At 34.6% G+C, this 137,961-nt stretch overlaps 17 protein-coding genes, 3 long non-coding RNA genes, 2 other non-coding genes and 1 pseudogene across 47 annotated transcripts in view; 13 read left to right on the top strand and 10 right to left on the bottom strand.

Moving 5' to 3' along the window:
- Nucleotides 1-709: 709 nt before the first annotated feature.
- Nucleotides 710-7,432, top strand: LOC147399597 (protein STRUBBELIG-RECEPTOR FAMILY 6-like). Of its 5 annotated transcripts, none has more exons than XM_086445023.1 (7): nucleotides 710-1,161; nucleotides 1,819-2,500; nucleotides 2,720-3,028; nucleotides 3,227-3,394; nucleotides 5,536-5,671; nucleotides 5,769-5,913; nucleotides 7,062-7,432. In XM_086445023.1, the coding sequence occupies exons 5-7, from the start codon at nucleotides 5,634-5,636 to the stop codon at nucleotides 7,194-7,196; spliced, it is 318 nt and encodes a 105-aa protein (XP_086301149.1). In that variant the 5' UTR covers nucleotides 710-1,161; nucleotides 1,819-2,500; nucleotides 2,720-3,028; nucleotides 3,227-3,394; nucleotides 5,536-5,633; the 3' UTR covers nucleotides 7,197-7,432. The 5 variants fall into 5 exon arrangements, 3 of the variants coding, with proteins under 3 accessions (XP_086301149.1, XP_086301148.1, XP_086301147.1); XM_086445022.1 differs by having other exon boundaries at nucleotides 2,698-3,028; XR_015179100.1 differs by having other exon boundaries at nucleotides 1,819-3,028; nucleotides 5,779-5,913; nucleotides 7,062-7,424.
- Nucleotides 7,433-8,895: 1,463 nt separating this feature from the next.
- On the top strand, nucleotides 8,896-13,767 carry LOC147399596 (uncharacterized). Its single transcript, XR_015179098.1, has 2 exons — nucleotides 8,896-9,240; nucleotides 13,443-13,767. It is a non-coding gene; the product is annotated as an uncharacterized LOC147399596 (long non-coding RNA).
- Nucleotides 13,768-16,716: 2,949 nt separating this feature from the next.
- LOC147399595 (uncharacterized) lies at nucleotides 16,717-18,458 on the bottom strand. The gene is made up of 3 exons (XM_086445020.1): nucleotides 18,284-18,458; nucleotides 17,860-18,186; nucleotides 16,717-17,092 (listed from the first exon to the last, which is right to left on the bottom strand). The coding sequence occupies exons 1-3, from the start codon at nucleotides 18,357-18,359 to the stop codon at nucleotides 16,938-16,940; spliced, it is 558 nt and encodes a 185-aa protein (XP_086301146.1). The 5' UTR covers nucleotides 18,360-18,458; the 3' UTR covers nucleotides 16,717-16,937.
- A 5,214-nt stretch (nucleotides 18,459-23,672) lies between these two features.
- Nucleotides 23,673-26,618, top strand: PTAC13 (plastid transcriptionally active 13). Its single transcript, XM_086445013.1, has 4 exons — nucleotides 23,673-24,153; nucleotides 24,650-24,828; nucleotides 25,891-26,251; nucleotides 26,373-26,618. The coding sequence occupies exons 1-4, from the start codon at nucleotides 23,740-23,742 to the stop codon at nucleotides 26,451-26,453; spliced, it is 1,035 nt and encodes a 344-aa protein (XP_086301139.1). The 5' UTR covers nucleotides 23,673-23,739; the 3' UTR covers nucleotides 26,454-26,618.
- Nucleotides 26,619-29,637: 3,019 nt separating this feature from the next.
- LOC147399593 (WD-40 repeat-containing protein MSI4-like) lies at nucleotides 29,638-34,786 on the top strand. Of its 5 annotated transcripts, none has more exons than XM_086445015.1 (9): nucleotides 29,638-29,957; nucleotides 30,990-31,126; nucleotides 31,657-31,673; nucleotides 31,775-31,837; nucleotides 31,941-32,015; nucleotides 32,296-32,520; nucleotides 33,162-33,225; nucleotides 34,113-34,186; nucleotides 34,369-34,786. In XM_086445015.1, the coding sequence occupies exons 5-9, from the start codon at nucleotides 31,996-31,998 to the stop codon at nucleotides 34,547-34,549; spliced, it is 564 nt and encodes a 187-aa protein (XP_086301141.1). In that variant the 5' UTR covers nucleotides 29,638-29,957; nucleotides 30,990-31,126; nucleotides 31,657-31,673; nucleotides 31,775-31,837; nucleotides 31,941-31,995; the 3' UTR covers nucleotides 34,550-34,786. The 5 variants fall into 5 exon arrangements, with proteins under 5 accessions (XP_086301141.1, XP_086301145.1, XP_086301140.1 ...); XM_086445019.1 differs by having other exon boundaries at nucleotides 29,639-29,957; nucleotides 33,144-33,225; nucleotides 34,113-34,187; nucleotides 34,365-34,786; XM_086445014.1 differs by having other exon boundaries at nucleotides 29,640-29,957; nucleotides 33,144-33,225.
- Nucleotides 34,787-35,935: 1,149 nt separating this feature from the next.
- On the top strand, nucleotides 35,936-38,840 carry LOC147399592 (uncharacterized). Its single transcript, XM_086445007.1, has 4 exons — nucleotides 35,936-36,637; nucleotides 37,138-37,316; nucleotides 38,097-38,457; nucleotides 38,579-38,840. Exons 1-4 carry the CDS (start codon nucleotides 36,053-36,055, stop codon nucleotides 38,657-38,659), a joined length of 1,206 nt encoding a protein of 401 aa, XP_086301133.1. The 5' UTR covers nucleotides 35,936-36,052; the 3' UTR covers nucleotides 38,660-38,840.
- A 2,552-nt stretch (nucleotides 38,841-41,392) lies between these two features.
- LOC147399591 (WD-40 repeat-containing protein MSI4-like) lies at nucleotides 41,393-46,861 on the top strand. Of its 5 annotated transcripts, none has more exons than XM_086445012.1 (9): nucleotides 41,393-42,038; nucleotides 43,087-43,223; nucleotides 43,754-43,770; nucleotides 43,872-43,934; nucleotides 44,038-44,112; nucleotides 44,393-44,617; nucleotides 45,241-45,322; nucleotides 46,212-46,286; nucleotides 46,464-46,861. In XM_086445012.1, the coding sequence occupies exons 5-9, from the start codon at nucleotides 44,093-44,095 to the stop codon at nucleotides 46,605-46,607; spliced, it is 546 nt and encodes a 181-aa protein (XP_086301138.1). In that variant the 5' UTR covers nucleotides 41,393-42,038; nucleotides 43,087-43,223; nucleotides 43,754-43,770; nucleotides 43,872-43,934; nucleotides 44,038-44,092; the 3' UTR covers nucleotides 46,608-46,861. The 5 variants fall into 5 exon arrangements, with proteins under 5 accessions (XP_086301138.1, XP_086301135.1, XP_086301134.1 ...); XM_086445009.1 differs by having other exon boundaries at nucleotides 41,395-42,038; nucleotides 45,259-45,322; nucleotides 46,212-46,285; nucleotides 46,468-46,861; XM_086445008.1 differs by having other exon boundaries at nucleotides 41,397-42,038; nucleotides 46,212-46,285; nucleotides 46,468-46,861.
- Nucleotides 46,862-48,090: 1,229 nt separating this feature from the next.
- LOC147399590 (uncharacterized) lies at nucleotides 48,091-52,482 on the top strand. Of its 8 annotated transcripts, none has more exons than XR_015179096.1 (3): nucleotides 48,091-48,495; nucleotides 51,023-51,138; nucleotides 51,301-51,945. It is a non-coding gene; the product is annotated as an uncharacterized LOC147399590 (long non-coding RNA). The 8 variants fall into 8 exon arrangements; XR_015179090.1 differs by lacking the exon at nucleotides 51,023-51,138 and adding an exon at nucleotides 52,061-52,482 and having other exon boundaries at nucleotides 48,105-48,495; nucleotides 51,306-51,466; XR_015179097.1 differs by lacking the exon at nucleotides 51,023-51,138 and having other exon boundaries at nucleotides 51,301-52,049.
- A 1,122-nt stretch (nucleotides 52,483-53,604) lies between these two features.
- Nucleotides 53,605-56,472, top strand: LOC147399589 (uncharacterized). Its single transcript, XM_086445005.1, has 4 exons — nucleotides 53,605-54,270; nucleotides 54,770-54,948; nucleotides 55,729-56,089; nucleotides 56,211-56,472. The coding sequence occupies exons 1-4, from the start codon at nucleotides 53,686-53,688 to the stop codon at nucleotides 56,289-56,291; spliced, it is 1,206 nt and encodes a 401-aa protein (XP_086301131.1). The 5' UTR covers nucleotides 53,605-53,685; the 3' UTR covers nucleotides 56,292-56,472.
- A 2,475-nt stretch (nucleotides 56,473-58,947) lies between these two features.
- Nucleotides 58,948-60,452, top strand: LOC147399588 (L-type lectin-domain containing receptor kinase VIII.2-like). Its single transcript, XM_086445004.1, has one exon. The coding sequence runs from the start codon at nucleotides 59,149-59,151 to the stop codon at nucleotides 60,223-60,225; it is 1,077 nt and encodes a 358-aa protein (XP_086301130.1). The 5' UTR covers nucleotides 58,948-59,148; the 3' UTR covers nucleotides 60,226-60,452.
- Nucleotides 60,453-62,344: 1,892 nt separating this feature from the next.
- Nucleotides 62,345-64,208, bottom strand: LOC147399587 (tubulin beta-8 chain-like). Its single transcript, XM_086445002.1, has 3 exons — nucleotides 63,722-64,208; nucleotides 63,351-63,620; nucleotides 62,345-63,265 (listed from the first exon to the last, which is right to left on the bottom strand). The coding sequence occupies exons 1-3, from the start codon at nucleotides 64,113-64,115 to the stop codon at nucleotides 62,589-62,591; spliced, it is 1,341 nt and encodes a 446-aa protein (XP_086301128.1). The 5' UTR covers nucleotides 64,116-64,208; the 3' UTR covers nucleotides 62,345-62,588.
- Nucleotides 64,209-65,962: 1,754 nt separating this feature from the next.
- LOC147399584 (uncharacterized) lies at nucleotides 65,963-74,905 on the bottom strand. Of its 4 annotated transcripts, none has more exons than XM_086445000.1 (5): nucleotides 72,417-74,905; nucleotides 71,862-72,049; nucleotides 71,468-71,662; nucleotides 69,493-69,567; nucleotides 65,963-66,347 (listed from the first exon to the last, which is right to left on the bottom strand). In XM_086445000.1, the coding sequence occupies exons 1-3, from the start codon at nucleotides 74,538-74,540 to the stop codon at nucleotides 71,581-71,583; spliced, it is 2,394 nt and encodes a 797-aa protein (XP_086301126.1). In that variant the 5' UTR covers nucleotides 74,541-74,905; the 3' UTR covers nucleotides 65,963-66,347; nucleotides 69,493-69,567; nucleotides 71,468-71,580. The 4 variants fall into 4 exon arrangements, with proteins under 4 accessions (XP_086301126.1, XP_086301127.1, XP_086301124.1 ...); XM_086445001.1 differs by having other exon boundaries at nucleotides 71,472-71,662; XM_086444998.1 differs by having other exon boundaries at nucleotides 65,963-69,567.
- Nucleotides 69,356-69,445, bottom strand: LOC147399586 (small nucleolar RNA snoR27). Its single transcript, XR_015179568.1, has one exon. It is a non-coding gene; the product is annotated as a small nucleolar RNA snoR27 (small nucleolar RNA).
- LOC147399585 (small nucleolar RNA snoR26) lies at nucleotides 69,482-69,571 on the bottom strand. Its single transcript, XR_015179569.1, has one exon. It is a non-coding gene; the product is annotated as a small nucleolar RNA snoR26 (small nucleolar RNA).
- Nucleotides 74,906-75,207: 302 nt separating the features above from the next.
- On the bottom strand, nucleotides 75,208-78,657 carry LOC147399583 (uncharacterized). Its single transcript, XR_015179089.1, has 4 exons — nucleotides 78,432-78,657; nucleotides 76,215-76,495; nucleotides 75,910-76,125; nucleotides 75,208-75,816 (listed from the first exon to the last, which is right to left on the bottom strand). It is a non-coding gene; the product is annotated as an uncharacterized LOC147399583 (long non-coding RNA).
- Nucleotides 78,658-83,105: 4,448 nt separating this feature from the next.
- LOC147399582 (putative proline transporter 2) lies at nucleotides 83,106-88,651 on the top strand. Its single transcript, XM_086444997.1, has 7 exons — nucleotides 83,106-83,517; nucleotides 84,585-84,809; nucleotides 84,958-85,052; nucleotides 85,343-85,532; nucleotides 86,314-86,438; nucleotides 87,586-87,801; nucleotides 88,017-88,651. Exons 1-7 carry the CDS (start codon nucleotides 83,421-83,423, stop codon nucleotides 88,395-88,397), a joined length of 1,329 nt encoding a protein of 442 aa, XP_086301123.1. The 5' UTR covers nucleotides 83,106-83,420; the 3' UTR covers nucleotides 88,398-88,651.
- Nucleotides 88,652-89,534: 883 nt separating this feature from the next.
- LOC147399581 (uncharacterized) lies at nucleotides 89,535-92,219 on the bottom strand (annotated as a pseudogene). The gene is made up of 2 exons (XR_015179088.1): nucleotides 92,051-92,219; nucleotides 89,535-90,033 (listed from the first exon to the last, which is right to left on the bottom strand). The product of XR_015179088.1 is annotated as an uncharacterized LOC147399581 (transcript).
- Nucleotides 92,220-93,519: 1,300 nt separating this feature from the next.
- Nucleotides 93,520-102,764, bottom strand: LOC147399580 (O-fucosyltransferase 19-like). 2 transcript variants are annotated; one of them, XM_086444994.1, is made up of 8 exons: nucleotides 102,109-102,764; nucleotides 95,845-95,917; nucleotides 95,680-95,744; nucleotides 95,502-95,590; nucleotides 95,037-95,169; nucleotides 94,718-94,953; nucleotides 94,159-94,635; nucleotides 93,520-94,077 (listed from the first exon to the last, which is right to left on the bottom strand). In XM_086444994.1, exons 1-8 carry the CDS (start codon nucleotides 102,610-102,612, stop codon nucleotides 93,837-93,839), a joined length of 1,818 nt encoding a protein of 605 aa, XP_086301120.1. In that variant the 5' UTR covers nucleotides 102,613-102,764; the 3' UTR covers nucleotides 93,520-93,836. The 2 variants fall into 2 exon arrangements, with proteins under 2 accessions (XP_086301120.1, XP_086301122.1); XM_086444996.1 differs by lacking the exon at nucleotides 102,109-102,764 and adding an exon at nucleotides 96,869-96,967.
- A 1,825-nt stretch (nucleotides 102,765-104,589) lies between these two features.
- On the top strand, nucleotides 104,590-107,151 carry LOC147399579 (large ribosomal subunit protein eL33z-like). Its single transcript, XM_086444993.1, has 5 exons — nucleotides 104,590-104,710; nucleotides 104,819-104,854; nucleotides 104,947-105,175; nucleotides 105,274-105,316; nucleotides 107,002-107,151. Exons 1-4 carry the CDS (start codon nucleotides 104,682-104,684, stop codon nucleotides 105,313-105,315), a joined length of 336 nt encoding a protein of 111 aa, XP_086301119.1. The 5' UTR covers nucleotides 104,590-104,681; the 3' UTR covers nucleotide 105,316; nucleotides 107,002-107,151.
- A 3,734-nt stretch (nucleotides 107,152-110,885) lies between these two features.
- On the top strand, nucleotides 110,886-114,326 carry LOC147399578 (pentatricopeptide repeat-containing protein At2g39620-like). The gene is given in 4 exon segments (XM_086444988.1): nucleotides 110,886-111,976; nucleotides 111,979-112,944; nucleotides 112,947-113,657; nucleotides 113,660-114,326. Coding segments are annotated over 4 exon segments (2,868 nt in total). The 5' UTR covers nucleotides 110,886-111,054; the 3' UTR covers nucleotides 113,929-114,326.
- A 10,657-nt stretch (nucleotides 114,327-124,983) lies between these two features.
- On the top strand, nucleotides 124,984-129,683 carry LOC147399577 (putative sugar phosphate/phosphate translocator At3g11320). Its single transcript, XM_086444989.1, has 4 exons — nucleotides 124,984-125,813; nucleotides 126,688-126,791; nucleotides 126,899-127,127; nucleotides 129,026-129,683. The coding sequence occupies exons 1-4, from the start codon at nucleotides 125,373-125,375 to the stop codon at nucleotides 129,173-129,175; spliced, it is 924 nt and encodes a 307-aa protein (XP_086301115.1). The 5' UTR covers nucleotides 124,984-125,372; the 3' UTR covers nucleotides 129,176-129,683.
- An 860-nt stretch (nucleotides 129,684-130,543) lies between these two features.
- On the bottom strand, nucleotides 130,544-132,761 carry LOC147399576 (DNA sliding clamp PCNA). Its single transcript, XM_086444990.1, has 4 exons — nucleotides 132,252-132,761; nucleotides 131,656-131,808; nucleotides 131,464-131,561; nucleotides 130,544-131,095 (listed from the first exon to the last, which is right to left on the bottom strand). Exons 1-4 carry the CDS (start codon nucleotides 132,568-132,570, stop codon nucleotides 130,865-130,867), a joined length of 801 nt encoding a protein of 266 aa, XP_086301116.1. The 5' UTR covers nucleotides 132,571-132,761; the 3' UTR covers nucleotides 130,544-130,864.
- Nucleotides 132,762-134,748: 1,987 nt separating this feature from the next.
- Nucleotides 134,749-137,961, bottom strand: part of LOC147399575 (LIM domain-containing protein WLIM2b-like) — a 3,995-nt gene continuing 782 nt past the window's right edge. The window contains exons 3-6 of one of the 2 annotated variants that reach the window (XM_086444992.1): nucleotides 136,439-136,538; nucleotides 136,299-136,333; nucleotides 136,080-136,169; nucleotides 134,749-135,236 (exon numbers count right to left, since the gene is read on the bottom strand). In XM_086444992.1, coding sequence (XP_086301118.1) covers nucleotides 135,027-135,236; nucleotides 136,080-136,169; nucleotides 136,299-136,333; nucleotides 136,439-136,538 — 435 coding nt within the window. In that variant the 3' untranslated portion in view covers nucleotides 134,749-135,026. Of the gene's footprint in view, nucleotides 135,237-136,079; nucleotides 136,170-136,298; nucleotides 136,337-136,438; nucleotides 136,539-137,961 lie in introns of both variants that reach the window. The other variant, XM_086444991.1, reaches the window with a different exon arrangement.

Raw genomic sequence — 137,961 nt, 5'->3', positions numbered from 1 at the left:
TCTAACCCTAATTTACAAGTTAAAGAATCATGGATCGTTCGATTTTTGTAAATCACTTTTGATAGAGTTAGAAGTTTCAAAATAGTGATGAGGAGATCATCCTCATCAAAAAATCAGCTCATACTGAAATTTCCAGCCCATACATTGAAAAAATGTTTGGCTCTCTTTAAGACCTCCATATGCCACCCTACACTTCAATACAATCTTATTTTACTTAAAAGATTTAGAAAAAAAAACTTAATCAATCAAAGTAGAATTTTTGAAAAAAGCTCTATTATCTTTATTCCATCTATTCCGAAACACTATCTTTTTTGATAAAAGATAATACATTGATAAAAATAGCTTTTTCGAAGAAAAATTCGAGGAATGATACTGAGGCCCTGACGTTGATGGTTCTTAATGATCCCACATGCCAAAAATTGTCATTTGACATATCTTACGACAATTGGCACACATGACTGTACGGGTTCACTCTTCAATGAAATTATCACTAATTGACTAAGTTAGCATTTCTTATTTAACTAATGAGAAGAAACCTTCCGAGCTTTCAAGATGTGTCCTTCTTACACATTTTTAGAGAAGCGGCTAATAGGGTTGTTGATTTTATCGCCTCTCTTTAAGCAATAATTGGTTGTCAAGAACTTGATTGTAATTCTTTTTTAAGTGATCTTCAGTCTATCATTGATCAGTATAGTAGAGGTATGACACTACGTAAAAACCTCAAAATTTGACATAAAAAAATGTTGGGCCTGGCCCGACGTATTTTTGAGCCCAAATTTGACGGCTAGCAGACCACGAATTTCATTTTTTTTTCTCCCATTAAACAGCTATTGGGACTCTCCTTTCTCTGTTACTCTGTCCCTCTCGGTCGCTCTCGATCGATTTCTCTTGATCTCATCTTTCGTAGTCTCTGATCTCTCTCTTCTTTGATTTCATCTGATCGCTCGATCTCATCTTTCTTTGTCTCTGATCTCTCTCTCTCCCTCCCTCGATCTCATCTCACCCTCTGATCTCTCTCTCTCTCTCTCTCGTTCTCTCTCTTTTGAATTGATCTCTCTCTGTCTCTGATCTGTCGAAGTGATTTCTCAATCTATCAACATTGGAACGATGGAGAGAAGAAGGAGCCATTCACCTCTTGAAATTTCTCTGTTTATCTTTAAGGTGAGTCGATCTCTCTTCTCTCTCTGGTTGGTGGATCCGGAACACTATTCTGATTGTTGAAGATGAGATCTAGGGTTTTTTATTCTACAAAATATATCCATTTTGGTTTTCTATTTTTCAAATGTGTTAATATTTGCACAATGAACAAAAATCTAAGAACAAATAAAAATTGATAATACATCCCAATGATTTTAGAGATTTGAATATTGTTCTGGTTTATTTCCTAAATATTGTTTCGTATTTTTCGGAAAATTTGCTTGTGCTGCCCTTAACCATGTTTCAGAGCTTCTTGCTGGTACAGGGGGACATGAATATTCAATCAATGTAGGAAGGACAATCTTCATTGATTGAATATTCTTGTCTCTGATCTAATAGATGTAACTTTTTCAAATCAATTTCGAGCCAAAACCTGAATTCATCATAGAAAGCTTTGGACTTCTTTGATATTTCTTGAAGGAACATAGCAATCAGGTTAGTAATTTTTTTCTCCCATAAAAGAATTGATACCATTAGACTTGATGGTCATTGTTTTGATTTATAGTTTTCACCTTTGTATATGGATATCATTAGGATTTGGCATACTTCCAGCAATATAATTTACCTAAGACATCCATTATTTTGGTGTGCATGAGCATTAGTTATTGCATTTGCTTTCAGGTCTGCTTGTGGGCATAACGCACAGGTAGCAATGCTTGTACGTGCTGCAAAGATATGGAAGAGTCGTGAAAAAATCTAAAGTTTGACTTTGATTAATTACATACCTCATTTCTCTTTAGTAGATTTCAACATAAAATGCCTTTCTAACCATTTGTTTGTCAATTCCCAATAAAAACACATAATTTCATGACTAGAGAAGTCGATTGAGATAGTTTGAGCATGTATAACAAAGAGTTATGATGGAACCAATGAGAAAGAAAACTTTAGTTTGATAGGAAATGTGAAGGTTATATTTGATTTGAGGTAGGATGAAAATATTTAGAACATAAATCTTAAGAAAAGATATAGAAATAGATACAATTAAATGGCGAAAACAAGGTTCTCCAAATCATCGTGATAAATTTGCATTTTTTTTTTTCTGTTTTGGGTGTCTTGTTATACAATACTCAATTGTCGGATCCATATTGACTATTGGAGCAATGATTGGTACGATCACGAGTGGGTCTATTACTAATTTCATCGGTCATAAAGGAGTAAGAAGAGCACAACAGTAACAATATCTAACATACTTAGTATTTTTTGGATCACAAAATTTTAATTTTGTTTCATGGAGTGGAAACAGGCCATGAGAACTGCAGTTGCTTAAAGTGTTGCAGATTGGCTTGCCATATACTTTGCTAAGGTTTGCTTCATCTATCTTAATTCCTTTTAACTTTGAAAATGCTTGGAAGATGGAATTAAGCATATCATCTCCTTAAATGACCTTAAAAGGGAGTTTTGTACTCAACCTTGTTGGAAGACTTTCAACGGGATATGCGATGGGTTTCTTTATCCTTGTCTCCAAGCCAAGTTACTGAATGTAGTTGACATTTCTTATAGAGGTGAAAGTGGTTCCAATCAGGCTATCGAGCTGTCCTCGAATATTTTATCCAATGTGAAGTTCGTCCAAGAGAAACGCTTAATTGGGAAATACTTTGAGGAAATCAGCCAGGACATGGGGAAGTATGTCTTCGGTGGGAAAATATCTTGATATTAACAAGTATGTGTTGAAGAACAGCAGCGTTACAACACATGGCAGAGACCAACTTTAAGGTCTTTGCTCGCTCTCATGTTTATTTTCTTTTTCCAATGGGTTGAACAACCCAGGCCTGTCTAGCCGCTCTCATGTTCCAACTTTTGGCTGTAATGGCAGAGAGCAACATTGGGGATGGTACGTGGTATCATTGTTGTCTCTAGTTTTTCATCAATTATATGTATCAAACTTCACATATGTAGATTTATCTTTGTTTCCAATTATGTTGGACTACTTATTTTGTTCTTGAATTTGGCCTAGTTATTCATGCTCATTTTATTGAAAATATACACATTATTATAAGTTAGATTGTTGATCAAAATGGACTTTAATCAGATGGACAGAACATCTATACTTGGAGATACCATAGATTATGTGAAAGAACTACTAGAGAGAATCAAGAATTTACAAGATGAAATTGAAGTGGGTTCAAATCAATTGAACGTAATGGGCATCTTGAAGGATTTAAAACCAAATGAAATCCTCATCAGGAATTCCCCCAAGGTATGATTTCTGATCTAAATATTAAAGACCCCCTCGGGGAATGTGGAATCGATTTATACCCAATTTATGTGCAATTTGATGTGGAATGGGAAAAAAAGCATTATGGGGGTTTTATGGAGTCACTATGCCTAGGAAGCATCCTCATTATACTCTTGTTAAATATAAAGCTTCTGACAATTAGTAGATTAAGGTTCAAGACTATTATATAACTAGCTTTAAACTCAAGTTTCTTTTTAAAAACTTATTGGTGCGTGCTAAACAAGTATTCCTGCTATAGTTAATTGAAAAACTTTGCTCCATCTTTTATTTTTATTTTTAAAATTTTCTTGCTAAGTAACAATGTGTTATATATTTAGAAATGTGACATCAAGAAGACAAGAACATAGTTTCCAATATACAGAAAAGTCATGTACACCATTTTTAGCTTGAGAATCCACTTGACCACTTTCATCTCATAATGTGTGAGAGAAGATAATAAACCACCCTCTCGCCAACTCCCTGATATGGTATGGTAGATGCAATAAGCTGTATGGATTGTTGTGCTATACTTTGCCATACACTTTCAACTTTTGCTTTGTTACATCAGGTACCCTCTAAAACAATCAAAAAGAAAAAAACAAAACAAACAACCCATACCTTATGTCTTCTAGTAAACACCAATTACCTCACTCTTGCTACTGCTTTGTGGAACTAAGTTGAACACCCCCACACCCTAGTTGACTTCCTAGCCTTCTATCTCTTCAAACCCCTAAAAACCAGCAACTAGTTTATTTGCATGGGTTATGGAGAGTCTTATTTCTATATGTACTACTCTAATGACTTTCTTTTTCTCTCATCCAATTAGAGGGCCTTATTGGATTTCTCTATCTATGTTTCTAATCTATGAATTGTCATTATATAAAGGAAAAATTACTTAACACAACCTAACATATAGGGTAATCTTGCTAAATGCCCCAACCTTTAGGCCACAACTATTAATGTAATTAGTAATTTATTTTAGCGAAATTCTTGCTCACCTTAAAAAATGTCAACATAAATGTCTCCATTTGTATCGTTGTCAGTGTGTGTCAACATGACCAAAACAGTTGGATTTATAATTGTTCTTTCAGGCAGGTCAGCCCCCAATTGTGTACAAACATTCAATTAGATTTCCGTAAAAACAGTTGTATTTCTAGTGTTGGGCATGTTGTTTGGAAGGGTAACAGTTCTTCTTACTGAAATGATTTTATCATTTTTTTTCTTCTAGAGATTGGACAGGAGCAAGTCACTTAGCATGTGTAGCATTAAGTGATAGTTTCATCCTATATCTGTTTGCAATTTCAAAAATGCATCTACTAGCTTGGTGTTGTGGCGTTGTAGTTTGTTTACTGTATAAAATACTATGTAGTTTAATTGTTGAGTTTGGCATGTTTCCAAGCATTGGATACCTTCAACACTGCAGTTGTGTCTCCTATCTATTATGCCATATTCACTTCTCTCTCAATTTTTGCAAGTGTCATAATGTTTAAGGTAAATACTGATGAACTCATACACTACACCAATATATATAGAGTTGGTCTATCCTTATTCCTTATTCTTACTTCCCAAGTAGGAGACCCATATAGGTCATATATTGACTTTGGACCACACAGTGAATTATGCTCAACACGATGATATTTGTCACAACATATATATTAGCAAATTCTAATTTTTTTTGTGTAAAAAGGGTTTTCCTAAGCAATGGGTTAAATGAAAAATACAGATTTTTCAACTCCAAGTCAGCTTTTCACTAGTCTTGGAATGTCAAAATGAATTGCACGTTTTTGTTGATCGCCTCTAAGGTATGGAGAAAACCCAAACTACACCTAGGAGATTTCCTAGATTGAAAATCACCTGATCAGGTGATCCTAACCAAACTCTTGTCTAGTATTTTGATATTTCATTGATGGGTAACCATCAGGTCAGGTTGCTTATTTTTTGGTATGTGATCATTGGGGTTGGGTGTATAGAGTGGTGGGTCACAACCCCCCTGCATATGTGCTACACTTATAAAAGTTCCTGGGAGGAGTTCTGCTGCTTCCTTTTGGTTGTTCATCTTGACACAACTATTCCTGTTTGAAAAATCCAACCATGATGTTAAAGAGCTATTTTTTTCCCGTTAGCGAACGAGCCAAAACCTGGGGGTTGGATACAATGCTCCAGAGTGCACAAAGCCATCGGCATATACACTGAAGAGTGACGTCTACAGTTTTGGGTGGTTATGCTGGAGCTTTTGACGGGTCGGATGCCTCTTAATAGGTGCAACTAAGATTCAGCTTTAACTTAGCCTATCTATTCCAACACTTAATTCTGATTAGTGTTGATGCTTCCTTTTCCTTTTCAATTCAAAACCAAGAACCGAGCAGTCTCTAGTCCGGTGGGCCACACCACAACTTCATGATATCGATGGATTGGCAAAGATGGTGGATCCTGCTTTACGCGGGCTTTACCCACCCAAGTCACTATCTCGATTTGTTGATGTCATTGCTCTGTGTGTCCAGGTATGAAATGCTCCGTTTTGGTACATTGTCTCCTATTATTCTTGACTCTTAACCATCTCTTACTAGAGGGGATATGGCCCTCAAAAGGTCTTGTGAATAACCAATTGGTTAACAAATCTTGGATATTTCCTCTTTTCCTTGAGAACAATATTTTTTAGGAAAGATTTTTGAAGCTTCCCTGGAGGTCTTCATTGTCACAGTCTGTTGTACCCAGGTACAGCTGGGACACAGTCCAGGCATGTCATAGACAGTGTTGGACATGGGTATGCCTTCTTTAGAAAAGTCTTAGAAAATCAAAGTCTACAAAGATTTTCTCTCTGTCATCGCCTTGCAAACCTCGACTGTGAGTTTACTAATAGGCAGAGTTTTCTAATTTAATTAATTAGACAAAGTACCCAGATTTAATTGCTGCTTTTATAAATAAAAAAAATGCCAACACCATTGGATTGGAACTGGGACATCTCATTTAACAAAATTGTTCTAGAGTTTTCTTATCGAGGTTAGTTTCCTTTTATTGTATTTTTATTTATAACATAAATTACTGTTATAAAACTATTTGACATTCTTCAAAGTAGTATATTTTTTTTATTGTGTTTTGAATACTATTACAGAATGTACATATAGTTGGGGGACATACCACTTATTGCGACATGGACAAAGGAAATGTTTTCACCGTTCCTTCAAAATAATTAATTAAAAGTCTATTGGAAACATATTAGAAGCTTAATATTAGATGTCACGATCATTATAAGCTCTGATGTAAGAATTTAGATATATCTTAAGATTTGAGTGCCTTTTTGATTGGCTAAACTTTCTTTCATTTAATATTAGAGTTCTAAATCCATGCTTATACTAAGCAATGCCATAACTTTAGCAATATATGTTGTTGTGTGCCTTCTCTAGTCAGAATAACTACTACTTCATAGCTTAACAATATTCTCAAGATTCTACATCCCACCTCTCAATAAATTTTATTTATATAAAACAAAAATCCTACATCATCCAATTTCTGCATTTACAATCTGTTTTCAGACTTTTGTCCACAGTCTAGAAGCTTACTATTAAATGGCATATGATTGTTATAGTCTAGTTATGTTCTTCTATTACTTTGGGTTGATATTTCAATATATTAAATCTTTTTCATGTAGGTACGAGAGCGCTGTAAGGATTTCTTTCAGAACAGTAGCAACGTGGGGGAAATCCATACCTTGAGGAAAATAAGAGGACCGATAGAGCGGAGAGTGCTAGAAGAGATCAAGGGCATCACGACTATTTGCTTCTAACTGTGTTTTATTTCTAAACAATTATGTGACGTAATTTCATTTGAAACTGCCCAATTGCTTCAATTAGAGCTTGTTTAGTAATGAAATTTCAATATATAATATGAATTTTGAGTTGTTTTGTTTAATTTGGAGTTTTTTATGATTTTTGTTTTGTTTGTTATTTTTCTGATATTTTTTTATTATTATTTCATTTATTGTGATTGGTGAATTAGAGGACCGCCTATTGTTTGTTAAACCTCTATATTCGACGGTCATATTCTTTGAAATTTTTTTTTTAAGCCCATTCTACAAGAAAAAATTTGATAGTTCAGGCCGTCAAAAAAAAAAATTCTACAAGAGAATATTTGACAAGCATATTTGACGGGAGGGTCCGTCAAATTTCTAAAAATTTGACGGGCTAAGACCGTCAAATATGGGCTTTTTTCACATAGTGTGATGTACCCGAGTTTGTAACTGGTTTGAGGCTGCCTTAACACCGATAACCTTTCAAATATATATATAAGTAGATCCTCTATAGCCCATTTTTCCTATAGCTATCTGGAGTACTCTTTCTACATGGGAGAGAGGGTCATGTTAAAAAAAATAACATAGGCCTTTAGTCAGAAGGCCTACATCTGATTTATAAAAAAAAAAAAAATTGAAAAAAATACCAAATCCAAGACTTACAAAATGAACGGTCATTGTATGCTCAATTTTAAATGGTGGGATTTTACTAACTCGTTGACATGTCAGTTTTCCAACCCTAGAATCATGCTACAAAGGATTGCAGAGAAAATAATGCTACAAAGGATCTGCTCCCAGCTTTAGTATACTCTTTCCATATTGTGTAATTAAAAAAAATGCGATGACCTTTGATTAATTTGTTTTTCTATGCTCATCAAGTATTTTGTCAAAAATACAATTTTGTTGGGTTAGGAGAATTTTCATCTCTAAAAAACAATTTTGATCATGTTAAACACGTAATCTCCAACTTTGTTGAAAATTATAATTATCCTTTTGATAATTTGCCTATTACGACCATTTATTTTGTTTTATTTGTTTATAAGTAACACATACCAACACATGAGATCTCTAAGGACATACAATACTACCATTAATATATGCCTAAATCTAAACCTTTGGCTTAGTTTGATCATGCCTCCATAATTCCCCACCATTGCTAGTCTTGAAGTCACAGCCAATGTCAAGTTTGTAATCAAGTTATAAAATCTCTTCTCAAGAAGATATTTCAGTCAAGATAAAATTCAAAATGGTCTCAATTGAAATATTATAATACATTTAAAGGTATAATAAAAAAATATTTTCAAACGATATGTAAATTTTGAATGTTTTAAGATCATTATTTCATTTCAGTCTTGGCCAATATTGGAATGTTTTACCATAATATTTTAACTTAAAATACATTATATTAAATAAATATATACATATATACATATACATACATAAATAAATAAATAAAGGTATGAGCATGGCAGAAACAATGACCCTCCAATGAAAAAATAGTAATAATAAATATAGCACCCAATGGGCCGGTCCAAGAATAGATGGCTGACCCACCACTGCCGAAAACTTCTTTTTTTTTTGTCTCAAGTTTGTTAGAGATTGGGGTCTACACTCATACACCTTAATAAATATCACAAAACATATTCCTTATTAAAAAAAAAAAAAAAAATCTCTTTATTTGTGGGTAGAAAGCTCAGGCTCTCTTTCATATTAAGCCCCTCTTGCAACCCATTTCTCCCAAGACGAGAGAGAGAGAGAGATGTTTGGATATAGTACTGCGAGTTGAGAAGGCATCCAAAGGGATCGCATTGATCCTATCTAACCCTTCAAAAACTTAGTTTGATTTGGGTGAAAGTTTAGATCATGCGATCCTTTCGGATTTCTTCTTTGATCGCTCATGACATATGGTGCACTCTTTCTCTCACTGTCAAGCACCAATATCAACACACACACACACACACACACACACACACACAAAACCATGAGGATCTCATTGGAGAATAAAGGAGAACGGATCAGCTCAATTCAAGCTTTTATTTGGGTATTAAATATTTCATTTCCTACTCTCTTTTCTTTTTATTCTTCAACTTCTTCTCATCATCATCATCATCATAGTTTTCCTTTTGCACCAGCTTTTATAGATGGTTCATACTCTTTTCCTTTTTTTGTTTTTTAAATAAATTTTTTTGATCGGTTAGCTTGTTTTTAATGAGATCAGTAACTGGATGATGGCAGAAAATGATTCCAGTACTCTATGGTAACATCACCCGGCCCATAGAACTTTAACAACTAAGTTATCTGGCACCTTCGGTTCATACTCATTAAAGTCGATCGATCCGAAGAGAATATCTATCTTTCTTAAACTACAAGGAAAATATTATGTTGAAACACATAAAAACATAGAATTTAATGAGAAAAAAGATCCCACACCATGTGTTGGAAATCATTTTATTCTTAATCAATCTTGTTTTTCTTTTTTTCTTTTGTATGTAAGAACACATGGGATCAAATACCTAGGGTAGAATTATCAGCCCTAGAAAAGGAATCACTCATCCCAGTATTGCACAAGTTAAAGCAAGCTCTAAGTTCATGAACCTCATCAAGGGTTTGTGTGTGTGTGTTTGGTGCAAATCAGAAAACTCTTTGTCTTTATCCTTTTTTTTTCTCTTTTTTATGTATTTTTGCAGTGGGTGAGACAATAATTTGTGCTGTTATGATTGAAGTGGAGAAGAAATTCTTCCCCACCTAATGAACTATATAATTAGTGTGCGTGCTTACATATGACATACTTCTATATGTAATATGTATTTCACCATCACCGAGTTACTGATCTCATTAAAAACAGTCTTACCTATCCAGAAATAATAATGATCAGCCCTAGAAAAGGGATCACTCATCCAATATCCCAGTATTAATTGCACAAAACAAGCTGTAAGTTTATGATCCTCATCAAGGGTTTGCGTGTGTATTTGTTGTGGGGTTTCTATTTTTTTTTTTTAATCTTTGCAGTTGGTGAAACATTTGTGCTTTTATGATTGAAGTGGAGAAGAAATTCTTCCCTATTAGTACTTTTGTTTTTTTTCTCCCTTTCTTATTTTTTCCCCACCTAATGAACTAAATAATTTGTGCGTGCTTACATATATATAGAACATACATCTATCATATGTATGGCGAGTTACTGATCTCATTAAAAACAGGCTTGTCGATCCAAAAATATATAAATAATATGTATTTGATGGTAGTTTAATTGCAAAGAAGTATTTGTAGAATCTTTTATGTATAATAATATACTTGGAGTTATCAATATGTCATCATCATCATCCTTGGAAACCCAGAAAGGGAATGGAGTCTGGCTCTTGGAAGTGTTGATGAATGGAATAGTGACTGATGTAGGGCCAATATTGATCACAACCTGCAAGCAACTTGGTTCCACTAAATTGAAAACTAGCCTTTCATACTAATACTTCCTAAATCTTAGGCATTCATTGATGATCGTTTTACGTCTTCTGTGACTCCTATAGTCTCATAGGATCCGTGGCAACCCCATTAGGATCATTGTTGAACATTAAGCTCCAATTTTCTTGTGGGAGGGATTTTTTATTTAATTTTTTTGTTTTTGTTTTTGCACACCTCATGATATTTTTCATGGATTGATGAGATTTTTTTTCCTCTGTTATTTTCTAGATTTTACATTAATAGGGACATCTGTCGATCAATTCCAATTCAACGTTCAAATCATGATCTTTTTTACAGATATATATGGAATTAGAAAAGCAAGTATAATAGTTCTTATCTTGTTCCTTGTTTTATTATACATTTGTGAGTCCATTTTCTATTTATAGACTCTTGAAGTTAACCATTGTGATTGGTATTCCAGACTTTTGCAACGAATTAAGTAATTCAAGTACATTTCTACTCTAGACTTTTTGATATTTAATCTCATACAGTAATTTCTCTTGATTTTTGAAATTTAATAAATCCTTTTTTCCATTTGGATTATATTTCCTTCTGTTTTGGATTTAGCAAATTATTGAGTTGCAATTGCGATTTAGCAAATTATTGAGTTGCAATTGCGAAGAACTTTTGCAGATTTCATCCCAACTTTGAATCTCAAATTATGTTTATCTGGAGGTGATGCTATAGGATTATTTCATCATTTGATTATCTATGATTTTCTTGTACGATCGATAGAGAAAGAATAATTCATATGTACCAATTTTTATAATTCTAGTTTTCAATAGTCTTGATCTCTACTTTTATAGCCATGGTTTTCATGGTAGCCTCTTTCCTACACAACACATTGATGGGAACGTGTATATAATTTCATGAGGTACGATTGCAATCTAATAAGGTAGGACAAGAGCAATAATATTCTACCCTATTTATAGGCCTCATTCACCATCTGTAATCCATCTTAAAATATGATCGTGATTCGTGAGTGTTATAAAAGACAATACGATTTTTATACGATAAAAAAATGGATGCGTTTTGTACATGTGTGGTTCATGCACATTTATAGATCCCACACTAATTCATTAATTTTGCATATAACATGATCAAGTGTATATGTGTGTAGGATGTTTCTTGAATTTGATGATGTCTTGATTGATCATATGGTCGACATGTTTTCACAATATCATCTATGTAGGCCTAACTTTTGTAAATATAAAATCTAATAAACATATATCGAGAAACAGTATTTTCTTTTTTGCAAAATTGCTGATATGGAGGCACTATTGTGATAGTTCATCAAGTTCTTCTAACCCATGGAGATCGATGTTTATGGGATCTCTATTGAAGATATTAAGAAATTTTTGTATCCCAGTTAGTGGGAACTATAATAGCAATTAATCATTTGTTAGGTGACCAATCTTTTTATTTAAATAGGATTCTTGAGATGTTGTGGATTTGATAGAAACTTAACCGAGACACATTAATTACCTTAGAAGAAGTTAGTAGGATGTGCAGAAATTCTTATCATAGTTTATTTTCCCATTAATTTTCAAATGAACTTGTGAAGTACATTTATGGGAAAATTACTTAAAGAACCCTCGTGGAAGGGTTTCTTTCTAAATAGACCCTAAGTTTTACACGTTAACTTGATAGGACATTTCATCCCAAAAGAACCATTATTGACCGATTTTCATCTAAAAACTAAGAAAAAAAAAAGTAAAAAAATCCTAGTTTTATATCTTCAAAATATTTGAAAAAATCCTTGAAAATGGTTTCTTCTTCTTTCTTAAATCTTTTTTTATGGAATGAAGTGTCTAAAATTCAACTGAGATGTCAAAAATCCAATTTTTGGATGAAAATGATGAATTCGAATGATTAGGACATTCAATCGTGAAAAATATGGGTGATGAGGTCTAGGGACCATTTAGAAAGAAAAGATTTACTAAATGTCCAGCCAAGAAACTGTTGAAAACTTAGGGACTATTTAGAAAGAGGTCTCTCCGTAAGGGTCCTTTAAGTAATTTTCCCTACATTCATTGATGATGATGCCCAAAAAAAAAAAAATTATCTATTTTTTTTCTCTTAATAGATCTGATAGGGGTCCAGCCAAACCCCAACATACTCACAAAACAAAATAGAAGGAATCAGGATCAGGTAAGGTGTCTTGTTCCTATAGAACATGAATGATGTCTACGTGGCACGTTTTGGTTGGAGTTTAAAGCGCATTGGGTCCTAACTAATTAAGCCATTTTCTACATTGTATGCAGCCCAATATATTTAATCTCCAACCAAAACATGCAACATAGATACCGTATGTTACTATAACAACGACACCATTCTAAATCGCGATTCCAAAAAAAAAAATCATTTCCATGCACTTTGAAATTTACATACATTTCGAGTCAAAGTCATTTAATACAACATAATAATCTAAAATTTGGAATAAGATTTTTTCTTATAAGAATTTATTAGGAAATTGAAGAAATGCAAGCAGGAGGTAGAGGGGACTTACCGAAATACAGATAAAACAGCAAGGAATCAAAACAAACAAGCAGATGAAAATCAAAATTCACCCTCTTTCCTAATTACATGATCCATCTTATATACAAAATTTTCAAAGAATAGTTCCCTCAAATTATTTAAATAGACATATAGAACCCAATATTGGTAATGTGGCTGTTGTGCTTAGGGTCCAAGTCCATTGCTCAAATGGTTGGCAAGCTGCATTGCAACCACAAGGTTATGCATTCTACCATAATTAAGTTAAATTTTTTTTGTTTTTTTGGTTAGGCAAAAGAGATTAGAGGTGATGTAGAACTAGTGGCAAAAGATTTCATAGAGCGCTTGGATCTCCAAAAGTCCAAGAAACAGGAAGTCAAAACGCACCTGTAGAAATAATGGACTTTGAAGTTGGAAACATTCAACGGGACCCATTATTGAACGGAATCGTCAAGATCTTCAAGATACATGCTTTGCCATGGATTTTTCACTTTTAGTCTCAATTCCTTCGTTTACTCTTTTTTTTTTTTTTTCTTTTATGGGAATGTTGTTATTTTTGAACAAATTTGTTATTTTAATATCTTTAGTTATAGAAGTCAGAATCAGGCACCTTCAATTCTGCCTTACCTCTAGGGCTTAGTATTACTTATTTCTATTCTTAAGTCAAATTTATTATTTTTGGTAATTTTCTTATTTTGGCTATTTTGATGTTTTCTAGTTTAGCTCACACACACCAATTTAGTGAGTCAGGTGACAAGATGAATCATGTTAGATGAACGATGAGGTAAATCTTTTAAGGTGGTAGTAAGATGAACTATGAAAAAAAAAAAAAAGGCGTACCTTGTTTAATGGAACTGAATGTTCGACAATCAAGACGAATCATGTTGACAAATTGAGAATAGATACTAAAGATGATGATATTGAGATGGATGAGAAGAAAGACTAAGAAAGACAAAATTAGAAACAAACCCTTTTGAAAATGTATATGAATTAGTTCTAATAGGCAATAAACTAAGAGTAATTAAATCGACTGACATGGTTTGGGCATATTTCACAAAGACCAATTATGTACAATACCTAATTATAAGAAATATTCAAGTTAAAGTTCCTAAAAGAGTGAGAAGAAGAGTCAAAAGAACTTGAATGAAGAAAATGAGAACGAATATGAACTTACTTAAAATGACAAAATACTTGACTTAGGACAGAATGTAATAAAAGAAAAAGAATCATTAACCTGCCCCAAATCTTTGGGATGATAATGCTTTGTTGTTGATGATGTTGTTGTAGTTGTTGCCATCGTCGTTGTCGCTTTCATACACTCTTTGCAATTGTGTTATAGTTTAAACCATATTTAAGAACAATGTAACCTCATGTCCGACTCTAAAATGGGGAACAAAGTGTCTACTAAGTCAACAGTGGGATATATTATCTAGATTTTGTTACTGTTTTTGGGGAAAAAAATTATTCAATAAGTAACAGCCATTGAAGCAAATCTATAGAATCCTTTGGAACCGATTCCCAGAATCCTCCTTCCACATTAGCCCCATAGGTGCTAGTGCTCCTCCCACTTGAGTGATTCAGCTTCCCTATGATGGCACTACTGCAAGCAACTGTGGAATTAATGGAGGAGACAGTTGAATCTGGTTCACGCCCATATTTATTAGGGATTAGTACAGGTTTAAATATCTCGGTTACGTAATTTAAAGTTAAAGATCTAAACTCAAACCTAAACTACTAGCCCAGCATTTTTACATTTGGGTTCAACAAAAATATAAGATGTCTCCAAGACCATAATGAGAAGAGTTGTGATCCATAAAGACGTCACATTCCTATAGCAATGTACAGTGTTTACGTGGCACGCATGGTTGGCATTTAAAACACATAGGGCTGCATGCCATATAGAAAACAGCTTGTTAAGAGCCCGATGTGTTTTAAACACCAACCAAAAACTAGCCACGTAGACAACATTCATATTTTTATAGGATCGTGACATCGTTTTGGAACCTGATTCTAATGAGAAAATTTTCAAATACAATTACTAGAACCAGCTAGCTCTTTAGACCATAGTCAAAAAAAATTCTCTGAATTATTCCAAAAATTCTCCAAATAAGGGGTTAGTTGATTAAATCAACGAATCGATGATTCACCGATTAATCGTTGAATATGGTAGCATTTTTACCTTGCCTATCAAATTTTTATTTTCTTCAACATTCAAATATTTATGAACAAGATAAAGGTAAAGCTTTAAGGAATGTTGATGATGACAGATTTTGAGAAGAAATCCAAAAACATAATTTGTTATATATTCCAAAAAAAATCCAATCTTTTACTAAATATTCTTGCATTTATTCGAATTGAACCCCTGCCAAATAATTGCGGCATCCAAAGCTTGTTACTATGCTTTAGACTAATTTTTAGTGTGTTGATCTACTGAGTAGAGGGTTAAGTTAAACATTCATGGGTCACTGGTTCAAAAATTGTATCCCACATGGTACATCTATTGGACCCACTGATAGGGGCGTCAATGGGTACCCATTTAACTAAAATCGATTCAAAACTGGAATCGAAAAACCCTAACTCCGGTTCCCTTTTTATTGGAACCGATTAGAGACAGGTCTAAAATGGAACCAAACCGATAAGAACCAGAACCGTTAGGTTCTATCCATTGGATACCCACGGGTACCTGGAACCGATTTATTTTATCATTTCTTTCCATCCTATAGATGATTTAAGGTATTGTTTTTATTTCATAGGAAATGCATGTTATATAAAATCTTTAATTTTTCATATAAATTATCGATTGGAGCTTAAAATGAGTTACTCTTTTAGAAACTTATTACTTTTAACTATGATAAATTTTTATTTAAAAAAAAAAAAAATCATTAATTTGTATTTTTAGTGTAACAAATTATAATTAAATTAATAATTTTGTTGAAAATATGTTAATTTTTTTATAATGATTTAAAATACTTTTTTTTTCATTCGATTCTTGAGAATCTAAATCGATGGGTACCCGTGATTTTTGGCAATTTCGGTTTTGATTTCATTTATTTTGGGACCGGACCAAAAGCGAACTTAATGTAATGGTTATGGCTCTAAGTTCCTAAAGAACCGAACCAGAACTGATCAATTTTCACCTCTACCCACTAAGTAGCTTATGGCAGCCCATTAACATCTCATCTGGGCTTGGGCCAGATTGCAAATGACATGATTGTTATCCAAACACAACATTTTGTCGAAACCTGGACCGTCAATGGCCCGGCCTATCCAATTAAAAATATTATCACAGGCCTTGTCGCATGCATTTGGGCCTATGAATGGTCTGGGCCTATACCGCCTGCAATTTTTTAATATATATACATTGATTATGAGCTATCAGATCCAGCCAAGTAAACTCCAGCCCTAAACATGAATAAGGCCAAACCCTGTCTGGCCCGATAACTGAACGGGCCGAGTAATACTACCCAAATGTGATCCACACTGGTCACGCCAAAACTTGGCCCATCAACAGCCTTAATCTACTTTTGATTAGTTGGATTTAACTTGAAGGTAACCAGAATTCCCCTTGTGAACCATAAAATAAGAGGAACCATATATTAAAATACCAAATGTGAAGGTACATCCATGATGAGATATACAAATATTATTTATAAAAAATGAACCATAAAATAACTTTCAAAAATACCCAAATAATCTTAATAGATTCCTAATTATTCCTCACACATGTACATTAATTATAACTTTTATAGACTAACAATCCAAGAAAAAATGTAATCCATAATTTGATTAAAACCCGGGAGCAGAAGCAGAAGGAGGACTAGCATAGAACGTCGTGGATTCACTGGAGACGGGACCAGGGGCCACTCCAGAGCTCAAAAGCTCCATCATCGTTCGATGAGGGTTGGTTCGCTGGGCCTCGCATAGATCAGGTAGAAAAGCACCTGTACACATGAAATACATTATAAGATACAACTGCCACGTGTCACATTGTCATGCTAAGTTGATCGATGAAACTTTGATTCAAATAGAAGTAAAGAATTTATGATAAAAAGGAATTCTATCCCTTAAAATAAGTAGAGAGTGAAAAAAAAAAAAAAAAAAAAAAGTAAAAGTAAAAGCAAAAGCTTATAACAAATTCTGTTATTATCTTTCCTTCTTCTCAAAGGAAAATCGATACTAGGCTTCCTGAATAAATTTTATATATATATATATATATATATATATATATATATATATATTTAATGCTTAGGGTATTTTTGTAATTTGGAAGACTACTAGGATGTTTGGGTGCATGGAAAATAGAAGAACTTGGAAAGATTATTTGGCTCTCCTTTTTTGGTTGTTTTGTGTTTTGTTTCTCCCTTGTTCTTGGATCCAAGGGAGACCCAAATTTGTAAGGTTTAATTGTATTTAAGTATCTATATGTATGGAAGATGGCCAAAATAAATTTAATTTAAAGGAAACAAATTTCAAAGGAAAACTATATGAATTTCATGGTGGGACATTTAGGAAATTTGTATGTTTTTCCTCTTATCTCAATGTATATTTGATAGAGAACCTCGAAGATTGTATGCAAGTTGGACATTTAGGAACAATTTTTTGACTGAAGTAATTGGCTAATTTAATTTGGCTTACTTGTTCTATGTTTTGAAATATTAAACAAATTATATGTAATATATTAAATAAGTTATTATAATCCGATTCTTACCTTCTCCGGCGGCAAGATTTAAGTATAAGTCTACAATGTTGGGACAATTTTGATAACAAGCCGGTGCGCAAAGCTTGGCAGTGAATTGTGGTTCGAGAAGGGAATCCGAGGAAATCCCAACCGAGTTCCGATCAACCCCACATGCACGAACGCACCCATCGGTCTCTATCCATTCGGCCATCCTCTCCACGATTACCTCTGATGTTCTACATTGGTACTCCACATTTCCATCCTTTAACGCGTAATTCTCAAGCAAGCATCGCTTCCCCGAAGATGCTATGGAGAATGAGCAAAGATCTTTCGGCAAATCTTCACAAATTATCTCACCTAATAATATTTCAAAATTAACAAAATCATCATTAATGATTAAATTTAATTAAAAAAAACAACAATAACAAGGAGAAGAACATAGGAAGATAGGTACCTAAAGATCCTTGAAGGATGAGGGAGAGAGAAAGAAGGAGAACCAATGGCATTTTGGTAAATGTGGAAGGAGCCATGGAATGGTTTGTTTAGTATTAGAGATCTTTGGGGGAGGAGAAATTGTTGGAGTTAGAGAGAGGTTGATAAGAGGATGTTGAGTTTATATAGAGAGATGTGAGGAACAAAAGGAACGACTTTGGTGACTATTTATAAGGTTTGGTAGTATAGAAAGAGGTGCACCAACTCAATTACATTTCTTTCTCCGCTCCGTTAAATTTAACGCGTCTCTTAATTTAGCGCCGCGTTTGCGGTTTTGCGTTTGGTTTGTCCGTCAATGGCCCACACGTCATGACTTTTCGGGGATTGATCCAGTACTCTACGAAGTTGATTTAGTACACTTCTTTGGTATAACTTTGGTGGACCTACACACAGAAAATCAAACCCATTTGTGATTTATATAGCCAATTGATTTAGTAAACCATCAATTTGCTTGTTTTTTTTAAGTGTGTAAGTCTACTGTTGGTGGATCAAACCTCCATGGATCGCCTATACCCTTAATATTGTGCCACATGGCTCATAAACGATAGGGAACTCAGATGGCTATCCAACTACAGGGAGCATGGCGTGTTATTTTTTTTGTATTTGATTGTATTAAATTTATTATTGCGTTGACGTATACCTGAAGACGTGTTGGGATGTCGGGGTTGGAACTTTGAAGCATTCATATTTAGGGAAGCTTCTAGCTTTCTTAGCTAAACGGCTTTCGTCACAACGTTTTTTTTTTTTCATGATTTAACCCAAAACTAAAGCAAAGTATAAAGAGGCTTAATATTGATTTTTTTCAACAGTTTTATTTATCATTCATTTAGCCTGTATGAATAGTGATACACCTTAACCCCCGAGGGGTTAGCTCAATGGCAATTTCGGATCGATAAGTGATCAATGTTCGTAGGTCATGAATTCGATATCCAATATGAACATTAATTTCTCAGAGGCCACCTACAAAGGCAAACCCTCACTCAACCCAGTGTGTGTGATGTTTGGACTTGACAAAGTTGGACTCGGTACACTATCTATAGGGATATCCGAGTATCAAAAATAAAAAAAAGTGGTACAACTTCACCATACGTTGTCACATTTATATCATCTGGGTTCAAGAATTGAATAATCAATTAGACAATAAGAAAAATTGCATTCATCACTGAAAGCTGGGAAAGAATGTTCCCAAAACCTTCTCATACAAATCCTAGAATAATTCCAAGAAAGGAAATATTAGAGTTTGAAACTAAAATAATGACTACATTTGTCACAATAAATGAATAAATTAATGATGATGTATTTAGACAAAAGGTGTTATGAAGAAATACCAACACATGCCTATCATGTATAAGAAAGTGGGTCACGGAAGATACAATATTTTACAAATATTTTGTTACTCTAACAAATTCTTGATCGTCAAATTGTAATCACAAAATCAACAAGGTTGAAAATATGAGAGTTAGAGCTCTCCAACAAACTAAAAAGGAAATCAAGATGCAAAATGTAACAACATTGTCTCGACAAGATGTTGTTTCACATGGTTTGGTTGAATTTTTAATCGGACTCCATAGTGTCAAAGTCCAACTGACCAAGTTTTCATTCCGTTCAACGGGATCAATTGATTGATGAAACATCTTATAAAGAAAGTAGCTATCACGATCATGTAAATGTGAAATTCAATTGTTAATCTAAAATTTATTTTCTAATAATACATCCCATATCCCCAACATAGTTCCCAACCCTTTGATTTTATATTATATTTGAGTCGTGATAATATGAATCACCAGGTGACATACTCAAATGACTTCATGACGTGATAAGTTCAAGTACAGTAAATCTGTACGTCTCGGGATACATGAGGGAAATCGTGTATCTCAAAACGTACATATCTACGATTCCCAAATTTATCCATGTCATGAAGTTATTTGAATATGCCACCTCACAAATCATATTATTAGGACTCATAGTTATGGGTATGAATTTCTTTATAAGTCCATTTTTATGGTCCATCGATCCTAATCTTTCGATAAATAATTAAAAACCTTGATAAAAATTTTAAAGAGTTCTCTAGTCTCAATGACTCAAACAACAGTTGTGGCTCTTCGACAAAGTTCAAACAGATGGTTGAGATGCTGTGGATTCCCTATTAAAACGTATCTCTAAGAAAAAGAGTAGTAATTCCTAGAAGGTTTTTATCGATCTCTAGGAAATAAGTGTTCTAAACCGCCATTCTGATGATTTTCCAAAATATGAACATTATGACATTACGTAAATCTACGGTTTAAGCCGCTGAAGAAAGTTGGAAGCCGCCGCGGAAGTTGAGAGGTCAACGTTAGTAAACTAATTGAAAAGTCCTCTTCTACGTCTTAGATCCCTTTGTTCACACATCACATTCACATCCTTCAAAAGCACAGCTTGAATGTAACACGTGTCCAATTCCACTTGGTAAGTAGTCAACGTGACAGAGAAGACCAGAATCAATGACAAACTTTCAGCCGCTTTGCCGGCTTCGCAACTTTAGCTCCTAGAAAGCGAGTTTAGAGTTGAGACGCGTGGAGGAATCTAAGAGCCTCTATGAACGGCCCATTATTGTATAGTTACCTTCACGTATGGGTCCGGATCCAATCGGGTCGACCCAGAATCGATTTGATAAGTTATCAAATCGGATCCTTATCAAAATCAAATCCAAGTGTATGAGACCCAATCCATCAACCATACTAAGTTTGGGTTTGGTAATTCGGGTAAATTCAATAAAGTTTTCAAAAAATTAGAGATAGGTTGATCGTCCTCGAGATAATTTTTTTCTCTATAAGACTTATCAAAAAAATTTCATCTTTTAATCTACAATTTTATTTGTTGGATCCATTAGAAAGCTCTAGAAGATATATTATAGTGCTCGTGATAATTTAATTTATAGAATTTTAGATTTAAAATATTTTTATATACCTTCCTCAATTTGTATTTTTATTTTAAAAGAAGTGAATGTGGCGTAGTGAAAAAATCTCCATTTTTTTTTTAAAATCGTGATTAAATCATTATTTTTTTATAAATAAAAAAAAAATCAAAGATTATTATGTTTTTAACACTTTTTAAGTATTATTTTATCATTTATATATAAAATACATATTTTTTACTTTTTTATATACAAAAAATATTTTTATTTTTCAATTTATCTAATATTTCCCGACTTTATTGATCTTTTGTTGACTTTTTCCAAAACTTTTTCTTGCTGAATTATTTCCAACTTTATGATTTTGGGTCGATGAAAAAGTATAAATCTAATATGCTCAAGATTAATTAGGTAGCGATTTTAGTCCCTTTTTTGTGTGCATTAAATGTTACATTCTTCAAAAAGATGTAATAATAGGTGTACAAATCAGGCATCGTTTTGCTTTTCGAGTAATAATAGGTGTACTTATTTACGTGATGCGTGTGATGTGCGAGCATTGCACGTGGGACTGGGTCTGTCAATGGACCGGACTAGGCTGGGCTTTAAATGGGTCGACCTGTTTAAGGCTGAAAAACTAGGCCTGAACCCTAGTCATCTATATATCGGGCTGGGCTTAAGAAATAAAACCTTTGTCCAAGTCTGGTCTACCTATAGCACGTCCACCTGTATTCGGGCCATTTGTGGGCCAGGCCAAATCCATTTTTAACTCTTTTTTATTGTATGAAGAGCATACCAAATAACAATAAATTACCTATGAACCTACATTCAAAAAAAAAAAAAAAAAAAAAAAAACCTATAATAAAGTGGGCTTAGCCTGAGCTGATAATTAAATGGACTAAATTACTAAACCCAAACCCAGTCCATGACGGGCTGGATCGGGCCAAAATCGACCCATTGACAGCCACCCAGGACTAGTCATTGGACAAGACCATGGTCTATGGATGGGGCAAAGCCGTGGGTCCGATCCACTGTCATCCAATTTATTCGAATCATCTCGTTAAACAATGACTCAATAAGACTGGACTGACTTGTCGATGACTTCTAAGCATGGTTTCAGTATTTGAGATGACTTGTCTATCCATCTCGTTGATGGACGATATTGAGAGAAATCAGACGAGTCGTCTCGGTTGAGATTTAAATCTCGATTAGGACTATATTAGCATTTAGTCGATTTAGGCCCAATATGAGTATAGTTTTGGTTTAGGTTGAGCCCGCCTCTTCAGAACCGAATTAGAGCTCAACCAAGCCTGGCCCAAACCCACCCATTGACAGCCATAATTTTTAGGGGTGCACATGGTTCGGATTGGTTAGGATTTTGGTAAAATTGGAACCGAACCAAACATGATTGGTTCTACAAATTTGAAACCGAACCAATCCAATCCAATCTTGGTTCGGATCGGTTCTCGGTTCTCATACTTATTGAAGATAGATACCTTCTTCCTCAATCCAAACATTCTATCTCCTCCAATCTTCAAACCTTAAAAACAAGTCGGACTTTTCTTAAGCGTGGACTTTAGGATAATAAAAAAATTAAAAATTTTCTATACTTCATTTAAGAAATTTGATGTAGATGAGGTTCAATAAGTAGAAAACAATAGATTTTATAGAAGATGAGATAGATGATGAGTTCAATAAGTTGAAAATGAAAAAAATTCTCTAAGAAAAATGAAGGGGTTTTGGCTTGATGTTTAAAATATTGGCATTTAGGCCATTTTATGTTATTCTTCTAAACAAATAAGAAATATATTCAAGATTCATTAGAGAAGAATTTAAATTTGTTTACCGTTAATTGAAGGCGCCTGAGAGATCGATAGCTCAGAGATTTATCAAAGCTTTTTAAATCAGAGACAGAAAGAGAGTTCAATCTTCGTTTTTCGATGAGTTGGCGAGGCGGTGAGGTGAGTGAGAGAGACGACTGAGATTGAGAACGACGGCAGTTAGGGTTCTGTTTTTAGAATTCTTTAAAAAGGAAGAAGAAGAAAGAAATAAAAAATCAAAATTTTTATTTTTTAAATAATTATATATATGACCCATATATATATATAATTGGTTCGATTTTCGGATTGGTTCGGTTCTATTATATCCTAATCCGGAACCGAACCAAATTAATCGGATTTTTTTTTCTTCGATCTGTAGTCGAACCGTGGGTGTGTTTAATCCGAACCAATCCAATCCAGAAGCTTCGGATTGGTTCGGATCTCGGATTTACCCAATCCAATGTGCACCCCTAATAATTTTGATGATGAAGGCATTGATGTCACTTTCACTAGTTTATAATAAAAGACCAAGGTCAAGGTGGCCATGTCATAAATAAATAAAAAAAGGAGGTATCTCAAATATTTGCAAAATCGTAGGGACATATTAAAAGTACCTTCGCCATTATCCCAATAGCCAGTCCAACCCTGTTTGTTATTAAACCCAAATACAGAAAAACAGTCTTTTTTCAAGTTTTAAGGATTAAGTAAGAGATGAAGCAGGGGCTTCTGTTATGGAATCCTTGCTCGCTCTATCCTTCTCTCCCCTTCTCTCTCTCGTCTCCTCCTTCAACCCTCCCCATTCACAGAATAATAAAGCCCAACACAGTTATCTCTGCAACTCTCGAATCCATTAATGGAGGTCAATTAACAGCCAAAGAGAGAAGACAGTTGAGGAACGAGAGGCGAGAGAGCAACTCCAACAACTGGAGAGAAGAAGTAGAGCAGAAGCTTTTGAAGAAACCCAAGAAACGTTACGCTTCTTGGACCGAAGAACTCAACCTTGACAACCTCGCTCTCTTGGGTCCCCAATGGTGGGTCGTTCGTGTATCACGGGTTACAGGACAGTATACGGCAGAACGTCTCGCTAGATCCCTCTCCAGAAACTTTTATAAGATCGAATTTAAGGTAATTTTGTTATGTTTTACCTTGAATTTGCAATTTCGGTATATGGGTTTTACACAGCTAGATATTATCTTAGAAACTGTAATTCCTTATTTTTAATCTATGGGTTGTTGCGAATTATATGGGATTTTATATGGGTTTGAGGGATTAGTTACCTGCACTCACACCCCTCTTTCATGATTTTCATTTCTTATATCAGAAATCGTTTAGATTCCTGTCAGATTTATTTCTTTAAAGTAATTAGGATAAAAAAGTTTGAATTTTTGATGTTCTAGTTTGACACTAACCATGGTTAGCATCAATTGTATAAAAATAATATTTGTTTCTGTTGATTGGTCTAAAAACAGTTAATTATTGAGAATGTGATCTGAAATAGTTGCCCATAAGAGTTCATTTCTGCTTGATGATCTAAAAACTGTAGTTGAAGATTAATTTTTTGAATGTCTCTTATATAGGTTGTTGAAGTTTCTTTTTACAGCTCTTATTGTTTTTTTTTAAGGTTTATGCTCCCGCAGTCCAAGTGAGAAGGAAGTTGAAGAATGGTACAATCTCCATCAAACCAAAACCACTCTTTCCTGGGTGTATCTTTTTAAGATGTGTGTTGAACAAGGAGATACATGACTTCATAAGAGAATGTGATGGGGTCGGAGGATTTATCGGATCCAAAGTAGGAAATACGTAAGAACTCTAAGTTAAACACCTCTTGTTGTTAGAACTACTTATCATTGGTGCATCAAAATGTTTATTTTTTAAGAATTCAGGTTCTTGAGCAAAATAGTGAATTTTATTTCGGGGATTTATCTTTCTAAAAATCCCAAAGATCTCTTACAGGGCCTTATCAAGTCACATGAATCTAGTCATCTCGACTCAACTAATCATTCAAGTATGAAGTTAAGATTGATATTTGGAGTTTAGTGAGATTTGGTCAATTGTGTGGACTCGATAAAAGTGGTTGTTTCATGGTTATATTGATGCATCCTAAATTTGCTTGTAACCTATGTAATGACACAATACTTTTAGGATTTTTGTCGTGTTGGACATGTATCAACACTGTAACACATCCTAACACGCAAGTTAGTGTTGCCCTATATTTATTGCTTTAAAGAAAAAGATTAATCAAAGGGTGTTTCTATATGCATCCTCTATACTCTAATTTATCATGTTATAAAAAGTGTTATTTTACTTTATATATATATATATATATATATATATATATATATATATATATATATGGGGGCGGTTCAGCAGCCCTAAAGTTTGTCAAACATCTTGCCAAACATTTTTCAAAACATGAGTTAGAAGCTTTGGAATGAGCTGATTTTTTGTGAGGATGATCTCTATGATGAGATCATCCTCACCAAAAATCAGCCTATTCCAAAACTTCTAACCCCATCAAAAGTGATTTACAAAAAATGTTTGGCAAACTTTAGGGCTGCCGAACCGCTCCATATATATATATATATATAGTTATTTATTTCTTTTCCTTATTGATATTTAAATGACTGAATTAAATATAGCTGAAATAGCAAATTATCAGTCATGTGTATGGACATGTCGACATTATAAGTTTATCAAAGATGTCGTGTCAACCACCTCATACCCATGGTGGACACCTACATACATGTCCATGTCCTTATTATGTAGATGTAAATAATTCCCAAAGTCTCTTAATCATCCCCATTTCTCATAAACTTTCTCAAGTGGATTCTTAACATGAACTTGTCTCTTATGCCTTCCCAGAAAACGGCAAATCAACAGGCCCAAGCCCGTTTCTGCTGATGACATGGAAGCAATCTTCCGACAGGCAAAAGAAGAACAAGAAAAAACTGACCAAGCATTCAAAGAAGAGCAGCGAGGACAAGCCATCTTCAACAATCAAGCACTAAATTTTAACTCTGAAACAGATTCTGGAGACGTTACAGCTTCTGTCACAGGTCCTAAACCAAAAAGAAAGACAAAAAAGGGCTCAGAGACTCTAGTGATTAACCCATTAACAGGAGAGGATAATAAGCTTATCCCAGGTTCTAGTGTTCGAGTTTTATCCGGGCCTTTTATGGAGTTCACAGGGAGCCTTAAAAAGCTGGATCGTAAGACTGGATTGGTATGTGACACACTAATGCTATGCTCTAAAGGGTAGTTTGAGAAAAATTTGCCCCTATATTTGTTTGTAATTCTTGTTTATAGAAGATAAAAGTAATATGTGAAATATTGTCTTTTTGTAGGCAACTGTGGGATTTATGTTGTTTGGGAAAGAAAGCTTGGTGGACTTAGATGTCAATCAAGTTGTTGCAGAGAGGACGTGATGGAAACTGGTTTGGCCAGAGATATGTAAATTGGTATTTTCGTCATTCTAGTAAATTGCAATTCTTTGTCTTTCTCAACTGGTTTTTGCCGAGACTAAAGTATCCTTATATCTGACATTTATAAAAGCAAAAGAAACAAAATCCTAAAAGATGAGCATTTGCATATGAACTGTTTTCTACATATTGTTTGGTCGGCACCACATGAACCATATAAGATGTAAATAAAGCTTCTAAAAATTAATAAACGGACATCAAAAAACAAAAAAGTTAATCAAACAGTGTGCCCTTGCTCCATCTGTTTAGGTTCTAAGGTCTCGATGAGTCCATGCACCACTACTAGACACAAGGAAATATTTCTCAATAAATGGGCAATATATATATATATATATATATATATATATATATATATATATATATATATATATATATATATATATATATATATATATATATATATACAGTCAATCTATTGTTTATGAGATGATAATATACGACACAAGATGTATGTGTCGAATGTAGGTGTGGAGGATGCAAACTATGTTAAAATTCACCTAGGATGTTTCACATGCTTAAGACAATCTAGGCTACAACGTTCATAATGAAAGTGAAAAACGATGGTTGAGGTGACCATTGCAACTGCACTACAGATAGTTAGCCCTTGAGCATGTACATACCAAATACCACTGAATAGAAAATCTTCAAAGAAAAAGCCTTTGAACTCTACAAATTGTTTGCACCAAAAAAGTTAGAAAACTCATAATGCTAATCATTGATTATGTCTGCTGCACTTGTTCTACTAGTTTTAGTTATATTGTTGGGCTGGTAAAGCTCCACAACTTTAGAGATGTAATATAACACTATGAGGACATACTCGAGCTGGCCAATCGATTTAGGATACTGGTGGTGTTGGTTGCTTGCACTTTGATTCTTGGGCTTGGTCGTGAGGTTGGTTGCTTGCCCATGCATCTTGGGCTTGACCCCCTACGGCTATGATGGTGGGCATCGGCTTAAGTATAAGACTGCTAATGGAAATTAAGGATCCACTTGGGGCTGTAAATGTAATAGATTGGTCCATTGATGATCTAATTGAGCCTTGGGTTCGGTTGCATTCAAATTTTGAACAACTCGGGCATATCCCAAGCCCATTTATTCCTGTAGAACTCCATTTGATAATTGTGAGTTGCCAGATTGTTGTTTTGATTTGGAATGAGTGTCGTCAACCATATTATATGTCAACAACTCAAGCAGTTTGTTTAAAGATTTTGATCTTGCTTTACTTTGGTCAAAGTTGAGTAAAGATTTCGTGGGGTGTGTTCTTTGAGGATTTTGTGTCAGATGGGAACTCTCTTTGTGATGCCTACTTTTTTGTTGTCTCGTTTGTTTTGGTTTTTCTTTTTTAGCTTTTTCTTCTCTCTTGTATGGGGGCTACCTCAGCCTCCTTTATCTATTTCTTCTCGTTAATGAAATTTTTACACTTATAAAAAAAATAATATTATATATCAACAACAAAATTTCATCCAATAGATTGGGGTGGGCTAAACTTATGTTGTTTCTCTATTCCAATCTGCCAAAGTCGTCTTCTGTTATCGAGAGTGAGAGTGGACATGAAAAATATACTTTGTTTCATTAAAAATATTGAATTCTAGTGAGAGCAGACGTGAACACCCACGGAACAACAAGACATACTTTTGAACACAAAATTGAATGGGGAACAAAATTCTTTCAAGAGATCTCCCAAATTTTTAGGTTTTAATGATGATGATGATGTAAGGATCATCTTCCATGGAAACAATTGGCCAAAATAAAAGACACCACATGCACCAAGAGCTATCTTTCTTCCCACATATCACTATTTCATTGATCATAGGGTGCATACACTAACAATATTTTCTAGAGTTGTGCTGGAGTAACATTGTGGGGGGACATCATGCGCGACATTTTTGACGTGGAAGTGTGTAAGAATCATAGATGCTTTTCATCGAAATCTCAATGTCCCCCACAATATTACTTCAGCATTATCCTATTTTTATGAAGACAAGAGGATACTTTCAAAGAACCACTCTTATAGAAGATTTTTTAAGGAAAATTCATTTTGCTAAGAGCACACCCATTTCAAATGAAATCACCAAATAATTTTGCCCGACGTCTTGAGGTTCTCTTAGTAAAAGTTGGTGTAGCAGTAGAAGCTCTCATATTTATTCAAAGCATATACACACAATGGGTTGCAAATTTTAGAGAGCTGCTATTGCCACGCCAATTTTTACTAATGCAACACAAATTCCTAGGTAAATCATCAAAGAATTGCACATAGTTGGTGTGGCATTAGTAAAAGTTGATGTGGCAATAGTTGTGGGAGTAAACTCGACAACTAAAAGTTAAATACAACTACGATCTTATCCATCCAATCCAAACGAAGAATCGAAAGCACGCGCATTTTAGTAAATCCGGCCCACGCTACGGTAGTATTTGTCTTCTTTAATTCTGAAAGTGATTTACCGAAAAAACCACTGACCTAAAGTAACCGCATTGGGGGGCACCAGTATCTGGCCGCACTACGCACTCCGCGCAATAAAGAGGGAGATTCCCTTAGATTAACAAATAAAGCCTTCGATAAACAAATGAGATTGTGAGATATGTTGAAGAGCAATAAGACTACTTAAAGAATCGGTGAAACTTTTTGATAAACAAAGATAATAAAGTCAAGAAGGAGACCTGTTGACTTGGTTTTCAGGTTATCAAATCCACATGTAATTGATTTCCGACCAAAGAAAAAAAAAGTTTTATTCGATTTGTCAGCAGCCACTAGTAAAAGCTCATCGAAGAGAGAGAATTGCAGAGATGAGTAAATGGAATTTAATTCTCTCTCTCTTTATTACAAACCCTAGCATTGTGTTTGGATTGAGGGAAAGGGAGCGAAGGGAAGAGAAAATATGTTATTTTCTCTTCCTTTCTCCAGTTTGGATTGTTAAGTAAGGAGGGAAGAGAAGAAAAACGGAGGGAAGAGAAGGGAAAAAGTGCCGAGTTTTGTTCCCCCCAAAATCGGAGTGACGAGGAGGGAAGGGAAGAGAACACCTTTTTTATTCCAAATTTGCCCTCATTTTTTTTTAAATTTCCAAAACTTATTTATATTGGCAGGCCTTTTATTACTCTTTACACCCCAAGTAATAAAACAACTAAACTTGATTTCAGAAACCTAGAGGTGTACAGAACGTAGAGCCGAACTCGAACTCGAGTAGGAGACGACCTCTCTCTCTCTCATTCTTTTGGTTTTCTTCAAGAAACCCTCTTCAACGTCACACCTCTCTCTTCTTCAACCCCACACACCTTTTTCTTCTTCTTCTTTTTTCAAAAATCTTCACACACTCTGTTTTTTTTAATAACAATGGGAAGTCATCATCTTCGATCTCAAGGTCGTCAAGAGGTAATTTTGGTGTGGCGAGGTTGATGCGAGATAAGCAGACCAAAGAGCTTTTTGCCGTGAAGTATATTGAAAGAGGCGAAAAGGTTTGTTTCTTATAATAATAGAATTGTTTGAAGTTCTTCGATTTTACAGTTATTGTGAATTAGAGGTTAATTATTAGTTCAGAGGATCGGAAATCATGTGCATTATGTGGAAGGTGAAGACATCTATTGAGAAACTCAGGAGACAATCCGAATTTGGATTTTGTTTGAGTTTTCTTTTGGCTTGAATTTTGCTTCGAGAATTTAAATGGTTATTGTTCTTTCTAATTAGAAGCTAGTTTTACTTAGTTTGATTGTCGGTGTAAATTGAGAATTTTTATGAGTTTTATGTAGCCTAGTTTTACCGAATTTAGGTTTTGCTTGGTTTGGAGAAATTTATAAGAGGAGAGTTCTGTCACATAACTCTGCGATTTGAAATTTTCCACTTTGGTTAGGAATGTGTTGATCACAAGTAGTTTAGATGCAAGGTTTTTGAGTTTTATTTGATTGGAGGATTTTGGTTTTTGGATTTTATTTGAGCTAATCTGCAAATATTATCTAATTTTATTAGATGACAAAACAGTTCAAAGAAGATTACTAAAGAAAATGATGAATCTGGATCATAGTTACCAAGCCATGCCTTTTGAGTCCATTAAATGATTTAGTCTGTACCATGGTTTAAAGTTTCATATAGTTTCGAAATGTCTCGGCATGTGGGAGATGGAGAATATGAGAGAGAGAGGTTGTAGCGAGAGGTCGAGTTGAAAGAGGTCGCGCAGAGAGGTATTTACAATTTTGTAAAGTTATTAAGTAAACATGGTTTTTTAATTTTGAAGTCATCTTGCCCATTGGATTGCGCCCGATCAATAACTGTTAAACGTTAACTATATCTATTTTGTGTAGTGATCCTCTAGATATAACTCGATTGCCTTGATCTTTGTTTATTAGTTTTGAACCGTCGGTTAAATATTTGTTTGTCTACAATTTGGTCTATGTTCAACATCTTGTTAGATTTCTAGTTCAGTTTCTATTTCATGTATATCAACTCAATTTGTTCATTGATATTTAAGATTGTCTTTACTTGTGTGTTTGCAGTCCTTCCAAATTGTCAAGGATTAAAAATCAACTTGTCATTTATATCAAGAGAACTAGAATCAGTAGAAACTCATTGAACGTCGGAGACAACTTTTGTGCAGATTTGATGCAAGAGTCTTCAAGGTGTAAAGGCCTAGGTATGTTGAGATAGAATAAGTAAAGAAATCTTGTATTATGGTCATGGGTTCCTGTTTCCTTGCATAATTTAGATGAGATGTTATCAGTTTTGGTCTAGGTTTTTGCTTGCATGTATACATGTTATTATAGACAAACATATGAACTAATGACTAGGAGTAAAAGTATATTTTAGTGATCTTTTATCAGATTTTCCGATTTTTGTTCATTTAGTGCTTCTTTAACATACACTTTGAGATTGATAAATTGTGTATGTTGTGTTATAGAAGGATCATTGGGCACTTTGAGCATTATTTTTATCAACCAGGACAAGTTGACATGGAAATCACATTAACATCCTCACTGAAAGAAATAAAGTTTTTCCGCTTTTCCTGAAGAATCCCGTTAAAGACTTACATCGTTTTTTTATTTTGATTTCCAATTCGCGGTTAGTATTTGTATTGTTATTATCGAAGGAATGACTCCTAAGTGTTTGTGTTTTGTCTTGCGGCTGAATCCATGGGGATTACTTTCTTGGTCCCTCACATCATAGCCATGCGCATTTTAGAGGTAAGAACACGTATTTAGAATAAATCGAGAAACTAGTTTGTTAATCTTTTCCATGACAGTAAGTCTTAGATGATCTACATATTTGTGTGATTTCAATCCAGGTTCAATCAGCTTATTGTAAAAATGATTTTGAGTGGGACAACTTGAAGAAGCTAGCTTTTAAGGTCTATAAATTCTTTCTTTTTCTTATGTTTCTCTGTTATTTCTTTTTGTAAGTTTTAAATTATACCATTGTTCCTATTGTATGGATTCTTGGTACTTTTGCAGATGGTTGATGAATCCAACACACAACTCATGCAGGATTATGTCTTAGAAACCTGTCATGGAGAAAATTGAAAACTAGTGATATGCCACCTCCCAACATCTTTATCAATCTATATACATTTTGTACAATTCCTTACAGTTGATATCATATTGTAGAGTTGTTTTGTACATGACTAGCATAACCATGGTTATAAATTATGATTTTGGCAATTGGTTTGATTGTCCTGAATAAATTATCATGTTAAGGCTTTGATAATTAACCGGTGCATGTTGCTGATTTTGGCAAAATTGATAGTCTTTCTTCCTGCCTTAGCATTTGATATTTGCTTTTTTCCTCGGACGTTATTTTGATTGACAGTGCTCTTATGCCAAGGAAAGACAAGTCAGTTGCTTTGTGGAGTATACAGGATCATATCTCCACTTCAACCACAGATCCAGAGTCCACCAAATCCCCAAGTTCTGGGAGTAAACAAACATCAAAGGTTGGTGGTGATAAAGCTGCAGATAGCTCTTCTGTTGGACCTCGTGGTGTCTACCATGGGCATGAGGATACTGTTGAAGATGTGCAGTTATATCCTTCAAGGTAACTGTCATGATCGTAGTCGAACATTTTGAGCATAGGACCCTTACTAATTTTCATGGTTGTCCTCTGCTTCTTATGATCGGTCATCTATTTGAACATTTCATTTATGTAGTAGTTCACATTTCTTGGAAAGAAATTTGTGGAGGAGAAAGAAGAATCCATCTCAAATTTCCTAGTTTTTCTTGAGAGCTGTTGTTGGCACCCCAACTTTTACTTATTGTACCCCAATTAAAAAAATGAATGGTTGAGAATAAGTAAAAGTTGGGGTGCCATTAGAAGCTCTCATTTTTTTTTTTGTTAGATTTGTATTTTTAGGTTTTGGATTTTATATAGGCCTAATCCTAGTTGTAAGAAACTACTGAAATTATTTGAATGAGTGTTATAATGTTGAGATAATAACTTGAGCCAATCCTTTGTATGTTTGAATAGTGTGTCTTAATCTTTAATTGGGGTGTGATAAATAACTTAAGAAATTGGGATGTAATAAGTAAAAGTTGGGGTGCCATAGCAGCTTTCTTTTTCTTCCTTTCAAATTTTTGGCAGCAAGAATTTGAAAGCTTGTATCTGGTATAATACTCATTCACTGGCTAACACTTGCCTTTTCTATTATTATTGTTCTGAAGTGCACAAGAGTTTTGCAGCGTAGGAGATGGTTCTTGCCTTATTCTATGGGATGCTCGAACTGGCTCTAATCCAATGATCAAGGTTATGTGCCTTTTTTTCCCTTCATCCCAAAAGCTACTTGACTTCCTTTCCTGCTTAACACTCATCCTAGTAAATATGGTCATAAGTACACGTACCATACTGTAAAATATAAATTTGCGAACATTAGTTATATCATGAGGTGTCAATCACCCAAACCGTTACTATTGATTTCCGCATTGCTGTGGATGGATACCCTTTTTTCTGAAATTTGTCACTTGTCAGTGTTAACACCAGCGTGTTCATGTATTCAAAAAAAAAAGAAAGTGTGTTTATGTCTCAAAAACAGTTTAGTCACATTGTAATTTATCCTCTATATTTTGTTTTTTGTTTTTTTTTTTTTTAAATCCTTTTGTATCTTATTTTCAGCTTATGTATATACAATTTTCCATTAAGTTGTATACTATATGAAATTACTTATTTAAAAATCTCTCATAGACATGGAACAAACCGTGCTGGTGTATTGGAATATCAGTTTCTTATGTTGGTGTCTGGCACCATATCCATGTTAAGTTACAGAGTTGTGATCATTCTCTTGTTTAGGAAGTAAGTGTTTATAGTGCAGGTCTTTATTTTGAATCGTATATGTTGTCTTAATTTGAACGATGTTTTTGTTGTGCCATGAAAGTTCTTTTGCTGCAGCGCTGATAAGGATTGACTATGACAATGATAACATCAGACTAGTATCTCAGACATTATTTAAATCCTTAAGTTGTTACCCCTTTTTTTCTTTCTCCCCCCCCCCCAATTTTTCTCTTGTATTTTTTCATGTAGTTAACCTTGGTTACGTTCAATAAAAGTTTCTCTTTCCTGATATGCACAATTGTCTATTAGACAATGCCTCTTTTGATTCTGATGTTCTTTGAGTGTTATTTATCTTGGGTGGGCAGGTCGAGAAAGCTCATAATGCTGATCTTCACTGTGTTGATTGGAACCCTCATGATGTAAATCTTATTCTAACTGGGTATGGGAGTTCTATCAATGTTTTCTTCTTGTTGCAAACATGTTGTTATCAGCTAGAATTTGCAATTAGAAGTAGATAAATGTATAATACTATTGTTTCATGACCTAGTTATATGCCTAATTTTAATAGATGTAGAAGCTTATACAACATTTTGGGTTATTTTCTATTCTTCATGAAGCTAGCACCTCAAAAATTAGTGAAGATCAGCTATTCTACTTTCAGCAAAGGGGCATTGATCACGAGAAGGCAGTCAAAGCCCTTATTTCTGGTTTCTGCAAAGATGTCTTCAACAAGCTTCCTGCCGAGTTCAGTTATGAAGTGAACGAGCTCATGAGTTTGAAGCTTGAGGGATCTGTTGGGTAGAGACCAATAATTGTGATAATGTACATTTTTTTTTTTGGCTCCTTGACAAAGAAAAGCAAATCCTCCACTGATCATACTGGTTTAATTGTGATGTTCATCATGAGTTTGTCCAAACAGTCCTAGGAGAACTTGAAGATGGCTGCCTAACATCTATGTATGGAAACCATATTGCGACCCGAAACATAACATCCTTTATGTAATTTGACTATTATATATGGCTATCCTTTTATCAAAATAAATGGCTATAATAACCTTAAAAAATGCCACCAAGTAGTAACACATGAGGAGTCAAACAATGAACCATGCCATACCCAACAACCTGACCTCATTTGTTAACAAATAACTAAGGATAAGGGTTTGAGTCAAACATGTGGTTTGGAAAGGTTAAGAAAATTAATTCAAAGATCAAACTCCCAACCATCTGGCCCTTCAAGCTTTTATTGACAGTAGATCTTGTCTTCAATTTCTCAAGGTTCTTAACTAAGCTCAATTACTATGTTTTATATGGGGTAGGAAGAAATTTTTTTTGAGACTTTATAAATATTTAGTATGGAATATCCCCTATTAGCGCTAGTCGATCAAGAACAATTAATCTAGATCAAAATAGTCTAGAAAAACATTATAACTTTACGATATTAATAATAAAAAAATGAGCCTTTCTAATCAATGTTATCCACTCTCACTAGTAATTGATCGAAAATAAATGGCTTAATAAATCGTTATAATTATATAATCTGCTTGAATTTGGGTTACAGATGATGTGTGCTAGTAACTGTTGGGAAGTTGATAGCTTACTTCAACATTTTGAGAGAGCTAAAAATTGTAAGAAGCTTGAAAAGGTCCATCATTGTAGGCTTAAATGTCTAGGACCATGTCTTTAATCTCAAATTTGCATATTTTAGTGTGCCAAATGACTTGGATTTTGAGTCAATGAGATGAACAAGTATTTTTAGTTTTTTTAATAAAAACAAACATATGTCCAACCAAATTGAACCAAGGAATCAATTTAATTTTTAAAACATTGGGTTTTTTTAATAAAAACATACATCTGTCCAACCAAATTGAACCTGGGAATCAATTTGATTTTTAAAACATTGGTGGAAATGTAAGCTCTCATGATATACAGTCTTGTATTTCTTAAGTTTGATAATAGGGAAAAGGTTTGTATCATTGTATAAGAAGAATTGTATAAGTAGAATTTTGTTTTTTACCAAGAAGGGTATAATAGTCATTTGACAATAATAATTTCTCTTCTCTTCTCTTATAAATCCTAACCAAACAGGAGAAAGTTGATTTTTTCTTTTCTCTTCTCTTTCAATCCAAACAGGGTGAAGAGAACCTTCCTTTCCCTTCCCTTCCCTTCCCTTAATGAGTTTCTCTTCCCTCCCCTTCCCTAAATCCAAACACAGCGTAGGTGAAGTTCAACGAACCCTAAAAAAAAAAACCTAATTTCAGCGGTCGAGGAAAGAGAGAAATCAGATTGATCTCCATCACTGTTTGAGAATGGCGATCCTTTCCAAATCGAGGTACTCTTTCTCCTTAGCTTTCCTTGTTTTCTACTTCGTAACCATATCTGCGAAACCAATCTCCTCTTTTACGCTCGAAAGATTCGATAAAATCTCCAATTTCGATTCCAAGATCACTCTTTTTGGAGATGCCCAGATCGTTGATGGTGGTTCTTCTGTTAAGATCACTCGTCCTTCGATTTCTAGTGCTGGGAGACTTATGTACAGAAATCCGGTAAAATTTGTTGAAGGAAACCCTAGAAAAGCACTCTCCTTTTCGACATACTTCTCGTTTTCGATTTCTCCTGAAAATGGGGATGGCTTAGCTTTCGTGTTTCTTCCAAGTGGGTTTCCTTCAGAATTGTTTGATGGGCACTCATTTGGGCTTTCTCCTGGATTGAAGAAAAAAGGAGATAGAGTTTTGGTGGTCGAATTCGATACTTCGATGGACACCAACCTTGACAACCTCGCTCTCTTGGGTCCCCAATGGTGGGTCGTTCGTGTATCACGGGTTACTGGCCAGTATACGGCAGAACGCCTCGCTAGATCCCTCTCCAGAAACTTTTATAACATCGAATTTATGGTAATCTTGTTATGTTTTACCTTGAACTTGCAATTTCGGTATATGGCTTTTACACAGCTAGATATTAACTTGGAAACTGTAATTCCTTATTCTTAATCTATGGGTTGTTGAGAATTATATGGGATTTTATATGGGTTTGAGGGATTAGTTACCTGCACTCACACCCCTCTTTCATGATTTCGTTCCTTATATCAGAAATCGTTTAGATTCTTGTCAGATTTATATCTTTAAAGTAATTAGGATAAAAAAGTTTGAATTTTTTATGTTTTAGTTTGACACTAACCATGGTTAGCATCAGTTGTATGGAAATTCTATTTGTTTATGTTGATTGGTCTAAAAACAGTTAATTATTGAGAATGTGATCTGAAATAGTTGCCCATAAGAGTTCATTTCTGCTTGATGATCTAAAAACTGTTGTTGAAGATTAATTTTTTGAATGTCTCTTATATAGGTTGTTGAAGTTTCTTATTACAGCTCTTATTGGTTTTTTTTTTTTTAAGGTTTATGCTCCAGCCGTCCAAGTGAGAAGTAAGTTGAAGAATGGTTCAATCTCCATCAAACCAAAACCCCTCTTTCCTGGGTGTATCTTTTTAAGATGTGTGTTGAACAAGGAGATACATGACTTCATAAGAGAATATGATGGGGTCGGAGGATTTATCGGATCCAAAGTAGGAAATACGTAAGAACTCTAAGTTAAACACCTCTTGTTGTTAGAACTACTTACCCATGGTGCATCAAAATGTTTATTTTTTAAGAATTCTGGTTCTTGAGCAAAATAGTGAACTTTAATTCAGGGATTTATCTTTCTAAAAATCCTAAAGATCTCTTATAGGGCCTGATCAAGTCACATGAATCTAGTCATCTCGACTCAACTAATCATTCAAGTATGAAGTTAAGATTGATATTTGGAGTTTAGTGAGATTTGGTCAATTGTGTGGACTCAATAAAAGTGGTAGTTTCATGGTTATGTTGATGCATCCTAAATTTGCTTGTAACCTATGTAACGACACAATACTTTTAGGATTTTTGTCATGTTGGACATGTATCAACACTGTAACACATCCTAACACGCAAGTTAGTGTTGCCCTATATTTATTGCTTTAAAAAAAAGATTAATCAAAGGGTGTGTCAATATGCATCCTCTATACTCTAATTTATTATGTTATAAAAAGTGTTATTTTACTTTATATATATTTATTTTCTTTATTGATATTTAAATGACTGAATTAAATATAGCTGAAATAGCAAATTTTTAGTCATGTGTATGGACATGTCGACATTTTAAGTTTATCAAAGGTGTCGTGTCAACCACCTCATACCCATGGTGGACACTTATATACATGTCCACGTCCTTATTACGTAGATGTAAATAATTCCAAAAGTCTCTTAATCATCCCCATTTCTCATAAACTTTCTCAAGTGGATTCGGAACATGAACTTGTCTTTTATGCCTTCCCAGAAAACGGCAAATCAACAGGCCCAAGCTCGTTTCTGCTGATGACATGGAAGCAATCTTCCGACAGGCAAAAGAAGAACAAGAAAAAACTGACCAAGCATTCGAAGAAGAGCAACGAGGACAAGCCATCTTCAACAATCAAGCACTAAATTTTAACTCTGAAACAGATTCTGGAGACGTGACAGCTTCTGTCACAGGTCCTAAACCAAAAAGAAAGACAAAAAAGGGCTCAGAGACTCTAGTGATTAACCCATTAACAGGAGAGGATAATAAGCTTGTCCCAGGTTCTAGTGTTCGAGTTGTATCCGGGCCTTTTATGGAGTTCACAGGGAGCCTTAAAAAGCTGGATCGTAAGACTGGATTGGTATGTGACACACTAATGCTATGCTCTAAAGGGTAGTTTGAGAAAAATTTGCTCCCATATTTGTTTGTAATTCTTGTTTATAGAAGATAAAAGTAATATGTGAAATATTGTCTTTTTGTAGGCAACTGTGGGATTTATGTTGTTTGGGAAAGAAAGCTTGGTGGACTTAGATGTCAATCAAGTTGTTGCAGAGACGACGTGATGAAAACTGGTTTGGCCAGAGAAATGTAAATTGGTATTTTCATCATTCTAGTAAATTGCAATTCTTTGTCTTTCTCAACTGGTTTTTGCTGAGACTAAAGTATCCTTATATCTGACATTTATAAAAGCAAAAGAAACAAAATCCTAAAAGATGAGCATTTGCATATGAACTGTTTTCTACATACTGTTTGGTCGGCACCACATGAACCATATAAGATATAAATAAAGCTTCTAAAAATTAATAAACAGACATCAGAAAACAAAAAAGTTAATCAAACGGTGTGCCCTTGCTCCATTTGTTTAGGTTCTAAGGTCTCGATGAGTCCATGCACCACTACTAGACACAAGGAAATATTTCTCAAGTAATGGGCAATATATATTATACAGTCAATCTATTGTTTATGAGATGATAATATACGACACAAGATGTATGTGTGGAATGTAGGGGTGGAGGATGCAAACTGTGTTAAAATTCATCTAGGATGTTTCACATGCTTAACTTAAGACCATCACAACAGCACTACAGATAGCGCTCGAGCATGTACATACTAAATACCACCGAATAGAAAATCTTCAAAGAAAAAGCCTTTGAACTCTACAAATAGTTTGCACCAAAAAAGTTAAGAAAACTCATAATGCTAATCATTGAGTATGTCTGCTGCACTTGTTCTACTAGTTTTAGTTATATTGTTGGGCTGGTAAAGCTCCACAACTTTAGAGATGTATATACACTATGTGGACATACTCAAGCTGGCCAATCAATTTAGGATACTGGTGTTGTTGGTTGCTTGCCCTTTGATTCTTGGGCTTGGTCGTGAGGTTGGTTGCTTGCCCATGCATCTTGGGCTTGACCCCCTACAGCTATGATGGTGGGCATCGGATTGAGTATAAGACTGCTAATGGAAATTAAGGATCCACTTGGTGCTGTAAATGTAATAGATTGGTCCATTGATGATCTAATTGTACCTTGGGTTCTGTCACATTCAAATTTTGAGCAACTCAGGCATATCCCAAGACTATTTATTCCTCTAGAACTCCATTTGTTAATTGTGAGTTGCCAGATTGCTGTTTTGATTTGGAATGAGTGTTGTCAACTATATTATATGTCAACAACTCAAGCTGTTTGTTTAGAGATTTAGGTTTTGCTTTACCTTTGGTCAAAGTTGAGTAAAGATTTCGTGGGGGTGGTCTTTGAGGATTTTGTGTTCACATGGGGACTCTCTTTGTGATGCCTACTTTTTTGTTGTCTCGTTTGTTTTGGTTTTTCTTTTTTAGCTTTTTCTTCTCTCTTGTATGGGGGCTACCTCAGCCTCCTTTATGTATTTCTTCTCGTTAATGAAATTTTTACACTTATAAAAAAAATAATATTATATATCAACAACAAAATTTCATCCAATAGATTGGGGTGGGCTAAACTTATGTTGTTTCTCTATTCCAATCTGCCAAAGTCGTCTTCTGTTATCGAGAGTGAGAGTGGACATGAAAAATATACTTTGTTTCATTAAAAATATTGAATTCTAGTGAGAGCAGACGTGAACACCCACGGAACAACAAGACATACTTTTGAACACAAAATTGAATGGGGAACAAAATTCTTTCAAGAGATCTCCCAAATTTTTAGGTTTTAATGATGATGATGATGTAAGGATCATCTTCCATGGAAACAATTGGCCAAAATAAAAGACACCACATGCACCAAGAGCTATCTTTCTTCCCACATATCACTATTTCATTGATCATAGGGTGCATACACTAACAATATTTTCTAGAGTTGTGCTGGAGTAACATTGTGGGGGGACATCATGCGCGACATTTTTGACGTGGAAGTGTGTAAGAATCATAGATGCTTTTCATCGAAATCTCAATGTCCCCCACAATATTACTTCAGCATTATCCTATTTTTATGAAGACAAGAGGATACTTTCAAAGAACCACTCTTATAGAAGATTTTTTAAGGAAAATTCATTTTGCTAAGAGCACACCCATTTCATATGAAATCACCAAATAATTTTGCCCGACGTCTTGAGGTTCTCTTAGTAAAAGTTGGTGTAGCAGTAGAAGCTCTCATATTTATTCAAAGCATATACACACAATGGGTTGCAAATTTTAGAGAGCTGCTATTGCCACGCCAATTTTTACTAATGCAACACAAATTCCTAGGTAAATCATCAAAGAATTGCACATAGTTGGTGTGGCATTAGTAAAAGTTGATGTGGCAATAGTTGTGGGAGTAAACTCGACAACTAAAAGTTAAATACAACTACGATCTTATCCATCCAATCCAAACGAAGAATCGAAAGCACGCGCATTTTAGTAAATCCGGCCCACGCTACGGTAGTATTTGTCTTCTTTAATTCTGAAAGTGATTTACCGAAAAAACCACTGACCTAAAGTAACCGCATTGGGGGGCACCAGTATCTGGCCGCACTACGCACTCCGCGCAATAAAGAGGGAGATTCCCTTAGATTAACAAATAAAGCCTTCGATAAACAAATGAGATTGTGAGATATGTTGAAGAGCAATAAGACTACTTAAAGAATCGGTGAAACTTTTTGATAAACAAAGATAATAAAGTCAAGAAGGAGACCTGTTGACTTGGTTTTCAGGTTATCAAATCCACATGTAATTGATTTCCGACCAAAGAAAAAAAAAAGTTTTATTCGATTTGTCAGCAGCCACTAGTAAAAGCTCATCGAAGAGAGAGAATTGCAGAGATGAGTAAATGGAATTTAATTCTCTCTCTCTTTATTACAAACCCTAGCATTGTGTTTGGATTGAGGGAAAGGGAGGGAAGGGAAGAGAAAATATGTTATTTTCTCTTCCTTTCTCCAGTTTGGATTGTTAAGTAAGGAGGGAAGAGAAGAAAAACGGAGGGAAGAGAAGGGAAAAAGTGCCGAGTTTTGTTCCCCCCAAAATCGGAGTGACGAGGAGGGAAGGGAAGAGAGCACCTTTTTTATTCCAAATTTGCCCTCATTTTTTTTTAAATTTCCAAAACTTATTTATATTGACAGGCCTTTTATTACTCTTTACACCCCAAGTAATAAAACAACTAAACTTGATTTCAGAAACCTAGAGGTGTACAGAACGAAGAGCCGAACTCGAACTCGAGTAGGAGACGACCTCTCTCTCTCTCATTCTTCTGGTTTTCTTCAAGAAACCCTCTTCAACGTCACACCTCTCTCTTCTTCAACCCCACACACCTTTCTCTTCTTCTTCTTTTTTCAAAAATCTTCACACACTCTGTTTTTTTTAATAACAATGGGAAGTCATCATCTTCGATCTCAAGGTCGTCAAGAGGTAATTTTGGTGTGGCGAGGTTGATGCGAGATAAGCAGACCAAAGAGCTTTTTGCCGTGAAGTATATTGAAAGAGGCGAAAAGGTTTGTTTCTTATAATAATAGAATTGTTTGAAGTTCTTCGATTTTACAGTTATTGTGAATTAGAGGTTAATTATTAGTTTAGAGGATCGGAAATCATGTGCATTATGTGGAAGGTGAAGACATCTATTGAGAAACTCAGGAGACAATCCGAATTTGGATTTTGTTTGAGTTTTCTTTTGGCTTGAATTTTGCTTCGAGAATTTAAATGGTTATTGTTCTTTCTAATTAGAAGCTAGTTTTACTTAGTTTGATTGTCGGTGTAAATTGAGAATTTTTATGAGTTTTATGTAGTCTAGTTTTACCGAATTTAGGTTTTGCTTGGTTTGGAGAAATTTATAAGAGGAGAGTTCTGTCAGATAACTCTGCGATTTGAAATTTTCCACTTTGGTTAGGAATGTGTTGTATCACAAGTAGTTTAGATGGAAGGTTTTTGAGTTTTATTTGATTGGAGGATTTTGGTTTTTGGATTTTATTTGAGCTAATCTGCAAATATTATCTAATTTTATTAGATGACAAAACAGTTCAAAGAAGATTACTAAAGAAAATGATGAATCTGGATCATAGTTACCAAGCCATGCCTTTTGAAACCATTAAATGATTTAGTCTGTACCATGGTTTAAAGTTTCATATAGTTTCGAAATGTCTCGGCATGTGGGAGATGGAGAATATGAGAGTGAGAAAGAGAGAGAGAGAGAGTTGTAGCGAGAGGTCGAGTTGAAAGAGATTGCGCAGAGAGGTATTAACAATTTTGTAAAGTTATTAAGTAAACATGGTTTTTTGATTTTGAAGTCATCTTGCCCATTGGATTGCGCCCGATCAATAATTGTTAAACGTTAACTATATCTATTTTGTGTAGTGATCCTCTAGATATAACTCGATTGCCTTGATCTTTGTTTATTAGTTTTGAACCGTCGGTTAAATATTTGTTTGTCTACAATTTGGTTTATGTTCAACATCTTGTTAGATTTCTAGTTCAGTTTCTATTTCATGTATATCAACTCAATTTGTTCATTGATATTTAAGATTGTCTTTACTTGTGTGTTTGCAGTCCTTCCAAATTGTCAAGGATTAAAAATCAACTTGTCATTTATACCAAGAGAACTAGAATCAGTAGAAACTCATTGAACGTCGGAGACAACTTTTGTGCAGATTTGATGCAAGAGTCTTCAAGGTGTAAAGGCCTAGGTATGTTGAGATAGAATAAGTAAAGAAATCTTGTATTATGGTCATGGGTTCCTGTTTCCTTGCATAATTTAGATGAGATGTTATCAGTTTTGGTCTGGGTTTTTGCTTGCATGTATACATGTTATTATAGACAAACATATGAACTAATGACTAGGAGTAAAAGTATATTTTAGTGATCTTTTATCAGATTTTCCGATTTTTGTTCATTTAGTGCTTCTTTAACATACACTTTGAGATTGATAAATTGTGTATGTTGTGTTATAGAAGGATCATTGGGCACTTTGAGCATTATTTTTATCAACCAGGACAAGTTGACATGGAAATCACATTAACATCCTCACTGAAAGAAATAAAGTTTTTCCGCTTTTCCTGAAGAATCCCGTTAAAGACTTACATCGTTTTTTTATTTTGATTTCCAATTCGCGGTTAGTATTTGTATTGTTATTATCGAAGGAATGACTCCTAAGTGTTTGTGTTTTGTCTTGCGGCTGAATCCATGGGGATTACTTTCTTGGTCCCTCACATCATAGCCATGCGCATTTTAGAGGTAAGAACACGTATTTAGAATAAATCGAGAAACTAGTTTGTTAATCTTTTCCATGACAGTAAGTCTTAGATGATCTACATATTTGTGTGATTTCAATCCAGGTTCAATCAGCTTATTGTAAAAATGATTTTGAGTGGGACAACTTGAAGAAGCTAGCTTTTAAGGTCTATAAATTCTTTCTTTTTCTTATGTTTCTCTGTTATTTCTTTTTGTAAGTTTTAAATTATACCATTGTTCCTATTGTATGGATTCTTGGTACTTTTGCAGATGGTTGATGAATCCAACACACAACTCATGCAGGATTATGTCTTAGAAACCTGTCATGGAGAAAATTGAAAACTAGTGATATGCCACCTCCCAACATCTTTATCAATCTATATACATTTTGTACAATTCCTTACAGTTGATATCATATTGTAGAGTTGTTTTGTACATGACTAGCATAACCATGGTTATAAATTATGATTTTGGCAATTGGTTTGATTGTCCTGAATAAATTATCATGTTAAGGCTTTGATAATTAACCGGTGCATGTTGCTGATTTTGGCAAAATTGATAGTCTTTCTTCCTGCCTTAGCATTTGATATTTGCTTTTTTCCTCGGACGTTATTTTGATTGACAGTGCTCTTATGCCAAGGAAAGACAAGTCAGTTGCTTTGTGGAGTATACAGGATCATATCTCCACTTCAACCACAGATCCAGAGTCCACCAAATCCCCAAGTTCTGGGAGTAAACAAACATCAAAGGTTGGTGGTGATAAAGCTGCAGATAGCTCTTCTGTTGGACCTCGTGGTGTCTACCATGGGCATGAGGATACTGTTGAAGATGTGCAGTTATATCCTTCAAGGTAACTGTCATGATCGTAGTCGAACATTTTGAGCATAGGACCCTTACTAATTTTCATGGTTGTCCTCTGCTTCTTATGATCGGTCATCTATTTGAACATTTCATTTATGTAGTAGTTCACATTTCTTGGAAAGAAATTTGTGGAGGAGAAAGAAGAATCCATCTCAAATTTCCTAGTTTTTCTTGAGAGCTGTTGTTGGCACCCCAACTTTTACTTATTGTACCCCAATTAAAAAAATGAATGGTTGAGAATAAGTAAAAGTTGGGGTGCCATTAGAAGCTCTCATTTTTTTTTTTGTTAGATTTGTATTTTTAGGTTTTGGATTTTATATAGGCCTAATCCTAGTTGTAAGAAACTACTGAAATTATTTGAATGAGTGTTATAATGTTGAGATAATAACTTGAGCCAATCCTTTGTATGTTTGAATAGTGTGTCTTAATCTTTAATTGGGGTGTGATAAATAACTTAAGAAATTGGGATGTAATAAGTAAAAGTTGGGGTGCCATAGCAGCTTTCTTTTTCTTCCTTTCAAATTTTTGGCAGCAAGAATTTGAAAGCTTGTATCTGGTATAATACTCATTCACTGGCTAACACTTGCCTTTTCTATTATTATTGTTCTGAAGTGCACAAGAGTTTTGCAGCGTAGGAGATGGTTCTTGCCTTATTCTATGGGATGCTCGAACTGGCTCTAATCCAATGATCAAGGTTATGTGCCTTTTTTTCCCTTCATCCCAAAAGCTACTTGACTTCCTTTCCTGCTTAACACTCATCCTAGTAAATATGGTCATAAGTACACGTACCATACTGTAAAATATAAATTTGCGAACATTAATTATATCATGAGGTGTCAATCACCCAAACCGTTACTATTGATTTCCGCATTGCTGTGGATGGATACCCTTTTTTCTGAAATTTGTCACTTGTCAGTGTTAACACCAGCGTGTTCATGTATTCAAAAAAAAAGAAAGTGTGTTTATGTCTCAAAAACAGTTTAGTCACATTGTAATTTATCCTCTATATTTTGTTTTTTGTTTTTTTTTTTTTTAAATCCTTTTGTATCTTATTTTCAGCTTATGTATATACAATTTTCCATTAAGTTGTATACTATATGAAATTACTTATTTAAAAATCTCTCATAGACATGGAACAAACCGTGCTGGTGTATTGGAATATCAGTTTCTTATGTTGGTGTCTGGCACCATATCCATGTTAAGTTACAGAGTTGTGATCATTCTCTTGTTTAGGAAGTAAGTGTTTATAGTGCAGGTCTTTATTTTGAATCGTATATGTTGTCTTAATTTGAACGATGTTTTTGTTGTGCCATGAAAGTTCTTTTGCTGCAGCGCTGATAAGGATTGACTATGACAATGATAACATCAGACTAGTATCTCAGACATTATTTAAATCCTTAAGTTGTTACCCCTTTTTTTCTTTCTCCCCCCCCCCCCCCAATTTTTCTCTTGTATTTTTTCATGTAGTTAACCTTGGTTACGTTCAATAAAAGTTTCTCTTTCCTGATATGCACAATTGTCTATTAGACAATGCCTCTTTTGATTCTGATGTTCTTTGAGTGTTATTTATCTTGGGTGGGCAGGTCGAGAAAGCTCATAATGCTGATCTTCACTGTGTTGATTGGAACCCTCATGATGTAAATCTTATTCTAACTGGGTATGGGAGTTCTATCAATGTTTTCTTCTTGTTGCAAACATGTTGTTATCAGCTAGAATTTGCAATTAGAAGTAGATAAATGTATAATACTATTGTTTCCTGACCTAGTTATATGCCTAATTTTAATAGATGTAGAAGCTTATACAACATTTTGGGTTATTTTCTATTCTTCATGAAGCTAGCACCTCAAAAATTAGTGAAGATCAGCTATTCTACTTTCAGCAAAGGGGCATTGATCACGAGAAGGCAGTCAAAGCCCTTATTTCTGGTTTCTGCAAAGATGTCTTCAACAAGCTTCCTGCCGAGTTCAGTTATGAAGTGAACGAGCTCATGAGTTTGAAGCTTGAGGGATCTGTTGGGTAGAGACCAATAATTGTGATAATGTACATTTTTTTTTTTTTGGCTCCTTGACAAAGAAAAGCAAATCCTCCACTGATCATACTGGTTTAATTGTGATGTTCATCATGAGTTTGTCCAAACAGTCCTAGGAGAACTTGAAGATGGCTGCCTAACATCTATGTATGGAAACCATATTGCGACCCGAAACATAACATCCTTTATGTAATTTGACTACTATATATGGCTATCCTTTTATCAAAATAAATGGCTATAATAACCTTAAAAAATGCCACCAAGTAGTAACACATGAGGAGTCAACAATGAACCATGCCACACCCAACAACCTGACCTCATTTGTTAACAAACAACTAAGGATAAGGGTTTGAGTCAAACATGTGGCTTGGAAAGGTTAAGCAAATTAATTCAAAGATCAAACTCCGAACCATCTGGCCCTTCAAGCTTTTATTGACAGTAGATCTTGTCTTCAGTTTCTCAAGGTTCTTAACTAAGCTCAATTACTATGTTTTATATGGGGTAGGAAGAAATTTTTTTTGAGACTTTATAAATATTTAGTATGGAATATCCCCTATTAGCGCTAGTCGATCAAGAACAATTAATCTAGATCAAAATAGTCTAGAAAAACATTATAACTTTACGATATTAATAATAAAAAAATGAGCCTTTCTAATCAATGTTATCCACTCTCACTAGTAATTGATCGAAAATAAATGGCTTAATAAATCGTTATAATTATATAATCTGCTTGAATTTGGGTTACAGATGATGTGTGCTAGTAACTGTTGGGAAGTTGATAGCTTACTTCAACATTTTGAGAGAGCTAAAAATTGTAAGAAGCTTGAAAAGGTCCATCATTGTAGGCTTAAATGTCTAGGACCATGTCTTTAATCTCAAATTTGCATATTTTAGTGTGCCAAATGACTTGGATTTTGAGTCAATGAGATGAACAAGTATTTTTAGTTTTTTTAATAAAAACAAACATTTGTCCAACCAAATTGAACCAGGGAATCAATTTAATTTTTAAAACATTGGGTTTTTTTAATATAAACATACATCTGTCCAACCAAATTGAACCTGGGAATCAATTTGATTTTTAAAACATTGGTGGAAATGTAAGCTCTCATGATATACAGTCTTGTATTTCTTAAGTTTGATAATAGGGAAAAGGTTTGTATCATTGTATAAGAAGAATTGTATAAGTAGAATTTTATTTTTTTACTAAGAAGGGTATAATAGTCATTTGACAATAATAATTTCTCTTCTCTTCTCTTATAAATCCTAACCAAACAGGAGAAAGTTGATTTTTTCTTTTCTCTTCTCTTTCAATCCAAACAGGGTGAAGAGAACCTTCCTTTCCCTTCCCTTCCCTTCCCTTAATGAGTTTCTCTTCCCTCCCCTTCCCTCAATCCAAACACAGCGTAGGTGAAGTTCAACGAACCCTAACGCTGTGTTTGGATTGAGGGAAGAGAAGAGAAAATATGCTGTTTTCTCTTCTTTTCCCCTGTTTGGATTGTTAAGTGAGGAGGGAAGAGAAGAAAAATGGAGGGAAGAGAAGGGAAAAAACGCAGAATTTTGTTCCCCCCAAAAATGGAGAGACGCGGAGGGAAGGGAAGGGAATAAAATTTTCTTTCCAAATTTGCCCTCATTCTTTTTTAAAATTTCCAAAGAAACATATTATTGGCAGGCCAACTATTACTAGTTACACCCCAACTAAATCTAATAATTAAATTTCAGAAACCATAGAGATGCTTGCGAAGGAGAAACCCTCGAGAGAAGGAACGAAGGCGACATCCTATGTCTCTCCACACGAGTTTGTAAAAGCTTACTCTGCTCACCTCAAACGATCGAGAAAGGTAAATCTTCAAATCTAGGTTTTCTCCAAGATCACAAACTTCTTCTCTTGTTTATTATATGTAAATTTACGTTATAATTGCAGATATCAGATTAATATTGGAACTTTGATTTTTTAGTTTTTTTTCTTAATGTATCTGCACAATAATTTTGGGGTTTTAGATTCGTGCTTCTTGGTTGATTTGTTCCACATTTTATTTTTATTTGATCTGCTTTTATATATTTTCGAGTATGAATCTCTATTATTTGTTCTCAGGATTTGGAGTTTTGCTGATCTGATTACGAATTCTACAGGTTTAATGTGTTTTAATGTCAGGGGCTGTTTGAATGCATTGTAGGTTTAATGTGTTTTAATGTCAGGGGCTGTTTTAATGTGTTTTAATCTCTCTCACACACACACAAAAGATTTAAAACCATGTTGATACTTGTTGGTAAATAAGAGACACGAAAGTTTTGAGGAAAAAAAATATATAAATCTGTTAAAGAAGAAGCAAATAAATTAGGTAAACACATAATTTATGATGTTTCATACTGTTTATGTACAAGGAAGGTGATAAAGATATTCACAAACTTGCAACATAAAAGAAGAAAACTGGAGATATTGATGCATTGAGAATGAAAACCAAAATTTTCTATTTTAGTAAGGAAAATTAAGGAAAGATGAAGGGATTATTTTCATACATTGCAAAATGAAGATCACTTAGTGAGCTTAGAAGTTGAAGGAAATGCTTATCTTACATAAGATATATAAGCTATTGTAAGATTGTGTTATAAAAGTGAAAGGGACTTTGGCTCCGGTTAAAATATAAAAGGCTTTCTGATCAGATTGTATCCCTATAGATACTTGGAATTACATTGGAGAAATTGTATTTTGTTGGTTTCTTAGGTTGTTTAACAATATTTTTAGATACAAAGAAAATTTTAGAGAAATGGAGTATTATGGTATGGGTGCCTTTTTTTTTTACAATAACAAGCGTGATATGTAAAATTTCACCAATTATCGTGGGGTCAATGCAAGGAGGTTGACTATCGGTGCTATTTTCTTACTTGGACAATTAATGGTAAAGTTTCGAAAATAGAGACACATTTGCACATGAATTTACTGACATGGAAAAACATAGAGTCCCATATGTTGATGTTATGAAAGATGTGTATTGTGGAGCTGTTGCTAGTTTTAGAACAATTGGTGGCGAGATGTGCTAGTTTCCATTTATAGTGAGTTTGTACCCCACACCAACATAAAGTCAATATCTTTTTAAAGAAAGATTGGATTTTGTGAGGTGGGTTTAGCAAAGTTTTGTTATTTTTTTTTTTAAAAGAAAGATGAGATTTTTGGGAGGTTGGTGGTGTGTTTAGTAGGTATTGAGCTCAAAAACGAAAGAATTGGTTGAAGTGAAGGTGGGTTCTTGTACTTTGATATAGAGAGGAAAAAAAAATGACTTGTTCTGTTGAAGAAAGGAGAAAAACAGGGGTTGGATTGGTGAATGGGGCATCTACTCTGCTTGAGGAGATGGAGATTTTGAAAGAAATTCAGGATTAGTCTGGTGGTGTGTTTAGTAGCTTTGTACTAATGTTCTTTCTATTACTTTCTAAAATTGAGTAGTTACTTCAGTGGTTTTTGCACTTCTCTTCACTCTTTTATTAAGCTTTTTTTTTTTATATCTTTTTTTCTTTTTTAATTTTCTAAATTTGGTTCTTGAACTTGCAAGGCTCATTTACTAAAACTTCAAATATCCTTCATTGCATGCGCGTGTGTTATTATTGGTTTTCTTTGCAATGCAACTCTGATGTCTTGAGTATCAATTCCAGCTTACCTTTGAAAAATATGCTTGAACTTCCACAATTTTCATTTACGTTGTTATTAGGTTTTTCAAGTGACTAACTCGCAGGATGAAAGTGACAATCTCAAAGGTTTCAAGTGGCTATCTCACAGGCTCGCTAATTTTTAGCGAGATTGTCACTTGAAAAACCTGAGATCAAGACCAATCAATGAGGAATCATATGGTTTTTGCTTATGCATAGCCATCTTATCTGTTGTTTTTTTTTTTATTCAATGTCACTAGCACATTGGGAGTGTTTGGCTGAATATTTTTGGTACAACCGTGACTGTGTGGACGTATGGGCGATTCGGAAACAATGCTCGTTCCTTGAACCGGTGGAAGAGAATAGGGAGCTAAGGAGAAATTTTTTATTTTCTCACTTGCGTCCATGGGTGATGGGTTGGTGATGCTTGAATGTGGGGTTTGTATGATTGGAGAAATGTGGTATTTTTTCATACAACAGTTGGTTCGAGTGCTTTATCCTTCTTTTATCGTGGTGCATTTGAGATCAGGATTTGGGTTTGTACAAAATCTCGTTATATAATTAACACTTGATTTAGCTCACTTTTGTTTTTGGGGGAACTGACATAACAAAAGAGGGTAAGGAGGAACATGTAAAGTATCTTAAATGCTAGTCTCTTGGGGGTATGGATTTGCAATTTATTTTCAATTTCCTTTACATGTTAAATTTTCATTTTTCTGAAGGCAGGTTTCCTTCACAATGTGAGCATGTTCAATTGTTTAAAGACATGATGGAGCCCCCTTCAAACCAAAGCTGTTATAGCAACTATCCAACTCCTCTTTGGTTAGAGGAGAAGGCATGTGGTATCATTTCTTCGTATCTTATTTCATGACTTAAAAACAATCTATGACAATGAAGTTGGTTTATTTTCATTAACAACTTTGTTACAATCTAATTGAACTTATTCTCCTAATTAAAATGGCGAAATGGGGTTGTTTCTAATGATGAATTTTGTTAGAATGTAGTATAGATGGTTGGCATGAAGCGGCAATGGCCCTTTGCTCTTGACAACCAGTTGGGTCTGTCCTTCCCCTGCAAATTTACTCACTTCTACAGATCCGGTGAAACATCTTTATGTGGTAATGGCAACGGTGGCATGTTCAATTTCGAAAAGGGGAATGCGGTTTTCAGGTTGAATGTTTTTTTTTTTCCGCTTAAATTGAGGGTTTTTGAATGGTAAAGGGTGGTTTAGTTGTCTGGAATTCAATTTTCCTATTCTACACTCATTTTTATTATCTTGTGAGTGTATAAAAGTGGCTAGTAGTCACATCATAACCAAGGAGGTCATCACCATGTATATCTACAAAGAAAGGTGAATATAAAAGTGGATGGCAGTTGCTTTGGAACTCCATTCCAGTCCAGCTATGCCGTTTATAGTGCCGTGAAGATGGGTGTGGTCTAATCTGGTTGATACTTCTAGGTCAAATTCAGCCTGATTGGGTGATTATAATTTGGTTTATGGATGGAGTTCTCTATACCATGCTAGAATGGCTCATTGATTTGGTTGGCTTGTATCTTCTGATTAAGTTGGTTGTTGGACCTGTGATGTACGTGCCATGTTTTGAGCACTGGTGGTAGGCTATGATAGGGTTTGCGTCTGTGGAATTTACATAACTATGTATTCATCATTTTTAATATCCTGCATGGAGATTTTACGAAACTTAATGTTGCCAAGCAGGAATTTTTTTTTCTTTTGTGTAAATTTAATCTTAATCTGCTCAACAGGTGAAGAAACACTTCAGCCCGTGTCGAACATGAAGCTAGCACCTTAAAAATTAGTGAAGATCAGCTATTCTACTTTCAGCAAAGGGGCATTGATCACGAGAAGGCAGCCCTTATTTCTGGTTTCTGCGAAGATGTCTTCAACAAGCTTCCTGCCGAGTTCAGTTCTGAAGTGAACGAGCTCATGAGTTTGAAGCTTGAGGGATCTGTTGGGTAGAGACCAATAATTGTGATAATGTACATTTTTTTTTTTTTTTGGCTCCTTGACGAAGAAAAGCAAATCATTATACTGGTTTAATTGTGATGTTCATCATGAGTTGGTCCAAACAGTCCTAAGAGAACTTGAAGATGGCTGCCTAACATCTATGTATGGAAACCATATTGTGACCCGAAACATAACATCGTTTATGTAATTTGACTACTATATATGGCTATCCTTTTATCAAAATAAATGGCTATAATAACCTTTAAAAAATGCCACCAAGTAGTAATGCATGAGGAGTCAACAATGAACCATGTCACACTCAACAACCTGACCTCATTTGTTAACAAACAACTAAGGATAAGGAGTTGAGTCAAACATGTGGCTTGGAAAGGTTAAGCAAATTAATTCAAAGATCAAACTCCCAACCATCTGGCCCTTCAAGCTTTTATTGACAGTTGATCTTGTCTTCAACTTCTCAAGGTTCTTAACTAAGCTCTACTACTATGTTTTATATGGGGAAGGAAGAAATTTTTTTTGAGACTTTGTAAATATTTAGTATGGAATATCCCCTATTAGTGCCAATCGATCAAGAACAATTAATCTAGATCAAAATAGTCTAGAAAAACATTATAACTTTACGATATTAATAATAAAAAAACGAGTCTTTCTAATCAATGTTATCCACTCTCACTAGTAATTGATCGAAAATAAATGGCTTAATAAATCGTAATAATTATATAATCTGCTTGAATTTGGGTTACAGATGATGTGTGCTAGTAACTGTTGGGAAGTTGATAGCTTACTTCAACATTTTGAGAGAAATTGTAAGAAGCTTGAAAAGGTCCATCCTTGTAGGTTTAAATGTCTAGGACCATGTCTTTAATCTCAAATTTGCTTATTTTAGTGTGCTAAATGACTTGGATTTTGAGTCAATGAGATGAACAAGTATTTTTAGTTTTTTTTAATAAAAACATATATCTATCCAACCAAATTGAATCAGGGAATCAATTTGATTTTAAAAACATTGGTGGAATGTAAGCTCTCATGATATACAGTCTTGTATTTCTTAAGTTTGATAATAGGGAATTTTTGCAGGAAATATGGTATGAGGGTTTGTATCATTGTATAAGTAGAATTTTGTTTTTTACTATGAAGGGTATAATAGTCATTTAACAATAATAATTTCTCTTCTCTTCTCTTATGAATCCTAACCAAACAAAAGAAAGTTGACTTTTTCTTTTCTCTTCTCTTTCAATCCAAACAGGGTGAAGAGAACCTTCCCTTCCCTTCCCTTCCCTTCCCTTCCCTTAATGAGTTTCTCTTCCCTCCCCTTCCCTCAATCCAAACACAGCGTAAAAAAAAAACCTAATTTCAGCGGTCGAGGAAAGAGAGAAATCAGATTGATCTCCATCACTGTTTGAGAATGGCGATCCTTTCCAAATCGAGGTACTCTTTCTCCTTAGCTTTCCTTGTTTTCTACTTCGTAACCATATCTGCGAAACCAATCTCCTCTTTTACGCTCGAAAGATTCGATAAAATCTCCAATTTCGATTCCAAGATCACTCTTTTTGGAGATGCCCAGATCGTTGATGGTGGTTCTTCTGTTAAGATCACTCGTCCTTCGATTTCTAGTGCTGGGAGACTTATGTACAGAAATCCGGTAAAATTTGTTGAAGGAAACCCTAGAAAAGCACTCTCCTTTTCGACATACTTCTCGTTTTCGATTTCTCCTGAAAATGGGGATGGCTTAGCTTTCGTGTTTCTTCCAAGTGGGTTTCCTTCAGAATTGTTTGATGGGCACTCATTTGGGCTTTCTCCTGGATTGAAGAAAAAAGGAGATAGAGTTTTGGTGGTCGAATTCGATACTTCGATGGACACCAACCTTGACAACCTCGCTCTCTTGGGTCCCCAATGGTGGGTCGTTCGTGTATCACGGGTTACTGGCCAGTATACGGCAGAACGCCTCGCTAGATCCCTCTCCAGAAACTTTTATAACATCGAATTTATGGTAATCTTGTTATGTTTTACCTTGAACTTGCAATTTCGGTATATGGCTTTTACACAGCTAGATATTAACTTGGAAACTGTAATTCCTTATTCTTAATCTATGGGTTGTTGAGAATTATATGGGATTTTATATGGGTTTGAGGGATTAGTTACCTGCACTCACACCCCTCTTTCATGATTTCGTTCCTTATATCAGAAATCGTTTAGATTCTTGTCAGATTTATATCTTTAAAGTAATTAGGATAAAAAAGTTTGAATTTTTTATGTTTTAGTTTGACACTAACCATGGTTAGCATCAGTTGTATGGAAATTCTATTTGTTTATGTTGATTGGTCTAAAAACAGTTAATTATTGAGAATGTGATCTGAAATAGTTGCCCATAAGAGTTCATTTCTGCTTGATGATCTAAAAACTGTTGTTGAAGATTAATTTTTTGAATGTCTCTTATATAGGTTGTTGAAGTTTCTTATTACAGCTCTTATTGGTTTTTTTTTTTTAAGGTTTATGCTCCAGCCGTCCAAGTGAGAAGTAAGTTGAAGAATGGTTCAATCTCCATCAAACCAAAACCCCTCTTTCCTGGGTGTATCTTTTTAAGATGTGTGTTGAACAAGGAGATACATGACTTCATAAGAGAATATGATGGGGTCGGAGGATTTATCGGATCCAAAGTAGGAAATACGTAAGAACTCTAAGTTAAACACCTCTTGTTGTTAGAACTACTTACCCATGGTGCATCAAAATGTTTATTTTTTAAGAATTCTGGTTCTTGAGCAAAATAGTGAACTTTAATTCAGGGATTTATCTTTCTAAAAATCCTAAAGATCTCTTATAGGGCCTGATCAAGTCACATGAATCTAGTCATCTCGACTCAACTAATCATTCAAGTATGAAGTTAAGATTGATATTTGGAGTTTAGTGAGATTTGGTCAATTGTGTGGACTCAATAAAAGTGGTAGTTTCATGGTTATGTTGATGCATCCTAAATTTGCTTGTAACCTATGTAACGACACAATACTTTTAGGATTTTTGTCATGTTGGACATGTATCAACACTGTAACACATCCTAACACGCAAGTTAGTGTTGCCCTATATTTATTGCTTTAAAAAAAAGATTAATCAAAGGGTGTGTCAATATGCATCCTCTATACTCTAATTTATTATGTTATAAAAAGTGTTATTTTACTTTATATATATTTATTTTCTTTATTGATATTTAAATGACTGAATTAAATATAGCTGAAATAGCAAATTTTTAGTCATGTGTATGGACATGTCGACATTTTAAGTTTATCAAAGGTGTCGTGTCAACCACCTCATACCCATGGTGGACACTTATATACATGTCCACGTCCTTATTACGTAGATGTAAATAATTCCAAAAGTCTCTTAATCATCCCCATTTCTCATAAACTTTCTCAAGTGGATTCGGAACATGAACTTGTCTTTTATGCCTTCCCAGAAAACGGCAAATCAACAGGCCCAAGCTCGTTTCTGCTGATGACATGGAAGCAATCTTCCGACAGGCAAAAGAAGAACAAGAAAAAACTGACCAAGCATTCGAAGAAGAGCAACGAGGACAAGCCATCTTCAACAATCAAGCACTAAATTTTAACTCTGAAACAGATTCTGGAGACGTGACAGCTTCTGTCACAGGTCCTAAACCAAAAAGAAAGACAAAAAAGGGCTCAGAGACTCTAGTGATTAACCCATTAACAGGAGAGGATAATAAGCTTGTCCCAGGTTCTAGTGTTCGAGTTGTATCCGGGCCTTTTATGGAGTTCACAGGGAGCCTTAAAAAGCTGGATCGTAAGACTGGATTGGTATGTGACACACTAATGCTATGCTCTAAAGGGTAGTTTGAGAAAAATTTGCTCCCATATTTGTTTGTAATTCTTGTTTATAGAAGATAAAAGTAATATGTGAAATATTGTCTTTTTGTAGGCAACTGTGGGATTTATGTTGTTTGGGAAAGAAAGCTTGGTGGACTTAGATGTCAATCAAGTTGTTGCAGAGACGACGTGATGAAAACTGGTTTGGCCAGAGAAATGTAAATTGGTATTTTCATCATTCTAGTAAATTGCAATTCTTTGTCTTTCTCAACTGGTTTTTGCTGAGACTAAAGTATCCTTATATCTGACATTTATAAAAGCAAAAGAAACAAAATCCTAAAAGATGAGCATTTGCATATGAACTGTTTTCTACATACTGTTTGGTCGGCACCACATGAACCATATAAGATATAAATAAAGCTTCTAAAAATTAATAAACAGACATCAGAAAACAAAAAAGTTAATCAAACGGTGTGCCCTTGCTCCATTTGTTTAGGTTCTAAGGTCTCGATGAGTCCATGCACCACTACTAGACACAAGGAAATATTTCTCAAGTAATGGGCAATATATATTATACAGTCAATCTATTGTTTATGAGATGATAATATACGACACAAGATGTATGTGTGGAATGTAGGGGTGGAGGATGCAAACTGTGTTAAAATTCATCTAGGATGTTTCACATGCTTAACTTAAGACCATCACAACAGCACTACAGATAGCGCTCGAGCATGTACATACTAAATACCACCGAATAGAAAATCTTCAAAGAAAAAGCCTTTGAACTCTACAAATAGTTTGCACCAAAAAAGTTAAGAAAACTCATAATGCTAATCATTGAGTATGTCTGCTGCACTTGTTCTACTAGTTTTAGTTATATTGTTGGGCTGGTAAAGCTCCACAACTTTAGAGATGTATATACACTATGTGGACATACTCAAGCTGGCCAATCAATTTAGGATACTGGTGTTGTTGGTTGCTTGCCCTTTGATTCTTGGGCTTGGTCGTGAGGTTGGTTGCTTGCCCATGCATCTTGGGCTTGACCCCCTACAGCTATGATGGTGGGCATCGGATTGAGTATAAGACTGCTAATGGAAATTAAGGATCCACTTGGTGCTGTAAATGTAATAGATTGGTCCATTGATGATCTAATTGTACCTTGGGTTCTGTCACATTCAAATTTTGAGCAACTCAGGCATATCCCAAGACTATTTATTCCTCTAGAACTCCATTTGTTAATTGTGAGTTGCCAGATTGCTGTTTTGATTTGGAATGAGTGTTGTCAACTATATTATATGTCAACAACTCAAGCTGTTTGTTTAGAGATTTAGGTTTTGCTTTACCTTTGGTCAAAGTTGAGTAAAGATTTCGTGGGGGTGGTCTTTGAGGATTTTGTGTTCACATGGGGACTCTCTTTGTGATGCCTACTTTTTTGTTGTCTCGTTTGTTTTGGTTTTTCTTTTTTAGCTTTTTCTTCTCTCTTGTATGGGGGCTACCTCAGCCTCCTTTATGTATTTCTTCTCGTTAATGAAATTTTTACACTTATAAAAAAAATATTATATATCAACAACAAAATTTCATCCAATAGATTGGGGTGGGCTAAACTTATGTTGTTTCTCTATTCCAATCTGCCAAAGTCGTCTTCTGTTATCGAGAGTGAGAGTGGACATGAAAAATATACTTTGTTTCATTAAAAATATTGAATTCTAGTGAGAGCAGACGTGAACACCCACGGAACAACAAGACATACTTTTGAACACAAAATTGAATGGGGAACAAAATTCTTTCAAGAGATCTCCCAAATTTTTAGGTTTTAATGATGATGATGATGTAAGGATCATCTTCCATGGAAACAATTGGCCAAAATAAAAGACACCACATGCACCAAGAGCTATCTTTCTTCCCACATATCACTATTTCATTGATCATAGGGTGCATACACTAACAATATTTTCTAGAGTTGTGCTGGAGTAACATTGTGGGGGGACATCATGCGCGACATTTTTGACGTGGAAGTGTGTAAGAATCATAGATGCTTTTCATCGAAATCTCAATGTCCCCCACAATATTACTTCAGCATTATCCTATTTTTATGAAGACAAGAGGATACTTTCAAAGAACCACTCTTATAGAAGATTTTTTAAGGAAAATTCATTTTGCTAAGAGCACACCCATTTCATATGAAATCACCAAATAATTTTGCTTGACGTCTTGAGGTTCTCTTAGTAAAAGTTGGTGTAGCAGTAGAAGCTCTCATATTTATTCAAAGCATATACACACAATGGGTTGCAAATTTTAGAGAGCTGCTATTGCCACGCCAATTTTTACTAATGCAACACAAATTCCTAGGTAAATCATCAAAGAATTGCACACAGTTGGTGTGGCATTAGTAAAAGTTGATGTGGCAATAGTGGTGGGAGTAAACTCGACAACTAAAAGTTAAATACAACTACGATCTTATCCATCCAATCCAAACGAAGAATCGAAAGCACGCGCATTTTAGTAAATCCGGCCCACGCTACGGTAGTATTTGTCTTCTTTAATTCTGAAAGTGATTTACCGAAAAAACCACTGACCTAAAGTAACCGCATTGGGGGGCACCAGTATCTGGGCGCACTACGCACTCCGCGCAATAAAGAGGGAGATTCCCTTAGATTAACAAATAAAGCCTTCGATAAACAAATGGGATTGTGAGATATGTTGAAGAGCAATAAGACTACTTAAAGAACCGGTGAAACTTTTTGATAAACAAAGATAATAAAGTCAAGAAGGAGACCTGTTGACTTGGTTTTCAGGTTATCAAATCCACATTGTAATTGATTTCCGACCAAAGAAAAAAAAAAAAAAAAAAAAAAGTTTTATTCGATTTGTCAGCAACCACTAGTAAAAGCTCATCGAAGAGAGAGAATTGCAGAGATGAGTAAATGGAATTTAATTCTCTCTCTCTTGATTACAAACCCTAGGTGAAGTTCAACGAACCCTAAAAAAAACCCTAATTTCAGCTGTCGAGGGAAGGGAGAAATCAGATTGATCTCCAGTTTCGTTTGATAATGGCGATCGTTTCCAAATCGAGGTACTCTTTCTCCTTAGCTTTCCTTGTTTTCTACTTCGTAACCATAGATGCGAAACCAATCTCCTCTTTTACGTTCGAAAGATTCGATAAAATCTCCAATTTCGATTCCAAGATCACTCTTTTTGGAGATGCCCAGATCGTTGATGGTGGTTCTTCTGTTAAGATCACTCGTCCTTCGATTTCTAGTGCTGGGAGACTTATGTACAGAAATCCGGTAAAATTTGTTGAAGGAAACCCTAGAAAAGCACTCTCCTTTTCGACATACTTCTCGTTTTCGATTTCTCCTGAAAATGGGGATGGCTTAGCTTTCGTGTTTCTTCCAAGTGGGTTTCCTTCAGAATTGTTTGATGGGCACTCATTTGGGCTTTCTCCTGGATTGAAGAAAAAAGGAGATAGAGTTTTGGTGGTCGAATTCGATACTTCGATGGACGCCAAGCTCAGTGATCCTAATGGAAACCATGTTGGAATCGACGTAGGTAGTAGCCTTGTATCTGCTAGAGTGAGCAATGTTTCCTCAGTCAAACTGGTTCTAAACAACGGAGAGAAATTGCATTCGTGGATCGATTATGATGCAAGTTCAAAACGCTTGGAAGTTAGGTTGAGTGAATCGGGTGTGAGACCATATGGTCCATTGATGACGTATCCGATTGATTTGTTGGAAATGTGGAAGGAAGAAGAGATTTTTGTGGGTTTAAGCTCCTCAAGTGGGAATTCTACTCAAACAACAAGTGTTTATTCATGGAGCTTTGGGTTAAGGAGTGTTCCATCTTGGCTGCATTCTGAACCGTTGGATCCTCACGTGTACTCCGAGGACAGTAAGCTTCAGTCGGTACGGGGAAGAAGTATTTGTATCTCGAGAATCTTAACTGCGTTGATTTTCGCAATTGGGTGTGGGGCATTGGTGGTAGTCGTTGCATTGTTCATGAGGGTTGTATCTGTCAGTCGGCACACAGCGGTGGTGGTACCGGCAGAGTATCCAGTGCACCCGGTGGAATTCGGTTACAAAAAGATCAAAATTGTTGCGGAAAAAGCCACCAATGATGATAAGAAATAGAGGCTTAAGGGTGGGGGTTAAGTGGTGGTTGGTAAGTCGGTGTCTTATGTTATTTCGTGTTTTCTGTACTTATATGTTGTTTTTGTGTTGTAGTTTGATCAGCAATGTAGTTTATTTTGCATTTTCTGTTAATGGAAGGATTTTACACGAAACTGTTGATTGTAAACAAAGGGTTATATTTGCAGCTTATAACTTTTTAATAGTAGAATTTCAAATATTTACCATGAGCAGCAACATTGTCAGACTTCAGACACATACTGTTGATGCAATTGCATTGTCTCGGGTAATAATCTAGCTTGCAAGAATAAGAACTCTCTAACACAATGAATGTTACTAGATTTGTGTTTATGTAAAAATATGGTGAACATGAACACCCATATTCAGTCTCTTTGCATATTGGGGGAAACACAGAAAGGGATTCCACTAGTAATGATTTCAATGTCTTGAGTATCACAGACTAGCTTTCAAGAATATAAACTCTCTAATACGATTAATGTTACGCTTTAACCCTTAAAATATTCCAAAGGAACTAGATTTGTGCTTCTGTCTAAATATTTGTGACAATCCTAGTGGTTTCTTATGTTTATCTAGATGTTCTCCTCCTAACCAATTTGAACTCCAACCAGTCCCTTCTCTCTAAGACGCCATTCATTCTCTAAATCATTTTTCATGTTCATGTACTTAAAAAATAAATAAATAAATAAATAAGAGAGTTGCTATTTGCACTCCAACATTACCTGTTACACCCCAATTAAAATATATTTTTTTTAAAATAGTCAACACTTGAAATTGGTCGAACAACTGATTTGATCTGATTTTTATAACATTTTTTAAAATTATTTAATGAAAAAAATTGAAAATAAGTAGGAGACAAATTACATTTAAAACATGTTTTAAGAAAAGATGAAAGCCAAAAATGGCACTTCTGTAATATAAAAAAAGCGGGGACAAAATGGATATCTAAAAGATATGAATGGTGATTTAGGAATGGCCTCTAAAATTTCCCAGCATCCCTAAATTTGGGGCCTTGAACAGTGATTTAGACGGGCCGTCTCTATTTTAGACACCGGTTGGAGTTAGGTTTGGACGTCTCTATCTCTAAATTTATAGATTTAGAGACTGGTTGGACTTGCTCTCAGGAAAAAGGTGGTAAGTTTCCCCTCGATCACCTTCCAAAAAAAAACGTGGTAAGCAATTAAGGACTTTCTAATACGATTAATGTTTATGCTTTCACCCACCATACTCCAAACAAACTAGACTTGGGCTTCTGTACAAATATTTGTAACAGTCCTTGTTTTGATTAACTGACAAGTCCATTTGCATATGGCAAAGACATGGATATTTCTCGAAGCCACTTAAAACCAAGCTCTGGAATTTTTTTGTAAAGCAATTTTACTGTCTTGAGTAGCACAATCTAACTTGCAAGGTACCTGATCACACTTTAACAACTAGATTTTTGCTTCTGTTCAAAATATTTGTACCAATCCTTGTGGGTGTTTTTTTTTTTTTTTTGATAAGTACAAAATATATTGAAGAAATGAGAGGAACAAAATACAAGAAGAGAGCGGTTAAAAACATTGAGCAAAATCCTTGTGGGTTTCTCATGTTTAAAGTTAAAAACAGAAACACCAAGTTGGCCTTTTGAATATATGCAGAAAAAATAAATTTATGCTTCTTTCCAAATATTCGTTTGCAATCCTTGCGGTTTCTTGTCTAACTCAATGAACTTCTTGATTGGCAAGTCTTGGTGGGTTTTTATTTTTTATTGTTTTGAAATCCTCTGCAGAACAATAAGATTTTCCAGCATAGATCCAACAGTCTTCAATCAGATATTAATATTGTCAAACAGTAATTCTAGGGTTACCATCCGATAGTAGACTCTGTGCCATGTGTAATTTGAATTTTGAATTTTGAACGACTTTCTGATTATTCCAGAAAAAATTTTATGCAGCAAAAGGAATGTTTTAATCAAAAAATTCTCACTCTGTTCTCTCATGCAAAAGAAATTGTTTCCAACTCATGTCATTTTTAGCCGTTCAATGCACACAAACATAGTTTTCAAATTTTTATTAAAAAGAGAAATTGAAATTGCTAAGAAATTGCATACAAATTTTCAATATCAAACAAAGAAAATTCACCATTATAAGTTGATATTATCAAAATATAGTACCCTTAACATTCCATCATCATTCAACAAGAAAAGCAAATGACATCCTAAATAAGACTACAGTTTTGCTGCACCCATTGCCGACCCCAAAAGAAACCCAAGAAATCAATTTTTCTGCTAAATAAAAATCAATTCTTCGATGGCAACTGGAAGTTGCAGCTTCAACCAGCCATAATCAGCGCCCATTATACCGTCATTACATCTCCTGAGCCTCATCCTCTTCATACTCGAAATCTCCCTCCTCGTCAGCTGTTGCATCTTGGTATTGTTGATACTCTGACACCAAATCATTCATATTGCTCTCTGCCTCAGTAAACTCCATCTCATCCATTCCTTCCCCAGTGTACCAATGCAAGAAAGCCTTTCTCCTAAACATGGCTGTGAACTGCTCACTCACCCTTCGAAACATCTCCTGTATGGAGGTCGAGTTCCCAATGAATGTTGATGCCATCTTCAAACCTGTCGGTGGGATATCACAGACTGTTGACTTGACATTGTTTGGGATCCACTCCACGAAATAGGAAGAGTTCTTGTTCTGGACATTGATCATCTGTTCATCAACTTCTTTAGTGCTCATCTTGCCTCGGAACATGGCTGATGCAGTCAAGTACCGGCCATGGCGTGGGTCAGCAGCACACATCATGTTCTTTGAATCCCACATTTGCTGAGTCAACTCGGGCACGGTCAGTGCCCTGTATTGCTGAGACCCACGAGAGGTAAGAGGGGCAAAACCCACCATAAAGAAGTGAAGTCGAGGGAAGGGTATGAGGTTAACGGCAAGCTTCCGGAGGTCAGAGTTCAGCTGCCCTGGGAACCTTAGACAACATGTGACACCGGACATCGTTGCAGATATTAGATGGTTCAGATCTCCAACTGTGCGTCAATAAAAAATTTATGATAGTTAGTACAGAGGACTTCATATACACCAATATTGCTCCAAAGTTGGAAAAGGACTTACAGCTTGGAGTGGTGAGTTTGAGCGTTCTGAAGCAAATGTCATAAAGGGCTTCGTTATCAAGAACCATGCACTCGTCTGCATTTTCAACCAACTGATGGACCGACAATGTCGCATTGTAAGGCTCCACGACCGTATCCGAGACCTTCGGTGAGGGGAAGACAGAGAAAGTCAACATCATCCTATCAGGGTATTCCTCTCTGATCTTTGAGATAAGAAGCGTCCCCATGCCCGATCCAGTTCCTCCTCCCAAGGAATGGCAAACCTGAAATCCTAAAAATTCCCCCCCAAAAAAAAAAATTCAGATAAGCAGCCATACTATGTGTAAGAATCTAAACAAAACAAAGGGTGGTTCTGGGCGATTTAGAATCTACCTTGCAAGCAGTCACAGTTTTCTGCCTCTTTACGAACAACATCAAGCACCGAATCGATCAGCTCTGCACCTTCGGTGTAGTGTCCTTTGGCCCAATTGTTTCCGGCACCAGATTGACCAAAAACAAAGTTATCGGGTCGGAATATCTGACCATAAGGACCAGATCTGATACTATCCATGGTCCCAGGCTCAAGATCCATAAGAACAGCGCGAGGAACAAACCTTCCACCGCTCGCTTCATTGTAATAGACATTTACCCTCTCAAGTTGAAGTTCAGAGTCCCCATGATAACTTCCGGTTGCATCGATGCCATGTTCTGCACAGACTACTTCCCAGAACTTGGAACCGATTTGGTTCCCGCATTGGCCTCCTTGAATGTGAAGAATCTCACGCATTTTCGCTTTGGGTGGGTGTTGGAGAGAGAGAGAGAGAGAGTTTCAGAAAGGGTTTTTGCAGGGAAGAGAGGGATATAATATTAGAGAGAAACTTACAATACAAGTATATAAAATGAGGAAAGACAGTGGGGACGGAGAGTAATTTATAGAAAGTTGAAGTCTAACGGCTCCTCCATTTTGAATGGAGGGCGGGATTCTTTCTGGTTTGAATGAGTGGAAATTAGCTGTAACCTTAAACAGTTAAAAACGCAACGGTCGGTTGAAAATTTTTGAATTTCAAATTCAAAATAGCTGGATGCGCACTGACCGCATTTCAAGCTGAGTGATGCCAAGTCATCTACAAGTGAATACTTCTAGATGTGGGCGGGCGTAGTGTCCATAAATGACTACCAACCCTCCCCTTCCTTAAAGTTCTCCTGACAAATCATCTGTCATGTACAGATGGCAATTACGTATTGGACAGCTACTATCTCTATCGAGAAATCACCCACGTCAAAATTTTTCTCAATCGCCATGGTTTGGGTCGGTATTTTCAAATACGGGTTTACCTGTTTATACCACTTCCTGATCCAGTTATAATTTATTTCTTTTTCGAGAATTTTTTTGGTAAGTCAAATCGCTGGATTGATCAAACATGGATGTTTTTGTAAATTAGAAATGTCCTCAATTCTAATTTCAAACAATGGCTTGCTTTAAAAACTCTGATTAAAAAATTCTTTCTTCATTCAAGTTGTGTTAAAAATGGACGGCTACCAAAAGTCCCAAATTTAAAATTAAAATTCAAAGGAGAACAATTATTATTATTTTTAATTATTTTTCTCAAAGTTCTTAAAATTCTCCTCTACAACACTCTGGTTTTCGTATCATGCTTTTGAACGCCACAATGTGAGCTGAAGACCCTTAGTGAAGATTAGAAATCTTACTAAGTTTGTCAGGCTAGCTTGATTCTTTTCGGCTAAATTTTGTCTAATAATGGATTGGTACGCTAGCTTAAGGTGTATGGCTTTGTTGGTAATGGGTAAGAGTGTAAGACAACCACAGGCGCAGACAGCTCGAAACGGGAGGGGCCACCTTTTTAGTGCTGTTTCACTTCAATCCCCAATGACACATTTAGGACCACTTGAACTGATTCTATTTTTCCCAATTGATTCCAAAAAGAGTGCAGCGTCCGCTTATGATTCGTTTTCCAAAAAATAATTATGGTAGTTTTTTTTTTTTTTTTTTTTTTTTTTTTTAATTTTTGCTAACCGGGTATGCCGGTGGACAGCGGACCGGTCTCGTATTTGAGCTTTGCCCAATCCATAGACCATGGTCTTATCCAAGGATTAGTCCCCGGCATGTGCAATGCCCGCACTTTATATGCACCATGTAAGTGAGGGAGTGCCCTTGCAGGTGGCCCTTGAGGCACTTTATATGCACCATGTAAGTGAGGGAGTGCCCTTGCAGGTGGCCCTTGAGGAATTTTTGCTCATTCTAGGTATCGAGCTCACAATCCTATGGGGTTATTTTTTGAAAAATATTTACCAAACAATTAAAGATAAAACTGATGATCCTGTATTAAAAACAACCCAGCCCACTCATCATCTTCAGTATTATAAAAGCGACATGAATTGTCCACAAAAATAACTGATTATTCAATTACCAAACATCATTAACAACCTTCATACTTACCTCATAGTCCATTTTGAGAATCCCTCAATTTCTTGCAGCATTTTAACTTGATTCATGCTTTCTTGCCTCAACATCTATACACTACACCTCAGTACTCAAGTACAGGAAATTTGTTGCAAAACTTCAATACTGCACAAACCCAAACACACCCTAGAGTTCCAAAACACGCAATATGGTAAGTAGAATGGCGTTAAGGGCCATGATCTCCCAACAACTAGTTGGACTGGTCTAAATTAGAGGAAAATACATTAATATGGAGGGGGAGGCACGATCAGCAATACAATTATAAGAAGTTAGTTTAATAGTAGTATGGCCATCAACATTCGAATTACATTTACAGTGCTACCATATAAAATACAGTAACATTGACAGAGGTATAAAAGCTTTGGACCCCAGTAGGAAGCCAAATAATAAAATACAAGATTTTATCCTATACTGCCTACAACCTATTTCAGAAAATGAAACCAAGAAATATACCCAAAACCCCAAAAAGATGACACTTGTCAGTGACGTCTTCGACAAAGGTGAACCTAAGGAGGTCTCCTCATATCAAATATATACCTTGCAGAAACAGAACAACATAAACTTCAAGAAGCATCAGCATTCAAATCAAATAAACATTCAACATTGAATAAAGAGAAGGCAAAGAATCAATCGATAATGTTTCCGAAAGGATTTAGCTATATTTCCTATTCAAGACTTTGTGTAAGGATGTGTTTCAAATTCTGAGAACAGAATTTAGGAACTGACAAAAATTTATTGCACATGTAGTTCAGAGTAAAATAAAGGGTATATTATAATTAAAGAAAGCATTCGTAAGTTCATTTTATCAAGTTAGACTGCGATATTTAGGTTGCCGATTGTTTGGGTTTAGGGTCATTTTTTATCACTTTTATTTTGTTGGGATTAGTTTAGATTTATTATATCCTAGTTTAACTGTTTTTTTTCCAGTTATTTTAGGACTTTGATTTGAGTTTGAGAGCTGTTCATGTCACTTTTATGTTGATTTTTGTATCATTTGAAAGGTTATTCAGTTACTCTGCAACAAGCCAAAGATTTTGTGAATCCAATGTGTTTTGAGAAAGTTATGGTCAAAATAATGATAGGGCATCAGTTTTATATGGGATTTGTATTTCAAGGTCAACGTTTAAACCATGTGAGGATTAGCGCTTAAGTTTGACACATGAGAGACTATATACATGACTATTGTAATTGATTATATAAAAAATGAGTCATGCTGGAGTAACATTGAAATGTACATCGATTCTGACATTTTGTTGTGGTGGTGCACACATAACCATAGATGCTTTTCACTCGTATCTCGATGAAAATCATCTATGGTTATGTGTGCACCACCACATCAGAATGTACAATTGATGTACATTTTAATGTTACTTCAGCATCATCCTAAAAAAAATTATAACTCTCTTCTAGAGATTTCTCCAATGATTGGATATGATGTGATGCCAAGAACCCTTGGTTGTGATACGGTCACTATTCTAACTATGTTCAACCTAGGTTTCTAAAATAGTGTTCAGAACAGATTCTATAGACCAATGCCAAAAAAAGAACCCAAGATTCCCCTTTATGAAAAAAGGATCAACTAACTGCTGCAGAAGTGTATTTTTTTTTGCTCATACCAGTTTTTTTTTTTTTTTTTTGAATCTTGAACATGTGGCTAAGTTTTATCTTGATGCTCACAAAAGACATTTGGTTTCAGTTTATCAAACTTTGCAAGCATATTTTAAATTGCCCTATATCCATTCGTTAATTATTGGCTGGGTCTAGCCGTTATCAGCTCAAATCTGATTAGACCCGACAAGGTCGGGTTCAACACTCTTTATTATTGGTTCTAGTTCTACCAACCCACCCAGACCGTTTATATCTCTACCAAATGAAGCCTAAGAATCAAGGCATGCACTTCAACAGTACATTACTCCATTCTGCTCACACACTGAGTGCACATAATGAACTAGATCCAAAATTGTCCCCTCAAGAAGGAGAAAGGGGGGGGACAAGCAAAGTAAGGAGCCCCATATAGCTCCAATTCACCAAATACCTAGGCCAACTGTAGGAAGGAGATGTAAATTTTTGGCTTCCCTAATGTCACACCACATCTATTCATAAGGTCGAATGTTGTCTTTTAACCTAAAATAATGCAGCTATTGATGTCAATATTAATTGCAAAGCAAGGTCCTCACTTTCCTATGAGCAAAACAAATAGCGGGTACAAAACATTCATTTGACTTATCATTGAGAATGTAATAAGGAAATAAGCAAGGCATGATAAAAGTGACAAGGTAAAGATTTTAAAAGTACTAAGGCCATTGTTATATTCACTTTAGATGGTTGATTTTCAAATTGCATTCATGTGTTGAAAATCCATGTTCTAAAATTAAACTACATGATCCCATCCTAATCTACTACCAAAAATAACTATGTTCCACCAAGCCTCTTTTTTCATCTGGACGACAACTCTTCATAAGATTCTCACCATGGATAATGTCATTAGGAGAGGCATAATTACAGCAAATCATTGCGTTATGCACTAGGGTAATGGGGAATCTGGGGAGCATGTGCTAATGTATTGCAAGTTGGATAGGGAGATTTGGTCACATTTCCTCACCTGGATTGGAATCTGGTTGCCTCCATTCGTGCTTCATCCAAGAGTTGATTATCAATTGGTTTTGGCTTTTTGATGTTCAAGAGGAAATTGTGGAGTATTATCCTGTTCATCGTATATTGGGGAATTTGAAAGAAAAGAAATGCCAGAGTGGTTGAGGATAAGGCATGCTTGGCTCAAGAAATTGTAACTTTGGGCTGCTTTTCTTCTGGTGTAAAATTTTCGAGGAATCCAGAGGGATCTTTTTTTAAAACTTCATGGGGAGATGGCATTGGATCTGCAGTATTTCTGTGTAATAGTTTTTCTTTGTTTGGTTGTTGTAATGTGCCTTTTTCTTTGTCTTGGTTTAATCAACTCGACCAAGCTTTTACTTGAAAATTGTGAATAAAAAAGGCAAACACTGACAAGTTTTGCAAATCCAATTATATTGAATCCTAGTCCTCACCCTGAGATTTACACTTGAAATTGCTTCTTGCCTCTCCCACAAACACCAATATCCAGTTTACAACGTTAAGTGTCTTTTCCCAATCCTTGAACATTGTCAGGTCAAATCCTATTCTTGCCAACAGTATACCTCATTCCCCATCTCACAAATAGAACCAATTTGTCCACCATATCCAATTTCCAGTCACCGCTGCTCTAATGATACGACTCATTCCCCATCTCATGGTCAGAACCCAATTTAAGTTTGCAATGTCACCCAATGGTCTATGAAGAGAAGAAGACAATCCAAAAAACTTTTCATATGGTCAGTTTATACAGTTATATTGTAGTCCTGACTAGACATAAACTAGTATAAATTTTACTTGACACATAGTTGGCAAATTTGAAGAAAAACAAAATAATGCTATACTACAAGATCATTGAAGGGCCCTAAAAGCCAATAAAAAAGAAGGAAAGAAAAGTGATGTTATTAAAAATTCAATTAGAACACTAAGACACTGTTACTGGATCTCAAGGCATCATTGTGATCTTCAATCCTTATAGGGTGTTTCAGATAGATAATGCAATTTAGAAATAACATTAATGATCCAGAAACAATAAGAATGTGCAAACTAAAAAAGCTGGAAAGGAGCATCTCACACTGAACGTTCCCAATGTTTCTTCACTAGCATTTGAAGTGCAAGGATAACAAAATGAAGCAACACATCATTGATGCTGTCATAAAATACAAATAAAATCTCAATAAAATCAAAACAGAACAAAACGAACCAGTAAGAAAAGCAGTGATATGGTTTAACTTGTGCGAACTAGTAACAAGCCACAAAACAGATCTTTGAACATACTTTGCCCCAGAAATAAAGTGAAAGAGTATATTTTCCTGAACAAAATTAGATTGTATGAAAGTAGAAAAAGGTGCAGGAGAAAATTGTTCATGCTAAGGATCCAGTTAATTGACTTGATTGGAAAAACTAGTGGTCCTTCCAACAGAAATGTGTCTGTAGAAGCACTTGCGTATAGTGTGGTAAGTTCATTGGAGGTGTAGAAGTGGGTGAGATAAGGTTCTGTAGTTGTATACCAGACTGTGTATGATTGGGTGTGACATTGCAATTGTTTTTTTCCAGTCATACGAAGTAATTGCTCAATTCAAGAGTGGATCCTTGATATATTATTTGCATATGAAGTATTGTAAGTTGACGACACTGAGGCAAACAACGTAAAACTAGACCCTGAACACAGAGAGGAAGAGCAAGTAAAATATGGATGGCCAGGAAGTACCCCAAAGGGAAAATTTTAGCCATAAAAGATCTATTCTTCATTAAGGATGGAGAGATTGAAGATGATATGCCTGTAGAATTAGAACTAGATGGTTAAAAGTGGAGGGATATTTCTGGAGTGCTATATGGCTGACTCATCCCAGTTAAATTAGAAGGATACATTTATAAGACTAAAACCGGCTATGCTTTTACGAAGTTGAATGTTGGGTAATCATGAAACGAAATGTTTAAAGATTGAGAGTAACAGATATGAGGATGTGAGGTAGATGAGCGGAAAAGCCAATATGGATAAGTGAAAAAACTAAAAAAGATGAAATTAGAAATTACCGCATATGTAAAAAAGTAGGGATACCCCCAATAGGTGATAAACTAGGAATAGTCCCAATGGGTGATAAACTAGGGAGAACGTCGAATGAGATGGGTTGATCGTCTACAACAAAGACCAATAACGGCCCTACAAGGAGCATGCAAGTTGCAGGTTCTTTAGAAAGAGAATACCACAAATTGGGCATGGATTGAGGTGGGGAGAGTCGCTATGAGCACACTTAAATTACCAAAGGACATGGCTTTAAGCCGAACTGGGTGAAGAGCATGATTTGTTCAACAGACCCCAAAAATTTTTAGAACAAGGCTTTGATGATGGGTCTAGTTTTTTCATTTTCCCATTTTTTAAAGTTTGTGATGTATTTTTCACCTGCCGATATGACCAACCTCTTCTATCTCACAAAACTCACAATACCCTTCATGTTTTGCCCCACTACATTCTTTGCTTCCTTGTCAGCACTTAGATATTTTCATAATTTTCCTAGCTTCTGGTTCATCGTCAAGTCTAGTACAAGTACTATCTGATTCCAAAATGACGATTTTTCCACTCGCTGTTTACACGTCTATTATGATGGAAACATTTTTCTCATTACGGTGGTGACTTTTTTTCATAGGTAAGGCAACGTTTTGATCCCACATCTGTGATATAATGACTTACTTTACCAACTTTAACAAGTTGGCATCTTCACAGCAGTGTCCAATTTGGTGAATAAACTCCAGCTGGTGTGTGCTCCTGAGTGTATTAATGGCTTATTTAGAAGATTTAGAAGTTATAAGAAGATGGCTAAAAAAATTCAATTGTATCTTTCAACAAATTAATTTACTCACAATGGCTGCATGAGCACATGGAAGGTCAGAAAACACTACTAGAAACAAAATAATCTTTGTTTGTCACAAAAACTAGAGTTCAAAAAAAAATCTGGATTAGAGCCAAGTAAAACAGCAACCTGAAAACAATGAAACTAGCATAAACCATCTGAAAGCCAAAAAAAAATAGATATGGAACGGTGAATCACCTACAAGTTTCAGATGCAAATTACTGAAGAAACAAAACACGAATCCCATCCAGCAAGCAATGAAGGTTCTTCAGTTCTAATCATTTGGTCCATGTTGCAGTTGCCAACCATGACTAGAGTAAATTTTCACGACATCTAAAACTGGCCTTCCTGGACTTGTTTGCGTCTTCATGTAAGATATGGTCACCGGAAGATCTACAAAATGAAGGATAAAAAGTCTAACAATTTTATAGGGTAAAAAGAGAGGATGATATTATGAATCTCAAGAAGAAATAAAATTTCACAAGTTTAATGCGGTACAATGACATAATGGAACCAAAAAAGCTACTTAAACTTTCTGTCTCTTGGCATTGTCCTCCTTGATTCATAAGACCATACCAAAAAAGCTACTTACACTTTCTGTCTCTTGGCATTGTCCTCCTTGATTCGTAAGACCATATCCATGGCCATCTTTTGGTGTTCCCTTGTCTGTGAATGCAAGTCTAAGGCCTCAACTGTTACACAGTCAACTTTGCATATGAAGCACCATCCTGTGCTCCCAGGTTTCCTCTTTCTTGAGAGATCAAAAGACTCCATGTCACCCTAATGACATATGAACAAACAGTAACACTCAACTACACCCACACAAACAAATCTACCGTTACATGTATCTTATTTGTGCACACCATACAAATTGCAACAACACGTGTTCACAGGTATACAAGAAGCTTATGCGCTACATAGCTATAAATATATAGATGCCAAAATGCCTACAGTTATTAATGTGTGGCCATGTATGTACGATTAATAAAGAGGGATTCTATTGCCATGCCAACTTTTGCTAATGCCATCCCAATTCATATGGAAATCACCAAAGAATTAGCACACATCTTGGGTGGCATTAGCAACAATTGGTGTGGCACTAGAAGTTCTCTTAATAAAATAGCCAAGAATAAGACAAGATACTCACTGCATTAAAAAATCCACTGTCATTTGGATATCCATGGATAGGGAAGCTGCCACTGAGTCCTGGCTCAGTTATACACGCATGATTAGGTAAATTGCTTCCAATTGAATCACCAATACGGAGATTTGAAGGCAAGTTTCCAGGCCCACCCATCTCTCCCACCCGTAAATGGATTGGCGGAGCACTGGACCCAATCTGCTCACTTATTTGCAAATTTCCAGGACTACCAAGCTCATCTCTGCGCAAGTGGTTAGGCAGAATTGGAAATATTTTTTCATTAAAGGAATTGCCATCAGAAGAGGGGTTGAAAGGTTTAGATCTTTCACCAAAAACCCGTGACTCCCTTCCATCAATATCTTCTAGGCATCCAAATCTACTCGAGGGAATGTCAGGGTATTCTCTACCAGGACTTCTTGATAGAGGCAAACCACCAAACCCATGGGGTGCCTTATCAAGAGACTTCGATGAGGAAAAGTAACTTTCAAACCTCGGCATTGGTTCAGCATCCACCAAATGAGCTGGCCTAGGAAATTGCTTGAGGTTGTCTTCAAATTCTCTCTGATCGATAATGTGCCTACTTCGTTCAATTGAGAAAGACTTAAAGCGTTCTCCCTGCAGTGGATTGAATCCTTCTCGTAATTGTTTATAACTCTCTTCTGGTAAAGGCTTGAATCTTTCCTCCTGCAAACCAAAAGGAAATGATGGATCCTGTATACCACCAGCGAAGCCCTTGCCAGGGCCCCCACTCATTACCCTAATAATTGACTGCATAATAGATGACTGCCCAAAGGGAACATGTTCTGCATATCCAGGTACATGTGAAAATGGTTGTCTGCCATCAAAGCTACTAGGTCTCTTATTTGCAAACGTTTCAGCATCCATAGGATTAGTAGGACGTGGTTCATCAATATGACCATCAGATCCATGTGGAGGTTCTCTTGCTATCATGCCTCCATGTGAATCAAATGTGCCATGATACAGCCCACACTCACTTTGAATTCTGGGTCCAATAGCATGGGCAGAGGGCACATGACCTTGATGATAATGCCCTTGAGGACCAGATGATTGCGGTTCAAAACCTCTATGAGAAGGACCCAAAAGAGTGGGTCCCCTCCTGAATGATGCCAAGGATCCCACTCCTATGAAACCGCCAGGTGGAACTTCAGGATGAAAAGAACCCTGGTGGTGCTGTTTTGAAATGAGTGGACGTAAATGCTCAGATGTGATTGGAGGCTGCCCTTGTGGCGGCAAAGTTCCATGCAAATTATGGCCATGTGGCCTCAAGTGGACATGCGGCTCCCCTGGCACTTGCATCGCATGTGGTGGAGGCATGGGTGGCTGTAACATCCAATCACGTAAAAAAGGCGTTTGATGTGCTTGGTCTTGCATTTGAGGAGGAGGCACATAATGCATAGGTAATTGTTGGTTATCAAGAACTGAATGGCCAGGCTGCACAAAGTTATTGCCTTGCATCTGACCAATAGATTGTGAAACAGCTTGTGAGACTCTATCGGCTCTTGGGAAAGGCTTCATAGGTCCACCAGCAACCAACCCACTATGAGCCATATGTGAATCTGCCATATGCATTTGCATCTTAACATCCTTCCCTTCAAGAACCACTGTTCCCTGCAATGGTTGAACCTGAATCTCCTTGTCTTCCTTCGGAGAATTCCCATCCTGTTTGGGTCCACAGTGAGGAAAGTTTCCCCGGTCTTTGGCTGTAATCTCACTTGTTGAAGGCTCCAACTTTGAAGTTGCCTCTTTCTTCACCATCTGTTTAATTACAGGCTCTTCTGACTCATCTCCTTGTGCCTGTGAAGACTCTGAAATCCCTTTGACATGAAAATTAGGCTGGTTACTCCTACCTTCATTTTCATTAACTGACTTCCCTTCATCATCCAAAGATTTCAAATCACTTTCAGACCTTGGAATTTTAAACTCAACTGAATCAGCTCCTCGAGAAGGTGTGGTAAGCAAACCATTTGCTTCCTTTGAGTCAGCTTCTAGCTCAGAAATCATGGTAGTTTCAATGGAAGAAGCCTGAATCTTTCTCAGATGGCAAAACAGACAAAGAGGGTTGCAAAACAGTCCCACTACCAAATTGTAGAAGCGCGGATTGCTGAACATAACCAAGCTGTTGTTCAGAAGTTGACTGTGGACGGATGTTCGTCCTTGTTGGATAATTTTGATTCAGTAGCGGTTGGATTGCACTGGACTGAATCAGTTTACCATGGGCAGGTCCACCAGAAGCCTGTTGAAAAGGTTGATGTGACACCCCATGATTTGGCATCATCGACCGACCTGCATGATTTTGGGATTGATGGGGTGGCATACCATGTGTTAAGGGAACATTCTGCTGTCCATGCTGCTGCAAAGACGCCGGAGGGCCCTGGGGACATAACTGAGGCTGCATGAAATTTCCAGATTGATGGGCCTGATTGTGAACCAAACCAGTTGTTTGCCCAGGAAATGAATGGGGATGATGTAAATGCTCATGGATCGGCTGTTGAGGTATAGGTGGTTGTTGGGGTGGATGCATACCAAGATATTGATGCATAGGTTGCCCGGGTTGATGAGAATGCGGATGTACCGGCTGTTGTTGTGCAGGAGGCATGCCTCGTGGGAGATGCGTTGGAACATGAGACTGAGGTGGACGCATCTGAGGCAATTGTTGAGGGAACTGACCTGGAATCTGTTGTGGGGCACCTGGCAGCATTTGTTGGAGAGGCTGAGGTTGGGGATAGGATTGATTTTGTCCCCGAAAATGTGGCTGAGGCTGAGGCTGCATATGGGGAGGACGTTGAAGCAGGGGTTGAGGATGAAGTTGAGGTTGAGAAAGGGGGTGTGGTTGAGGAAGCTGTACTTGGGGAAGGGGCTGCTGATGTTGTGGCACATGTGGACGTTGTTGTGAATGAGACTGGACTTGAAGTTGTGGGGGATGAGGTCGAGCTTGTATATGTAACTGAGGACGTTGGTTCCCCTGGGATGGTGGGTGAGTCTGTGGCTGCATTTGAGGACGGGGTTGAGGTTGGGGTTGGGATTGATTTGTCACTTGGATTACATGTGGGGGATTAGTCTGTATATGTTGCTGATATTGCAGATTGGCATGTTGTTTATATGGATCATCGGGGAGATAATGTTGATGATAAGAGTCATATCCGGGATACTGTCGATAGTGTTGCTGCTGCTGATACCACTGCTCCAAAGTTGGGACACTCTGAGCTGCAGCTTGAGGCTTAGAATTTATATTTTCTTGACTTTGATCTTGGCTAGGTGGTACAGGTGTCGCAATCTGGATGGACTGGGCTTGAGAAACGTGGTTCTGTTCACCAGAAACTATCATTCCAGGGGCAATCATCGCGTTCTGACCACCCGATGTCTGCTGTCCCTGAGGCTACACGCCCTGTAGAACAAATATAAACAGTACAAGAGTATAACAGAACTATTCAAAAGAGACATAAAACCAAAAAAAAAAATGATGCTTTGTTACACTCACCAGGCAGTTTTGTGCATGTTCTTGCACTTGACGGTGCACAATTTGGGTCCCACACTTGTTGCATACAATTGGGGAATTGCCGAAGGCACACTCATTACAATGAGTTGTGCACTCTGACAACTGACCTTGCCATGAACATCCACTCTGGTGATAGAGACAATGAACGGCTATTTTTCCTATAGTTTCAGCAAGTTCTTTGTTTGATTCTATCAAGGGCTGCGGAAAATGACATGACAATTTTATCAAACAGTTCCAGCAAAAAGCTTAGATTCTTACTAAATATGTCAGAAATGGTAAGAAAGAACCTAGGAATCTGCTTCTGTCACAAGGTAGCCATCATATGGGCACGCACGGCTTGTGCTTACAATGTATGTTAAGCAAGGCCTGCAGTACAAATGAGTGCACTGTGATTGTAAGGCTTCACTTGGGTAGACAAGAAGATGACAAACAGGACAGAAGTATTCTCCAGAAAGAGACTGAATGTTTAATATGCACTCATTATCAAACCCCATTTGGACTGCAAGAGGCTAGCTTCGATTCCCAAAATGTAACGGAAACCAACCCAGATAGAAGAATAAAAGGAATCCTGTGCTACAGAAAGGAACGATGTGAACAGGGATGCAAAGACACCAATATGCATGTTAACTACCTTCCTATTGAATAACAACAAATGTACCTTCCTTCATAAAGTAAAACACCACCAAAAATAGCTAAATTCAATTGAATGTTGACATGCCAGAATAAAATAAAGCTAAGTAGCTCAACATGAAAGATTTAAGGTATGATATTAATTGTTTTTTTTTAGATATGAAATTTCATTAGTAGAAAATACTGCAGCAGCCATGATGAGCGCCCAACAAAGCAACAAACAAAGAAAAAGTTGTTAAAGTTTCTAAATGAAAAAAGTCTTTGATAAACTGAAATATTAGAGAGAGAGAGATAATCTCTCGTAGGATTACAATAAATATAAAAATTACAAAGTTACATAACCACCTAAACATCCCACGTTTTCTTAAACTACCCATTCTTATCTAGAGTTTTGATATGGTGTATCACAATTCTTATTTACGAAATAACACCAATCTCTTTTATTTATAAACTTTAACATGGTATCAATGCCATGACCTGCTCTAATCTTACGATCTGGTCAATCATGATTCTTACATATTTATATTTCACTGCCTTATTTCCTTTTTTTCTTCCTTCTCGTCCATAATCTTGCTCTTTTATTTCACATTTTCAATCTCACCAGCATCATAAACTAAAGCTTGACCGTGCCTCTTTGGGTTAAAGGGGTAAAAGAGGAAAGACAATAAAGTTACAGAGGTTTTATTGGAAAAGGCGATGAATGGTAAAGGCAATAAAGTTGGATGGGTATTATTGAAAAATGGGGAGAGGAGGAAAAATAATAAAGTTGGAGGGTATTATTGGAAAGGGGTAGAAGAGAAAAGGCAATAAAGTTGAAGGGTATTCTTGAAAAGGGGTAGAAGAGAAAAGGCAATAAAGTTGAAAGGTATTCTTGGAAAGGGAGGAAAGAAAAGGGAATATAATTAAAATTGTTCCCTGAGATGTGCACGAGATTGAATCTGAACTATGGGGATAAACATTGGGGGAAGACAACGGATGTGTTTTATCATAAAGATTCATTTAATCTAATGATCTTCACTTTCATTATTCTTAATCTCTATAGAGAGATAATCAAGTCAAACATTCCAATCAATTACTTTTGGGAGAGATCATGACAGATCTGATCTAGTGAACCACTGGCTCCAATAGACTCTAACATGAACGAGATGTGACAAAGATGGACTTAACAGACATATGTGCGATTGTGAGAAGGGTAATAGAGATTTATGTTATTTATTAAATAGAGATTTATGTTATTATAAGAATTGTGATACACCATCTCTCTCTCTCTCTCATACAAGATCCCACTATTCTATAAAAAAAAAATCTTCTAATCTCTTTGATAGTCCAGCTCCAATCCTCTAATCTAAAAAAAATTCTCATATATATATATATATATATATATATATATATATAAATGCATATAAGAACCCCATAGTGAACTTAATTATAACTATAAGTCACGTAACTAGCTTTATTTATCAAAAAAAAAAAAAAATTATAACTATGAGAAGATGGGGAAAATAGTCTTGACAACTAAACAGAAGCTCAAGCAACTTGACATCAACGGGCACTAAGATTATTATTCAAGAACGACACATAATTGGATTAGTGCGGCAGAGTTTAATGTGAATATCACAATCTGCAGAAAACTAGACCTAAGATCAATCAGACGGATTAGAAGGCGCATTCAAGATTAGTGAACAAGAATGTATATGAGAAACCATGTAAAGAACAACTAAAAAATTCAAAGAAATTTCAAGAAACACTGCAATAATGGCATAAATGTAAAATTGAATCCACAAAGAAAATCAAGAACAAAAACGAACGATAAGCGTGAAGAAAGGAATTAATCAAGTAAAAACTGAGATTAATCTGTGGATGTAGATTCGTACCTGAAAATCTTCTGTACCTGATAGATTCGAGAAGATTTTTAAAAGCTTAGACCCTGTAGCAGAGGTACCTATAGAGAAGAATCGATCTAGGGTTTTTAATGAATAATACAATTGTGAAGATTTTCAGAGCGAATGATGAAATATAACAACGAGAATCCAAGCTTTTGAGTTCAGAGATTATAGTTTTGGAGGGAAATGAAAGCTTGTTCAAGAGAGTGAAGCAAGACAGTAGAACGAATCGAAAGAAAGAAACGCCAACTCAAAGAATCCGCTATTTATAGGACGTTGGCGCCGAAGGAATGGGTCGGTTTCGGTTCGGTTCCTATAAAAACAGAAACCTGTTAAATGAAAAAAAATCAAAATCAAAATCATTACCAAAAAATAAATAAATAAATAATCCTTCTAAATATTAACATATTATCTGCAAAATATCAAATTAATAATAATTTATTCTATTAAAAATATGATTTTTTTGATTTTTTTTTTCAAAAATTAAAATCCATCTTCTTTATGCAATTAATTTAAGAAGAGATGACCCATTTTAAATTTCAATATTTAATTTATATGAAAAATTGAAGAACTTTATATAATATATGTTAATTTTAAATTATAGAAAAAAACTTGAAATCATGTATAATGTAAAAATAAAAAATCGATTCCAAATACCCATCGGTTAGAACCTAATGGTTTTGGTTCCTAAATGTTCAATTCCATATTAGACCCAATTATAATCGATTACAATAAAAAGGGAACCAGAATTGAGGTTTTGATTCCGGTAAATGGGTATCCATTGACACTCCTAGTTGGCGGCATATCAATCGTAATAGAATGGCAACCGTTTTTTGCACGCGATGTATTTTAGAAAGATCCTATTGGAATACTAATTTTTACTTACAAAACACCGATCTTTTGAACTAAAAATTGGGAATTTTTCCCAAAAAGTGCGTAACTCATGTCCAAATTACAGTTTTCATACCTTGGCCATTTTAATTCCCAAAACATGCATTTCAAGGGAATTCGTCACTTTTATATTCAATGAATTCGTTAGATGCATAAGAGTACAACAAACAACAAATTGTTAACATGATTATGTATTTTGTCCAAATTATTAAATCAATTTTGTTTTTCAATATGGATCGAGAACTTTATTTGTTTATGGGTTACGGGCTGAGCCAAACCAACCCCCCTCCACACACAAAAAAAAAAAAAAACAATAGCATCGTTTTTTTTCAATGCTCGTAACTTTCTAACCCTTTCGAGTGTATTATGTCATACGAAGAATTATTGGAAACAAAAGCGATTGAAACGTGATGTCACAAAAAGTCGTGATGAATGCACGCAGTTTTGGTATGTGGCGAATGTGGCAAGGGCACATAAACCATAGATCTTTTCATTGGGATGCACAACAAAACGATGTGCGGTTTTGTGCCTTTGCCATGTAAGTCGCATGCCAAAACCACTTGCATTCATCATTATTCTTACACAAATTAATGTTTATCTTGGAAAAGCTTAAAAAAGAAGCAAAAGTTGGAAGCACTAAGCAAAGACAAAGACAAGTTGTGTCCCACTTATTCCCAAAATGACATATATTCTACCACAAACCTATTAAGTTGTGTCCCACTTTTCTCTCTTCCACCCTCTCTAATGACATTTAAATATAAAAAATATAAAAATAAAAATACATTATAATTTATGATTTAGATTAATAGGTTTTAAACTTTTGGTATGTTAATTTAATTATTCTTCTATTAAAATTCGATTAAATTAATTAAAGGATTTCAATTGAAAACATTGTAGAATCCACAATATTCCCAAACAATAACTTCTTGATTAAGTCACAAAAAGCGCTTTTCGAGCAGAGCAGGTTTTATGGGACCAATCTTATCAAGATTGACATAAAACAACATATACCAATTAAGATCAACATGTATATCAATTATGAGCCCTTAATAATTGAAGAATGTATACTTCCCGGAAACTAAATAAATAAAAGGTGATTTAGACACCCCCTTTCCATGAACATTTGAGAGTACCCCTATCTTATCAAATTGATAATGTGTCCCTTTTGACTTCATTCTTCATTGATAGACCACTAAACAATGACCAAATGCCCTTGTCTTCAACCTATAAACAAAAATAACAGTCATCCTTAAGCTCAACCTTAAGTTAATTCATCCTTTTCAACTTATCATTAGACCCCATGTAGAAAATCATATATTTTCTATCCCAAAATTCCATTATTATCTAATTCATATTCATTTTATTGTCAATTTAATTATCAAATTATGTCAATCCACCATTTTCAATGTCATCTTAATCTTTGTAGAAAATCCTTTTTCTTTTTTTAAACCTAAAATTCCATCATTTTATGATTTTTTTTTTTTTTTTAAATCTTATCTTGCCTTCTGGTTTGGAGGTTGAGCCATGTAATCTTAAGATAAAACGTAAGGACAACAAATTTTACAAGAGCTTGATGATTGGTTTTGAGGAGAAAGATCAAGGGATTCTGACCAAAGGTTAAATATGGGAATTTTAGTTATTTTGTATTAGTTTATTAGAGAAGGTGTGAACAACGTTTGAAAGCACAGCCACATCACAAACATACAAGTATGCCTAATGCATAAATTACATGCTCAAACAATAGAAAAAGTGGACCCACTAAGAGCAACTCCAACGGGACTCTCCATAATCACCAGGCATTTCAACTATACTGTTTATTTTGAATATTCAAGGGATATGCATTTTAACCGTGCTATCAAAAATGACTCTCCATAAACTTATAGCCAATGGTCATCTTCATTTATCATCCAAAGTAGAGAGAGAATCTCATTCTCTTATTTTGCCTATTAGAAAAGCTTATCTCCAAAATATTTCAAAATAAAACGTAGGATGCAGAGTGCATTAGAGTCTCTTTAGAGCCCTATGGCTCTCCAAAACGGTTGTTGGGAGGATATGCAAAGCCAAAGTTTGAGTACATTGGAGTTGTTTAAAATTGATGTTGTTATGCTTAAACAATCCAACGTACAAAACTCAAAAATAAAGTGTAATTTTTTTATAGGTATTCTCAAGGATTTTGATGAAAATTAGATATCTCCTTACATTATCAAGTTGAAGAGATATTGTTGAAAGTATTTCACTAGAGACTGCAAAATTATCAAATTACCCTTATCTTTAGGATAATATTGAAATAATATTAAAATATACATCATGGGGGATATTTATGTCGTGGATGTCTATCAGAACCGTATATGCTTTCATCGAGATTTCGTTTATATCTCGATGAAAAACATCTATGATTTTGATATACATCCATGACAGAAGTGTCCCCCCACAATGTACATTTCAATGTTATTCTAGCATGACAATTTTGACTTTTGAAAATCAAATGCCTCCAACTTATTACATTTCAGTCTTATTAAACCTAATGTCAAAAAAACATCAATTTTATTTTCTAAAGCATTGTCTTTGACATTTGAGAGCATTTATGCCGTTGAGGTTTGAAATCGGAGATAGAAAATATTGGTAATGGATTAAAATTAGGGTAATTTAGAAATACTCCAAATTTTGCCAACTATGTTAGGTATCTTGAAATACTCTCTTGACGTTGGTCTTATTTGAAAGATCAATGCAAAATGAGTTAAATACCTTCATCTACAACCTCTAGTGAAAATCCTTAATCTTTCTCTCTGAAAATCTATGATGTTGGGATTCTTCAATACCATCTTAAATTCATCATATTCAAAAATAAAAATAAAAAAGTAATTTAGATATATCTTTCAACATTTTGATAACTTAATCAATAAAAAAAAAAGTTGAGTGACTTTAAAATCACATCGATTCATGCTTTGTTGACGTGGAGGTGCCTTGAACCATAAATGCTTTTTATCTACACGTCAACAAAGTGTGAATCAATGTAAGTTTTAAAGTCACTCCAGTGCTACTCCCACCACACACCAATGGGTTGGCCTATTTTTTAATGTGTCAATTATGCAATAATTGATGTTGGTTATGCCAAAACAACGAGACTTAAAAAAATATACCCCGCTAGGATTTCGTGAAAATTAGAGATACCCCTGTTATCAAACTGAAGGGATGTCCCTTGACCAAAGTATTACACGAAACGTTAACAAAATGGACCAAATTACCTTTAACTGTAGTATATGTTGCCATAATTCATTATTTTTATTTTTTTCGAAATCCTATTGTCTTTGACATCTTTACCTTCAAAGATAAAGATTTCCATTAACACACCTTGTTCTCAACAGTTGGGTATAGAATACTTAACAGAGTCGTGATGAATGCACATGATTGGGTACGTGGCTAACATGGCCAGGGTACAAAACCAAGATCTTTTTCATCGACATACATAGGAAAAAGATGTGTGGTTCTGTGCACGTCCGTATTTCTAAATTGTCCTAAATTAGGGCTCAAGTAAGTAATTAAGTTGAAGATAATGGGCTGTTTTGAAAAAAAAAAAAATTGAATGATACTTACAAAAAGTCCAAATGAGGGTATTGCTACAATATCAATCAGACTCTAAAGGAAGACCAAAGTCAAAAGGCATGCCATCCATTTTGAAAATTAGAGGAGGTACCTATAATTTTCATCAAAACCTAATGGGGTACCTAAAATTTACCCATCTCTGAAAGATTCAGTATGTTGTAGTTGGCGATATGGAATTGGAAAGACAGAGAGAGTAACAGCAACGTAGAAGCATAAAGGTTTGATAGTTTGCATGAAAAGACTTTCCTTAATAAAAGCTCGCCACGTCTCTCTCTCTCTCATTGATTCAGATTCAATCTTTTTTTCCTAAAAATTCGAAATCTAAACTACTCCTCGAATGCCGCAAACCCAAATTATAAATTCAAGGTGGCGGTTTCATTCTCCCCTGACCCGGCCGAGTCGTCGCCCTTCTTGCAAGATCAAGAATCTTCATCCTATCATAAATCGGCCGAGTCATCGTCTCTGTTTCAAGATCCAGAGCTGGTCATGGACGTCCCCGAGTCCGAATATGGGCCTACGAAGGCCCATGACGAAGAACACTTCGCAGTTGAAGTACCCAATACAGCTCATCAGATCAGCCAAGGTTTAGTTTCTCATTTTCCCCCTTTTTTGTTTGGTTGTTCTTCAATCGAAGCTCTGTATAATTGTCAGAAACTATGTTAATTTTTTGAGATTTTAGTGTTAATTGCGAAACGAAACCCCTAAAATTGGGAGATAAAATCTTGCAAGAAACCTAAAATTCCGGGTTTCTGGTTGTTTAATTTTGTTTTTCGTTATTTCTTTTGTTGTTAGCTGATTTGTTTAATATTAATATTATTAAATTTGTTTTTTTGGGGGGATTTTCGACTTAAAAAATATGTTTGTGCAGAGAAAGGAAGAAGAAATTTTATGAAATAGGAAAAAAAAAAGTGTTAATTGATGGAATGGCTATAAATTGTAAAGTTATAATCTTGTAAGAAACCCGAAATTTTTAGTTTCTGGTTATTTAATTTTGTTTTTCGTTTTTCTTTTGTTGTTGGTTGATTTGTTTTTTTTATTTTTGATTTATTCTTTTTAAGATTTTCAACGTAGAAAATCTGTTTGTGGATAGGAAGGAAGAACAAATCTTACGAAGTAAGAAAAAATGTTAATTGAGGAAATAGATATGAATTTGTAAAGGTATAATCTTGCTAGAAACCTAAAATTTTGAATTTTCTGGTTGTTTAATTCTGTTTTTCGTTTTTCTTTTGTTGTTGGTTGATTTGTTTTTTATTTATTCTTTTTAAGATCTTTGACTTAGAAAATCTGTTTGTGGATAGGAAGGAAGAGCAAATTTTACGAAGTAAGAAGAAATGTTAATTGATGAAATAGATATGAATTTGTAGGTATAATCTTGCAAGAAACGTAAAATTTTGAACTTTTGGTTGTTGGTTGATTTGTTTTTTATTTATTCTTTTTAAGATTTTTGACATAGAAAATCTGTTTGTGGAGAGAGAAAGGAAGAACAAATTTTATAAAATTGGAAAAAAAATGTTAATTGATGAAATAGATATGAATTTGTAAGAAATCTTAAAATTTTTAAATGTTGGTTGATTCATTTCTATTTCTTGTTCTTCTTTTGCTAATAGTTGATTTGTTATTGACTTTATTTGTTGTTTTTTCTTGTGTTAGATTCTTGGTTTCAAGTAGGATTCGTCCTCACTACAGGTATAAATAGTGCTTATGCATTGGGATATTCGGGCACGATCATGGTGCCTCTAGGTTGGATTGGAGGCACAGTTGGTTTAATTTTAGCTGCAGCTTTATCATTATATGCTAATTCTCTTCTCGCTAAACTTCATGAAACTGGGGGAAAGAGACATATTAGATACAGAGATCTCGCGGGTCATATCTACGGTACACTCGAAGTTTTAAGAACTCTTGATTTACAGTCTTTTTAGTATTACTTATTTGGTTTTTAGTAGAAAATTGTTTTCATTTGATGCTTTAATTTTAATTTTTTCATCTCCTAATGTTTTTATTTGATCTGGGTTCCTTCTTGTAGGTAGGAAAGCTTATGCTCTTACATGGGCATTGCAGTACATCAATCTTTTCATGATCAACACTGGCTTTATCATTTTGGCGGGTCAGGCTCTGAAGGTGAGATCGATTATTTAAATAAAAAAAAGGTTTTTAAAAAAAAAACTAAAAGTTGATAGTTACACTTTATTTGAATTAACTGAAATATCGAATGTTACTGATGTAAACTCATTGTAGTTAGTTTAGTTATTTGTTGGGAAATAGTGATGGAAATGATAAAATCAAAGTAAAAAATAGTTGAAGAAATACAGTTTAAAGAGATCTCTTCTTCACAAATTGAGATAACTAGCTGGTTATTATGATGCAAAATTTTCATTGATGTTGTTTTAATATATTCAATTTCGATGCAGGCTGTCTATGTACTCTTCAGGGATGATCATTCCTTGAAGCTTCCCTACTTTATTGCCATGGCCGGGTTTGTTTGTGCCATGTTTGCCTTTGGGATACCCCATTTGTCGGCTTTGAGGATCTGGTTAGGATTCTCTACATTATTTAGTCTAACGTATATCATCACGGCATGTGTATTGTCACTTCAAGATGGTATGTACTACCATTATGTTTTATCTCTTAAAAGTAATGTCGTGTTTTTGAAAATCACTTCCCTGATCATTTGCTTATCCTATTCTAAAAAAAGTAGTTGTTTATTTCATTTTGATTTATGCTTTCCATAAGTCAATTTTTCAGAAGAATGTCTGTGGTGGTGGTGGGGTCATAAGGAAGATTTTTGAACTTTTGAACACTCTTCCCATTCCTCAATCCTCATCTTGGATACCCTTTTGGGGTTTTGATTTTTTTTTGTTTAACCCTAAAAATCCACCATCTCCTGATTCTTCTTCCAACATCTTATAGGACAGGTTTTTTTTTTTTCCTAAAATAAGAACATTGATTTGTCCCTAAAAATTAATTGTCTTCAACAACTAGAGTAAAATTTTTATAATCTCGAAAATTTCCTGAATTTTTTTTCCGAAACTTTGCCAGATATATCTTTGATCAAACCAAACTAACCTCCTGTCAAATAATTGCCGAATCCGAACTTTGTATCTATGGGTTACGTTGGTCACATAGTATCCCAGAGTGCACCTTTGTTTTGTCTTAATCTTTGTTACATCACTCTTTACCATAATTTCATGGTGGTACTCACAAAATCTGAATTATTACATTGGATATGCAACTATTTTCTTTTTAACTTTGAGATTGGATTTTTTTTCCCCCTTTAATTGGGATGACTGGTCTATTATTGTCTTGTTTTACTGATCTTGCCACCTCCAAAAATGCTTCTATGCTGTTGTTTCTTGCTTACACAAGTTACATCTTGTTATAGGATTGAATTCGCCTGCTAGGGATTACAACATTCCTGGATCAAAAGTAAGCAGGATCTTCACCACTATTGGTGCAGCTGCAAATCTTGTTTTTGCATACAACACAGGAATGCTTCCAGAGATACAGGTGTGGCTAGCAAATCAAATAGTGTCCATATTTACATAGTACAATCAACACGTCTTTCATACACCCATTTGGTTATTTTAAACACTGAAGATTGTTGTATGATGTGGGGCCATTGTAGCACTAGTGCTTTTAGGTTTTCGTTGAATGGTGGACTGATTCGACTAAATGGTGGCATAATTTCCATGAATTTGTATTTATTAAGGGCTCAAAGTACCATATTCTGTTAGATTACCTCTCCATGTAATTTTTTTTTTCTTTCTAGAAAATGAATGTGGCTCAGGTTATATGGTATAATGGTAGTAGCTCCTTGATGCACCTTTTATTTATACAGAAACGTGTAGGTTCTCAAACCAAAACCCATCACGAATGTTTGAAAAACTTGCCTATCAACTTTTAGCTTATGCCTATCTGGCCTTGTTTGGCTGCCATCCTACCACCAAATTCAAATTCTAGATATCTGTGATATTGATGATCAATCTTGCCCCTTTTTAGTAGTTTGAGTTTTTTTTTAATAATCAATTTGGCTGATGAAAACCTAGAAAATGGGAAACCCATTTTTGGGTTGATCCTGAAGTGTTGGACACTTTCTTTTCATATTGTGTATTATGTATTTTCAACTTTTTTGACCTCTTTTAGTTATTCATGGTAAAACAATAACAATTTTAGATCTTTGAAAATAAGCTTGTGGAATGAAAGTGTGAACATGAATGTCATGTGAATGGATTTTGTTTGTTCTTGTAATAAAGTTGTTTATCTTTGGCCATTGAAAATATATGAATTTTGTGGAGATTTAGAATTGTGGAGAGGCTCATGAAGTAATTTTCAGTATTTTACGATTAATGTTCGATTGATGCAAATTGTACAAGAAATTTTAGTGTTCCGTTTGGAGGACATTGTGTTTTGGTGGCATTTTGTTTGCTTTGGGGATACGTAAAGAGTGACTGTTTGCTATTATTTTTTTCCTGTTATGTTATTTTCCCTGTTTTCTTACTTTTGAGGATGGTCTGCTTGACCTAAATTTCAGAATTTTGGTGACCTATCGAATATTGTTGCATACTCCTAAGATTCAATTCTTAATCGGAATTTGATGACAGTTATAGAATGATCGCCTTATGTTTATAATCTTTGTAACATTGTATTGTAACAGGCAACGGTGAAACAGCCTGTGGTTGAGAACATGCAGAAAGCACTGTACTTTCAGTTCATAGTTGGAGGTTTACCGATGTATGCCACTACTTTTATAGGGTATTGGGCTTATGGATCCACAACATCATCATATCTCCTCAACAGTGTCTCGGGTCCAGTTTGGGTGAAGGCAACCGCCAACATTGCGGCTTTTCTACAGACAGTAATTGCTTTGCATGTACTCAACCTCATCCTTGTGTTTAATTTATTTAGTATTTCTGTTTATAGTGGGCCAAAGTCCTCTCTATGTGATAGATCCTACCTTTGAGATATCTCCTAAGCCGAAGTTGAGCCGATTGGGGGTTCATAACCATCCTATTTTTGTACCTTCTTTAGGTTGTCTTGCAGCTTTGTTGATGTGTTAACCTTTGAACATTTCTTTGTGGATTGCAGATATTTGCGAGTCCAATGTACGAATACTTGGATACCAAGTATGGTAGATCCAAAGGAAGTGCATTCGCTTTTCACAATTTGTCATTCAGAGTTCTCGTAAGAGGTGGTTACCTAACCATAAACACACTAGTGGCAGCTCTAATACCATTCCTTGGAGATTTCATGAGCCTTACAGGGGCCTTGAGCACCTTCCCTCTCACATTTATCCTTGCGAACCACATGTACTTAATGGTGAAGAAGAATAAGTTGACAGAGTTGCAGAAGTACTGGCATTGGCTCAATATCTGCTTCTTCGGTTGCATGTCTGTTGCTGCAGCGATTTCAGCCTTTAGGCTCATCATTGTAGATTCAAAAACATACAGTCTCTTTGCTGATCTCTGATGAAGGTGGTGGTTATTTGTTCGTTGAGCCATTCTATACTGACCTTTCTACAACACTGCGCTGACGTGGTGGTGTGCATGGAACTGTAGATGCTTTCACTCGTTCTCGAGGAAAAGCATTTATGGTTTTGTGCACACCTCCACGTCAGTGCAGTGTTGTAGGAAGTCAGTTTAGCATTTATCTTGTGCATTAGGGTCTTGTTACAACCTCAAATCTTATTTGAAACATAAAATAATTATTGTTTTGTCCCTCTCCATTGGGGTGGCAATAGAAGCTCTCTCTCCCTCCCTCCCTCCCTCCCTCTCTTCTGTTTGGTACTAGATTTATGTTTTTCGGTTTAGTATTTTATGAGTCTAATCATAATTGGCCTAGTGGAAAGCCGAGCCTTGATAAGCTCCTCCGGAAGCGTAGGTCAAGTGTTTGAAACCCCACGGAGCAATGAATTCCTTGGGGCCACCCTCCAAGGTCCGGTTGACCCTCAACTCAACCAGTTGCAATTAGGAATTTCTGAGGGGTTGGTGCGTGTGACTGGGATTAGTCTCACCCGAAGGATGGGAATACGTGCGATAAGAAAAAAAAATACTGAAAATGTTTGAATGTGCTACAATGTTTTGTAATGTTGAGATTATAATTTGAGGCAAACCTTGGTAGTGCTTGAAGATTGTGTTTTTTTTTTTTTTTTTTTTGAGGGGGGGGGGCGGTGATAAATAATTTAAGGGGTGTAATAAGTAAAAGTTGGGGTGACAATAGCAGCTCTGAAATATGTGTGGACCCAAGTGAGATTCTATTGCCACACCAATATTTTCTTAGGTCCCAGATACATTTTTAAAATATTTATTAAAAAGGGCATATAACCATTTTGGTATTAATTTTTTACCGAGAAGGTGTACATTATGCAATCACTCCATGATTTTACTTTTGTATCCTTCGGATGAACCTCAAGTAAAAAGACCATTTATATGAAATTCAGAACAAGGATATTACGGTAAATTCAGTTAATTGATCATACAATGCGTCAGCATGTTGATAAATATTTTAAAAACAAATACAGTCCGGTAATTTTGGAATCATACTGTCCATTTTTGTATTTTCCTGAAAAAAAAAAAAGGGTTTCATTTCAATGGCTAGAAACCACCATGTCTTCTATTTATTTTTCATTATTTATCATTTCCCAGTTTTTATTTAACAACAAACTTGCTTTCAATGTACCATTATTAGCCTCATTTACATGAAGAGAAACATGAGAAATTATACTTCACTTTCCAATCAACTTTAAACTCAACAAAACAAATCCCTCAAACCAAAGATGAAGTAAGATGGGTCCTTTGGATCAAAAAAGGCCAAGAGATCATTGCATGTTATACATATGCTACGTGTCTCTCTCCTACGTTGTTCAACCTCACCCCGACACCAGCTTCACAACAATGGTGATGGTATTGAGAACTGCAAGGGGCAGTCTCAAGTACTGGATTGCATAGATAAGCCCTATCACCTGCCCCTTCAACGACTTTGTCCTTCCTCCCGAGACGTCTGAGAAGCTCCATCCTCTTGGACCAAGGAACCGCTCCTCATTCAATATTGCTAATGCATTTGCGAGAAGTAGAAAGCCTTCCAACAATGTCCACAAACCCATTTCCTGCATCATAGATGATTCAATCACTACCTCAATTCCTAGAAAACCCATGTAATCTCATCCCAGTTGCAAGCAATCAGAAGCTGACCATTTAGTAATATGTGCATATAGATTGTACATAAGTCAAAATAGATAGATGCACAATATAGAAAATAGGAACCCCACTTTATAAAACCTCTTATAATCCAAACTTAAGTTACTTCCCTATTGAAAACTCTTCTTGCAATCCTTTTTTCACATTTTGGGCTAACAAATTATGATTCATGCACACAAGGACACAGGAGTTAGAAATACTTCAACCTAGATATGTCATGTAGACGAAATCCATAGAGTTATATAAAATTATGTACTTTACTTTTTTATTATTATATATAATTAGAATAGAGTGTAGTAGGTTCTAGAGAAGTATTGAATGGCATAAGTGCCTATGCAAACCAGTAAGACACTTCGGAAATGTGAGGGACCCAACTTGCTCCCTCTCTCTAAATACAAGCACACGCACGCGGGAATGCAGAAGACATTAGGAAGTTTTATTTCGATAAATAGAAACACCCGAACAGTTTCAGCCTTCACTGAAACTACAGATTGTGTCAACTACCAATAATCATGAAGCAACCAAGAAAGACAAACTATGTTTTATCTCAAATAGAACAATATTTTCATAAGTTAGCAATCAAGGTTATCAAATACAAGTACTGGTAGTGGGCTTAGACCCATAGTCAGTTGGTTTGATACACTGCAAAGCAACTTTGAGGTCGTGGGTTCAAGTCCAACTTACCCCTAAAAAAAAGACAAGTACTTGTAGCCATCAAATAACCAAGAGACTTTTATTTTTTTTTTACAGGTATAGAACAACAAAGAGATATAAATAACGTTATGGCCCTAGTAGCAGTATATGTGCATGTTTAGCAACTGAAATTATCAAGTACATTTACCCATAATAATGAAACAACGGATAAATTAATTTTTTTTTTTCCTAATAGCGACATTTGTGCATATTTAGCCATGTACATTGCGAAGTAGAGATATGGTCTTGCTCAACCTCAATACCAACAAATAGATCATAACATTGTACACAAATGCTAATCTTGTTAGATACTTTCATAGACACAATTTTCACACCCATACCCATGCCTCTGTTGGGTACATATATAAGTGTCCTGGATGGATTACAAGGATCCAAGTCCCATCCATAGTTTTAAATCTCGTCCGATACGGTCTCTGTATCGTCCACCAACAAGACGGATAGACAAGTCAAACGTATGGGACAAGATTTAAAACCATGGTTCATTTTTCTCATTGTTGAACGAGACACATATCAGAAAACTTGTCCGAGACCAAGTGGTCTCATTCATGGACTAGATGTGAAAACGAGTTTTAAAACCATGGTCCCATCAAGGCCACAATGGTGCAATGGAGTCTAATCTCAAACAAATGAAAGCCAAATGTATAATTGAGGGGGGATGTAAGATCCTCAAGAAGAAAGGTCATTCCAGATTTTCAATGAAAGTAACCCAAATCACATTCAAACCTTGCACAAATTTCCTATTCTCTTGGATTTCACCAAAAAACTAATCAGCAATGAGGATCAAGATGACTAAGGGCAATCAAATCATATAAGATTGTTTAAATTCCTGAACTATAATTGGATACTGTTGAGTTTGCCATTTTTGCACAAAAAGATAGATTTTTTATTTTTATTTTAGTTTGATTATATTTTAATTATAAGGACTTTTGTTTTTTTTTTTTTTTTTTTTTTATATAGAAAAGCATGAACAGAAACCTAAAACCCCTTATTGGATCAAACACCTAAATTAGAGAAATAAATTTCTGAAATAAAAGATTTTTGATTACAAATTCTCACCAATAATTTACTGGAAATAAAGATGATTCAAGAAGAATTTCTTAAAACTCAAGTCCAGATCGGTAAAGAGATTCTGTAAGAAATCTTATATAACAACAGAGAAGAACTACAGAAGAGTTTCTAAATTTAATCTTATAGAAGATGAGAGGAATCGACCTGCTATTTCCCACGGATTTCTTCCTGCGAAAGCAATTGATCTGAAAAAATCGAAGAGAAAACAAATTTATTCAAACTTTTAAATAAATAAAAAATCAATCTTCTTGGCTTCTGAGTCGTCGATTCGATTGCTGTTGCGTTCTTTCTAATTTGCAGTTTACTCACTTTTACAGAGATGAAGATATGTTAAAGGCAATAAAAGTTTATTTAAATTACTAAAGTGCCATCCATTTCTATGGACTACGGTTCAGGCTCCTTACCTGCAGCTACATGTTTAATGTTGTGATAATATGACCAGCAAGGTGGCATACTCAAATGACCCATGACGTGGACAAGTTTGGGTATCTTAGATCTATGCTTTGGGATACACAATTACACTTCCCCATAAAAAGTGTATCCCGAGGCATACAATTCTACTGGTCCGAACTTGTCCATGTCATGGAGTCATTTGAGTATGCTACCTGGCAAGTCATATTATCAGGATTCTTTCATTAAGGATAACCTAGGTGAGATCGCACCCCATTCTTATGCCACGTGCTATTCTTTGGGACCCAATGACCATAAAGATATGTGATCCATTCCTTGGTCAACCTACTTACCAAAAAACTTAGTGTTTGATAACTTGTATCCACTTAGATCTAAGCTCTTGAAAAAGAGTTTAAATCTAATAATTAAAAATCATTTTTAAGACAATACTCTAATCATGGATGCATATCACCAATCAAACTAATCTTTTAAGTGTAGATTTACCAAGAGATGGACCACATATCTATACAGTCAGTAGGTCACCAAAAATTCCACTTGGCATAAAATGTGGTGCCACCTAACCTTGGTTAGGAACGTGACACTAGATCCCTACTCAATTTCATTTAAGACCAATCACAGGTTCTTTCATTGTTTGATTTTGGTCCACAAGATATTCTATTTGGTAGGCCTGATTGACAGTCATGATTAACGATTGATATCGTTACGATTTGTATGTATATACATCAAGTTATGGAGCATAATTATAGATTATGGACATAATAATGGTAATCCAAGAGGGGGGTGATTTTGGAGACCGAGCTCACACATTCCCATCGGTCCACATGCATTGATGGGTATCCCAATCTATATGGGTATTTTTGTAATGTTTTTCATACACGTAGACTAATGGGAATGTGTAGTCTTGATGGATATCTAAAACATTGGTTTCCAAAATTGCACTAATCCAGGAGATTGTTCTTGCCTTGGTAATTGAGATAGTCAATGTCAATCGTCCATCACATTGATTCACTGGAGATCCAAGATGACTTGGCCAATATTTTCAAAATTCAGCTGTGTTTATGAAAATTGGATTTTGTAAATTTTTTATTTACAAGCTAGTTGAATTCAGCTCAAGAAGTTCCACATTAGTTTCAGAATATTGGCAAATTGTGAAACACTCATAATGAACGATAATGAATTTCAAAATAAGATATGATAGAAAATAACATAAACATATCTCACGTAAACCTCTATTATGATCTTTATCAAATGTTACATCATTCGAATCAGTTATCAACAATGATCTTTATCGAATGTGAATATTGGATGATACATATTCCTCTGCATCTTGTATTAAGATATCTAATTTTTCATGTCAGAAGTTTCATTCTTTTTCTTCGAAAACAAAACCCATCCGCCGCTACAATCTGGCTTTGCCAACAATGTCGGAACCTATTCTTTTTTACATGTATCGAACTTTTAAGCTATGGGTCTTGTATATTTTACATTGAGGACCATCTATGAGGATTCAACGGCTACATCAACCCAAAGCGAGTGTTAGATCTGCTTTTTCAAGTTCAGTTTGCACTTGCTTCTTAACACAAACACAACCCGGAAAGGGATTTGCGTAGAAGTTCTCCTCAAGTCTTGGGGACTCTCCATGTTGTCTTAGATATGGTGCTCCAAGCCTATCGCCGTGTAATCTCTTAACCTTCGATGAGAATTCTTCCCAAGATATGATACCCTTGTCCAACTGATCAATCAATCTCACAAAATTTTGCCTGTAAAACGTACACCAAAATTATAGATTTAACATGAGTTTTCACACACATTTATAATCCAATTGTCTTCAAATTATGTACCTGTCAGGGTTGATAGTCTTTCGAAATCCTTCAAATCTCCTATGACCTTGTACTGCCTTTGCCATGTTCCCATCATAGGTGTAAACGAAAACATCACTCTCAAGTGCCACAATGTAATCCAATGCGGCAAGTCGGTTTTGAAATTGTTCGAAAGGCTCCAACTCTTCTTTTGTTGCAAGAGTGGAGTGAGAGAAGACATTTGGGTACTCTGCACGGAGTGCAGCGATGCTCCCATTACCAAAAATTTCCCCCGCAACTATGTATATGGTTGTAGTAGAAGGATACCCCATGGCCTTAAGGAATTGAGCGGCCTCTCTAGGCGACATAGGACACCCCCCTTGTTGCCGTTTCTCTTCGCTATCAATTTCTTTCTCCTTCCAATGCTTAACTTTGTACCTCATGGCACGTAGTTCTTTAGACTCGGATAACGTAAGGTTGTGACTACACCCGGTGAATGCAAGCATGTCTTTCTCGTATCTATAATAGACGTAAATAATGTTAATCGAATCAAACAATAAACAACAGAACTCTTACATAAACTATAGGTAGTAATAAATACCTTAAATGGAGAGCAATATACCAAGGATCATTTTCATGTCTAAGTCTATCAACCAATTTCTTTCCAAGGTTTTCAATATCTTTGGTGTATCGGAGAGCCACATAATTTGCACGACACCGCAACCTCTGAACCCAATTTGCAAGTCCATTATTGGCAAGTCGGGAATCTGTGTGGGTAAATTTTATCACTTTGTGCCGTTTTAGTAACAAAAGCATCTCCCCTCTGTAGTAACTGGCCTACAAACTCAATTATAGTTTAAATTATAAAAGGTTAAGTAGAATCCTCTTATATATGTAAATAATTTTGATGATATTTAGACCTTTGACCAAGAAATAGGAGCCTTCCTAAGGGGCTTAATTGCTGCATAATGGGGTGGTAACGATTCCACGATCTCGATATCATCTTTTAATACTTCTATAAAGTGCTTCCAATCAAAAATATCTTTAAAATCACTGCAAAAAATCATATACAAGCAAATCTTATTGTGGTTATGTAATTGTGATTCTACCACTACTAGAAAAAAGACTAGACATCACTTTTTTAATGATTTCTATTCTTCAAATGAAAACGTGCGTGTAAAAGGCAGTTTTTAGGCTCTAATTTATCCAAAAATGATGTTTACAGATCAAACATAAACTGATGTCTCAAGTTCCACACTTTTTAGCACGATCCCTCCACCCGCAAAACATGCACTTTAGATTTAAAATTTGACGTTTATTTTAACAAAAGTGATGTCGTCAGTCTTTTTTTAAGTAGTGTATAGGAATCAAACAAAAACCCATACCTAGGATCTGTCCAAAAGGAATCATGATCTAGAGAAGGGAGAATCAGAGTTGCATTCATGATCTTTGCGATTGCAACCATATCACATATCTACAATTCAAAAGTTATGTTACGTTACATTACGTTACCATGTTAGAAGTTAACAAAACATCGTAAAACTTGGAAAGATCAATACTTACTCCTGTTCTCATTTGGTTCAAACCACCATTAGCATGAACTAGAATATAACCATTTGTGCTCCGTTCTGTCACCAAAAAACGATAAAAGATATGAGAAAAATAAGGGATGAATTAATCGAAGTGAATTATCGAAAATAACTAGTAAATTAAGAACTTTAAACTTACGTATTTGATCCCTTGATCGCCCAACGCATTGATAATAGTTGTCATTGTTTGGTTTCCTCCAAATATCAGGAGTCTGAGAACCCAAAAAGGTTAAGTAGATCTTAGTAACAAAATCTTAAGCCTACAAAACACTTGAGACCCCTCTAGTGAAACACCATAACAAGTACTTTAGTAGCTATTAACAGGAAAAAAAAAACCAAAAAAACAAACCAATTATGCGAATCAAACTCAAAATTAATCATGCAACCTTAATTTTATTTTCAAAATTCATGTAAAATAAAAATATTCAGTTTGTAGTATTTAAATATTATCAAATAACAACATTTTATGTTATTATGCAAATCTTTCATGACATTAAGAACAACCCACCAAAGAGAAAGAATTGAAACAAAGTTAATTAAAATAAAACAAGTCCAGTGTTGGCAAAGTTTCAAATTAACAACAAAACAGTGAGAAATAAGAGAAGGGCAACAACAAAATCTTTGAGGGAAATTGAGATTAAAAAAAAAAATTATTTATGGCTTTGTTGTCTAAATGTATAATCCTATTAAAAACCACAAAATATATAAGAGAAAACGATTTAAATGACTATCATTCTGATATCATGCCCCACCCCTCCAAAATAAATAAATCCAATCATAAAAAATAGATATAAATAAACTAATTAATGAAATATTTCAGTTAAATCACATAATTTAAAATTAAAAAAATGTCTAAGAAGATTAAGAAAAACTTATAAGCTTCAGCAAAACAACAAAAAATGAAAATGTTGGATTACTAATTAAAAAAAACAAAACAAAACTCATGCATTTAATTTGATCCATTGTTTCTATATTCAAGAAAAAACCTTGCAAAATCCAACATGCATTCAAAACCAAAAACAATTCTAGATAAAAATTCAAAAATTAAAAAAAAAAAAATAGTTTTGTTTGTTGTTCAAAGAAAAAAAAATACTAAAAATTAGAAGTAAAAAAAAATCCAAAAACAAAAGATAAAGGAAACCTAGGAGAAGAGAGGATCTTACAGGTAACTTCGAAAATTGTTTCGGCAAAACTTTATTTTTTGTCTCAATTTTTGTTATAGCCATCCGAGTCTCCTTAAATGTTTGAAAAATCAAAACGTTATTCTCAACATGATTACTCAACAAACAAATCTTCAAAAACACAGATAAAAATATCAAACAAATCAAAGTCAACAAAATCCGACGACCCAAATTCTTTCCTGATTTCATCTATTGTAAAATCCCAATCATCCATAAAATCATGCTTTCTACACAAAATATCCATAATTTTGGTAACCAAGCTAATCTTCTACGAAGATTCAAATGTCTTGACACGTGGCATTGGCATCCATCATTATCACTATCGTTAATAGTATCGTTCTCTTCGTCTGTAAATTCGAAATAATTCGATTTCTCTGTGTCCATGAAATCAACAACTCGTCTTCTCGCCATGTGTCCTAAAATTCTTGGACTTACATTGCAGGAATTTATGCCAATAGACAACATTACAAGCAAATAATTACAGAGACATAAAAGTACTAAAAAAAATGAGATAATTGAAACTTGTGAAGCGACGTTAATGGTGTTTTCAAGAAAATCATTGCTTCTCTTGGTGTTTTATTTATTTATTTTTGGTTGAATTTTTTGTTGTGTTTTTGTGCTTATGACTTCCATTTATGTACTACAAAATATATGGCGAAAATTTTTAGTTTGTTTCTGAGTCTTTTATGGGGCATACCCCAAAATGTAGTACTAATTATTAATTCTTCCTTAAAGTTACAACAATTCCCTACACACCATAGTTTTTTTTAACACTTTACAACGATGAGATTAACCCCTTTTTTTTCATGAGTTTGTTGTCTAAATGTATAATCATATTAAAAACCACCAAATATATAAGATAAAATGATTTTAACTACTATCATTATGATCTCATGCATCACACCTCCAAAAAAAAATAAATCCAACCATAAAAAATAGATATAAATAAATTAATTAATGAAATATTTCAGTTAAATCACATAATTTAAAAATAAAAAAGGTCTAAGAAGATTAAGAAAAACTTATAAGCTTTAACAAAACAATAAAAAATGAAAATATTGGATTATTAATTAAAACAAAACTCATGCATTTAATTTGATCCATTGTTTCTATATTCAAGAAAAACCCTTTCAAAATCCAACATGCATCCAAAACCATAAACAATTCTAGATAAAAATTATACATATAAAAAAAAATTATTATTTTTTTTTGAAAAAAGAAAAAGAAAAATAAATAAATACTAAAAATTAGAAGAAAAAATAACCAAAAATAAAGGAAACTCAGAAGAAGAGAAGATCTGACAGGTAACTTCGAAAATTGTTTCGGCAAAACTTCATTTTTAGTCTCAATTTCTATTACAGCCATCTGAGTTTCCTTAAATGTTTGAAAAATCAAAACTTTATTCTCTCTACTCTTCTCAGTAGCCTCAACATGATTACTCAACAAATAAATTTTCAAAAACACAGATAAAAACACCAAACAAATCAAAGTCAACAAAATCCGATAACCCAGATTCTTTCTCAATTTCATCGATTGAAAAATCCCAATCATCCATAAAACTATGCTTTCTATCCAAAGTATTCATAATTCTGGTAACCAAGCTAATCTTCTACGAAGATTCAAATGTCTTGACACGTGGCATTGGTGTCCATCATTATCACTATCGTTATTATTATCGTTCTCTTCGTCTATAAATTCGAATTCTCAGTGTCCATGAAATCAACAACTCATCTTCTCATCATGAGTCCTAAAATTCTTAGATTCACATTGCGAGGAATTTGTTCCAATAGATAACATTACCAGCAAATAATTACAGAGATATAAAAGTAATAAAAAAAAATGAGATAATTGAAGATTGTGAAGCGATATTAATGGCGTTTTCAAGAAAACCGTTGCTTTTCTTGGTATTTTTTTAATGATTTTTGGTTGAATTTTTTACTGTGTTTTTGTACTTGTGTGTTTCCATTTATGTGCTTACGAAATATCTGGCAAAAATTTTTAGTGTGTTTCTAAGTCTTTTATGGGGCAGACCCCAAAATGTAGTACTAATTATTTATTTTTCCTTAAAGTTACAACAATTCCTTATGCACCTTAGTTTTTTCAATACTTTACAACGATGAGAGTAACCCTTTTTTATTTTTATGGGTTCTTTGTCTAAATGTATAATCCTATTAAAAATCACAAAATATATAAGAGAAAGTGATTTTAACTACTATCATTCTAATCTCATGCTCCACCCCTCCGAAATAAATAAATCCAACCATAAAAATAGATATAAATAAACTAATTAATGAAATATTTTAGTTAAATGACATAATTCAAAAATTAAAAAAAATATATCTAAGAAGATTAAGAAAAACTTATGAGCTTCAACAAAATGAAAATATTGGATTATTAATATATTAAAAAATAAATAAAACCCATGCATTTAATTTGATCCATTTTTCTATGTTCAATAAAAAAATCTTTCAAAATTCAACATGCATCAAAAACCAAAACCAATTCTAGATAAAAAATAAAAAAAAAAAGTTATGTTTTTTTTAAAAAAAAACTAAAAATTAGAAGAAAAAATAAATAAAAATTAAAAAATAAAGGAAACCCAAAAGAAGAGAGGATCTTACAGGTAAATTTGAAATTTGTTTCAGCAAAACTTCATTTTTGGTCGCAATTCTGTTACAGTCATCTGAGTCTCCTTAAATGTTTGAAAATCAAAATTTTATTCTCTCTACTCTTCCCATTAGCCTCGACATGATTACTCAACAAATAAATCTTCAAAAACACAAATAAAAACGTCAAACATATCAAAGTCAACAAAATTCGACGACCAAAATTCTTTCTTAATTTCATCGATTGTAAAATCCCAATCATCCATAAAACCATGTTTTTTATCCAAAGTATCCATTATTTTGATAACCAAGTTAATCTTCTACGAAGATTTAAATGTCTTGACAAGTGGCATTGGCGTTCATCATTATCACTATCGTTACTATTATCGATCTCTTTATCTGTAAATTCGAAATAATTTGATTTCTCTCTGTCCATGAACTAAACTACTCGTCTTCTCGCCATGTGTCCTAAAATTCTTGGACTCACATTGCAGGAATTAATTACAGAGACATAAAAGTAATAAAACAAATGAGATAATTGAAGCTTGTAAAAGCGACGTTAAAGGCGTTTTCAAGAAAATCGTTGCTTCTCTTGGTGTTTTTTATTATTATATTTGGTTGAATTTTTTGCTGTGTTTTTGTGCTTGTGGCTTCCATTTATGTACTACGAAATATATAGTGAAAAGTTTTAGTTTGTTTATGAGTCAAAATGTAGTACTAATTATTTATTCTTCCTTAATGTAGTACCTTAGGTTTTTTTAACACTTTACAACAATAAGATTAACCTTGTTTTTTTATGGGTTTGTTGTCTAAATATATAATCCTATTAAAAATCACAAAATATATAAGAGAAATTGATTTTAACTACAATCATTCTGACATCATGCCCCACCCCTCCAAAATAAATAAATCCAACCATAAAAAATATATATAAATAAACTAATTAATAAAATATTTTAGTTAAATCACATAATTTAAAAATAAAAAGATATCTAAGAAGATTAAGAAAAACTTATAAGCTTCAACAAAACAACAAAAAATGAAAATATTGGATTATTAATAATAAAAAAGACAAAACCCATGCATTTAATTTGATCCATTGTTTCTATATTCAAGAAAAAAAACTTTCAAAATCCAACATGCATCCAAACCAAAAAAAAGAAAAATTCAAAAAGTTATGTTTTTTGTTTAAAAAAAAAAACTAATATTTAGAAGAAAAAAAAAATAAAGGAAATAAAAAAGAAGAGAGGATCTTACAGGTAACTTCGAAAATTGTTTCAGCAAAACTTCATTTTTTGTCTCAATTTCTATTACAACCATCCGAGTCTCCTTAAATGTTTGAAAAATCAAAATTTTATTCTCTCTCCACTTCCCATTAGCCTCAACATGATTACTCAACAAAGAAATCTTCAAAAACACAAATAAAAATACAAAACAAATCAAAGTTAATAAAATCCGATGACCCAAATTCTTTTCCAATTTCATCAATTGTAAAATCACAATCATCCATAAAACCATGTTTTGTATAAAAAATATCCATGATTTTGGTAACCAAGTTAATCTTCTACGAAGATTCAAATGTTTGGACATGTGGCATTGACATCCATCATTATCATTATCGTTACTATTATTGTTATTTTCGTTTGTAAATTCAAAATAATTCGAGTTCTCCATGTCCATGAAATCAACGACTCGTCTTCTTGCCGTGTGTCATAAAATTCATGGACTCACATTGCAGGAATTTGTGCCAACAGATAACATTACAAGCAAATAATTACAGAGACATAAAAGTAATAAAAAAAATGAGATAATTGAAGCTTGTGAAGCGACGTTAATGGCGTTTTCGAGAAAATCATTGCTGTTCTTGGTGTTTTATTTATTTATTTTTTGTTGAATTTTTTTGATTTTTTTGTTGTGTTTTTGTGCTTGTGGCTTTCATTTATGTGCTACGAAATATATGGCGAAAATTTTTAGTTTGTTTCTGAGTCTTTTATGGGGCATACCTAAAAATGTAGTACTAATTATTAATTCTTCTTTAAAGTTACAACAATTCCCTAAACACCTTAGTTTTTTTTGAACACTTTACAACGATGAGATTAACCTCTTTTCTTATGAGTTTGTTGTATAAATGTATAATCATATTAAAAACCACAAAATATATAAAATAAAACGATATTAACTACTATCATTATGATGTCATGCCCCACACCTCCAAAATAAATAAATCCAACCATAAAAAAAAATATATAAATTAATTAATTAATGAAATATTTCAGTTAAATCACATAATTTAAAAATAAAAAAATGTCTAAAAAGATTAAGAAAAACTTATAAGCTTTAACAAAACAACAAAAAATGAAAATATTGGATTATTAATTAAAACAAAAAACAAAACCCATGCATTTAATTTGATTCATTGTTTCTATATTCAAGAAAAAAAAACCTTTCAAAATCCAACATGCATCCAAAACCAAAAACAATTCAATATAAAAATTATATATAAAAAAAAAAATCTGTTTTTTTGTTCAAAAATAAAAATAAAAATAAATAAATACTAAAAATTAGAAGAAAAAATAACTAAAAATAAAGGAAACCCAGAAGAAGAAAGGATCTTACAGGTAACTTCGAAAATTGTTTCGGCAAAACTTCATTTTTCGTCTCAATTTTTGTTACAGCCATCCGAGTCTCCTTAAATGTTTGAAAAATCAAAACTTTATTCTCTCTGCTCTTCCCATTAGCTTCAACACGATTACTCAACAAAGAAATCTTCAAAAACACAGATAAAAACGCCAAACAAATCAAAGTCAACAAAATCCGACGACCCAAATTCTTTTCTGATTTCATTGATTGTAAAATCCCAATCATCCATAAAACCATGCTTTCTATCCAAAGTATCCATGAATTTGGTAACCAAGCTAATCTTCTACGAAGATTCAAATGTCTTGACACGTGGCATTGGCGTCCATCATTATCACTATCATTACTATTATCATTGTCGTCGTCTGTAAATTCGAAGTAATTCGATTTCTCTGTGTCCATGAAATCAACAACTCGTCTTCTCGCCATGTGTCCTAAAATTCTTGGACTCACATTGCAGGAATTTGTGCCAACGGACGACATTACTAGCAAATAATTACATACATAAAAGTAATAAAAAAAATGAGATAATTGAAGCTTGTGAAGCGACGTTAATGGCGTTTTCAAGAAAATCGTTGCTTTTCTTGGTGTTTTTTTATTTATTTTTGGTTGAATTTTTTTGATATTTTTGTTGTGTTTTTGTGGTTGTGGCTTCCATTTATGTGCTTACGAAATATATGGCGAAAATTTTTAGTTTGTTATTGAGTATTTTATGGGATAGACCCCAAAATGTAGTACTAATTATTTATTCTTCCTTAAAATTACAACAACTACCTACACACCTTAGTTTTTTTAACACTTTACAACGATTAGATTAACCCGTTTTTTTTTATGAACTTCTATTGGCACCCCAACTTTTATATACATATATATATGGGGCGCAGGATCAAGGGACATATGAAAAAAACATATGTAACACCAATGTAAAATTAATAAATTTTCAAAATATGGGGTAGAAGTTTCGGATTGAGCTGATTTTTTGTGAGGATGATCTCTATGATGGGAAGATCATTCGGAAATAAAATTAGTCCAATCTGAAACTTCTAACCTTTAAAAGTGATTTAGAATGTGGATCGTCGATTTTTTGTCAATAATTTGTAAATCACTTTTGATGGATTTAGAAGTTTTAGATTGAGCTGATTTTTTGTGAGGATGATCTTCTCATCATAGTGACCATCCTTGCAAAAAATCAGCTCAATCCAAAACCTCTAACCCATATTTTGAAAAACCATTGTTTTTACATATGTCCCTTGAGCTGCACCCCTATATATATATATAAAAGTAATAAGAAGGTGAGAAGGGAAATCCTGGAGTGACCTTGGGATTTAATGCAATTCTCACATTTCTGACGTGGAGCTGTGCCCACAGCCAAAGATGTGAGTAAAAAGCATCTATGGTTATATTGCACCTTCGACATTAGAAATGTGAGAATCGCAGTAAGTCCCAATGTCACCCCAGAATTTCTATTGCCACACCCATTTTTGTTGTGGTGATTTACATATGCATTGGTTTGGCGTGTTAGCAAAAGTTGGTGTGGCAATAGAATCGCTAAAAAATAACTCATCATTTATGATAAGTACACTCGTCCTTCCTCTCTGAAGTGGGTGGCTACTAAAGTTGCATTCCACATACAATGTCTCGATCTCTTTAAAGAGAAATACATCCTCAACAACAACAAGAAAATAAAAGATAAGCATATCTATTTGAATTCATGGATGACTTATGGGACTTCTTGTAGGTTTGTAGCATGAAAAATTGTCGAAAAAGACATTTAAGGCCGTGTTTGACACCTCTCAAAGCACCAACAAACAGTTTTGTTGGTGTTTATCGTTTTTTGCATGTGTTTGGTTGTGCATCCTAAATCGATTCCCACTCCAAAACTTTCACATGGAGCTAATTTTTTTTTTTTTGGGAGAACTATAAAGTTTGAGAGCTTCTATTGCTACACCATCTTTTACTAAGATCATCCCAAGACATGTGCTAATTCTTTGTTAATAACTTATGAATATTGTGCTCTTAGTAAGAGTTGGTGTGGCAATAGAATCTCTCTAAAGTTTTCCAAGCCATGGGTGTTCAAATCTTACCATCGCCAAACTCTCACTTTTTCAAAAGAATGAATTATTTCCGTAAATTGCCAACCCAATAACGATTATAATAGGGACCACTTTCATTGGGTTGGGCCTATGTGTAATTAAATCAAAACGTTGAGCCCAAATATCATCATTCACTGGACCCTTAGATAAAGCCAAGATCAACCTTATGGACCGGAAGTTTAAGCCTAGTGCGGGCAAAGTGGGCGCACAAGATAAAACCGCCACGTGGGCAATGGACCACTCTTTGGGCCTACAAATCAAAGTCGTAGAAATGTGGAAATCAACGATTAGAAATAATCAGGACTTTAGTGCACGTAGGTTGTAGCGGAATCTCCGTGATCCTGTAGTACCGAATCCCTTTTCATTTTCTATTTAAACAAAATGTTGTTCGCGATTAGGGTTTCTGTTTGTGTTTCGCGGGGCGTCTCCACTCATCTCCAGTAAAGAAGAGATTTCAGGATGAAGGGGCGCCAAGGAGAGCGAGTCAGGTTTGATCTTCTCTCTCTCTCCCAAACCCTAGTTTTTTGTTCAAATTTTCTTTGAAATATTAAGATTTCTAGTGATTTGATGATCTTTAATTCTATTATTTGAATCAGACTCTATGTGAGAGGGACGATTCTTGGATATAAGAGGTATAAAGTTAGATATCATTCAACAAATCCAACATTTTTTTTTTGTTGTTGCTAGTTTTAAAGATTGATGGAGTTTTTGTTTGATGGATTAGGTCGAAATCGAACCAATATCCCAACACTTCTTTGATCCAGATCGAAGGCGTGAACACTAAGGAGGAGGTGGCATGGTACTGCGGCAAGAAAATGGCTTACATTTACAAGGCCAAGGTCAAGAAGAACGGATCTCACTACCGATGCATTTGGGGAAAGGTCATCAGGCCCCATGGTAACAGTGGTGTTGTTCGCGCCAAGTTCAAGTCCAATCTGCCCCCCAAATCTATGGTTAATTATAAGCAACTTTTACTCTATTTTCATTTTTTTTTGCAATTTTATTGGAGGGCTAATGGAGATTTAATCTTAATTATTGTTTGATTTTGCAGGGATTTAGGGTTCGAGTCTTCATGTACCCAAGCAATATCTGAGGTATTATTACCATTTTTTTTTTGTATTTGTTTAGCCTGTGGTTTACTCGGTGTGGCTGCAATTTTTGGTTTAAGACTGATACTTATGAATTTGCACTCTTAACTGTTTCATTTATATTTTCCAAGTGAAACTACACATTTTTTTAAATCTTTTTTTCCACATCAATCATTGACAATTGGTGGGGTTAGAAATGATGGAAATATTATTGATTATCAGTTCTCTATGTTGGTCACTAAGGACTTTAGTTATGGGTTCTACTTGTTTGCAATTTTGAGTATGGACTTGTCTGTATGTTATTGGTGGAATTTGTGTAACAACGAAATGCAAATGTTGGGATTTGCTTATTATAATCCATGAATGCATTCTTTTTCTTTTTTATTGGATCGACAACGATCAAATTCTTGATATGTTCCTGCTGTAATGTACTAATGCTTGAATTTTTTTTGATTGATACTAATGCTTGAATTAGTAATCATATGGGCGATTATCGCCTTTTTTTTTTTTTTTTCTCCGGTGTGGTTTTATGTAAATATAGATGGCAGTTTGAGGATTATTGGTGAATGAGAGGAATTGAATTTCATTTAGGTCCATCCTGTATGGAAAGTTTATAAATGAAAATTTCCTTAAAAAGGACCTTACTGTTTTTTTAGAACTAGATTTTCATTTACAAAATTTTCTTAATTAAATTAAATTTTGTTACTTAACTGTTACTTTTTTAGGGCAGTATTATTATAATTATTTATATTATAATGATTTATATATGGGGAATGCTAACGTCCAAGACTTCATGGGGACTTTAGCATTGCCCAACACCTTTTTTTTTCCAATTATACCACTCCTGGTTTTGTCTTTTAGTGAAAAAGACAAGGGTATGTTAGTCTTTTGTACACACACGTGTGTGTGTGTTTTGGTTGTATGATCCTACCCATTTCTTTGTCTTAGATTTTAGATCATTATTTTTCAGTTGTTCCTGCGATTTCAATACTTAGTGTCATTTATTTGTAAGCATAACTTCTGGCAGGGGCTAATGGAACTATTTTCTAGTTTACAGACTTCCTTTAGTGTACTCCCACAGAATATATGAACTTGATTTCTTTATATGGAGGATGGAGCTTAGAAGTGGTTGATGCCAGTCCCCTTCATGTGTGCCCTGTATTCATTGAATGCATGGAAGCTTGTTTTGTGTGGTACATTTGCCATTCCTCCCATCAATTGCACATGTTGTGGAGAAATCATATATTATAGTTCAGTGGAGCTTTGCCACACTAGTTGAAAATTTGTGCTTGGCTTTCAAAGTAGGTCCTAAATGGTTCCATGTACAAGTCAATGTAGCCTTAGTGCTGTTTCTACAACAGGAGTTTGAAATCCACCTTCAACTACTAATCTCGCTTGCCTAGCAAAGGATATTTTTCCTCATGACCACACTTCTTGTATACACACGCACACCAACGAATCCTTTTTACAAAACCTGAGGACCTTTCTTGATAAATTTGTGGATGATTCCATCACTTACTGGTTTATATTGCAACGTGAACATGTTTTTTTTCCTGATATATCTTATGATACAGATATATGTGGTTAGTAATACGTAATGTTTTTCACTATGGATGTTTTTATTAATGATGGTTTACTGATTATAATTTTATTTATTTATATTAATGTGCCTCATTTATTTGTTGGTGCAGGTCTTAGGTTTGGGAATTGCAGTTGGAGATTCAGTTATGTTAGATTTGAGTTGTTGAAGTTAGGTTTTGTTTCTGTAATCCATATTCAAACTTGAAGCTACTGAGTTTTTTCCTATCTAAAAATGATTTTGATTTGCTGTTGGTTGTTTACTTGACATAGAATACTTTGTGTGTGTGAACCAAAATTGCATGATTTGTTTAGTCGGTTGAATGATTTACCATGGGCCGTACATTACTTCACTTTTAGTTATTGAGACCTACTATTCAAATTGCTTAACTGATGGGACAAAGATTAAGATTATCATCATATGCAGTAAGAACATATTATGGCTCCTCTCTCTGCCAACACAATTTATATTTTCTAATGGAATTGAAGTCTATTTGAAATCAATTTGAACTTGTGATCAAGGATAGAAACTTCTATGTGAACAAGAATATTTTGATAAGTGTATATGATATCCAAAATGATAAAAAGGTTTTTGTACTAAACTAATTCATTGAAATCCATGATATTTTTATTGGAGTGGCAACTCGAGAGAGCAACAGGTGGTGAATGATAAATACACGACTTGGTAGCTAGAAATATTTGTATCTAGGTAGGAATGTCATTCGTTGGTGTTTCTTATTGGATTTATTGTAGTGTTTGATTGGTATGTTTTAATCTTTAATTGGGGGGTGATTAATAATTTAAGAATTGAGGTGTAATAAGTAAAGTTGGGGTGCTACTAACACATCTTAAAGAAAAAGGTGAGACGATCTCAACTGAAACTATAACTCACCAAGTGAACTGCACAAGAAAAACAATTTCCAAATTGGATTTTTTCTTTTCATTTATTTTTTGTTTTTAAGAGCGGAGGAGACTGACTGGCGCAAGGTGTCGGTTTGTTCCTCGTCATATAATAAAATCCAAAGAGCAGAGCGGTAACTCACTTCTGCTTTCTCTAGTCTTTGTTAGGATTATAAATTATAAAAAATTCGATTAATTTTTTTTTATTTTTTTAAAGTAACAACTTTTTTTTATAGAATTTATCATAATAAATTTCGATCCTTAGACCCTCGTTTAACTAAATAAAATAAAATAAAATTCAATCCTTAAGATTTGAAATTTATTTATTATTATAAAATAAAAAAATTTGGTCTAAAATAATTCGACCTTTGAGATTTAAAATTTATTTTTTATTATAAAATTAAAAAATTTGGCCCGAGAAAGTCAAGCACCACTAGACCGACTAGTTCTAGTATAGCTTCAAGCTTAAATTCGGGACTACAATATAGTTTTAGTCTAAAATTCGGGGCTTTTGCTTTACGGTCAGGGCCAAATTAATTAATTAATTTTTGTAGAGATGAAAAAAATGATTTTTTTTTTTGTTGTGAAAGATGAAGAAAAGGTTTGAAATAAATAAAAGGGACAATTATCAAAAAAATACCAAAAAAAAAATTATTTATCAAAATAAATCCAATTTTTAAAAATTTTCAAAAAAGATACAAAATCGGTCTTTTAAAGACCGGTTTTTCTCTCTCCTCGATTTTCCTCAAGACTTTCTCTCTCCTTTAATATTAAATTTTTTTTTAAAAAATCGGTCTTTAAAGATCAGTTTTTCTCTCTCTTCATTTATTTCTCTCATCCTTTCGCTCTCCTCTATCATTTAAAAAAATGAATTTTTTTTAAAAAGATTTTTCTCTCTCTTCATTCATTTCTCTCACCCCCCCTTTCTCCTCCTATTATTAAAAAAAAAAAACGAATTTTTTTTAAATATATTTTTCTCTCTCTTCACTTATCTCTTTTACCCTTCTCTTCTCTTCTCTCCAAAAGAATTACTTTTTTTTTTTACTTTTTCATCTTCTTCTTCTTCAACTAAGGTAAATCAAAAATTTGTTTTTATTATTTTATCTCAAGATCTTGATCTCAAGATAAATGAATGAGAGAAAGAGAAAAATATATTTAAAAAAAATTTCATTTTTTTTTTAAATAATAGGAGAGAGAAATGGGTGAGAGAAATGAATGAAGAGAGAGAAAAATCTTTTTTAAAAAAATTCGTTTTTTTTTTTAAATAATAGGAGAGAGAAAGGGATGAGAGAAATGAATGAAGAGAGAGAAAAATCTTTTTAAAAAAATTCATTTTTTTTTAAATAATAGGAGAGAGAAAGGGGTGAGAGAAATGAATGAAGAGAGAGAAAAATCTTTTTAAAAAAAAATTCATTTTTTTTTTAAAATAATAGGAGAGAGAAAGGAGTGAGAGAAATGATGAAGAGAGAGAAAAATCTTTTTAAAAAAAATTCATTTTTTTTTTAATGATAGAGGAGAGAGAAAGGGTGAGAGAAATAAATGAAGAAAGAGAAAAACCGGTCTTTCAAAGACCGATTTAAAATTTTTTTTTTTTTAAAATATTAAAGGAGAGAGAAAGTCTTGAGGAAAATCGAGGAGAGAGAAAAACCGGTCTTTAAAAGACCGGTTTTGTATCTTTTAAAAAAATTTTAAAAATTGAATTTATTTTGATAAATAATTTTTTTTTTGTATTTTTTAGGAAATTTGATTTCAAGATATAAAAATCTTGAAGATGGCTAATAAAAAAAATAACATATCAAAAATTGTAAAAGCAAGAGGTAAGAAAAAGATGATTAAAAAGAAAATTAAATCTGAAATCCTGTGTTCTTCCATGGTTCTGTATCACTGAAAATGTGAAATAAAGAAAAGTGGTTGTAGAACTTCAAATTACACTAAAGAACACACACAAGTACCAAAGCATTGATAAAATCTATTGCCAAAAGTCCTTTAAGGGAAGAAATTTTAATTTTTTAATTGAAGAAAAAAAAAATCACTTTTAAAGGGTCAGTTTTGATTCCTTTTGAAAATATTTTTTTAATATTTTTTTTTTGTTGATAATTTTCCCTTATTTTTTTTTGAAGATAATGGATTTTCATAATTTTCAAAGATATTGAAAAAATTGTATGTGAAAACAACTTTTTTCGTAGTTACAAAATTCTTCAATATTTTTTATTTTATTTTGTAAAATTCTATTAAGGCGTTAGTTGATTAATTTGACGAATTGATAAATTAATTGACAATCCCTCGATTAATCATAGAATGTCATAATATATTTACCCTTCATCTCTAAAATTTTAGCTTTCAACATTCAAACATCAAGAAGAAGAGAAGAGTTAGAAAGTGGCTGAAAATGATAGGTTTTGGTAAGAAATTCAATAAAATATTTTGTTTAATCTTATTATTTTACGAAATTTTTTTGAATTGAATCTTCATCAATTCAATTTTATTAATCTTCATTAATCTTCAAGTTTATTATTTTTTTTCTTTACCATTTTAATTTTATTGTCTTTCCTCTCCTCCTCCTCATTTATTTTCAATAATATCCCTCTAATTTTATTATTTTTCTTTTTTTACTCTTTTTTCAATAATATACCTCCAATTTTATCATCTTTTCCCTTTTACCCCTTTCACCTAGGGCAGAGCTAATAAGGAGTTGGTGGGGGCATTGCCCCATAGAACTTTGAAACACCCTTATATTTTCAACTAATTACATGCTCCATTTGTTATCACTCCCTCACCTCTCTCTCCATTTCCCCCCCCCCCCCCCATGGGGTCTTCTCATATACTATTTGAAAATGATCTAAATATCCTTTTTTTTTTTTTTTTCAACTTCTAACTAAAAACCTCTTAATTTCTCCAAGAAACCATTCAACTTCAAGTTTTTCAACTATACAATTAATCATAACTTGCCCCACTACAACAAATTCCTGCCCCCTACTTTCACCTCCCTTTTTTTTATTCAAATAATATCTCTCAAACTTTATTATTTTTTCCCTTTTACCTTTTTAACCTCAACTTTTCTTAATAATCTCTCTTTAATTTTATTAATTTTTCATTGTAATCTCCCTTGACCTTAACAGAGATTCCTCTGTGGTAGATTACAGCACACATGGTTTGCCATTTTTTTTATATATATTTTTTTCTGTTAATTTAGCTTATTCTTCTCGAACGTTCGAATTTCTTCTGTATATTTTACCGCCAATAACTGATCGAATGCAGCTCTAATTATGATAAAACACGCCATCCGTCGACCCTTCCAACATCTTAAAACAACACCAACTGAGATCCCATCTTTATCCTCTCACAACCCAACTATTTCCCTTTACTACCCCCACCTTCTCAATTCTTGCAAAAATCTAAGATCTCTCCTTCAAATCCATGCACATTTACTAGTTTCAGGTATCAAACAAGACGATTTCACAAACACCCAACTCGTAAACTCGTACTCATTCTTCCATAAATCGAACTTCGCTCGCTCAGTCTTCGATTCCGCAGTACACCCAAGTGTAGTCTTATGGAACTCCATGATCAAAGTTCATACAAGAACAAATCAAAACAAAGAAGCTCTGAATCTGTATCACAAAATGTTAGAAAAAGGGGTCGAACCGGACAAGTATACATTCACATTTGTTTTGAAAGCTTGTACTGGATCTTCAGACTTGGAAGAGGGTGTCCGGATTCACCATGAAATAGCTTTAAAGGGATTGGAATCTGATGTGTTTATCGGTACCAGTCTCGTTGATATGTACTGTAAAATGGGTAGAATCGGAATTGCACGAGACGTGTTTGATCGAATGCCTGAGTTGGATGTCGTTGCTTGTAATGCGATGATCGCAGGGTTGTCTCAAAGCCAGGATCCTTTTGGAGCATTGGGTTTTTTCCGAAATATGCAATTTAATGGGGTTGAACCGAATTCGGTGAGTTTGTTAAACTTATTCCCGGCAATTTCTAAGTTATCAGATATTATCTTGTGTAGGTCTGTTCATGGGTTTGTAATCAGGAGAGCTTTTCCTTCTGTAGTTTCAAATGGGTTGATCGATATGTACTCAAAGTGTGGAGATGTAGATGTTGGTCGCCGGGTTTTTGACTTGATGTGGGAGAGGGACGATGTTTCGTGGGGGACGATGGTGGCTGGTTATGCCCATAATGGTGTTTTCTTGAAGCATTAGAGTTATTTGATTGCTTGAAAAAAGAGAATCTGAATTTAAAGCTGAACCAGGTATCACTGGTGAGTGCTCTTTTAGCTGCAGCCGAGATTAGAGATTTGGAGAAAGGAAGTGAGATTCATGATTATATTGTTCGAGAAAATATTGATTCAGATATTTTGGTTGCGACTACCCTCATGACCATGTATGCAAAGTGTGGGGAATTAGAGAAGGCAAAACAAGTGTTCGAAGGCATTCCAGGGAAGGATGTGGTTGTGTGGTCTGCAATGATAGCCGCGTTTGTTCAAACCGGACATTCAAGAGAAGCCTTGTCTCTTTTTCGAGAAATGCAAAAAGGGGATCTTAGACCGAATAGGGTTACTATAATGAGCGTCCTTCCCGCTTGTGGGGAACTATCTGCTTTGAACTTAGGGAAGAGCGTACACTCTTGTGTAATAAAATCTGATATTGGCTTGGATGTTTCAACGGAGACGGCTTTAGTAGCCATGTATGTGAAGTGTAGATTCTTCTCGATGGCACACATTGTATTCAATATGATGCAGCGCAAAGATGTTGTAACATGGAATGCTTTGATAAACGGGTATGCACAAATTGGTGATGCTAATCATGCCATGGAGATGTTTCATCAATTACAACAAGCAGGGTATCGCCCAGATTCGGGAACCATGGTGGGTGTACTTCCAGCTTGTGTGCTCATGGATGCCCTAGATCAAGGCACCTACATACATGGACAAATTATCAAGAACGGGTTTGAGGTGGACCTTCATGTAAAGAACGCGCTCATCGACATGTATGCAAAGTGTGGAGATCTCACCACAGCCGAATTCTTGTTTGATGAAGCTGAATTCACCAAGGATGAGATATCATGGAATATATTAATTGCGGGTTACATGCAGAATGGTCGTGCCAAGGAAGCTATATCCTCTTTTCACAAGATGAGGTTGGAGAGTTTCGGCCTAGTTTAGTCACCATAGTTAGTGTCCTTCCAGCAGCATACTTAGCTGCCTTGAGAGAAGGCACGGCTCTTCACGCCTACATAATTCAAACAGGGTTCGAGTCTAATGTACTCGTTGGTAACAGTCTCATCGACATGTATGCTAAATGTGGACGGCTTGACTGCTCTGAGGAAGTTTTTAACAGGATGTGCAATAGAGATACCGTGTCATGGAATGCCATGCTTGCAGGGTATGCTATACACGGGCTTGGTGACCATGCTTGTGCACTCTTCTTGAAGATGCAAGAAAGCTGCATCGAGGTTGATTCTGTGTCCTTTGTCAGTGTCTTGTCTGCATGCAGACATGGAGGTTTGATTGAACAAGGGAGAAAATATTTTCATTCCATGATCTCCAAACATCATCTTGAGCCTGGATTGGAACACTATGCTTGCATGGTTGATCTGTTAGGTCGTGCGGGTCAATTGGATGAAGCTTGGGGTTTTATTCAGAGAATGCCAATGTTGCCCGATGCTACTGTATGGGGAGCCTTGTTGGGTGCATGCAGGATGCATTCTAATGTTCGATTAGGAGAAGTAGCATTGGATCACCTTGTTAGACTTGAGCCTCAAAACCCAGCTCATCATGTAGTACTCTCGAACATTTATGCTCAATCTGCGAGGTGGGGTGATGTGGGAAAGATGAGAACGACAATGAACGGCATGGGGTTGAAGAAAACCCTGGATGTAGTTGGGTTGAAATTAAGAATAAAGTCCATGCATTTAGAGTGGGCGATCGGAGCCATCCACATTTTGAAAATATGAGCATATTGTGGGATGGTTTACTTGAGAAGATGGAGAAGATGGGGTATATGCCTGACACAACCTGCGTTCTTCATAATGTGGAGGAAGAAGAGAAAAACTCGTTCCTTTTCAGTCATAGTGAGAGACTAGCCATAACCTTTGCTCTTCTGAATACGGAGCCTGGGCTGTCCATCCAATAGTCAAGAACTTGCGTGTTTGCCCAGACTGCCACACTACTACGAAGTTCATTTCAGAGATCACGGGGCGTAGAATAGTTGTTAGGGATGCCAGTCGGTTCCATCACTTTGAGAACGGGAATTGCTCATGCAAAGATTACTGGTGACGACTATGAAGAGAAATACGTAAACCACTCATCGTACATCTTTGAACAAAAACAGTAGAACCTTCATAACTATGTGGGCTAAGCTCTTAACTTAAATAGGTAGTACAATTCTCATTTTTTGTTATTTTTCATTGGAGATCCTCGAAGAGGACCCATGACACAGTTTAGTTCAGTCATCTCATTTAGAGGTTTTCTTTCGGTGGAAAGAGATGTATAGTCGATTCTTACTTCCAATGGTTTATTGAGAACAAGTTCGACTCCTAGCCCATCACAACTCTTAAATTTTTTAATCTTTCTGGGTCCTCGACATCTGAAGTTTTCTTCCGAGTTTGTTGATCTTATTCTGAATATCTTTATGTGCATTCTTCTCTTAACGAATTTACTTGTTTGTAAGGCAAATTAGTCATAATTAGAAGAAATATTCTTGTTGAAACTCCAAAAAGCAGTAAAGGAGACACAAAAGAACTTGGATGTAGACAGTAAAAGTAGAAATAAACTCACTCTCACATCAATAAATAACAAAAGACTTGGCTTTGGGATCATTGTTGTTTTTCGTTTCTTCATTTCTTATCTGAATTTTTTTGAACTTTTCAAAGGAATCTAATTTGTGGTTTAAGAGTCTTTTTAGGCTAATTTGGTCCACTGGGCTTTTACACTTGTCATTCTTTTATATGGGCCTGGTTCATTTAAGTGGGTGGTTGGAGTTGAGCCTAACTTTTGGCATTTTCAAATTTTAGTGGGATATTGGGTTGTTAAGTGGTTAGGCAAATGAGAGGCTTAGACTTTGAAACTCAAGATTATCTGTCTCTTTCTCTGTTATTCAGTCACTAATTGAAATTGGGCTAACTTTGGCCGAGTTCAAGTCTGGTAAATGTGCACTCAAACCAATTGATGATGGAGAATGACCCTGACTTCCAAATCTAATTAAGATGCTCTCACACAACTTCGAGGCCTACACACCTAAATCGAAAATGGTGTTTTTTTGTGTGCTGAAAATAACATTATTATATTTGAACTGAAATTTGACGCCAACACGTTAATATATATTCTTTTAATAGAATTCTTAGAGTTTATCCATATTTTTTTTTTTCAAAAACTAAAATAACAATGAATCACTTTGATGAACAATTTATAGAAAGATGTTTATTAGGAGTAATGTTAACCAACCAACTACCCCAGAAAATCGATCTGTTGGAGAAGGGGAGAACTATAAATATAAGAGGATCATGGGACTTAAATAAGGTATGACACACCTGAGAGTGGAGGAAAATATACATTCAACATTCCCCCTCACCCATAACGGTGGAAAAATTGAACCTGTGACATATATGAACCTAGTGCTTTGATACCATGAAGACCGATTTATTGGAAAAGGGGAGAACTATAGATATAAGAGGGTCATGGAACTTAAATGGGGTATGACACACCCAGAGTGGAGGAAAATATACATTCAACACTCCCCCTCACCCATAACGATGGAAAAATCAAAGAGTTAGGTGCCCAAGTACAAGTAAGGTGCTCAAATCAATGTTTAAAAAGTTATTTTTGCTCTAACCTTGTATGGGTGGTTTGGGGGGTGTTTCATGTACCAAGGATTTTGGACCAAATACGATGCTTTGAGAGTCTAGTTGCCTCACCCCCAACTAGTCAAGCCTACTAGTTCTGAGACCCCTTCATTTAAATAAAAAAAAGGGGAAAATATTATAATATTTTTTTAAACAAAATCTATTTTTAATTTTTTTTTTACCAAAAATGAATTAAATCATTAGATAGTCCAGCATTTTAAATGGAGGCTAAATTAGTGATGTGTTAAAACACTGGACAATCCAACATTTTAACCATTAAAAGGGCATTTTTAGTAAATTAATGTATTTTAACAAGTTACTAAAGCGATGGACTGTTCAGTGACTTAATTTGGTTATAGTAATTTTAGAAAAAATAGAATTTTTTTTTGTATATATTATAATATTTTACCCTCTATTAATAATTTACCCAAAAAAAAGACTAACGATAAACTGACGCGGTTGACGTAGTATGTTCACAGAACCATAAATCTTTTTCCTTTTGTATCTCGAAAAAAAGATATATGGTTATGTGCATTGCCACAATTTTGTGCATCAATTCAACAATGATCATTTTTATAGAGCTGTTAATTAGAGATTAAAGCATAACAATTAGTAGACCTCCTCTCTCAAAAAATTAATAATAATAATAATAAAATAAATAAAAAATATGCCATATGAAAAAATTGGATGGGAACGAAAGTGAGGACAAGTATAAGCATTAATTACTCAGGGGCCACCCGTGAGGGTGCACTCTCACTTACCTAGTCTGTGTGATGTGTAGGTGTTACACATGCCCTGGGACTAGTCCTTGGACAAGACCATGGTCTATGAACTGGGCAAAGTCCACATACAAGCATGGTCCACTATCTATAGCGATTCCTTGTTATAAATAAAAAAAAATAAATGAGGACAAATTAAAATTATTTATTGTTAGTGTTACTTCAATTTTAGAAAAGCAGAGTGATTGAATAATGATTTTCTAACTAGAAAGTCTTCACTTGATCAATACTCGACTGACAAAACAACATGGAATCATATATCTATTTTCTCGGGATACATTAAGGTAAATCCCAATAAAAGATGTGCATTTGTGTATCTCGAGAAAATAGATTGACCAAGTGAGGACTTTCTAGTTAGAATATCAACACTCAGAATGTATACATGCATAATGTAAGGTAGTTTTCAAGCTATTGACCACGGTGAATCTTTCAAAACACATGATTGACCTTGGGATTGCGTATAATTAAGGTGTTATAAGAAAATGTTGGTTAGGCAATAAAAAATCTTTTTACTAATTATTTTTGTTTATTTAAGATTTAGAATAATTTTATAACATATATTTTTCTCCTTTATAAATGCCAATTAAGTTACTTCAATTTATAACAATGACAAATTACTCTTTCAAAGATATATGTTTTTTATTGAAATTTTCAAAATGTCATAACTTCTCATCAATAAGTTGAGCGGATAGGACTAATCACACATAATGTATTTTTAATTGAATATAAAATTATAATATAATTTTCTCACTATACTCTTCTTCTTCTTTATTTTTTTTGGTTAAAGCAAGGCATCCCACATCCCTTTTGAGATGGGACTGGTCCCTACGGAATTTTCTTACGATACTCTTGAGATAAGGCTTTGGTGATGATGATGATGAATAACTCTCATAAATAAAGTTAGATCGTAATCTTTCGAATACAAAAATACCTTTGGATAGGTGCATATTTTTATTAGTTGGCACATGCAATGCACATTTTTATTAGTTGGCACATGCAATGCACATTTCATGTTACTAAGAAAAGTGAAAAGGAAAAATGTCACTTAGAGTGTGTGTGAAGTATGACTTGAATGTATAATATTTGTATCTCGAGAAAAACAATCTATAGTTTTTTACTACTAGAGTCCTATTTTGAGTGTTATTTCAATAATTCTCATTAGAGAGCTTTTATTATCTTCTAAAGGGTTAATGAAACACCTTTGTGGAGAGTTTTTTTGGACTTTCACTCCTCAAGCTAAGAACTTCTGTTGATTCAATGGCTCTTTTTTGTTGGTGATGAAGGCTTTAGTCCTCTTGTTGCTTTTGAGCTAGTAAAAGATAATAAGGATGAGGTCCCGGTGTTGTGCTTGCCAAAAATTCTTTGAAAATTTAGTAATTAAGGAAAACAAGATGAAATGTTGGGGAAGTGAACAGTAAAATTTCAAAATGTGAGATTCTTAGGAAAAAGTGAAAATCCAATACTCAAGTTCTGAACCCTTTGTCTGTTTTGAGAAGGGATTTTATAAGCAAAACTCAGAGACACGTGTCACCACACGATTAATCTAGGTGTAATACCAAGTAAGATGTGAACTAGATGAAAAATGTTCTTGAAATTCGTGCACATGTTTCATTAATGTTGATACTTAGGTTTGATTAATAGTATCTCAGTACAATTAATGTTGAGTGAGCATGATTTTACTGTTTGGAGGTGGGTGAGTCAAAGAATATTATGTACACCTTTGATTAGATAAATACTTTTAGATATCACATTCAATATCATGAATTGAGTGCGTGGGAGAGCTCAGATCGCCTTAATTCTTTGTCCCATTATGTTTGAGACTCTAAGATTGTGTTGGGTGGCTTCACCAGTCTGGAGGCCATTCTGAACCTAACTTGTGGTCATTTTTGCTAGATTGTAAACTATATTCCCTTTGAGATTTCTTATATGAGTGGTGTTGAATGTTCTTGCTTTGGATGTTCGATCCATATCTTGATTATTAGGATTTTTGAACTAGTGGGGATGGGATGGGATGGGATCTTTCTTCTTGTCATTGTGTTTAGTTTCAGTAAGTATCGTGCTCGATTTCAGTAAGTGCCTACCATAGTTTACATTGATTTCCTAGTGTTTGTGTAGGTTAAGCTCAGTACTTCCGGTAGGATTTTTCTATTTTTTCATAACATGTGTCTCAATCCCAGAGTGGGACAAAAATGGTCCCCATAACTTTTAAGCATTGCTTGCTTGTATTTTTAAAATAAACTGCACAATGTAAAAGAACCTTCTTCTCAATGGGACTCTCAATAATATTTTAAAAAAAGCCCAAGAAGTATCTATCATTTGGTGGTAGGGCTGTTGAATGTTAAAACAGGTACACAACATTAATGGACCATGTTAGCTGCCGAGAAAGGTATGGTCGATGCATATTTGCATATCAGATGGGATTCATAATTTATGATCTCTCGAAAATTTTAGCATTTAATATTGCCCAACGAATGGCCGAGATTTAGTCTCAAAGTTAACATCATTACACGGTAGAAATGGCCTTTTAAGCATGAAGAGAATTACTATTGGCACTCCAACTTTTACTTAATACACTCCAATTTCTTAAATTATTTATCACACCAAAACAAACCATTTGAATATTGCAATTTGCAAAGGTTTGGCTCAAATTGTTATCTCAATACTCAACATTACAATAATTGTCCAATTAATATTTTATTATCTGACTCTCTTACACATCGAAGTATCTTTAACAAATATGACATTAAATGCTCAAATCAAGAAATTGAGGAGGTTGAGACTTGAGATCACCGTGGGTCTGGACGCGTACGTGAAAGATAATGAAGGATCACCTCTACATTTATATACCACAAAAAAAAAAAAAAAAAAACCCTAAATATTAATAATCAAAATTTCCTTTCATCAAATCTTAAAGCATAAATTATTATTTTTTACCGCTTACCAGTTGTTAGGTATGTATATAACAAATAAAATAAACTTTCAAACCACCCAACAAATTAAAAAATGATACACAGCCCCATGACTTTGCAGTTGAATTTGGGGTTAGAATCCCCAACTTTGACTAAGCTAACCAACTACTAAATATCAACGGAGGGAAAAATTCGAGTTTGTTACAAGTCTATTAATAATGTTAATAAAAGGCTCTCGCTCTTCACATGCTCAAGTGAGATCAATGGTGGTCGGGTCGTGTGTGTCGGTATGTTTATGTTTCTATATATATATTTTTACCATGTTTGGCATATACCCCTTGACCTCAAACTACACTCAAAGACAAATGAAAAAGTCATAAATGCCCTTGCCTTCGATCTCTAGCTAGAAACCTTTGATATTTATTCCCAACATCTATCTTCAAGCTCTTCAATGGCTACTATAAATTATTTTTAACATGTTCAACCTCATGTAGAAATCCCTTGATTTTTCCAAAAAAATAAAAAAATAAAAAATCATATACATGATCTTCTATTTCTAAAAAATTCTATCTTGTTCTTGATGTCAACGTTAAAGGGGTATACTATTAAGGTTGAAGATGTTGGAAAAAATAATTTACCCTAAATATCGACGATGACTAGTTTTGAATAGAAAAAAAAAACAAAGATTTTTTGTTAGAAATCACAAAGGAGGGTGTTTAGGTTATTTTTTCTATGTTTTTCAGAGCAGTACAACATCAAAGGGTAAGTTATCATTTTGAAAACAGTTATCATTTTGAAAACACGGATATCTTAAAAATTTACTAATCCATAGAGGGATATTTCTAAATTACTCTAAATAAATAGGGAAAATTGATACTTTATAATCTAATGAACTATAGAACAAGAAGTTCTTAAAAAGAAAGGTGGTGTTTGATTCCGCTTTACAACAACGCTCATGCGCTTTTAGGGGGTAAAAAATGTAACGTTTCAATGTGATTATAGTTTGATATTAAAAAAAAAAACCACATTTATATATCCCTATTTTAATGCAATTTGGATGAGCGGATATCAATAGCTTTTCACATACGTGTTTGCGAGAGAAGCAATTACCGTAAAAACGGTTCCAACGAAATGACTAAAGTAACTTTCGAGAAATCAAAATATTACAAACCATATCCTCATTCTTATACATCTTCTTCGTCCAAAACCTACTCATCTCTTTTAATATACCCTAAAACGACGTAATTATCTAAGTTGAACCTTCGATCAATGGTAACTGATCTCGCATATCTCTTTAGCATATCTAACTCTGATCGACACACCAAATGTAGGTATTTTTTGTTATAAATGAACTGAAATTTTCTTGGGTTTTAGGTCGACTTAACCTTGAGGGTTTATAAATTGATGAAAAAATCTTAAATCTTGTGATTGTAAAGTTCGATTGATGGAAAAAATCTAAAATCTTGTGGTTTTAATGTCAGATTTCAAATTTTCATGGGTTTTTGATTGACCGAACCATGTGGATTGTTTCATTGATGAAAAAATCTAATATCTTACAATTTTAAAGTTATTTATGGTCAAAAATCTAAAATTTTCATGGGTTTTTTGGTTGACCGAAGCTTGTGGGTTATTTGATTGATTGATTAAATATCTAAAATCTTGTGGTTTATGATTGATCAAACCTTGTGGGTTTATAAATTAATGAAAAAAATCTGATGCCATTTATATTGGCAACCATTGATCAAGAGTATCTAGTTCCCCCACTAGTAGGTCATCATAGCCAACAAAAAATGAAAATACAGAAGGATTTAATAGTCGATGTCATTTATACTTGTAATCATTGATACATTTTCATATTATGTTTATTACTTTATATTATAAGTGTTGATACTATTATTCGATGTTGGGATAAAGATTATATTATGTTTAAGTATATCACCAAGATTCCATATTTATTTATGATTTTTTTGTGCATGATAAATAGCATTGAAGGCAAACTATACATATCCACCATTTTGTTCATGTGATCGAATAATGACATTAATTATATTAACTATGGTTAGAACGGATGCAAATAAGAAGAATAAAAAATATATCTTGTACGTATTTGTTGAATGCATATTTTTTATGTTTTTATTTATTTCAGTTCTACTTATTATATTAGTTATAGTTATTATGTTTAAATGATGTCAAAATATAAATGAGATGTTATGTAGATATGTTATATATATGGGATGTTATGTGGATGTTGGATTATATATTATGTAGGTATTTTCTTTATCAGGAAAATTTTATATGTCCATTTTTAAAAGGAGATTCTGTAGAAATTTTGATAGAATTATAAAATTTATAAATTTATTTAAATTAAAATAAATATTTTTTATAATTTTATATATATATATATATATATATATATTGTAATTATATATTTATTAGGGTATTCTGATCATTTTAATGCATTTTGGTTGCATTATTAACATTAGGGGTATTCTAATCATTTTACCATAATACAGTACAATTCAACTGTTGTATCAAATTCTAGTAAACAACATAACACTTTTATAAGACTCTATCAAATAAGGTTTTTAGTATTCCAACTATTTCTAACAACTACTTTTAATCGTAGAATCTGACAGCAAAAACTGACAATGTTATCAAATGGGGCCAAAATTTTCCTTAATTAAAATTAGTTACTCCAAAAGAACAACAATACTATTTTGTTGAAAATGAGTGATTCCTTATTCAACATCCTATCACATTCTTTTTGGAAATAGTGTGGAGGTGGACCTTTGATAGACACACGATTAAAATGAATCACTAATGTCCAAAATTGATCCTATCATATGATCACGAAGCTTTACCATTGGTTGAAGTCTCGTGATTGTCGTTTTTGTACAATTGAGGGAGGAAAAACACAGGATTCCCTCAAGATCAATACAACTTTCTTATAACTCCTTTTTCATCTTGGGTATCCTTCTTAGGAATCTCCTTCCATCTCAACCATGTTTTTGATGAAGAGTCTCAATCATCCATCTAATTGAAATCCGAATCTCACCATGTGAAAATTGGAAAATTAGATGGGCCAAGGCCCTGAATTTTATAAATCAAAATTTGATGGTCTAGGACCATTGTAATTTGTGATGTTCTCTAGATTTAACGGTCTAAAATCATTGAATTTCTCCCATCATCTATTAATTTGATAGTTTCAACTCGTTAGAAGAAATTTGACACCATGATCCATCAAATCTTACGAAATTAGACAGCAGCCTTGGGCCATCGAATATGAGTTTTTTTATTGTTGTGTCTCCTTTTTAAATCTCTCTTCTTAACCCTATATCTCTCTTTATATGATATGGGTGTGCTTTTAATTATTAATTTTCAAGATCTTCTTTCTATCTCCTTAATCACTCAAGGGGCTAAGAAAGCTCCTACAACCAACCTTCTTTTCTCTAACCATTATTGTTTATTTATTTTGGAGATTCTAACCCATATTACCACTCCCACATGGATTGATAGTGACTCATTAACATTGATCTTCCTCTCGTTCCCTTTTAGCTCACTTCCTCACATGTTTCACATGTTTACTAAAGTACACTTCGAAAAATGCTTTGCACACTTCTTCAAAATGGCATCTTTATGTCAATATTTTTTTATTTTTTTGTTTTTTTGTTTTTTTGTTTTTTTTCTATTAGCTACCTACCTCCTCATTCCAACCCAACTATAAATAACATTATAAGATCAAGAAAAAAATAATTAATAATCATAATATCTGATTTTCCCTCTAAATGAATCATAACTTTTGGACAACAACCCAACACTCCAATTAGTAAATTTTTGGATGATTTAAACATGCCCCTCCATATTTTAGTGAAATTAAAGATAATCCTATGCTTTCAAAACTAATACCATGGCTCCTTATTCTTCAACTTCTTGCCAAAAACCCTTAAAGATTTCACATGTGTTATTTTTCATTAGTCTATATCAAAAGACCGAGGTTAAAGTGTGTAATGTCATTAACTTGAAAACACAAGCTTATCTCATGACCAAAATGGAGAGGAGTTGCAATCTAGAATGGTGTACGATATTTTTGTTGAAAGTCAAACACATCGGGCTACATGCACAACGTGATTAAGAGCCCTAAGTGTTTCAAGCTCCAACAAAAAACATGCCACGTAGACACCTTACCTTTATTATAGGAATGGGACACTATATTGACATCCTTAATCAATGGAGAAGGATATGTCTAAATAACCCTTTTTTTTTTCAACAAATGCCTTCGATCTCTATCTTCTTAAGAAAAGTTAAAGTATTCCCGACTTACATATTATCTTCTATAGATGGTGTGAGAGGCATCCTCCACTTATGGCCACAAGTTAGGGGGGCCATAGTTGAACACATGCGACAGGTGGGAACGTATCCTTGGAGGAGAGAGTCTAACCATCCAATATTTATAGTATATGTTGCTCCCGACGATGTGTAAGAGTGACAATCGATAACAAACACTAACAATATATTAATCATATTGGATAAGAAAACCCTTGGGGAGACTTTGTTTTGCACCGTGATTCTCACTACGTTGATGTGATAACCATAAATGTATTTCCTTGAGATACAAGTAAAAAAACGTTTACTATTATATACGCACCTCAATGTCAAAAATGTGAGAATCATAGTGAAACCCAATGTCACCCCAACACTACTCAGACAAGAAAATCCATCTATATAATGGAGATATTTAAAAGGAAAATCCAATATTAAGATTCGTTAAGTAATTTTCTCTTATATTTACATCACATTAGATATCCTCATTAAGATGATCATCAAAAATCGAAAATCAATCTATGTTTGACTTCAACTAACTATTATCACAACTTTTACATCAATATCAAAGATCAGATGGGCCATAAAACTGTTATATATTGGACCATTGATGTGGGTCCCATCAGGTTGGGAAATCTGGAGGAGGATTTCACCATGTGCTTTAGTTCACATATATACGAGATTCGATGAAGGCTGATAAATAGTTAATGATTTATTCATTAAAAACAGATGGGTCCCACTACTCACGACTTATGGTCTGATTAGTCATTTTGAGGTCCCATTCATTCCAATTATTGCGAAAAGAAAGCGAATGTGCCACGAGACCACTTGACTCGTCTTTCATAAGGGTAGTTTAGTCCAAAAAAAAAAAATGTACCATATTAAAGTTTACCCGTGAAAATACAATACTAGGTTTAAGCGTTTAACAATATAAAAAGTCAACGTGTGAATTAAGATGAAAATTGAAATAATTTTCACTTATTAATAATTTATATATATATATTATTGTAATGTTAATTGATGAGAGGAAAAAAAAAGGCGTTACATAGTCTCATCCATAGTCAAAAGACCTCGAGATGCGAAAGAAAGATCTGAAGTTTTTATGAATCTGGAGGAATTTTGTGGGCATCTCGAAGACTTTTGATGGTGTAGAAAGGCTAGTCGGACTCATTGATGAACAGAACGAGATGTTGACTTCCAGTCAAGGGAAAACCTAATCTTGAATTTTTAGGGGTTAAATATAATATCGTTAATTTCTCAGGGGGATTTTACGAAATTAATCTTTTATAATTCTCTACCTATATATCAAGCCGCGTGTTACTGCACGTCCGGTGTTGGGTCACACACTCTCGTTTACCGCCTCGATTCCAAGCTCTCTCTCTCTCTCTCTCTCTGTTTCAGATACAAACTCTGGTTTCTCTTCTTCTCCTTCATATCGAAACCCTAAATTTCAGACAAATCTCTCATGAAATTCGCTCAGATCCATGGAAGATTCTTCCCCCTCTCTTCATGATCTCAATTTCTGTCTAAATTCATGATTGTTTGTCTCAAATTTCAGATCTCTCTTCGTTTTCTCCCCTTTTTACTCCTTATTTCATCCTCAAAACCCTAACCACAATTTTAACAGATCTACGATGTTTTAGTTCCTCTCTCGGTCTCTTATCTCTTTAGATTTGAAAAAAAAAAAAAAAAAAAACCTTTAGAATCCAAATTTAGATCCAGTCAACGATGAAGAGCTCGAGCCGTTTCTTCACGATCGGGCTCGTAACGGCTTGGTACTCTTCGAACATTGGGGTTTTGTTACTCAACAAGTATCTCCTTAGCAATTATGGATTCAAGTATCCGATCTTCCTCACTATGTGCCACATGACAGCTTGTTCTCTCTTCAGCTACGTTTCAATCTCTTGGTTCAAGATGGTTCCTATGCAGACCATCAGATCTCGTGTTCAGTTCATGAAGATCGCTATGCTTAGCTTTGTTTTCTGCGCCTCTGTTGTTAGTGGCAATGTTTCGCTTCGATTCCTTCCTGTTTCGTTTAATCAGGCTATAGGTGCAACTACACCGTTCTTCACTGCTGTGTTTGCTTACATCATGACTGTGAAGAGGGAGGCTTGGCTTACGTATGTCACTCTTATACCTGTTGTCACAGGTGTCATCATTGCTAGTGGGGTGAGCTCTACTGTTCATTTCCAATGTATTATATTTTCTATGTCAATGGATCTGTTTTTTGAATTGGGAAATGGGTATAATTTTATTCTCTTGGCATAGTTTCAAATATAAAAAAATAATTGATGGGTAATTATTTCGTTTCAATCAACTAAGAACGAATGTTGTTGGTTAAATGAAGTAAATTTGGGATTTTAATCCCAAAGAACATGTCAATTGCATTTTTATTTTTTTTGTTAGGAGAAAAAAAAAAAAAACCCAATGGATTTTAATCCCAAAGAACAGGATTTGAGGATTGGGTTTATTTCTCTTGGCATAGTTTCAAAAGAAGAAAAAAAATGATTGGTAATTATTTGTTTCAATCAACTAAGAACAAATGTTGTTGGTTCAATGAAGTAAATTTGGAATTTTAATCCCGAAGAAAATGTCAAATAACATATATATTTTTTTTTTGTAAAGAAAAAACCTCATGGGTTTATTTTGGTAAAATTGTGCCTTGTACTGATTGGAATCTGATTAGTTTCTGACCCCTTGATTTGGGATATATGGTGTAAGATGATGATGAGCAGAACTCAATTAAACAGGTTTAGGTACATCAATGGATATTTACACCCGGTGGATTTGTTTTGAAGACCAGATTAATATGAGTTTGTTTTGGATATGCTAATGCTATGACACTGCTGATGCCCTTTGTTAGAACTGATCTTTTTCTAAGTCAGTTTTGTGTGGGTTCATATTTGTGATCTTGAAATTGGTGGATCTTGGCATTGTTTCATTGCTATTAAATTATTTTAGCACTTTATACATTGTAAATTTTCAGAGCCCAATAATGAATTATTCGTTTATACTTGATTTATTTGTTATAATTTACTTGCAGGGTGAACCAAGTTTCCATCTTTTTGGGTTTATAATGTGTGTTGGTGCTACTGCTGCAAGAGCTCTCAAGTCAGTGCTTCAAGGAATTCTACTTTCCTCTGAAGGGTAATGAATGTCTTTTTTTTTTTAAAGTCAATAATTTTTAAGTTAGCAGATTTGAACATATTCTGAAATTGGAAAAGCTCTATTGAAATGCTTTTGTTGTTTAATAGGGAAAAGTTGAATTCGATGAACCTCCTTCTATACATGTCTCCAATAGCAGTAGTATTCCTTCTTCCTGCAACAATTTTGATGGAGGAAAATGTTGTTTGGATCACACTAGCTCTTGCAAGAGATGATTTCAAGATAATCTGGTACCTGCTCTTCAATTCCGCGCTCGCTTATTTTGTGAATTTGACAAATTTTTTGGTCACCAAACACACCAGTGCTTTGACTCTCCAGGTATGTCTCCTTGTGCAAATACATGCTCTCTTTTTTCGCTTGTCTCACTAAAAGTTACGATTTCCAAATCAGATATATTTTGTTTTAAAATGAACAAAATGATTTACCAACTACTGTATTCAAAATATCATTTTGGAGGGCCTGAATTTTGTAGAATCCATTACGCTATTCAATGAGTTCAATTCCATTTTACTGGTTTAACTTTTGCATTGTCAAGATACACTCTTTCCATACCCATTTACCACATTTCCTTGCTTTTTCCCTGTGATTGCTGTCAATATCTAGTAGTTCCTTGGTTTTTTGAGACCCAAAATGTAAAAGCTTATGTTTTAACGAGTATATGGCATAAAAATTGGTGCTTAAAAGTCCATTGCCAAAATACTTTTATTCATGCCTTTCTGTGACCAATTATGGCATTCCCTTCGTTTTTTCCCCTTGTGATCGCTGTAAATTTCTAGTAAATTCTCCAGTTTTTCTATCACAGTCCCAATTAGAAGATATATTCAATTTAAAGGTCATGAAAGAGTGACAAAAAGACCCAAAAGAACTTGGATGAAGACTGTGAAAGCAATATGAATATTCTCAATAACAATAGCTTGGCTCTAGACAAAGTGGAATGAAGGAATGGGTTTTGTTTAGCAGACCCCAAATCTTTGGGATAGGGGTTTGTTGTTGTTGTTGTTGTTGTTGTTAAAAAAGGTGTTAGTTGTTATCATGAACATGTTCATTAAATTTGTATTTCTAATATCTATTTTATGTTCTTTTGTTTAATCCATGAGCAACATTTTAATACCCTCTGTACTTCTACTTTATAAGTATAAAGAGAACTTATTAAGTATCGGAAAGGTTTCTATGGAAATTGATCCAAATATATAAGTTATAAAAACCACCCTTTTTGGCCAAGTGTCTGGTTTCTCAGTTGCTCTTTGATGGGTGTCGGATTACAAAATATCAAGGTTGTACCTTAGTTATAGGAAGTGCCAAGAAGTAGCTCTATGTTGGTAATGGGAGTGTCTAAAAAAACCCCCTAGAAATTGGACTATTTTATGACCAGAAACTAGAGTGGATGTGGGAATCTGGAGCATGAGTGGCATGTCGGGTAGAAGACTAAGGGTTGCATACTAGATCCTTAATATGATCAATGGTACTTGTGCTCCACCAAGGGGGTCTCCTAGGGGTGTTAATGGGCCAGTTTCAGTTCCAATATCAATGTAGTTTTGGAATGTATTGACCGATACAGAGTTACTTGATGTTTTGAACATTCTGATATAAAGCATACCTGAAATCGAAATTTTGATGAATATTTCGGTTTGTGTTGAAATGTTTTGGTATGTTCTGGATTGTCTTGGAATGTTTCAACTAAAACATTCTGATACAAACTGGAACATATTGAAATCAGAAAGAGAACACAAGTTACTACAGTCCAGGTTCATCACCCCTATCTTGAGAAGGAACTTCAAGACAAGCTACTTGGCCATTACACATAAATTGTGCACAACCCTGTTATAGGCAGTTTTCATTGGTTACCTCATATCTAGCAAAACCTTTTGAGATTGTCATTAATGTCCTCAAAGATGTATTGTCTCTCTCCCTGGTAAACAAGATGCATAGCCCTGATGACTGATTAATATAATCCACCTCATTTCAAACCTTTGGATTGGTAATATTGATGTCATGATGCACATGTCATTGATGTCATCAGTCCATATAAATGGACAACATTGGCATGGTATCATATTTTAAATGGGGCTAGGCTTTGACATCATTGGCCTTGTATGCAAAATATGATGATTATGAGTGATCCACTTAATGCTATTTTACTTGTATCGAAAAGAACTTCTGAGAGGAGGTCCCGGATCAAATTTGAGTTCAACAGCTTGTTTGTTTACCCTTTTCAGGTTCTGGGGAATGCAAAAGGGGCTGTGGCCGTGGTTGTTTCAATTTTAATCTTCAAAAATCCAGTCTCTATGACTGGGATGCTTGGTTACACTCTTACGGTCTTTGGCGTTATCCTCTACAGTGAAGCCAAGAAACGGAGTAGCAAATGAGAATCTGCTGGGGAACATCATGCAAGTATGTTTTTCTTCCATTTTGTTTTCTGAGTTGGGGGCAAGGCAACAACAAAGCTTCTCAGATCCGAGGTTGGAACACATGCTTGCAGCAGATGATGTGTGCCCTTCAAAAGTATTCTCAGAAACCACAAAAAGAGTATTTCCACAGGTATCAACAATGGGGACGACGAAGCAAATAGGGAGATCAAAATAAAAAGGACCAATTGCTCTCTTTTATTTCCATCTTTAGGCTAGCAGAGGAATATCTACTATTCTTTTGGGGGGAATCAATCTGTTTTAATGTTATCTCTTTGATTAATTAATGAAAGATGCTCTGATAGCTTTACTACCATTATTTGATTCCCACTGCTCAAGTATCATACACACTGCAATTTATAATTTTTTTTGTCAAATATAGATGCTGTAGAATACTTAATTAATATTTTTTATGGTATATTGTTTACCTCCAAATCTTTGGGGTAAGGCTGAAGATGTTTATGAGTGATGTCACATTTGTATTAGATGTGTCAAATTGATAGGATCTAAGTACCCACCAAAACTGGGGTGAAAACACCTCACTTCTTTGTCATTTCCATTGTTGTCAATAATGCGAAGAATACTATATTGATAGAGATTAAATAAATTAAGACTATGGACTTGTTGATACATAGATGGTTCTGTGTAGCTAATTGTTGTTATTTTGGGTACGAGAGATGTGAATTGGCGACGGAGATTTGATCTCATTTCTTTATTCTTTTCGGTATCCCAAGCTGTCTACTTGGATTGGTGCATACTCCCTGAGTCTTGGCTTACCATAGGGAGTTGTTTTTCGGGGGGTTAAGTGACCATTATGTAGTATTAATCATTTCACAATCTGTTGGTGGTTGTAATGGGCGTATTTTTCAAGGAAAAGCTCTGGTTTGGATTTTGTTTTTTTGTGGTCCAAAATCTTCAAAGAACCTAAAGGTGCAAGATGTCAAGATTTCGTAGCAAATTAGTAGAAGATTTTGTTGTATTAAGGGAGATTAGATCCTTCGTATTTGGACGCGCATGGTTGGCCGACCTTTGCTTTCTTTTATCTAATGAAATTATATTTATCAGAAAAAAAAAGAAGATTCTATAGTAGTCTCACTCATGAACCATGTTTGTTCCCTATTCAATAATACTCTCACAAGAGATGAGACTTTAATCAATATAAATCAAATAGCCACGCGCACTCCCAAGTTTCTAGTATACGATCTCATGGTTTGAATTTTAAATAGTTATTTCTGAGCACCAATCAACATTTATATGATGGACATAAACAGCTTTTAAACAGAATTGAATGGAGGAACGTAATAAGCCCCCCATGAACACCAGATTTCACGAGAGGAACAAAATTCATTTAGCACACCTAATTTTTTGGAAACCATAGTTGAGGGGAAAATCAGAGAGGGTTTTACTTGGGATAATAATACATCCAACATGACTTTTCAAGCTACATATACTGACACAAATCATAAACACAACTCTTAGAACAATCCTACTAACTACCCCATTGATGAACAACAGAAGATCAAACCCTCAAACAAAAGTGAAGAGAAACATACATCTAGGAAATGTAAGAGTGGGTTACAAAATTTAAAGGGGAAAGAAGAAGAAAGAAGAAGTTAAGCGGGAATGTGGGATGGATAATACATCGATCTTTCAAACTTGAGGTTTTGTTTCTTCTTCATCTTCTTCAATCTTGGGAGCCAAGTAGAACCTAATGTAACCCATCTCAGCAATCTTGTATTCAACCACAACTGGCAACTCTGAAGACAAACTGATGGTCACAGTGCTCGACAATGGGGTTGCCTTGGTGAACGAGTTCATGTACCTCAGCGCAAAAGTTAACGATACAGGCTCCTGCATCTCTATGATTGTAGCTTCCTCTGGCTGCAAATTTACCCCAACAGCAAAAAATAAGTATGGTTCTCTCATGCTAAGGAACACAAGCATCAAACTTGAATATTTGGGTCTCAACTATCAATCAGGGCTTAACCATGATTTTAAAACTATTTTGACTTCTCGTCTGGGACGAGTTTTCCGATATGTTTGAGACGTCTCGTTCAACAATGAGAAAAATGAACGTGGGTTTTAAATCTTGTCAAATACATTGACTTGTCCGTCCGTCTCGTTACTAGGTGATACCAAGACGTCTCAGTCTCGGACGAGTTTTGAAACCATGGGTGTAACCCATGATTGTAAGTGAATCTCAAATCCAATAATCTCTCTTTAGTAATGAAGGTTGATCTAAACCCCACCTTATCTACAGTAGAATTCTGCCTGCAAACAATATTTGCAGTTCCAATATCACCCTTTGTAGAGAACTTCACACCCTCCTTTGTCACAGAGATCACAACTGCCACAACCACCCATGAAATTATATATACTTAAATCTTTGAAAATTAAAATTCACAAAATTAATAAAGTATGGTGTCAATGAAATCTTGTACTGGTATCGCCAATGCTACTGAGATCTTTGCAAATTCTTGCAAACTCTGCTGATGGCATCCGCACAATTGCGTGGTATTCTGCTTCTGGGATCCCAAGATGTTCGCTATCAATATCCATCAGCTTCATTTCAAAATCCGCAATCTTATCCTGACCTTTAATAGATTATAAATAAAATAAAATAAAATCAACTCAAATCAGAAAAAAATAAAAATAAAGAAAGATAAATGAAAAATATACTAAAATATTATAGATTTGAAGGGGGGAAAAAATCAATCGAAGGGTGTGTAGCAAAGTAGTAAATACTGGGGAGTCCGAGGTCAATTCGATAGGGATTGAAGTACACACTAACTAGCACGTAGTAAAAACAAAAAGGGAAAAAAAATCTGAATTTTGGGTTTTGTTTTAAAAAATAAAATGAATAATTTAAAGACTGAGAATTATAATTAATAAAAAAAAAAAAGGGTTAGGGCATCGAATATCCGTTCAATAATCCATAACTTTATTGTATTTTAATTGGAATTAAACAAATATTCTATTTAACTGGAAAAATATTTGAATTAAAATCATAACTAGGGTTTGAGAAATTAAAACTTACTAGGGCTTTCGAACATAAAGGTGACAGTGTCACTGCCATCATCAGCTTTGATGGTGATTATATCATCGTTTCCGGCGCATTTTAGCATCTTAGACATGTTGTTAAGGTTCATACCCATGGAAATGTTGCGATCGCAGCGGTAGTGCTCGAAACCCTCAGATCTGAGGAGGAGAGCTACAAGAGCCACGTGGCTGGAATCCATAGCTTGCAGAGAGAATCCAGTGGCGGAGCAATCGAAATTTGCGTCGTTTACAAGGTCCTTGATTGATTCCATAACCTTCTTTAACAGACTCCCTTGTACCAATCTTAGTTCCAACATCTTCTCTTTCTTCTTCTTCTTCTTCTTCTAATACTTGTCCTGTCTGTGAACTTGGGTATGCGAGAGAGAGAGATTAGGGTTTCTTAGGGTTTGAGAGAGAGAGAGAGAGGCTGCTGTTGTTCTGAAATAGTGAGTGTTTTGATGGTGGGAATTGGCGGGAGTTTGTTGACTTCCCGCCACGTTTTGGGATTGAGGACCGCATTTTGAGCTATTTTTCAATCACTCCAAAAGCTTTCCCGCTACGATTTTGGTAGTAGGACTGTTTTATTTGCACCCATTTTTTATTCTCAGCGCACCCACTTTCTTCCATACGTCCCACTCCAAAATGTGCTTTAGGTGGGTGCGGTGTACACAAATGGTAGGTGCAAATAGCCTGCCCCAAGGGTAACGTGCGCCAGAATTGATGCCACAAAAATTCCAAATAAAGTCGTGATTTTCTGACGCCCTCTAATGTGGCATGGGCTAGAATCATAGATTAAAATTTTTCCCCTTGAGATACACGATTGTACATCTCTATAAATATGTAGAGTTATGTATCCCAAAGAAAACAACCTATGGGGCGCAAGAAAATCACTTTTCTTCTAAATATTGAGATTTGTTAGAGGATAATTTTGGTATTGTGGTGCGATAAACTAACTCAAAATTCACTCCCTTGAAGTGGAACGTGCATAAAATCATAGATCTTTTTCTTCAGAATACACAACGAAAAGGATTTATGATTCTAGGCACATGCCACATCAAACGAGTGAATTTTGAGTCAATTAATCATTAGTCTTAGGCATAATAATTGAGTCATGATACAACGATGTATTATATCGTATGACGGTTTTGTGCCCTTGCCACATTATCTGCATATGTTTTTGCCATGTCAATTTACCAGTAGTCTTTGCTAAATATTTGAGATACCCGGGTATTTTACTCTTTGACCTCATTCTTGAATCTAAGACTAATAAAAATGTCTTAAATGCCGTCATTGTTAATCTTTAGCGAAAATTCTTTTATTTGTTTTCTACAACCAAAACCTTAATCTTTTCCTCTACGGTTGAAAGAAAACCTAATCAAATGTTGTCTTTCATTCAGGTTGAAGATGAAGGTGTCTAGATCATTTTTCGCAGTCTTTTAATATAACAAAATAATGAGATTAAAGGGTATGACATCAGTATAAGAACTCAAAAGTATATCTCAAATATACTCCTAAGGGTGGATGGTATGTATAAAGAGTAGTGCTGGAGTGACCTCAAACAGGAATGAACCTCATATCGCACTTCTTAACGTGAAAGTGGATTCACGTCAAGAAGTGCCATATGAAGTTCCAGCCTGAGGTCACTTCAGCATTATTCATGTCTAAATCACCCTTTAACTAATGGTTTAAACTAATAGTCGCAAGCAGAAGAGTGGCATTTATTTATTTTCTTTTTTTGGTTTTGAAGAAAACATTTTCAAACCCCAGTATTTGATATTTTTAATAAAGGACACTTATCATTATCCACATTATTTCCACCGTTTAGAGTTCCAAATCCAATTGCATGAAATTTGCTTTTAGAAAAAAAGGTTTAAGGAAGTATTATTTGGAAGAGTGTTTTTTTATTTTTATTTTTTAGATATATTAAAAGTTTTAAATTTTAAGTCATTGAATTACCATCTTATGAATACTCCAGAGAATATTTTAGATTAAACTAAACAGAAAAGGCAATTTTTCACCCAAAAAAAAAATTAAATAAATAAATTCCCACAAATTTCTGCTAGCCACTTATCTCTTGACCAAACCATATGGGAACACTAAAAGCACATTTCAAATGAGAAAAATGCTACACACATGCCCGCACAACCCCCACACACAAGCGAGAAAGAAAAAAAAAAATGTTCACCTCGCCGATAGAATGATCAATTCAGATCTCCAATCTTTTGACCATCCCCTAAATATTTGGGGTAAGGCATAGACAATGTGGTGGTGGCGGCAGCAAACTTCTTTAAAGAAAAATACATTTAAAATCTCCTAATCATAACTTTAGAGAGATTCTATTGACACACCAAACTTTACATATAGATTGGTATGTCACAAGTAAAAGTTGGTGTGTAATAGAAACTCTTTACCTTCAATGGAGTCGATAGCAATCCAAATGCTGCTTATATTGTATAATAATATGGTTAACTTTGCCGCGGATAAACACTGCGAACTAACAGCAATCCAAATCTTTATATTATATATAAAAGTAATGGTCACCTTTGCAGATAAGCACTGCAAACTTGTCAACACAGGATGTCACATGAATCAATTACCCAGCAATGCTCACACAGCTGAGCTGAAACAAAACAGAGAGAAATCAGGTTTATCCTTTTTCCCAGGATCACACAAAGGGAAATGAAATCAGAACACAAACCGAAGGAAAAAAAAAAACTTCGTATCGGATGATGAACTACTTCCTTTGGTAGACACACAAAGTAGGATTAAGAGATCAAGCATCGGGTACAGTAGCTGCGGGACGCTTGATTGATGCGATCTTGATGAGATGGTTGTAGCTTCCTTTCTCCTTGAAAAGCTGGGAGAAATGGTGCTTGCAGTACAAAATGCCCTCGAGAGCTGCATAATTTGAAGGAGAAATCGGGCATCCACCATGTGAGCACTTGAAACAGGACTTGTGATAGGCTTGGCTCTCCACAGTTACCTGGCAAAATTTGGTAAAAATGAAGCTCAAATTAGAAATCAATAATTTTAAATAAATAAAACCGTACATGTGATTTTCATTTGCTTCTAAAACATAAATCAATATTTTGACCCTAACTTGTCCTATATCCATTATCTCATAAGGAACTCATTTTCTTCCCAAGTGGTTGAACTCGGACAAGCATTATTCAATTGAATTATGGGCTTAATTCCAAATTAACAAACTTCTAATTTTTTATTTAATAATAATATGAGTGTGGTATGGCTAAAAGCCACCTTGATTCTACTAACAATGAAGCTATTCTAATTATTTTACAGATTCCGAAGAGACCAAGGTGTTTTAAGGAGAAAAAAAGTCAAGAACCTCGACTATGTCAACACAGGCCAACCACGTGCCAAGAACAATCAATAGTCCTCACTTTCTAAAGTATAATGCTTTTAGGGAGTTCATGTTAATTTCTAACTCCAATTTTGAGAAACATTTTAAAATTGTATGCTAAATTGTTCCTCAATTAACGCTCTCCCTTAACACAAGCTCCCACCCACTGTGATCTTGTATCGATCTTGAGAGTCTCGGTTTTTCTCCTGATTGAAACATTGCTTTGAGACAAGATTTTAAACCTTGATGCTAACTATAACCAATTTGGTCGACTTAAATTTTATAGGATTTTGAGATAAAAGGTCAAGTCCAACCCTATTCAGACAGTAAAACTCGTAATGACTCAATGTTACGCTGTCAAAAGAAAACAAAACACGTTAGCAGGACCCAATAACCTAACACAAGCAGAAAATGCAACTCCCCAAGCAGATTATTAGGAGTGTTTTTAAGAATTCAGAACTCTACCTTTTCCAATGGATAAGCTGTTTTACCACAAGTTGCACATTTTTCTTGAGTCCCAGAAAACATGCCAGCAGCTTTGCTTGCTGACCTTGTCTGAAACCGACACATGGCATCGAGAGTAAGAGAGAATATCCAGGATATTCATTACATGCATAATGAATAAACAAAAGTTTGTTTTCCCCTCAAAATTAAAGATATCCAATGGTTCTGAGGCTACATTACCAGTTCCGGAGTTAACTTCTCAGCTGACTTCGCAGCTGCTGAAAAACAAAAAGTATTGTGCACTTAAAAAGGATTAAAATTGGCGAAAATTAAGTTGATTAGAAATCAACCAACTTTAACTGGGATAAGTCAGTACATACGTGACTGAAAGTTCTTGTTGAAACTACCCGACTCCTTGAAGAGTTGCTCAAAGTGAGGCTTGCAGTACAGAACTCCTTCCATAGAGGAATAATTGCTCAGCTAAAAAAACAGAAATATTGAAAAAATAGTTTAGGCTTTTGGCTATTTAAGTTGATGTGTTTCATCTATTGTTAATGAAATTATTATAGGCACTCACAGATAATAGAAAAGGCAACCAAAAATAGATAATGACAGTTAGCAAAAAGGTAGAAACAATTCAACATATTCATTTTGTGAATGTAGGAAATTTCATTTTTCCAATAATAATGAGAGAACTTGAAAGTTTCTTTATTCACATCCTACACGAAATGTCTAAAATTTGTCCATTGCTTACAAAAAGGAATTGAAAAGCACGTAAGAGAAGTGAGGGCCAATAGCGCGAGCCTAAGGCTACACCCCCTTTCCTAAGGTTTAACAAATGAGTTCATTTCTTTCTTCTTTTTTTTCTTTGTTTTTCCACTGAATTCATTTCTAATTTTTTTGTTATCTTCGTTAGTTTTGTCCATCCATCACAGCATCAACATCTCTTCTACACTCAAGCTATGAACATCTTGTTTCTTAATTGCCCAATATTTAGCTCTATAAAGCATAGCTGATCTTACAGTTGGATTTATTTTTTCAACCAAAAAAAAAAAAACTTTTAATTTAACCCAAATGAATCTGTGACATAGAAAGCACACTTCTACTTTAACAATTCAATTCCAATTGTATGATTGTATGGGCAACATCTCACCCAATGCTCCATCTTATGTGGATAATAGAACCAAGAAATGAAGACGGTTTCTTTTATTAATGTACTTTTTAGTTTTTATGGCTGATCCATTACTCATGACGAACCCGCATCTAAAACCGATACATCATTCCCGCAACTAACAAAACTCAAGTAAATTTTAGTTAAAAAAATTGAGATTATCCTGCTATATTTTGTAACGAGATTAGAGTCCTAGCTCATGGAAGTTCTTATAAATCTTTTTGAATTCCATTGGAGTCTTCTACAACCACATACACTGCTATTTTTTCTCAAAATTATTAAAAATATATAAACGCAATCCCTCTCTCCAATCTAGCTGATTGTTTGAGAGTTTTGTGGGAATTGGTAGTTTTAAATAGTATTCGTCACTCGTCCACTCTTCATTTCTTTGAACTCCCCATCAAAATCTGCTCTCATGTTTATAAATAAAAAGCTATAGAGATGAGAAAATAAACCATGGTTAATGCATAGTGCTTGGATGAAATAGTTTCAAAAGTCCTTGTGCAATATGAATTTGCGCGCCATGAGTCAAATTTCAGCCTGTTTAGGGCTAACAAAGAAAGAAACTATGTACAAAACCAAATGTGAGGCTACCACACTCAAATTCATTTTATCTCTCTAATTTCTGACAAACGTATTATGTGACTGTAAGCGATGAAACTTAAGATGGTAATTGTACTAAAAAAAAAAGTATGCTTTCTACATTTCAAAATCAGAACCACGAAAATAAAA

This window comes from Akebia trifoliata, chromosome 6, assembly GCF_017979445.1.
Source record: "Akebia trifoliata isolate Shusen 1 chromosome 6, ASM1797944v1, whole genome shotgun sequence".
Lineage (NCBI taxonomy): Eukaryota > Viridiplantae > Streptophyta > Magnoliopsida > Ranunculales > Lardizabalaceae > Akebia > Akebia trifoliata.
This window is presented reverse-complemented; position numbering and strand designations above follow the sequence as displayed.

Excerpts from the sequence above, each read along its gene's own strand:
- LOC147399580 (XM_086444994.1), bottom strand. The coding sequence starts at position 102,612 with ATGTCGTCCGTTGGCACAAATTCCTGCAATGTGAGTCCAAGAATTTTA. Across the intron at positions 95,918-102,108 it reads AACAATTTTCGAAGTTACCT|ACTCCTGATATTTGGAGGAA; the intron begins GTAAGATCCTTT and ends TTGGGTTCTCAG. Across the intron at positions 94,078-94,158 it reads AAGACTATCAACCCTGACAG|GCAAAATTTTGTGAGATTGA; the intron begins GTACATAATTTG and ends TACGTTTTACAG.
- LOC147399577 (XM_086444989.1), top strand. The coding sequence starts at position 125,373 with ATGAAGAGCTCGAGCCGTTTCTTCACGATCGGGCTCGTAACGGCTTGG. Across the intron at positions 125,814-126,687 it reads GTGTCATCATTGCTAGTGGG|GGTGAACCAAGTTTCCATCT; the intron begins GTGAGCTCTACT and ends ATTTACTTGCAG. Across the intron at positions 127,128-129,025 it reads CCAGTGCTTTGACTCTCCAG|GTTCTGGGGAATGCAAAAGG; the intron begins GTATGTCTCCTT and ends TACCCTTTTCAG.
- LOC147399589 (XM_086445005.1), top strand. The coding sequence starts at position 53,686 with ATGGCGATCCTTTCCAAATCGAGGTACTCTTTCTCCTTAGCTTTCCTT. Across the intron at positions 54,271-54,769 it reads TTTATAACATCGAATTTATG|GTTTATGCTCCAGCCGTCCA; the intron begins GTAATCTTGTTA and ends TTTTTTTTTAAG. Across the intron at positions 56,090-56,210 it reads TGGATCGTAAGACTGGATTG|GCAACTGTGGGATTTATGTT; the intron begins GTATGTGACACA and ends GTCTTTTTGTAG.
- LOC147399584 (XM_086444998.1), bottom strand. The coding sequence starts at position 74,540 with ATGTTCAGCAATCCGCGCTTCTACAATTTGGTAGTGGGACTGTTTTGC. Across the intron at positions 72,050-72,416 it reads ACAGTGGATTTTTTAATGCA|GGTGACATGGAGTCTTTTGA; the intron begins GTGAGTATCTTG and ends ATATGTCATTAG. Across the intron at positions 71,663-71,861 it reads AATGCCAAGAGACAGAAAGT|ATCTTCCGGTGACCATATCT; the intron begins GTAAGTAGCTTT and ends TTCATTTTGTAG.
- LOC147399593 (XM_086445014.1), top strand. The coding sequence starts at position 31,996 with ATGGAGAAAATTGAAAACTA. Across the intron at positions 32,521-33,143 it reads GTGCAGTTATATCCTTCAAG|TGCACAAGAGTTTTGCAGCG; the intron begins GTAACTGTCATG and ends ATTGTTCTGAAG. Across the intron at positions 33,226-34,112 it reads GCTCTAATCCAATGATCAAG|GTCGAGAAAGCTCATAATGC; the intron begins GTTATGTGCCTT and ends TTGGGTGGGCAG.
- LOC147399576 (XM_086444990.1), bottom strand. The coding sequence starts at position 132,570 with ATGTTGGAACTAAGATTGGTACAAGGGAGTCTGTTAAAGAAGGTTATG. Across the intron at positions 131,809-132,251 it reads CTTTATGTTCGAAAGCCCTA|GTCAGGATAAGATTGCGGAT; the intron begins GTAAGTTTTAAT and ends AATCTATTAAAG. Across the intron at positions 131,562-131,655 it reads CAGTAGCATTGGCGATACCA|TTGTGATCTCTGTGACAAAG; the intron begins GTACAAGATTTC and ends TGGTTGTGGCAG.
- LOC147399582 (XM_086444997.1), top strand. The coding sequence starts at position 83,421 with ATGGACGTCCCCGAGTCCGAATATGGGCCTACGAAGGCCCATGACGAA. Across the intron at positions 83,518-84,584 it reads AGCTCATCAGATCAGCCAAG|ATTCTTGGTTTCAAGTAGGA; the intron begins GTTTAGTTTCTC and ends TTCTTGTGTTAG. Across the intron at positions 87,802-88,016 it reads AGACAGTAATTGCTTTGCAT|ATATTTGCGAGTCCAATGTA; the intron begins GTACTCAACCTC and ends TGTGGATTGCAG.
- PTAC13 (XM_086445013.1), top strand. The coding sequence starts at position 23,740 with ATGAAGCAGGGGCTTCTGTTATGGAATCCTTGCTCGCTCTATCCTTCT. Across the intron at positions 24,154-24,649 it reads TTTATAAGATCGAATTTAAG|GTTTATGCTCCCGCAGTCCA; the intron begins GTAATTTTGTTA and ends TTTTTTTTTAAG. Across the intron at positions 24,829-25,890 it reads GGATCCAAAGTAGGAAATAC|AAAACGGCAAATCAACAGGC; the intron begins GTAAGAACTCTA and ends ATGCCTTCCCAG.
- LOC147399588 (XM_086445004.1), top strand. The coding sequence starts at position 59,149 with ATGGCGATCGTTTCCAAATCGAGGTACTCTTTCTCCTTAGCTTTCCTT.
- LOC147399587 (XM_086445002.1), bottom strand. The coding sequence starts at position 64,115 with ATGCGTGAGATTCTTCACATTCAAGGAGGCCAATGCGGGAACCAAATC. Across the intron at positions 63,621-63,721 it reads AAACTGTGACTGCTTGCAAG|GATTTCAGGTTTGCCATTCC; the intron begins GTAGATTCTAAA and ends GGGAATTTTTAG. Across the intron at positions 63,266-63,350 it reads CAAACTCACCACTCCAAGCT|TTGGAGATCTGAACCATCTA; the intron begins GTAAGTCCTTTT and ends ATTGACGCACAG.
- LOC147399597 (XM_086445023.1), top strand. The coding sequence starts at position 5,634 with ATGCTGGAGCTTTTGACGGGTCGGATGCCTCTTAATAG. Across the intron at positions 5,672-5,768 it reads GGTCGGATGCCTCTTAATAG|AACCGAGCAGTCTCTAGTCC; the intron begins GTGCAACTAAGA and ends TTCAAAACCAAG. Across the intron at positions 5,914-7,061 it reads TCATTGCTCTGTGTGTCCAG|GTACGAGAGCGCTGTAAGGA; the intron begins GTATGAAATGCT and ends TTTTTCATGTAG.
- LOC147399592 (XM_086445007.1), top strand. The coding sequence starts at position 36,053 with ATGGCGATCCTTTCCAAATCGAGGTACTCTTTCTCCTTAGCTTTCCTT. Across the intron at positions 37,317-38,096 it reads GGATCCAAAGTAGGAAATAC|AAAACGGCAAATCAACAGGC; the intron begins GTAAGAACTCTA and ends ATGCCTTCCCAG. Across the intron at positions 38,458-38,578 it reads TGGATCGTAAGACTGGATTG|GCAACTGTGGGATTTATGTT; the intron begins GTATGTGACACA and ends GTCTTTTTGTAG.
- LOC147399579 (XM_086444993.1), top strand. The coding sequence starts at position 104,682 with ATGAAGGGGCGCCAAGGAGAGCGAGTCAG. Across the intron at positions 104,711-104,818 it reads CGCCAAGGAGAGCGAGTCAG|ACTCTATGTGAGAGGGACGA; the intron begins GTTTGATCTTCT and ends TATTTGAATCAG. Across the intron at positions 105,176-105,273 it reads ATCTGCCCCCCAAATCTATG|GGATTTAGGGTTCGAGTCTT; the intron begins GTTAATTATAAG and ends TTGATTTTGCAG.
- LOC147399591 (XM_086445008.1), top strand. The coding sequence starts at position 44,093 with ATGGAGAAAATTGAAAACTA. Across the intron at positions 44,113-44,392 it reads ATGGAGAAAATTGAAAACTA|TGCTCTTATGCCAAGGAAAG; the intron begins GTGATATGCCAC and ends TTTGATTGACAG. Across the intron at positions 45,323-46,211 it reads GCTCTAATCCAATGATCAAG|GTCGAGAAAGCTCATAATGC; the intron begins GTTATGTGCCTT and ends TTGGGTGGGCAG.
- LOC147399595 (XM_086445020.1), bottom strand. The coding sequence starts at position 18,359 with ATGGCTCCTTCCACATTTACCAAAATGCCATTGGTTCTCCTTCTTTCT. Across the intron at positions 18,187-18,283 it reads CATCCTTCAAGGATCTTTAG|GTGAGATAATTTGTGAAGAT; the intron begins GTACCTATCTTC and ends AAATATTATTAG. Across the intron at positions 17,093-17,859 it reads AAATCTTGCCGCCGGAGAAG|GTGCTTTTCTACCTGATCTA; the intron begins GTAAGAATCGGA and ends TCATGTGTACAG.